The 143,884-nt window shown below is 42.9% G+C and overlaps 1 protein-coding gene across 4 annotated transcripts; it reads left to right on the plus strand.

Annotated features, from left to right (window-relative positions):
• Positions 1-15,271: 15,271 nt before the first annotated feature.
• On the plus strand, positions 15,272-118,712 carry TBL1XR1 (TBL1X/Y related 1). Of its 4 annotated transcripts, XM_088523912.1 has the most exons (17): positions 15,272-15,355; positions 60,531-60,595; positions 83,359-83,426; positions 99,973-100,075; positions 102,129-102,274; positions 103,718-103,937; positions 105,656-105,788; positions 106,284-106,425; positions 106,698-106,761; positions 106,849-106,946; positions 108,675-108,735; positions 109,939-110,060; positions 110,544-110,618; positions 113,248-113,375; positions 113,564-113,729; positions 114,410-114,511; positions 116,142-118,712. In XM_088523912.1, exons 4-17 carry the CDS (start codon positions 100,018-100,020, stop codon positions 116,166-116,168), a joined length of 1,542 nt encoding a protein of 513 aa, XP_088380038.1. In that variant the 5' UTR covers positions 15,272-15,355; positions 60,531-60,595; positions 83,359-83,426; positions 99,973-100,017; the 3' UTR covers positions 116,169-118,712. The 4 variants fall into 4 exon arrangements, with proteins under 4 accessions (XP_088380038.1, XP_088380036.1, XP_088380037.1 ...); XM_088523910.1 differs by lacking the exon at positions 83,359-83,426; XM_088523911.1 differs by lacking the exons at positions 15,272-15,355; positions 83,359-83,426 and adding an exon at positions 16,001-16,034.
• The last annotated feature ends 25,172 nt before the right edge of the window (positions 118,713-143,884 follow it).

Raw genomic sequence — 143,884 nt, forward strand, 5'->3', positions numbered from 1 at the left:
ATGTGCAGTGCCCTTGCTGGCAGTAAGAGCCTCGTAAGGGAAAAAGAAATGTTAACAAGCGGACGCAGATGTTTACCTTCCATGTGCACTAGGGAAGCTGGGGGAGAAGGCAGCGAGGAGAGAGGCCTGAGCACAGGAGAGGATAGTCTCAGAAAAGCTGACTTGTATGGGACTGAATCTGTGTTTCCCTTGATTTTTGCTGTGGCTTTTATTTGGCCTAGCATTTTTTATTTAAACCCACCATTCTATTCAAAGAAAAAGATAATTGCATTTTTTTGTTCTGCATGGACCTCTCAACATGATTAAGATGCAAAGACAAATGACTGGACATAAGGATGATGTAATGTGCACAGACAAGCCAAAGTCACTGTGGCCCAGTTTAAAAACATGGCACTCTTCCAGGATCTATTTGTTTCTCTTAATACCGTGATTTGTTTTTATATATTGCTCCCTATAATCATCATCCCACTGCACATTCACTGGCTCTAGGTTCAATGTAATATAAATCTGGAATTAGTCTATTGAAGTCAATGTCAGATACATTTGCTTTAACGATTAAACTAGGTCTTAGTCTCATTTATCCTACTGTAGATTTGGAATAACTCCACCAAAGTGAATACAGCTTTTCTGTATGGCACTTTCTGAAAGGCCCTTGCTCTAGTCCTTGGCTTCCTCCCTGACTCCTGGGTTAAATTGCTCACTGAAGGTGGCATCTTGCTGTGGCTGCAGACTAGGCCTTGCTCTAAGCTGTGTCGGAAGCTGCGCGGCTGCTCCAGGCCGCTGGCTCTGCCTGCTGGCCTTCCTCCATCACATCACTTAAATCGGCCTCTTGAACGCTCACTAGACCTTGGATCAGGCTGCAGAGTGGGACTTCTAAACACAAAAATGTTTAAGCAACAGATTTATTGGTGCTGCCAGATCTGGAAAACAGCTTTTTAATGTCCATACGGTCCCTTGATTTCCTCCTTACCTCTGCTTGATGGAGCCACTCTGGCCTGTTCCGTGAAGATGGAGATGTCAGATGCAGGCCAAGCTGCTGCTACCTTTGGTTCTCAGTCATGCTAGGCTCTTAACTCACAGCTCTCTACTAGTTCATGCTGTGTTTGAAAAAATGCAGCACATGTCTAGTTAGTACTGAGTTCAGGGTGTCCTTAATGTCCAATAACTATTCCTTATTGTGCCTGTTTTCAGTAGCTCAGGAAGAAAATGTATGTGCAAGTCAAGAGGACCTGGCCTGTACTAAAGTCAGTTCTTTTATGGGTATATGTGTGATAATTACCAGAGAAAACCCATGTTGCTGTGCTCCGTATGCTTCATTTAGTGGGTGCTGTCTGGTTTTGGTTAGCAGAGGGTGCACGTCGGCCCCACGCTCTGGGTCTCCAGCACATTGAGGACCTTCTCTCCTGTAGGTGCTGCTGGCAGCTTCCTGCCACTAAGGAAGAGTAAAGGGCAACTTTTCAGTCTCTTCATTTCTACACTGTGGTGATCTGGACTAGTTCTGATATATCTGAGGACAGACTTTGACTTTTTCCTCCTTTCTCAGATGGAGATTGCACTTTTATGGGTGACCAAAACATACCTCCTACTTTCCAGAGTTTTCCATAAGCTTTTTTCCTTAGTTGTGCAGTAAGCATGCTTCTCTTGCTCCCTCTAGGTTCTTATGTGGTAGGATAGCCAGAAGGACACTAGAAATTGGGAATTTCTCAAAGGGGAACTGGGGAATTTTATTTTGCTTGTGAGGTTGCGTGTCCTGTGATGTGATGACCTCGCAAGTGGATCTAAAGCTCTGAACAGGCTGCCCAGAGAGGTTGTGGAGTCTCCTCCTATGGAGATCTTCCAAACCCACCTGGATGCCACCCTGTGCCACATGCTCTGCGTGTCCCTGCTGGAGCAGGGGGGCTGGACTAGATGACCTCTAGCTGTTCCTTTCACCCTTAACCTTGCTGTGATTCTGTGATTCCATGTTCCCAGCCACAGTCATCACTAGAGATGAGGTAGGGCTTGAGAGCTCTCCCCATTTAAAAAAAAAAAAAAAAAAAGAGAGAGAGAGAGAACATAAACTACAGCTTTAACATTTTACTGCAGCAGAATTTTCACTTTGAAGGGTTTGTCTTTCTACCCCCACTGCAACATTTTAGTGTTCTATTGCTTAAAAATTGCCCAAGTAACGGGTTTTTTTTCACATGGAAAAAGTGTTTCACAAAAGATTTCAGTTAGAAAAATCCCATTTTGCCCCAAAACATTGTTCCTACTCACTTTGTGTATCACTTTAGAATATACAAAGAGTTTTTGGTCCCTCTCTGAGAATGCCCCAGACCGGCAATATTCTACCAGCTTCTTTTCCAATTTAAATTCAAAACACAGACTTTCTCTCTGTTCCTTTTCTCAGATGACATTTAAACCTGTCAGCAGTTACAACTGGTGTCATGTAATCTTTGTAACCAATGCAAAAATCACTTTCTTGCTTCATGATGGTTTCTAAAAACGGGGGGAGAAAAGCAAAAGAATGAGGATGGCTAAGAATAGACACAAATATTCTGAAATGCCCTTGTGCTGCTTTCCCTGTGATTGATCTAGCCATTTCCACTGCTCCTCCGCTCTCAAAGCAAAACTGGTCAGTGATAAGGAATAAAGCAACATGGACAGATGCTAAATACATTTAGCAGCGGGCGAACGGCATGGACGACGTGTCACTCCTTGTCCTGCATCTGCTATAGGGATCCCTGCGGCCAAGAGGAGGGCCCAGGGACCGCAATGTCCCTGAACACAACCAGGTTTCCTCTGTAATCAGTGCGGTTTGGGCAATGCCTGTGCAGCCACACGGAGGAGGAACACACTGCAGCGCAGAGCAGGCAAGACAGAGATAGCTCATTCCTGTAAATTATATGATCTTCTCTTATCAGAGCTGTGGTAATTCATGATTTGATGAGCTCAGGAGAAGGACTCGGTACTTTGAACTTGTTTGGCAAGGCAGCCTAGCACCGCTCACGTTAGACTCGCAACTGTTGTTGTGAACTTGCCCTCATTTCCCACATTTCTAGGTCATAGCTTGCCTTTTTCTTGTTAATTGAAAATCTGACATTTCCATTGATTTTAAAGTAGTGCATTTGTCACAGATGCAATACATAGATGATTCCCGGCTTGAGAGTACTGGCAGCAGTTGCAAGTTTTCTGTATGTAGTCTAGGTATAGGCTACCTGAGTATGTTTTGTCAGGTACAGAAGACCAAAATTTGGCCACTGGTGAACAGCAACCCATCCTTGCTTACATAAGGTACAAAGGGTGATCTACAGACCTGTCTGGCTGTTTCCATTTGGCCATGATTAATATATTCCAGTCTATAGCCAGTTATTTTTATAAACTTTGCAAACAAAAACTTCATGTTTTGGAACCAAGTTCAAATATGGGAACAATTTTATTCCAAACACCAGCATTTCTGATGCAAGATGTGAAGGGTGTCCAGAAATACTGTGCTTCCACTGAATGTTTTGGTCCCAAGATACAGCATTTTTAAAGCATTACAGAAGCAGAAACAATCCCTGTGCTTTGAAAGCTTTTTATACCGACTCTGCTTCATGGAAATACTGACTCAGGGCCAAGTGGTTGATTGTATCATATGATGTAACGAGGAGCTGGAAGTTTAGCAGGGAATTAGAATAATGTATTTTGCGTGCGTCTGTGTGAAGTGTGTGGGGGGTGGGCACAGCGTTTACTAGAAAGCTTTAAATCTTTTGTGGCTGTATGTTATTCACTGGCAAAAATACTAGAGGCGTTGTTGAAACCAGCAGGGATTAGATGTGCGATGAGCTCTTAGCTGCTGCGCTGAAGTCATGGTCAAGATCTTTCCAGCTCACTTAGGAAAGGCTGCAAAATCCTCCCTGCTGGGGTGCAAAGCCGTGCTGGATCCGAAGGGAAAGGGACTTTGCAGCGCGGTGCTTCTGGAAGGAGGATGAAGGATGGAGAAGGCTAGTGCAGCAGTCAGAGTTATCCTGGTGACCAGGTTCTGGCCAAGCTTGTGCTGGTGCCAGCCCCCAAAGTCCAGGTGCCCTGTTGCAGCTGCAGGACAGGCAGAGCCACAAGTCACTGCTGCACTTTGTTCCCACTTTCTAAATATGTATATGCATATTTATATCTCTATATAGGTGTGTGTGTATATATATATGTATATCTCCTTCATGCCCAAAGGACAATGTGGTCTCTTTGCGCCCCGTGTCGCTACAAGGCCGTCCCATTGTGCCTCTTCCCACCTCAAGTGACTTACGGCACAAGGGCGAAAAGCGCTGAGCTCTCTTCAGTGCTCGTGTCTCAAATGGTGGGTTCCAGCATTGGAACAGGTCATTAGTTCTTTGATTTTTCTCTCTTTTGGATGTTTTAATGCATTTGATAAAGAAATAGATACTCATTAGTACATAAAGAAGCCCCTTGAGATATTGGATTAAAAACAGAGGATTCAGGTTGCCTTTATTCGTTATGGAAATACTTGGGACCTCAGTGGACGTGTAAATTTTAAAATTATTGGGGCATAGAAGTACATGACAGTGTCAGCCTGGGCTCCTGTCAAAGCCACTACTCGAGTATGTGCTCAGTTACACAAATACTGCCATCAGCTTTTACTGCTGATGTGACCGGTGTAGAATACATGTTGTATTTGCATGGAAAGATGAACCAGAAAGCGCAGAGAGGATCCGCAGGCAGACCTTGCTAAATGTTGCTTTTTATGCAAGTCGCAGCTCACAGCGTGAGCTCGGTCACCAAGAAGGCCCGTGAAGGAGGCGCTGGGACACAAGGGCCCCGGCGCGTTGGCCGCTGTCCCGCACCGCTCACCAGCCACGATGTGGAGCTTGTGTTTTCCCCGTGCAATTCCAGGGAGCTGCAGCTAACCTGGGGCTGCAATGCTCTTACCCGTCACGAGCTCTGCCCGTGCTCCTACTCCCCGCGCACCAGGAGCCCTCCGTGACTCCCTGCTTCAGTCCGAGCTCTCTGCCCCGCTGCGGACAACAGCTCGAGCCTCTCCTCTCACAAGGCCCGTGTTTGCGCAGAGTCATTTGTTACACACTCGCCTCGATCTGTGCAAAGCTGGCAGCGTCCTCAGGGAATATTTTTGTGCCCGCAGTTTCTAAGCGGCACTGCTGTCACCAGCCACGTATCGCCATTAACAGCAAGGCTCCGGAGGCCGCACGCGCGGAGCGTGAAGTTAGTTAAACCTCTGAACATCCCGTGTGATAATTAATCAGGCAACAGAGTGAACTTTTAGTTAAAATTCTTGGGTTAGGCCGCATCCCCAAGGTCGGGACAGGTTTCCCTGATAAGCACCCAGCATCTCCACAGGCTCGAGCGGGACACGGGGGTCACCCCGGTGCCGTTTGCCCTTTGGTTTTAAAAACGCTCCTAATTTTCGCCCGGGCTGCGGTGGGGCTCTGCCCCCCTGCGCACGCTAATTGTTTGTAGTCGACAACGCGTAATTGCAAATCTTGGCTCTCTGCGGGAACTCTTTTATCTGGGTGAGCGGCGCATTATGTAAGCAAATAGGGAAGCTGATGGCTTTGGTGGGAGACATATTTCATCCAGCCTTTAAACTAATTTCTGGCCTCAAATAGCAGGCGCAGCCCTTGAAGAACCACCGAGTCCTGGGCCGTGGCCAATAAATCCGCATAATTGCGAGCCCATCCCCAGCTTTTCTCTGCCTCTAGAAATAATCTCGCTCCTCCTCTACGCGTATTTATTAAACCCTGCCTTGAACTGTGTGAAGCCAGCGTGGAATTTGCCTGAGGTTCCTCACTGCCGGTGCTGGCTCAGGGCTTCGCGGCAGTACAAGGAAGATTAAGCGAGGTCCCGGGGCTGGGAATAACCTGCTCCTGCTGCTGGAGGGAGCGGGAGCGCGCGGAGGCGGGATGGAGCGGAGCCGGCGCCGCCGCGGGCCCGTTGAGGCCGGCCTTGACGCGGAGCGGGGCCTCGATCCGCCCCGTCGCTCCCAAGCCGAAATTCCCAGCTGTGGCCTTCCCGCTTGCCCCATATTCCATGTTTTCATCTCGCGGATAAGCGCCACCTGTTCGGATTATTTGATGTATCCTCACGCTAGCTCGTGAACAGCAGATCACTGCCACGCTCATCGCCGCGCTCCTGGTCCAAGAGTTGTTCTATTCTTTGCATCCTTTGCAAGTGTCTATTTCTAACCAGCCTACTGTTATCTCGCTTCTGCTATTTTAAGTTCTGTGGCACAAAAAGGCTGACTCACAGAATGCCGTGTTGTAGGAAATATTGGCTCAGCTGAGGAAATAATTCTCAGTTCATTCTTCCTCCATGTGCTTTAGGTTTGTTTTTTTGCCTGTCCCTTTTTTCTCCTCCTCCTCCTCATTTTTCTTTCGGTCTCCTGTTATGCCACACATCTCGTACGGTGAAGGATCCAGAGCTATTTCTAATACACATAGCAGTGGTCTACCCAGTCAAATATCTGTTTCCATACACACCCTGAAGTGTTTTATGTACCTGCTAGCAATGTTACACAGTATGCTCACACAGCTCATAAAACCGGGCCTTGTATTGGAAACGTTTTGTGGAAATATGCTGCTTAATCTACTGCAGCAACTCACAGTTAATGTTGTCCCTGTGCATCAGGGGCTGCGAGGATCACAGGCGGCTCGGAGAAGTTCGACACGTTATCAGGAGTCCTCCAGAATAAAACAGGAAGCAATGGCTGCTCCATGGATGGGAGATAATTCCCCACCAGAAGGGGAAATGCGGCAGGCCCAGGCGAAGTCATTTTATAGTTGGACTTTTGTTGATCCAGTCGGATCGTTCTGACTGCTGAGATGAGGACCCGCAAACAGCGAGAGGCTGCATGAAATGAACCCTGGACAGTGCCAGGGCTCTCCTTAATTGAGCACTAAGCACAGCAGTGATGCGCAGTGAAAGGCAAGGCTGCAGATCCAGGATGAAATCCTGGCCTGGCCCGAGGAAAAAAGAAAAAAAAATAATAATAATAAAAAAAAAAAAGCTGCAAAACCTCTATTCACTTCAAGTGCTTTAATCACTGGAGCAAGTTGTCTAATAACCCACTGCAGGGTGTGCTTTGGTGCTACCATGTAGTTCATTTGTTTTGCATTTAATATGCCAAAAGTAATGCATAAAGTCTTGTAGGGGTGGATGTAGTATATTTGTCTATGGGAAAGCAGCTGATACTAATAACATTTTTTTAAAAAAAGGGTCTTTTCAATATGCCTATTGACATTTTTTTCTAAACCTTTCAATACTATAGCAAAACTTAATTAAAAGGTGCTTTTCAGCAATTGCTGTCCTCAGGACATAAAGTATAGCCCTCCTACAAATAACATTATCATCTTTAAAATACTTTATAAACACTCATTTACCCTCACAATTTTCTTGCGAGATAGATAATTATGTGTTAACAATAATATCATCATCATTAGTAGCTGTATTAGTCTTTTTATAGATGGAAGCTCATGCACTGATAATAAACAGCTTGCTGAAGGCCACATGAGGAGTCTTTCAGAACTGTGATTAGAGAGCAAATATTCCTGGCTCCCAGTCCGGGCTCACATAAAGAATGAGAACAATGTAGGTATAATGAAAGAGAGGCAGGGCTTTAAGTATCAGCAACAACAACAAAAAAAGAATCCTCTTCAAATTTGCTGGATTCCTGGGCTGCCAGGAAGTATTAAAATAATACATGAATGAGTCAAAGGCAAATATATGATAAATATTGTACCTTTTGTACCTTTATTTACTCTGCAGCAATTACGCCAAGTAAGTTAGATTGTCTTATGAATCTGGATGACATTTAAAATACTGAATTTTTGCAACCACATCCTGGCCCTGTGAGATAATCCATTTTGATCTCATGCTGGAGCCAGATACGTCTTGCTCGAAGCTCCAGAGGTGGGTGATGGCTCCGTGTACCGCACCCTGTTTCGTAACGCTGCTAGAATGGAACAAGTTTGGATTTGTTTGGCTGGTGTAGGATGTAGCATCTGAATTACAGCTCTGCAATGAATGGAGTTGTGTGATAGCTGTGTAATTAACAGGGCTCTTTGTATTTCTATTTGAAAAGTAACATTTTTCCCATTTTAAGAAATGGGCCTCTTCACATATCCAACTGGAGGAAGGAAAAAAAAATTAAAGCAATTTTAAGGAGTGGTTAAAGTTAAAAACTGAATTTGTTCTCCCATCCTCAGCTCCTCGCTGTGTCTAAACTGATTGCTGTGTGAACTTGCATTCCCGGGTGTGCATCCCAAAAAAAAGTGTTTGGCAACAACCTGCCTGCAAACGTGGCTTCCATTCGACAGGACATCACACGGCCAACAGCTCCAGGGTCCATGGGTGCTGAAGCTGGAGCCCTTAATCCATGGATTAATCCATGGTAACTGCAAGCGCTCCGCGTCGCTCCATAACGAGGAGCGCGCTGGTTTCCACGCCGGGTTTATGTCTGTGCTTATTCGGTTTTCTCCCCTTTTCTACAACTGGAGCAGAGCGCAGCCTCCAACTGCATCCTCTGCAAGGAGGGCTGGCAACAGCAGCAACAAAACCCACTGCGGTCCCTACCCCCAGAAAAGAGGGAATGTGTGACCTTATGGAAGTGGCTGATCCCCCTGTAGAAACACAAGGTAGAGAAGCCCTTGTTGGAAGGAGCTGGAATTTCTTCTCCTGCTTTTCTCTCATTTCCTTTAAAAATATGTTCTTGTGGCCTGGATGTGACACATCTGTGCATCTGCATATTCCTCCTACAGCCTCGAGGTGCACCAGGCCTGCAGCTGGTGGGCCAGTAGCTACTGAAATGACAGTAAGGAAAATTGGGACAATATTTTAACACTCAGCGGTTCTTACCACTGTAATGTTTAAGCTATGCTGTATTTTGGGGCCAGATAAGGCTGCTTGGTAGCTCATAAAAACAGAAGAATGAGATTTGCCTTCTGTCAGTGGCCTGGCTGAGTGGCCCATGTCCCATTTGACTTCTGTATAACCTAGGGATGATGCCTGTTTCACCTGACAGAACGGCGCTGCTTTATAGCAGCACTAAACGTGCTCTAAGCGACGTAGATAATATCAAATAACCGCTTCTGAAATTTTGGAAATGGGCTAAAATGGCTTTGGATCATGGACTTCATTAAAATACAGGACTAGCTGGTCATGCTGCTCCTCCGTTCTTGCTTTGTTCTGGGACACACAAGGCTGGGATCAATATGGGTAAATATCGGTTAGAGAATTGTTCTGGGCTGGGATCTGCTCTGCCGTATGGAGAGCTACAGCGTATCTGTGTGTGCTTATACTTACCCGGTAAAAATAAGGTAGGAGCGCTACAGGCGTATTAATCATGAATATGCTCCACATTTGTAATTGTGTATAGCCACTGATTGATTGCTGATCAATGCATGGCACAAGCTAGCGGGGTGCCGTATCCCTAGCAAGAAGCACGTGCCTTTCCCTGCGTGTCCTCTCCTGCAAGGATAAGATCAATCCCTGCAAACTGGTGAACTACCATTTTCTTTATTGATGTGTACAGTACAAACACAAACTAATTAGATTTTTTTTAATTGCTACCTTCCTCACATTAAAAGGAAAAGAAAAGGAAGAAAAAGGGCTATACAACATTAAAGGCTCTGTTTGGGGCCCGAGTTTGAACTCGCAGGCACGGGGAAGTCGTTGGGAAATCGCTAGGGTGGGGTGCACATAACTGCGCTCCTTCCCACCGCTTTCTGGCGCAGCAGCCTCCCGAGCGCTCCGAGTTCCCACGTGGCTCCTGCTAATCCCTGCTGGAAGGTGAACGGAGCAGCGAGGGCAGGGCCGGCGCGGCCGGGACCGCGGCCGAGGTCTCGTTTCGCTTCAAGATCTGGTTTAGCCGGGGCTGGCCAGGGCACCGCGGTGATTCCTTTTTACGAGGGAAGGGGTTTGCCCCGGCGCTGGCCAGACTTGCCCCCGTTCTCCGTGTTGTAACGCGCTGCGTCACGGCCGCTTCTCACGCGCGGAGCGTCCTGCCCACACGGGGGACACGGGATGGGGGCCTGTAGGACCCGGGGGAGCCTTTGCATGAGCAAGAACCAAAAAATGCACCAAGAGCCCTCCTGCTTTGCTAGCATTTATTTACGCAGGGCCACGTATGGGAAGTTTTATGCTGGAATCTTGGATTTTGCTTGGTGGGCTGGGCTTTATCTCGCCTTTCCGACGTTGCTAATCCAATTGCCATTGATGTGCTGGTACCTAATTGGGCCTGCAGACTGGTCCCAATCTGCAGGAGATTTATGGAGAGATATTATATAGATTTAACACAATGCCATAGCTTTTATTATTTGCTGGAAAATGTTAATAAAAAAACAACTATTACAGATGCGTTTTAATCCCTGAAGTGATTTTTTAGTAGGATGCATGAATTATTAATTGTTGTTATTGTTATTATGGCAATGCCTACCTATCTCACAGGACATTGTGAGGATTAATTAATTCTTGTAAAGATGTAAAAGGCCATATAGGTGTCAAGGGTTATGACTAAAGTGCTTTGAAAATGGAAGCGACTCTGTGAGTGCCAAGTATTATTATTTATGGAGTCAAAGGCAGTGTGCTTGCTGCTGTGCAAACACTGGTCCTGTTACTTCAAATATTTGCTTATCTGCGCTTAGCAGGCTGAGCACTCCGCTGTCGCAAGTGATTTCAACTCTTTTAGGGATGTGTCTTGCAAATATGGCTGGAGAAGACTTTCCAGTAGGTGGGGAGGAGAAAACCACTGGAAGGGAGCAGGAGCGTTACCAAAGCGTGTTGAAATCTGGCTTATGAGACACGTGCATAAATGAAAACCCCAGGTTTCAGCTCTTGATCCAAGAGTTATGGTTTGGTCCTATGTTTTTATTTTATTTTTTCTCTATTAGGGAGACTTTGGAAAAAACCAGACAGACAGAAACATGCTAACGCTGTTTCAAAGTGCCTCTCCTGGCTCAGGACAGAGGCAACTCCCTCAGCTCGGATCTCGCGCTGAGCAATGCCCCATAAATCATAACCTGTTCAGCTACCCGGGATTACCTAACACCCGTTCTTGGAAACCTCTAAAAGCCAAAATCTCCCTCTTCTGCGCTCCGTAACTGTGAGAACGGCCGCACCTCTGGGCCCCAGAACTGCAAAGCTGAAGGCTTATCACAAAAAACCACCACCACCAGCTCCCTGCAGCCCTGCGAGGTCTAACAGCGAAGGGGAACGTGAAGCCGTGCGCTGCCACGATGCGCTCCGTGTACCCGCACAGCAGAGCAGCGCTCGGGCAGCCGCCTGGCCCAGTGCATGGTGATATTGTGGAATATCGCCCGGCACGTCGGAGCGGGGCCGAGCACTGGGTGAGCACGAGAGCACGGCCAGCTTCAGCTCGGCAGATGGATGGGAAAGGAGTGTCTGAAGCCTCTGGGGACCAAACAACACACGTGTTGTGGGTGTCCCCTCCATTTCTCACAACCTTCCTGAATGTCACCCCTCCCGTTCCTATTTCACGGGCTTCTTGCAGCTCTTCTTGCATCCTCCTTCAGGTTCCCCAGGGCCCCACGTTGGGTCCCTTATCTTCTTTCCTCCTGCCTCAGGCTGTGTGCATGGTCCCACTCCCCATTTCTCCACCCGCTGTTGTGGCTTATCTTCCTTTACCTGGGAAATCTGGAGTACCAAGAGGTTAAAATCCCTCAGAGGCACGGGCAGATCCGAGATGATAATGTAAGAAGGTGTAAATGGTTCCCTTGACATCTTTTTCCTGTTTTAAAATTGCCATCTTTCAGCAAAACAGTAGGGCTTGTCCCTTGGTGCCAACAACTTTCCCTGAAAAATGTGGGATTGGACTGGATCTGGTCTTCACAAATTGTTACGTTTTATACACTGGTAAAACAGCTCATAGGCCATCATATTGGGAAGAGAAAGGTGCCCACTTGGGCCATTGAAACTATCATCATGGCTATTGAAATCACCGCAGAAAAAAATGCGAACATCAAGTGGTATGAAATTACAAACATGCTCCCGTGCTTTCTATGGACTTCAGCTCCCTCAGATAACCCAGGCCTCTTCAAGCAATCAGATTGAAGCCTTGGCCCTTTGAGCTAGTCTGAACTCAGAATGAAGAGCTTTTGCAACACAAAAATCTGCTTTCTACAAATATTTAAATATTATTCTTGATAAAACGAAGGAAAAAATACACAGGCCTGACCCTGGGGAAAAAGTAAAATCAAATGCTACTTTTGGAGGCCTATCCTGATAAATGCAGTGATACAGAGGCACCGGTTGGGTTTAGGTGCCTTGGCAATGACACCGTACGTCACAGTCGGGTCTGCGGGGTTTGTGGTCACTCTGCACGAGTGCTGATGTCTGTGTGTACAGGAGCCCGTGAGCATGAGAGTGTGAAACAATATTGGGAGAAAGAAAATGTTTACGATGGACTGCCTGGTGACAAAGGTGGTTTAGATGAACAAGGTTTGCTTTTAAAAAAATACACAAAATGTACGATAGATTTAGCATTTAAGTTCTAAAAATGAGCAGCGCGCACAGGGGACACGATGTTACTCCTCTAAGAGGATTATTTCCATTAGAAAAAATAAATCGCAGGGTTGGGGCAGCAGCGGGTGCGAGCGGCCCTGGCCCCGGCGCGCCGTGGGGAAGGGGCGCCCCACGCGCCCCACGCGGTGTTCAGGGCCCCGAGAAGCCCAAACTGGGGGGTTTGGGGAAAGCTCTGCCAGCCCCATGGGGCCGCAGGCTACGTGCGTGGGCACGAGCCCCCCTAGTGCCCCCTTGGCTGGGTGCCGCCCGCCCTGCCTGGGGCTGTTTGTGTGATTTTGCCCCCGTTTTCGTGATTTGCCCCGTTCTAAGGAGACGGGGCCTGGCGGGCTGTGTTCCGCATGGCAAGTGCGGGGCTGCCCCATGGCACTGGGCACCGCGGCGGTGCCGCGGGGAGGCCGTTCCCTCGCTGTGTGCCTGTTGTTTTGTACGTGTGGTATCTATGTGAGGGTGCGGGTTGTTGGCGTGCGTGGGTGTGGGCTGTGTGTGCGGGTGTGGGCTGTGTGCATGGGTTGTTGGTGTGCACAGGGTGTTGGCGTGCAGGTGCGGGTTGTGTGTGTGGGTTGTGTGTGCGAGGGTGCGGGTTGTTGGCGTGCGTGGGTGTAGGCTGTTGGTGTGTGCGCATGTGGGTTGTGTGTGTGGGTTGCTGGTGTGTGCGGCCTGTGTGTCCACAGGTAGTTGGTGTGTATGGGTGCGGGCTGTGCGCGCGCAGGCGTTTGGTGTGCGTGGGTGTAGGCTGTTGGTGTGCGCGGATGTGGGTTGTGTGCGCAGGTGCGGGCTGGGTGGGTGTGGGTGCAGGCTGTGTGTGCACAGGTGGTTGGTGTGCGTGGGTGTGGGCTGTGTGTGCGGATTGTTGTTGTGCGCCAGTGCGGGTTATGTGTGCACGGGCGCAGGTTGTTACTGTGCGCGGGTTGTTGGTGTGCACAAGCGTGGGTTGTGTGCACGGGTGCGAGTTGTTGGTGTGCACGGGTTGTTGGTGGGTGCGGGCTGTGTGCGCGTGCGCAGGTGATTGGTGTGCATGGGTGTGGGCTGTGTGTGCATGGGTTGTTGGTGTGTGGGTTGTTGGTATATGTGGGCGCGGGCTGTGTGTGCGCGAGTGCGGGTTGTGTGTGTGCGTGGGTGCGGGCTGTGTGTGCACGGGTTGTTGGTGTGCGTGGGTGCGGGCTGTGTGTGTGGGTGCGGGTTGCGTGTGCATGGGCTGTGTGTGCACGGGCTGTTGGTGTGCGTGGGTGCAGGCTGTGTGTGCGAGTTGTTGGTGTGTGCGGGTGCGGGTTGTGTGTGCGCGGGTGCGGGCTGTGTGTGCACGGGTTGTTGGTGTGTGCGGGTGCGGGCTGTGCGTGCGGGTTGTTGGTGGGTGCGGGTGCGGGCTGTGCGTGCGGGTTGTTGGTGTGTGTGCGGGTTGTTGGTGTGCGCGGGTGCGGGTTGTTGGTGTTTATGGGTGCGGGCTGTGTGTGTGTGGGTTGTTGGTGGGCGCGGGTGCGGGCTGTGTGTGTACGGGTTGTTGGTGTGTGCGGGTGCGGGCTGTGTGGGTGCGGGTTGTTGGTGTGTGCGGGTTGTTGGTGTGTTTGGGTGCGGGCTGTGTGTGTGCAGGTTGTTAGTGTGTGCGGGTGCGGGTTGTTGGTGTGTACGGGTGCGGGTTGTTGGTGTGTGCGGGTGTGGGTTGTTGGTGTGTATGGGCACGGGCTGTGTGTGTGCGGGTTGTTGGTGTGTACGGGTGCAGGTTGTTGGTGTGTATGGGCACGGGCTGTGTGTGTGCGGGTTGTTGGTGTGTACGGGTGCGGGTTGTTGGTGTGTACGGGTGCAGGTTGTTGGTGTTTATGGGCACGGGCTGTGTGTGTGTGGGTTGTTGGTGGGCGCGGGTGCGGGCTGTGTGTGCGCGGGTTGTTGGTGTGTACGGGTTGGCGTGTACGGGTGCGGGTTGTTGGTGTGTTTGGGTGCGGGCTGTGTGTGTGCGGGTTGTTGGTGTGTGCGGGTGCGGGCTGTGTGCGGGTTGTTGGTGCGCGCGGCCCGTCCTTGCCCTCCCTGCCGCGTGCGCGCCGCGCGGCCTCCCCTTCCTGTCATGGCCCCCGCGCGCTCCCCGCCGCCGCGGCCTCCTCCTCCTCCTGCTCCCCCCTCCGCAGCGCCACGCGCGGGGCGGCCGGCGCGGAGGGCGGGAAGGGCCCGCGGCCGCCGCCGACCCCCGCGGCTGCGGGCCCCGCCGCGCCGCGCGCTCCTCCTCCGGGCTCCGCGCTCATTTCCGCGCGGCCGGCCACCCCGGCGCGCGGCGCGCAGTGTCTGAGAGCCGTTGGCTGCTCGGAGCCGCTTGGCTCCTTCCCTTAGTAACAGCTTTTACATTCTGCCTCAATTCCTCCTCAATCTAAATCACACACACACACACAGATATTACTTTTTTTTTTTTTTTTTTTGCCTCCTTCCTTGGGACTTAATCTCTAATCCCCCCCTCCTCCTCCTTTCCCCACCCTCCCCCTCCCCACCCCACCCCCCTCCAGTCTCTGGCTTGGGATATAATTGAATATCACAGCAGTGTTTGGTGGTTATTTTTTTTTTCTTCCTCCTTCTGTGTTCCCCCCCCCCCTCCTTTTTTTTTCCTCCTCTTGGTGTGGACACCTCAGCTAAAAACAAAATATATTATACATACATATATGTGTGTATTTATATATACGCGCGCAGACACACATATGTGTGTATATATATACCGAGCTGTATAAAAACAAAAAAATAAAAAGGAAGAGAGGAGGAAAAAAAAAAAAAAAGGGTGAATTTCTTTTTATTTTTTTTTCGCCTCCATTCCAAAGGAAGGGGGGGGAGCAGCCACTCAGCCATCAATTGCAAGGTAAGGACCGGGGTGTTTCGCACCAGGAAGGACAGGAACCCCCTCTCCCGGGCCGCATACAGCGCTGGGGGGCACGGGGGGGTCCGGGGGCTGTTTTCGGGGGGCGGGGGGGGAGGGCGGCCGCGCTGTTTGTGTCGGTGGCGGTTGGCGGAGCCGCGCGGGGGGATGGGCGCGCGTGTAACGTGCGTTTTTCAACTTGGCCCCTTCTGCAACGTGCGTTTTTCCTCCCTTTTTTTTTTTTTTTTCGGTGCGTGTGTTGGGAACCGGGTTGGATTTCCCCCACCTTTCCCCGGTGCTTGTACGGGGGGGGTGTTATGTTTTTGGCACCCCTTCTCTTTCCGTTCCCCCTCCTTCTTCGCTTGCCCTCCCCTCCCCCACGCACACTGCCGTTTTATTTTAAAGGATTTAAGGCAAAAAATAATAAAGAGAGAATCGGCAGCAAATTAAATAAAGGAGCCATCACGAGGCAGGCTGCTTTATAACCTATTTTTAGCTTGATTTGTGTAAAGAAGACTCCTCTCCCTTCCCCCTCTCTCGCCCTGCATATTTACTTCTGTGTGTGTGTGTGGAGGAGGGGGGGAAGGAAAAAGGGGAGGAAAAGGCGGAAAAAAAAACATAAAAAAGGAGAGCGGGAGCAGCCGAGGCACCCGGCGCGTGACCCCGGCGCGGGGCTCGCCAGGTACCTGGCTCCGAACCGGGCCGCGAGGGGCCCGGACCGGGGCCGGTCCCGGTCCCGGCGGGAGGGCGCCGCTCCGCTCCGCTCCGTGTGATTTCTTTAATTTCCTTTCTTTGAACCGTGTCTCCGCTTCGCCGGGAGTCGGGGGGGATGTGTTTCCTCCCCGCTGGCCGCCGCCGAGAAGGCGGGCTCGGATGGGAGAGCGTGGTTTATGTTTGATTTCCGTATTTTTAGTTGTTTTTGGTTTTTTTCCCCCGTCTCTTTTAAGCGGTGCGGTGGCAAAGTTATTGTTTATGAGCTTCCTGCGAAGTTCGGGGTGGGACGCGGTGCAATGTGCGGTGACAGGGTGAGGGCTGCCTCCCAAGGCAAAACGTGGGCCCAAGGTTTGGGCAAAGAAGCTTTTTTCTGCCTTTCTGAGCCTTTCTGAGTTTCCTAATATCAACAGTCCTGGCTGTGAGTTGCACCTGGCATCTTTTGGAAAGTCTTACAGAGTTAATGTATGTGCCTTTATTTTTTGTAATTATTATATTTGTGCCTTGCATTAGAAAAAAAGATGTGGTTTGTTGTTACTGTTGTGCCTCTTAAAGGGTTAAGTTCATGATGTTGTTCCAGGTGAATTTAATCTTTCATCACCAAATTTCCTTTTAAGGCAAATGGACTGAATAAAAGTCTCCTCTCTCACTTATCTCTGCTTTATTCTCTAAAAAGAAACCCCCCCCAAACTTTATTTGTGCTCTGTGGTAGGGGCTTGTTGCTGGAGGTGGCACGTGAGTTTTGCAGAGAGTTCTGTTTGTAGGTTGCTGTGTAGCAAAGCGAGTTTGCTAGTGAAGTTTTACTACTATCCAGTGTGCTCTGCTTCCTTATTTTCCTGTCTGTGTAAATCAGCTCTTAACTGCTTTATGGAGGAGATCACCAACATGTTACTTCTTTATTAGTAAAGCAGGAGAGATAGAGAGGCATGACCAGGAGAATTAAGTCTTTTTCATATTGAAAAGAAATCTGGGGTTTGTCTGTCTGTCTTTACTGTCCTGTACTATTAAAACAGATAATGTCTGATAATGTTAAGCGTATTAAACGGGTTTGTTTTTGCTGGTGGGCTCTGCTATTTGGATACTCACTGGAGCTTTTTGGTGCCCCTTTGAGAGAAGAGGCACCATCTGCCAAAAAAAGTGTTTGGATTTCAACTTGTACCTGAACTTTTAGAAATGTTGGCCATTTGGGCCCTCTGAGCAGCTGGGAGGTTTGTCGCCATGAGGCTCATGCTGGACTTGGCCTTACTCGGGGCATATTTCTGTTGGCAGTCTTGTCAGAATACATTTCAATTTAGAACTGATCCTGCAAACTCTTATGTGTGTACTTCAAGTTAAGCGAGTGAATAAGTGTTTGTGGATAAGGGTCTAAGTTGCCTTTTTTCCTTTTAGCCAGTAAAGCAAAGAGCTGTACTGTTCAGGTGATCGTGCCTAGTACCCATTGGTGCCATGTCAATGGCGGTAGCGAGCTCTTCTGTGTTTCTTGTCTTGTTTTGGTTAGGATCTAAGACACAGTGATGTGTTGTGTTATTTACCTCTGATCACCTCACACTGTATATGGTCACAGCCTTATGTTTTCAGAGTGAGGGGATGTGGATGTGTCCGCATGAAAACAGGCTCTGTGTGTGACTATGTCTTGGGAGCTTGGTGGTGTGCCTCCCAAACTGTTATTGAAGACACCTGGAAAACACTTGGGTTTTGCTCCAGGAGGGAAGGGAAAGGGTGAGGAAGTGTTATTTAAATATATGAGAGGACTTGGGGTTTGGCTTTTACTTATTTATTTATTAATGAATATACAAGGATTTATAATTTTTGTTCTTTTAGATGTGCCAAGCCATAATGGATGTGCAGAGTGTGAGGAATGTAATGGTTACGGTTAGATACGTTGCTTAAGTTTTTTTATTTCTTTTCCCTTCAAATGGGTAGTTGTGAGACTTTTTTTTTAAATACTTCATTTGGTTTTGCTGTATATAAGGTAGTTATTGACATTTGTATATTGCTTTGAAGTTGTAAGGCATCATACAAGTGCTAAGTGCCCCACGACAGTACTTCAGAGCTATTTTTCCATCATGAGAGTCTGATGCTAAAATGTGTTAGAGGCCTAAATATAAAGCGAATATGGATGGATTGGGGGGAAATGATCAAAATTGCTTATAATGTTGTTTTCAGGTAATATTTTTCAGTTAGGAAGAACAGATCCAAGTAATGTAAAGCAAACTGAGTTATTTTATTTAACTTGATTTTGCTTATGGAATTTAATTTAACATGGAGTTCTCATTTGAGTCAGAATGTGTTTGCTATTATAAATTTTGTAGTGGCAATTCAGATCCACGTGCTACAAGGACGGCATCATGCAGAAGCCAGGAAGTCCTGTAAAGAAACACACACAATTTCACGAATAGCAGTAGCCTAGCTTAGTTGAAAAAGCTCTACAGTCGAATGTGAAGTTGCTAACAGAACTAAGTGTGTTGGGTATTAGTGATGGGCAATAGGCTCAGAATCTCTCAAGATACTGATGATTTTTTTGTTTGTTTCAGGCTTCGAAATATTCTGGGGAAAACCTATCCTTCCCTAACCCTGTTCCCTTGCTCATCTGCTGTCGCCAAGAGGGGACCTACTACTACTTCCCCTCTGCCCTTTCGCCCACCCAAACTTTTGTTTGCTTCCTGACTGTGCCTCTTACACCCCCAGTCTCTTTCTGAACCAGTAACTACTCAAGATTGTTCTGCATGTTTGAATTTTCCCCACTTTGCTGGAGAGGACGCTGCTGTTGAGGTCAGGAGAGAGACACGAGGCTCCCACCAGGATTTCCCCTTCTCAACTGAGATAGGGAGGCCATAGAAGTGCTACAATTCCCACTTTGGAGTGGGAGGCAAGGAAGAGGTGGATGACGAGACTGTATGGCATGTTGATAGTGCAGTACTGCAATATCGAAACACCATCATAGCATCTCGAAATACCTGATAATTTCTAATTTGTATTGTTTGTATTGAGGATTGTGCTCCTAATACACGATACTAGAATAGTGACCTTTCTTAGCGCGTTTGCTGTGTGCACACACCAGTACAGGATGTAACGACCGTGTGTAAAGTCCTAACCCATAAACATCTGCTCATACAAGTAACTGGGGGAGAAGTGAAAGCGTATATATATGTACATGTTTATACACATACAAAATAGTGAGAGAATATATTTATTGTATGTCAATTTTTGATATAAATTTAAATGTTTCTGGTGAAGAAGTATCAAGTTTTTCATAAGGAGACAGATGATTAATAGCTTCTCGTCACTGCATTTGAGTTGTGTTCCAAGATTGATAAATTCAAATTAATGAGTGATGAAGAAATATTATTTCCTGTATTTCTTCTATTGATTTAGAAATCCTTATCCCCGATATATGCAGTTTTCTAAATCTTAAAGTGTGAGGCTAGATGGTCGTAGTTTCTTTAAAGTTGTGTAATGAGAAAATGACTTCACTAGAAGAAACTTCACCCAGTGATCCCAAAAAGGCAGATGGAGAACACTTTATTCGTCTTGTAACTGGTTTCCTCCACAATGAAGTGTGACAAATGAGGAATAAGAAATATCTTTTTTCAGATGAAAAAAGATGAAAACCGTGGTGGCCGGTGACAGGATGAGGGGTAATGAGTGTAAGTTGAAGCACAGGAAGTTCCATCTCCATATGAGGAAGAATGTCTTGAGTTGTCAAGTCGTGAGAGTTGATAGGTTAAGTTTAAGAAAAGGAAAACTATTATGGAAATGGCTTTGCAAGTTTGCGTATAACCTGCAAACTGTGCTTTCCTTTTTAGGGTCTGTCTAGTGTTACTTAATTCAAGATAAGTAGGCCCTTTTCTTCTCATAATGAAAATAAGGCTGAAGTCATTTATACAAAGCACCATGAAGTTTTAATGGTCACAGAGGGGCAGAAGTTGCATCATCATTTTTATTATTTTTTCTTTGTTACTGAAAGATCTGTAGAACTGTAATTCAACATAGCCTCTAAAACATTGGTTTTAAATACTGTTACCACATAGGTTCTTGTGACATCCCTTGGACTCCTTTTTATATCACTAAGAACCTTAAACACGTGCGATAGGAGCTGGGCGGTCATGCCAAGGCAGAGGATGTGTAACTGGGGGGAGAAGGTGCTCAGCGGTTGGGTGCAGAGGAGCTGGTTGGCTTGGCCAGCCAAGAAGGGAAATTGCAGATGTTGCAGCACTTCCCCTGCCTCTCCCTTCCCCCCTGCTTTTTGTTTTGAGGGGCTGGTTTCCCAAAAGACTTCTGAAAATACTTGTAGTACTAATACTACAAATGCTTAATGAATTTGTGTAGCTTTCTGAAAAACCTACTGAGAGAACTATTTCAGGAGCGATTAGGCAGATTTTTTTTTGTAGAATTATCTGCCAACATAGGGAGCGTCTACCTTTGCATGTATGTGCAACCTTAGAAATACTAAGATGACTTTTAAACAATTTAGCTTGAACACCTGAGGCAGCATATCTAGATGCAGTGTCTATTCAGACTTGTAGATTGGTTTTTCGGGAGAAGTCGCAGCAGAGTCGCATTAACCTGGTGCCCTGAGCTGGTGCAGGTGTTGTCCGTTCTTGTTGTCGTGCACGCCTCGCACAGCTCTGAACTTCTCGAGCGAGGTGTGGTATATGAGCGGATAGTGGCAAACTGAATATGTTTTGTAGTTCTACTTGGTGCAAGTATGACTCTTTTTAAGAATACAAACTGGCATCTACACCTGTAAAATGCTGATATGGTGGTATTTATAAAGTTGTTGAGTCCCCACAATTGCATTTGAAGTTGGAAGTCACTGCGAGTGCTTAGCATTTCTGAAAATCAAGCCTCAAGTGTAGTTTGCTGGATTTTGCAAACTCTTCTTAGTTTCTGTTTCTTTCAGGGACTAGTATTAGTAAAAGGCAATGCTGTGTAGTCTGAGCTGTGTTTGCTGTTGTAATTCTTAGTGTCCATGTTGCAAAGGAGCAATCTTGTTTATTAGTGACGTCTAACAGTAAAACAATGAGAATCATCCAGAGAACAGCTTTTTTTTTTTTTTTTTTTTTTTTTTTTTTTTTAATGGTCCAAGATTTGGTTCAATTTCTCTTTTATGTATTGTATTAGAGACACTGTATACAACCCTTTTACCATATGCAAACATTTTGAAGTGTTATCTCAGATACCTACAGTTGCATTACTAGAAATTTTTACTAGAAATTTGGGTTGATGTGATTTAGCTGAGTGTTAGGCCTTCCCCCCTGCCAAGCAGGGTGACAGTTTTGCCAGCCTGGCAAGGTGGGCAAGCAGCTGACTTTGCAACAGATGTTAGTGCTGCTTTTAACCTGTTGGTGGGTTTGGAGGAGGATTTAATCACTTCCCCGACTTCATTTAGTGCTGCTGTTGAGTCCCACTGACATCACAGGGTTTGTAGCTTTTGATGAATTAGGACTTTGAAAGTGACTCTGGAAACTTTCCTACTCTATAGGCAGTTATGTGGCTGCAGGCAAAAGCTTTGACTATAGAGCGCACAGAAAAGATTTCTGTACAGTGTATTTCTAGAGTATTTTTCCAAGGTTATGAGTTAAGGCTCAAATATTTGCTACTCATGAAAATGTAGTGCTAAATACTGTGCCCAGTGCCAAAACCACAGAAATTGTCAAAGTTTAGAGCCCTAAATATAACCTACCCTAAAAGGAATATCCCCTCCGCATTAACACAGTGTTAAAAGTTCAGACTCCTCACGTGGGTGACCTATCATCAGCAAACTCGCTAGGAATTCTTCTGAGCTGAATTTCAGTCCCCTGATGGCTCCCTAAAAGTATCAGGCAAAGAAGAGACAACTTGATTTCCTGGAAGAACTTGTCTAGGCTGGCCGAGAAGATAAATTTTATAGCTTTTCCCTGTTTTTGGACAGGCTGATTAATGCTTGAGTGTAAGCATGAGTTTTGAAAATATATTTTTGCCCAGTAAAAATAATAATAAAAGATGTTTTTTTTCCACTTATCGTTGGTATGGGTCTAATTTATAGCCCCGTTGGAACAAAGGAGATTTTTTGCTGTTGGTTTCAGCATTTGAGTGTTAAGTGTTTGATTTTTACATTAAAATGTCTGTTGATCCTGAGATGAGTGTTTGCTGACCCGTGCTTCCAGGTCTGTCTGGCTCATGAAAATGGTGAGAGCTTTTCCTCTTTTAGGTTATGTCCACATTTTGGGGAAAAATAGTTTTGATGTTGCATAGGCCTAAGGGGGAAATAGCAAGAGATCTGGGTCAAAAAAGTAGGGCATGCAAGATTTAGAAGCTGTTGAGGTATATTTATTTGTCCTATATTAGGTTAAAGGAAGTGTTGGTGCTTTCAGCTTGGCAGTACGTCCTTCAGTCTGCGATATTCAGTAAAGAGAAGACAACTATTAAACAATGAATCATAGCCCACTTTTGTATGGATGTCAACAGTCTTCTCTATTGCAGAAATTTTTGCTTAGATATTAACACAAACATACACTCCTAAATAAAGACATTTAGTAATAAATTTGATTTAGGAAGTACTTTGCAAAAATATGGATTTTGCCATGATGTTTGTGAATGTCACGTAGATCACTGTGGGGTTACATTTGTTCATATTTGATACTGTTTGGTACTTGTAAAAATATTTTTAAAGCAAAATTTCATACTCAAGGATAAAGGAAAAAATGAAGAAAAAATGTTGTCACACCATGTATTAATGTTGACATCAAACAAGTTGTGTGAAAATCATATACTGTGTAGCTGCAGATTAACTGTTTCCCATAGCTAATGCAACAGATGGGTGGCTCAGAGAAGCAGAGCTCACTGTGTAACTTGAATGTTTAGCTGATGTAGACGTGGTGTCTGATTCTCACTTTATTTCAGAAATATAACTAAATATCCTCAGTTGGTATTTCTTGTTCATATTTTAGATTTCTATCACTAAGATGAAAAATTTAAAACATGTACCTTCAGTAGGTTAAATTGCTGTAAAAGCTAAATACTAAGAAACAGGTCAAGTGAGCTTTACTGTGGTAGCTGAACTTGATATCTAAATATAGCTTAGTATAAACCCACTTGCTTATAACAGTTTTCACCATTATAGTAAATATTTGTCTCAAGTGGTTCAGTTGTATGAAAAATGCTTCGTGTTATTGTTACTGTCCTCTACAGTGGGTTCTGAATGGCCTTTGGTTATGTTAGAAGTATCACTGTGTTTATCTAACTGTTGGCAAAGTCCATGTTAGTTGGTTCTTGTACTGTCTACACATGCAAGGTTACTTTGATATGGATTACTTATTGTGAGTTCATCAAGGGCTTTAGTAAGGCTCTTTCTTAAAATAGATGTAGCACACAGAAAATGTATTAGAAATTGTTGTATGAGTGTCCTTCACTTTAAAAAAAAAAATGCGAGAGAACCAAAATCTCTTAATGTAGATACAACCCAGATATTTCACTTTCTAGTAAAATAAGTGGACATTGCTTTTGTCCTAAAAATGAACCTTCTGCTTCCTGTGGGTTTGGGCTGGTTGTCTCAAGCATCCAACTGACTCCTCTCGTCAGTGTCCTCTCGTTATCCCAAGGCCCCAGCTTGCTGCAGTTGTGACCATGTGCTAGGGGATTATTGGTTGCCTGTGTGTACTGGGGAACAAAATGTGACTTTTAAAGATAGTGTTTTCATATTGACCTAAATGCTGAGAAGTTTTTGTTTGTTTATGTTTTATTTTTATGGAAGAAAGTTGAAAGATAAAGGAATTAGAATCTTGTGTGCTAGCTAGGAAAAACATTTCTGATATTCTGACTAATTCTTTGAAACTGTTAACAACTTCATACTGCAGATTCAGCTGGTGTGTGAACTTCTGCATTGGACTCCAGTTAACAGTAGTTCTGTTATAGAGGCAAAGCTTCTCGGGTGTTTTTATTTCCCAAGACTGCTACCATCAAGGCTTGCATATTTCAGACATTACTAAGGATCTGCAAAAGCTGCATTTACTGTGTTAGGATATTTAAAATCCTTTTAGTGCATGTATCTGTTAACATGCTTCCCAGTTGTAGTGTCCAGCTACCCACTTGTGGCATGGAGGTTTGTTTTCCAGAGTGAAAAGCAGGAAGCCTACCGGCTTTACAAATACATTTTCAGAGATAAAAGTAATCAGATTACACTTGCATTAATGTAAATGCTGAAAGTTTTCAGCTGCTCTTTCAATGTGGAGAGTACTTCTAGGCCTGCTGTTGCTCGGCATTATTAAAATAACCCTCCCAAACGACCTGCTTGTTTAAACACAAGTGGTGCAGGATCATACTGTGATATATATATATATATTTTTTCTTTTAAAAACTGCCCCCTCCAGCTGGCAGTGCAGTCTTGCCCTTTCTTCTTGTTGGTTGTGCTTCCTTGTGTTTGCTCTTGCGAAATTGTGGCAAATTAACTTAATATTGGGAGTTTTGTCACTAATACAAGATTTTTCTTCACTTCATTATAGTCCTTTCCCTACCCTGTCATTTGTGTCTTTTTTTTTTTTAAACTCTCTCTCTTTTTTTTTTTTTTTTTTAGTTTTCTTCTTCTTTGTGTTATTTTTGGCTTTTTTGTGTGTGTTCTGCCTGTCAGCTCCTTAAACCAAATTAGTGCCTTTTCTTTCATTTTGTTGTAACATTTTTGTTGCTCTGTTTTTCTGGTTTTCTCTGTTTTCTTCTCCAGATATCACTGCAGTCTTCTTTTAACACAGCTTATGTGTGTGACTTGATCTAATGTAGCCCTATTGAATCAGTGTGAATTAGGCTGTTTGCTCTCACTGCCCATTTGGTCAGTGTCAGGCTGTTCTGGGGCGAAGTGAAACCTGCCAGAATTGTGACCAAGTTTCGTTTTGCGGCTTGTGCTCCTGACAGGAGGATAACCTATAGAGAGGATAACAGAGATAGAGGTGCCTGTGTGTGGAGGGAGGGATAGGTGGGACAGTTGCACGGGAAAGGAAACAGAGTTGTTGGCTTTTAGCATTTAGATAAAAATAATCTTGGCTTTAGGTGTGAAGCATTGATCCAGCTCTTGATGCAGTCAAAGGGAAACTTTAATGGGGGAGTTGGCATGAATGTGTAGTGAGAGGGTGAGAAGGTGAAGACTGGATGCAAACCTCAGTAGAGGTTAGCTTTATGCTTTCTAAAATGAGGGATTTTACCCAATAAATTTTATTGATGTTATGACTTAAAATTAAGCAAAGCAGAGTCAGTCATTGTGAATTCGGTCCCGGCCTTGCTGTTTTTATTGTGGGTAGTGTTGACAAGTCACATGCACCATTGTTCTAGGTGAACAAATAGAGCTTTGATACTGCGAGCTGATACGTGGGACAGGCTCCTGCATCCTGGCACAGATGAGTTTGCAGAATTGTGGCTTCGAGGGAAAAGAGTTACCGCATAATACATGGTGTTGCTGTCATTAGGTATTTAATCATTGTTTTTGTTTGGTATGTTGTTGTCCAGAACCTAAGAAAGGAAATGGAAGAGGTTAAAGTATCAGAAACTCTCTCATACCTTGTAGCCCAGCTTAATTTACGGATACTAGACTTGTTTTCTGCCTCTGAAATGGGCGTGTTTGGGACTGAGAGAACTTCTGCAATATATTCTTTGGAGAAAATAAAAGTGGTTTTTTTTTTTTTTTTTTTTGCCTGAAAGTCTTTCAAACAAGTCCTTTATCACAAAGCTGTTGACCCTTGAGATGATAACAATGAACTTCATTCCTTCTGATGTCACAGTTTTGTGAATCACTTCTAAATGACTCTTCCTATTTATAAGTGCTGCTAATCAGGATGTATATAGCGTAACCAGGATGTATGCAATAAATAGGCTTGCTCTAGGCAGCAGTTTGGCTGGTGGAGTCTGTGGACGTAATCATATACCCGTATCTGGAGGAGAATCCCATTGAAATTGCTGCGAGTTGTGTCTAAGAGCAAAAAGATTAGTCTTCTCTGCCTATAGTGATTTTTATTATGTTGTTGTTTTTATCAAGCCTTAATAATGACAATGTAGCTCATTTTTTAATTCAGTATTTTTAGTTCTCAGAATAATTCTTCTGGATAGTTTGTAATTTTGTTTGAGAATGGGGTCCTTTTTCATCTTCAGAAACGAATATTAGTACCAATGCAAAAGTCTTCACCAAAATGATCTCGAGTTGTGCGATCTTCATACTGAGTATTCCTAGGATGTGGTAAAATGCAGTGGCTCTTAAGCTGGTGTAAGTCATTGTAGCTCTGTTGGCTACATGTTCACAGTGTCAAGCCTGTGTTTGTCTACCCTCTGATGTTAGCAGACTTGCTCAGTTTTGGTGGCTTACAGACAACCTCTAAAGTATTGCTTTGATTTCAATACAGAATGAATGAATGTTTGTGGAGATCTTTATTTGTGGGGTATTGTTTAAGGTTTTAAACTTTTGAGCGCTTCTGCTGTTGGTCTGGGCAGTCTCTTTGTAGGAACTGCTTGAAGAAAGGGAACTATGGAATTATCTTCTGATTAATTCCTCTTCTTACCTTAAAAATTCTCAAATTTTCATTGGCTTTCAGATATCTACAGCAGAAGTCTGCGGAATTCTCCCCAATTTTGCTTTTCTAATTTCACCATTATAAGGATACTGTATTTTCTATTTTTTTACTTTACTGCATTGAAGGCTTTCCATCCAGATGATGGTGTACTGACTTCTAGTTAGGATAGAAAGCTGGTGCCAGGGTTATCAATTACTTCTGCTACTGTTTGACCTTAGCAAATGGATTAACAAATTTACTCATGCAACAATGATTTTATATTTCAGAAGATTTTTTTTTCTTTGTGATCAGTTCAGTGCCCAGATATTTTCAGATGGAAGTCTGCGTAAAAGTGTAAAGTAACTTTCGTTTTATTTTTGAAGCTCTGCTTACTTGTTGCTTTGTGTTCATAGGTTTTGTGCTTGCCTTTTTTAGTTCCAAGAGGATTATTTTCTTTTATATTGGACGGTTCAGCATGGTCCTTCACTTTGGAGATAGTTGCTAATAATACTTATACGTGATGATTAATCATGTTGAAATTAAGATACTGGGTGTATAAAATTAGGCACGCTTTTGTCCTTAGTAATGTGAAACTGCAAACTTACATGAAACTTTAATAGGCTCTTACGTTTGCTTCTTTCAGAACTTAGTAGCTATTTTGGAGGGGGGAAAGACTCCACTAAAATGGAGGTAACTGAACTTCTCGGTTGTAGAGCAGGGCTATGCAAAACAGTTTGCAGCTGAGGAGATGGGAATGAAGCTGCTGGAACCCTTTAAGGTGCTTTTACTGTCAATACATGGAGACCTGAAAGTAAAGCTGCAGATGTTTTTCAGTGAGAATTTTCCTGTCTTGAAGTTTCTGTCCTGTGCTGCAGTTTGACTCCTGTACTGATACGGTGGTTTATAGGATGCTTCTACAAACACCTTCTCTAGAGGGATTTATGTTTAAAAACTACTACTGTTTTTGGAGGGTATTAAAATGCAAGTGTTTTTTGATCCAGATTAAAACAAATCCATAAACACTCGCAGTCGCCATTAACCAGGGCAATAAACTATAATTTATCGTAAGAGTAGACCTAAAATAGGTAAGAGTGAGCCATGAAGCTCTTATTAGCTTTGTTATCATGCAAAATGTTACTTGACTGCAGTGAGCCAGTAAATAGGCAAGCCACGGTGGCACGAGCCTTTCTACATCTTTCGTAATGTCTCAACTGCTTGGATTTCCTCGTATATAAAACAGACTTAAATGGTGACATGAATTTTGGCATGTGCTTACAATCCCACTTAGTTCTTCTTTCGTAACTTAATAGAGTGAGTTTGTTTATGATTTTATACAGTTTAGCTAGTTCACAAGTGTGTGTGAAAATCTTTAGCATGCCCTTTCCTGAGAACCCGTGGTATCTTGCTGCGTGCGAGAGCTGCTGCCCCAGGCAGATGCGCGTTGCAGGTCTCGGCAGGAGCAGCGCTTGTGCAAGGTGTCCCTAGTACGGGACGCTGCCGTCCTGGGACGGTTCTCACCAGCCGTGTAGGTGCTCTTCAAAACACAGATCAGCATCGAAGAGCTCTGCCACATGTGCACAGTTGGTCTCCTTGCGATACTAATGGCTTTTTGTAATTCGATGAGATCAAATCTCTTCTGTTTGGGAATAGTAACTCAAGGAGAACATTTGCTATTTTGCCTTTTTAAATCATACTTTTAAATGATTTACAGCTTATGTTTGTGGCTTGTCACTTATTTTTACCTTATTCTACACTGAAGAGTGCACTTAAAAAAAAAAAATCTCTAGCACTTTAATAAATCCTTTAAACTTTATAGGAAAGTATTTACATTTGATAGTTAGCAGAGCTTGAAGTTAGGAGAGTGAATTTACAGAGCTTTCTTATTTTTAGTGAATGACTGCAGAATGGAAGTGCTTTATTCCTATTTAGTGTAACCCATTTTCAGCAGATGTAACTGTTGGTGTAGACAAACCTTTACATATATGTGTATAAGTGTGTATAGCTTTTAAATATGATCCTTGGATATTTTTAAAGAGAACTCAGTTAAGCCCCTAGTTGGACCATTTTCTCCTGTCCTTTTTGAGGCAATCTACATGTGCTTTGCAAGAAATGAATTATCACTCTGTTGAAATCAATTCAGGTTCTCTGGAAATGATCCAACCTTCAGGAAAGAAAAATATTAGAGTATGTGCATGTGTTGGGAAAGGGTTTCCCTTTTATTTCAGCATTTGCAATGTCATGTTTAGCAAGTAAGCCATTTTCAGATGCATTAGGGCTCTGCGAAACTCATTTTGGGGCTGAAAGTTTCCTAGTCTTGAGTTAAGATGAAAGATTTATCTTTCACATTTCAGGTTTTTTTTAGTTTAAATGGCTATAGATAGGTACATTTGTTTAGTCAAAATCTGTGTGCTGTGCATATTTCAGGAGAAGAGAAAATGAACTGTTTAAAATGATGACAATGGGTAGTGTTTTCAGATCGGTCATTTGTTTCAATGTCTGAAATGTTTTATTGCAAGTTTATATGTTGAAATTTGTTGAGGAAGTAGCCTTTGCTTGGAAGACCTAAATATTTGCAATATGCTGTTTATTTGGATTACAAAATTTTGTGCAGTTCAAACTTTTTTATTTTAGTCCTGAGTTTTGGCAAAACACACTCTAGCATATGTAGTCAGTCATAAACAAGCCAGAAAGCACTAGTGCTTTGGTCCTGCAGCAATATCAAAGTCTGTAAGGTTAAAATTAGTATCTGAATGCAGTTTGTGCATGCGCATCCTGGACCTGCGCTCTGCTGAGGCCTGCATAGACTCATACAAACAGTCCTAGGTGTTCTAGGTGATTCGGGTGACATGACTTTGGGGAGCTTCCACGGTGCCTGAGGTTGAACTTGGCTTGAGGGGTTGAGGCGAAGACGCCCTAGGATCAGGACAGCTTCTTTCAAAGCTGCTTGGGGCCCGTGCCAGCTCGCGTGAGGAGCTTGGTGGCAGGTCACCCTGTTGGAACCCTTGGTGCTTGGACTGCGCCAAAGGAAGTGTCACTGGGAGGGCAGTCAGGACAGCCCCTGGAGGGAATAGTAGAAGAAGAGGCCAGAGCCCTCACTTTGGGAAGGATTTTCTGGTATACGAGCCAGCAACGATACGAGCAACCGCTAGACTTGTGTGTGCAGCCGATACCTGCCCTTCGTTTGTTTCTCGCCTGTGATTTGGCTTCCAAATCAATTATGTTTTTCTTGAACCCATCTGAAGAACTTGATGAGTGTTGATTTTGTATCAAATGTTGTCTTTGCGATTGTAGAGCTATAGTTGGTTTGTTTGTGTTTTTTAATATTGACACATATTTTGGATTATTTTCCTGATATATTTTATTTCGACTTTCAACATCTTAATGACTGCAAACCTCAGCTCGTGGTGTTCGGTAGGATTAACTTCCCCAGGCAAAAGTCGGGCCTGAAACTGCTTTCCTCTGAAGCCTGTGAAGGCAGAGCTCTCTTTGGTAGCTCCTACGAGTCATTTGCATTAGCTCTGAGTTTCCAGATAATGTAATTTCCTTTTAAGAAGCGTTCCCCCTCTTCCCCAGCAAGGCCTAAAGTATTCTTTGTGTGAATGTACTATATGATCTCTAATTATATGATCATGTACCATTCCACAAATAGTGCAATATAATAGCCTAGAATTATTACTCGGGGTTTTGTGGAGGTCTGTTCAACGTAACTACCTTAAATCCTGCTTGTGCAAGTTGTTTAGTGTAAATCAGCTCCTCCTCTTCCCCGAAGCTGTTTGCTGTGGTGCTGTGACGGAGCTTGGGTTCAGAGCTCTTACAGAATCAAGGTTTCAGATGCCACTTGTGAAAGTTGCCATTTATCTGTTGTGATACAGCGTGTGCATATTAAGTAGCTGAGCAGAAGAACCATGAAATTGCTCACCTAGGTCTGCAGATGAATTGTCATAATTAACTGCTGCTTCCTATGAATTGCACCTAACGAGGGCTGTGCTGTTGGCTGAAAATAAATTGTATAATGCATTACTGTTGACTAAATTATTTACATACCTTAGAGAGAGAGAGAGGAGATGGTACAAAAAGTCTGCAAAATAACTGCTGAACCATTATGGAAATGAAATGGAAAAAAGGAAGTTTTGCAGATAGAACATTGTGTAGCTTCCTTTCTCCCAGGGCGAGTGAAGAGTACTGTAAATCCCGAATTTTAGATTTAGTGTGCGACTTTATCACATGATGTAATATGCATATGTAGAAGGCACAGTTAGATTTGTGCAAGCAACCTTAAGCCTCAGCCTAAGACTATACCTATGTGGTTACGAGTGGCTAAAACCACATGATTTTCCTGCCGTCTAACTACGGTTCCAAAATTTGTCAAAAGCAGAATATGAATTAGTGAAGTAAATTGATTATAACCAAACTGTTCTGTGTTTACCTGTGAAGCATCATTTGTGGTTTTCAGTGCTGTAAGACATCTAAGGGCTCTCAGGATATATGCTTGGCCTGTTTTTCATAATGTCCTGTTTATTCAAATGATTTGAAAAGTACCATATTTGGATATGGTATCGTGTTTTTGTAACATAAGTTTTCTGTAAGATCCTATCATTTTGTATTTATTGTAACAGGTTGTTCAACTATATAGAGATTACTTACACCAATTTACCAGAAAATTGTACAGTAAATGCATATATGAGTCACTCGGTGCAGGCATTGGCAACACCAAAATAATTACAGTTGACTGAAGACATGCACAACCAGAGGTAGTGGTTTGTATTAGAATTTGCCAAAATAAGGATCGTCTCAGCTGGCCTTTTGCCATGGTGAAAGCAGCATGAGGTCTTGATTTCAGCTTTCTTAGGGTTTGCTTTTGTTTAGGACTTTAATTTCAGCCAAATCTTAGCAGTCATTAACAAAACTTGATTTTTTTTTTTGGCCATGTATTAAATTGAAGCCTTTGTGTTTTAAGTGGGAGGTCCTGCTGTGTTTGCGGCTGTGCAGCTCTCTCTTGTAGTGGGTCTTCCTTCTCCTGTGAACGGTTGCGAGTCTGAAGGAGGTCGAAGTTACAAACGGGGTCGCAGCCCACACAGAAATTCAGTTGTTTATGTGATCATCAAGGGTTATGATCCCATGTGAAACTGTGGTCGCAATGGGGAGGTTGCAATGCTTTGTAACAACTAAGCTTGGGAAACTAGATTTTATTTAATTCTTTATAAATAGGTAAAAATATTCCGTGATGATGTCTGTGTCAAGTAGATTGCAAACAAATGTAGCTGGAACAGGTCAGCTGCTGGGATCACAAGGTCAAGGATTGTTATCTGTGTGTGTATGGGAGGGTGGAGGCCTTTTTTCTCCCTTGAAAGTCTTTATCTATAGTTTTAGAAGACATAGGAGAAGTTTGGCAAAGATGTGACCTTCCTGTCAGAGATGGATTTTTTTTTTTCTTTTTCCCTCTTTTGTATTTCGTAAAACCCGAGTTTGAAATAGTCCAACTTTAATTCTGGCGTTTCTAATGTGGCAGACTAATTACCCAGCCTACCAAATCATTTGATATGGGAAGTTGTGTGTAATATGAGGAGCTTTAAATAGCAAAATGTCTCTAACTGGCACATAAACAAGTGCTTGAAGACAGACAGAAGAATAAACTAAACTTTAAAATGTTTGAATATTCATCTAACAGTTATGAAACTACATATGAAGTTATGATGGAACATTTTTTTAATGGAAATGAAAAGATTGAAATTCTTAAGCATCGACTGGCATAACAAATGTATTGATGGCTTAATGTGTTCATCACCTGGATGTGCACTTTGTGTTTGTTTTCCAAAGAGGTTCAGAATGCTTTGGAATGCCTTGCAAGATACGCTTGCTCTTTATACTCCTGAGTGATCAGCACTACTGCAAATACGTCCAATGGAGAAAATATCACAGAGGAAAATACTCATTAATCCATTTCCATTTTAAAATAACTGCCCAAGTTTAAATTACAGGAGAGGAAAAAAAAAATCTCTGTTTTGGAATCGCTATGAGAAGTAACAACCCCAACCTGCTTGTGGTTATTGGAGTCATTGAGACACAGTGATCCCGTGATCGCTGCGGAGGGGCAGCCTTTTCTACTCGCCTTTTCTCTGCTGTTGTCTGTGACTGAACTTCTGACCTGTTATTTAAAAGACAGAGATAATCAGAAAGGACAGCAGGGACCTTGCACCATTCTGCCGGGCTCTGGAGGCTGAGATGGGGCGTTGCAAATGTGTGTTTCCTCCTTGAGGACCACGAGGGAAGGACGGAGCTGCCAGAGAGGAAAGGGAGGAGTTCTATTAATGATGTTTCTTTCTCTCCTGCCTCTCAAAACATACCTCAGAGCCTGCTAGTTGCTAATGCTCAGAGCACTGCTTGTAGCAATACCGTAACACAGTGCCCTTTCTTAAGAGCGCAGGAATTTCACCAGCTTCCTATTTCTGTTTATGCACAACCTTAGGAACATGAGTGCTTTACAGAACGCTGCCGCCTGACGTGCTGCTGGTTGGTGTTTGTGTTGCAACACATGGTGCTGGTTGGTGTTTGTATTGCAACAGGCTTTTGGAGCTCTCATTGCAGAACAGGCAGGACTTAGTTGTGCTCAGTTCTACGTGAGATGGCCAAAAGGTAGTTCCCACATCAGTGAAGTTATAACCTCAATAAACACGGAGGCAATAGGGGAATGAATGAAACTGTGCCTTGAAATACTGAGATGATACTCTCCGGTTAGAGAAATGGGCCTTTCAGGGCACTGCAGTGAGACTGTTTTAAAATTTACTTGAGTTTTTTTTAGCTTAGGTGAATTTTTTGGGAGCATCACAGAGGAAGAAAGTTCTAAAGGAAAGGTTTCAAAGGGAAAATGAACAAATTTTGTGGATGTTAATGGGATACCTTGGGGCAGTGAGAACCTATTATGAAGCATGAGTAGAAGGGCAAGGCTTTACATTTAGAGTGTAATTATGGGTAAGGAAGAATTGCACAGTTGCAGGTGAGAAAATACTCTGCTTTGCATCAGAAACTGTCCCAAGTCCTCTTCGAGCAAGGATGGAATTCATCTTGGCTAACATCTGTTCCATTTTGGAATAAGTAGTTTGAGAGGAAGCATGAAATTGAAATGATTTCTGTTTACCTCAATCATCTCCTCTGTATATTCAGAAAAAAAAAATAGATTCAGAAATACAAGGACACCTCTGAAAGCTGCTGGCTCCTTACCTAATTAATCATGTGATAAATATAATTTAATAGAACTTCAGCAATACTGAGATCACTTCCATAGGAAGTTGGCTGGCTGCCTGGCCATCTGACATCATCTCGGAACCACACGCTCGGCCTTTAACAAATGTCTTTGGCAGAGTGCTGTGAAAGTCACTGCGCTTGGATTCTCCGCATCAACATGGAAATAAGCGCCGAGGTCTGAGCGCTTCCCCTGCCGCCCTCCCGGGCATCTCCCTCCCTCTGATACCTTCCCTTATACGTTTGAGTAGCCCCGCTGAGCACGGACGCAGGGAAGGGAACGCGGAGCCGTGGCCATGGAGCGGCCCTTGTGTGTCACGAGGCGTTTCCAGTCAGCCTCCAAACCCGTGGTGCGCAGTGGCATGAGCTGGGAGAAGGACTTGGCTGTGGCCAGCAGAACCCTTGTTAAAGGGGGACAAGGAATGATGTCTCTCTTATTCTTTAAAAAAAAAAAAAAATTGGTAGTGTGGCAATGCAAAAATTGTCTTTACTACCAGTTCTACAGTTGTATAAATACAAATGCTAGACAGGCTGAGCAGTGCTTTAATGGAAATACTGAGAAAATCTTTTACCTTAAGTTAATAAATCCTCCAGCTGGGAAGGAAAGTATTGGAGTAATGGATCGACGCAAAGGAAAATCAGACCATCAACAGAAGTCATGGGATGGGAGAGTTTTCCCGATTACTTTTTTAATGAGAAAGTTGTTGCATAGTGTTACCTAGTATATTGGGATTTTTATCCCTTTATATTTATTCTAAGGGCATGACAGGATAGGCATCTCTGCTGAAATTCTTGCATCTTGCGTCAAATCTTACATCTGGCATCTTTGAGTAAGATTGATCAATAATACAATTATAATTTTTCATATAGTAAACAAATTTCAATAAAGTTTATTTAAAAGCAGTTAGCTCCTTTTGTACAGTTGCGTCCTAAGCCACTAAATAACCAAGCCATATTGTGGATATAAGTATGTAAAGGAAAGTGAAAGAGTAAGTGACTGCCAAATGTGGGCATGTCAGTAGACGTGTCTATTCTGTCGTATACTTAAAACAAACCTAGGGAGATAAGATCCCAATATGTTGAAGAACATTTTGCAGCTACTTTCTTGGGTATAAAGCAGTCAAAAAAATGTCCTGTCACTCGTCATCGATGTCCTACATGATGCATGAACCTGTGTTTTGTTCAGTGTGTTCATGTACTTTTTTTTAACCAATTGGAGCCAAAGAACAGCCTGGTTTCAGAAATAAATGCCAACATTTTCCATTCTAACACCTGAGTCACTTGGAATTATGAGAAACTTGCAAATAGCATCAATGTTTTTAAAAAGTTTGGTACAGTTCTTATCATCCTTTTGCCTTTCTTACCCTCTTAGATTTACCTAACCCTTTTGTCTCTCATGTTTCCACATGTCCTGTCTTCATTTTATATTACCAGATTTTTTGTGCTATGTTTGCCTTTTGAAATTTGCATATTGTTCTATTGATCACCAGCTATCTCTCTTTGAATGAAATTAAACTCCTGATTGTTGGTTTGTTTATTAAAACCAGAAAAATAGTGCTTTAATGTCTTCATTCAAACCCTTAAATACTGCCCGAGCACATAACTGCTTGCGACAGCAGTACTGGTTACTCAGTGTCTGTCACTTCTTCCTCGAGTTTCAACCTTTCTCAATAAAATAGAAAATCTGGGTCCATTTCCATTTTAATAGTTCTATAACCAATTCCAAACTGACGGGTTTTGACTTTCTTCAAGTCCAGTACCAAAAATACCATCTCTGAGGATCCACCTATTCCTACATTTCCACAACACTCTAAGTATGTTCTTTTTTTTTTCTTCTTCTTTTTGGTTAGATGGTTTACCATATTATTAGAACCATTGTTTTGAAGCCAGCCTAAACAGATTGAGCAGAACAAAAAAAATCTAATACTTCCCAAGTCGCGCCAGCTTGATCTTTTTTTTTTTTTTTTTTTTTTTTTTTTAATTTTTTTATAATGTTTATTTTGAAGTGGAAAAAAAAGCATGAAGACTGCCCAAACATACTTGGTAACTTTGTGGCTGTGGTCAGCATCTTTGTTTTGGTGTCCTATGAATGTGGCTGCTGACTTTTGTATATGCAAGTGAAACGGTCGTGTTCTCTTCAAATTGAGCTGTAGAGATTATTTGCGAACCAGTATGATTACTGGAATGGAGGTAACATAGGAAGACTGATACACTTCATTATTTATAGGTTATTTTTTATTCTGTAGTCCTTATAATTAATTCAGTGGAAGATTTCTGTTAAAATTGTTTTGTAAGAAGTATTATTTTACGTTTTTGTGAAATGTCCCAACTGTTATGACTGGCATGAAATTTATGGAAATTATAAGCAAATAATTATTTAAATATTAGGAAAATAATGTGTAATGTAACTAAAATTTTGGCCTCTCATTAGCCTGCCTAAGTGGCAGCTTCATGGTATTTTAGCTTTGCCTGTGTCCTGCTTTCACTCGTTCAGTGTCAAGTTTGGTGACAAGTAACTTGGGTCAAGTAACTGCAGTGACCACTTGTGTTGGAGATGTGACCTGAACTGTCTTTCCAGTAATACTGTCTGCGCTGAGGATTGAAAACGTATCTAGCAAATCGAACATACTTCCCTATACAGACCACTCTTACGAAGAGGTTCTTGCTAGATTTAAGGTGTTGGGTGGTTTAAATCTGTGACTCTCCTCAGGCCAGAAAACTTGTTAGCGGGTTGCTCTGTATTGAGAAGGGCTGCGGCTTTGATTTCCCGTGCTCAGCCAAGAGGAATCAAAAATCCGGGTGGCCAAGAGGGAGAGTTTTATGCAGGGAGCTCTTATGCAGACTTTGGTACGCAGAGGAGTAAGGAAGGCGCTTTTGGACTGTCATCCTCGGTCAGGTATTAAGTTGTAACCAGCTATGGGCCCTTCTTGGGTATCTTCAGTTTCAATTTCCAATATCCTTAAATCTTCTAAGGCCCAGAACAACATGCTGACATTAATCATTTTAGATATTGAAGTGTGAATCTGTGTGTGATTTAGAACAACTGATCTCCAAAATCAGGCCTCACATCATACCCCAATAAGCAGCTCCTCGAGGAGAAAGGAATTCTCCGTCCACGTGCGGCTCTTGGTCTTGGGACGTATTTCACAGCCTGGGAAGTCCCGTTCTGTGTTGGTGTCCGTGGTGGCTCGGTTCACCCTGTCAGCGTGCCTGGCTTTGATCTCAGCCTTTGCTGGGAGGAAATCTTGTAATGTTTTGGGTCCCTGCAGACAGATCTGATAGAGAGTTTCATAAATTTTGTGAACAGGTCAGGCTGGAATTGACAGAAATACAAGTTGATACAGAATTTAAGTGGGGAAGAGGGTAGGTATCACTGAAGGGAAAATAGCTCATGAGAAAAATGACTTGGCTTTGAGGATGGCTCTGGAGTGAGAAATTATCCAAGGAAGGCTGCAAGGTTCATCCTTTGGGAATTATGGCGGGAACATATGAGAAGTATTTCACTTTCAATAAAATATACTGTATTTGAGTGTTTTCTTACTCCTTCCTTATCTCTACCACAATTGAAGGAAATAACTTTTTGTCGTTTTGGATGGCAGTGGGTGTGTCTGTTTAGCCTTTTTTCCTATTTGTGTGTGTTTTCCTTTCCTTTTTTTTTTTGAGAAGAATGGTCCAGGCTTAACACAAAATGCCCATGATTTCCAAGTGGAAAGGGAAAGGTATATTCTTAGCATGCATTTACTCACAACAGACGCACTCAGCTGGAGGAAGAAACAACAGCAACAGAAAAACATTTAATGGTTTCGTTGAAAGCTATTGAGAGTTTCAGGAATATTTGTTTAAATTATTTCACCAGATTGATTGCTAGATGCCATCAGGTAACCTAGGTGCACAGGACATTGTGTAGTTTCATTGCTGTGTGTTGCCTAGTGCATTTTTATAGAGCGATCTCCCATTTCTGCAGGTCAGTGTGTAAGATTGGTTGCCCATTTGTCAGCATTTCAGTAAATTCCTAAGAGTTGTTCTTGTAGAGGAGTCTGTTTCCATGTTTTTGGAGACAAAAAGTTAGGGGCGATGATTTTTGTTGGGTATTTTGGAGGCTCTCTGCTTGTCCTCCTCGCTGAGCAGGGCATAATAGTCAAAATTGAAGGCAACAAATGGAATCAGTGGAATCCCTTTGGGGACCTGCTGTTGCATTATTCAACAGGGGCCTCCGTCCGATTAAATAGTGGTATTGATGGTCACAGCATAAAGCCTCGGTTTATTTGAGGTTAGAAGTGGAGTGTGTGTGTGTGGGAGAGAATCTCTGGAGCTCCGTAGCTGATGTGTTCAGCATAGTGGTCTATTGTCATTTGTATTTCTAGTTTCAGACCTAGGCACGCCGTAACTGGGCTCCTTCACAGAACACGTGGTCTGTGCGTCCCCCCGTGCACGAGGGGAAGTTGCTTTGGGTGACTTGTCCCTAAAAAGTAGGGAACGAGCTGCCTGAAAGCCACACAGGTTCAGAACCCACAGTGCGGTTCTGCGTTGGCCTTGTGAGCTGCCCCGTCAGCTGGGGCCCCGCTTAATTAATGCGTCCCTTTATTAATATTTTATTTCATTTAGGAAGTGCAATGTTTTCGATTCTACTAGTGGAAAAAAAAAAAAACTTAGGAGGCCCTGCTGAACGATGTCAGTTATTTACCTTATTCAAAATGAGATGCATTTTCCTTAATCAGCGAGATTATAAGAATTCAGTACTGACCAAGTCCAGACTTGTCCTTATATATCAAGGGATTGTGAATCTTAAGTCTTCAATTATGTTTTTTTTGTTGTTGTTTTTTTTGGGGGGGTAGTTCACCCAAGAATTAAGAAGAGGCTGCTGGGCAAAACATTTGGAACGGAGGAGGGTGGTAGCTGGGAAAGGTCCTGGAGCTCCTCGTGCAGTCCAGCACACCAAGCGTGGTGTATGTGCGGAGGGCATTTGAATTAGTTTTACCTGCTCAGGGTTTCTCGTTCAGTTTTTCCTGTATGACAATAGATGGTAGGACATTAGGCAGGACATGTTCTTGGTCAGGGGTGACTTTCTGCAGCATTTTGTTGAGCGTCTTACAGGAAATGATAAGTGCCGAGTGGCAGTAGGAGATTTTGCATATATATTTGTGTCCCTTTACATTTTGTTGAGAGCACCTAACTCACTTCAGCTGGAAGAGACCATGGAGTTGGTGGCAGAAAAATCTTGCACTGTGAGGAACAGCATTTGTAGGAAGTTTGAGTTACTGGTGGGCAAAGTGTGAGGAGAAAAGTATCCCGGTTAGCCAATATTAGAATAAGACATGACATCTCTCTAGTATCCTTCGCAAGTCAGTCTGTGTTTCAGATGTAAAAGGAAAAGTGTGTTGCAGCTTGTCCCTGTCCTCCTCTGGTGACGCAGGTGCTGTTGTGGATCCGGTGTATTGTTCATGAGGGTGCGAGGTGAGATGGGCTTCACACTCGTGCTTCTGGGTCGTGTTTGGTAGAAATAGTTCCACTGTTCCTTGCATATTGGCAAGCCATGAACGTGGACTTCAGGCTCTTACAGATGGACGTGGCATCCTTGGAAGCTCCAGGACAGCTGAAACCTCTGTCAAACCTGAGGAGATGCGAGAGGGGAGTTTGCTTAATACAGGAACTAACTTTGTGTTTAGGCAGGAGCTTCTGCCATAGGAGTGCGCGGTCGTGGCGCGTTGTGGTGTGCGTGAACAGGAGACTCGCAGCTCCGTGCGGCTTCTTGGGTCTCCCGCGGGCCCTCCGCAGTCTGCCACGAAGGCCCGTGCTCAATGGGCAAATGTTCACTGAATATTCTCCCTGTAAGTACCTGCATGGCCTGGGGCAATGTTCTGTGTGCCTCTGGAGTGAGGATAGTCATTAATCCAGAGGGAACTCAAATATAGCTTGCTCGAGGCAGTTTATGGCAGGGTTGTTTTGTTTTGTTTTTCTCGGTATAGTGGAACAAAGGCACGAGAGTACAAACGTTCTGAAAGGCTTTTAGCGCTGCTGTTCGTTGTCTCTTTTTTTCCCCTTCTCTCCCTGTTGTATTACACAACTTTTAGACTCTTACCATACAATAGATGCTGCGTTAGTTGAAAATAGTAAGCCAAATAATGCTGTGTGCCAAAGACACCTGCAGTGACACCTGCCTCTGCCAGAGCTGCCTCTGCAAGTCTTTCTGCCCAAGCAATGGGGCAGTTGATGTGTCACCACTCCAGAGAGCTGATCCCAGGTGCAAGTTGGGCTTTCCCCCAAGCCCAGAACATTCGAACAGGTGGCAAAACGGACCCTGACCTGCCAAGTGTTGCCAAGCTTGGCCTGAAAGGACGAAGAAAGCGGCAATGGCCCAGGGAGAAAGCAGGGCAGTACCAGCATGCTGGGTGGTGAGAGCCGAGGACAAGACCACAGCAGGAAAAAATGGCTGGAAAGAGTCAAGACTGGGATGGTAAAGGAGGAAGGAGCTGGCAGGGTGACAGCTTGTTTCAAATCGACTGGGGCCCTTTGGTTTATGTTAACGTGTTTTACTTCACGGTTTGGGAGGAGTGCAAATAAACTAGGTCATCTCATGCAGGCCTTGCTAAGAGAAACATGATAAAATGGCTAAGGGTAATAAGGGAAACTATGAGAGACATCAAAGATAAAATGATATGAATGATTTAAAAATTTTGAAGTGATTATTTTTATTGGATTTGCAATGTTAACTTAGTGAGGCAGCATGGTTTTCTTTTTTTCCTTATGCTATAGTTAATGATCATCTTGCTTCTTTTGAAGAATGAAAAATAACAGTAATGGATTGTGGCTAGGGGTTTGGAAATATCTGTGAATCGGAAAGCAGTAGTTCTTTAAACAGCAATGAAACATCTCAGAAAAAGGTATAACATTATTTAACCATAGAGCAGTGAAACCATAAAACCTTTCAGTCTTTCTACCGCAGCTCTCACAGGTTTGCACTTAAAGGAAAGCAAAACCAGTGCTAAAGAATCTCATTAATTTGAGTTGTTAGTCCACTCAAATCTGTACTGAAAATGGATTTCCTGACTTGAAATTAAAAATATAAGTTCGTTAGGATCTTACTGCTATGCTGTGGATGTCATGGGGGAGTCGCATGTTTAGTGAGTTAGCGGAAATGTGTCTTGAGCTTTCTGAAGCAGCCATTCCTTTTTGCTCCTTATAGAAGGAATTTGATCACTTTTTTCTCACAATTGCAGAATGAGGAATTGGAGTGGGAGTCAGATTCAGCTCTAACAGCAGCTGGTGTATTCTTCTATGCACATGCACGCACACACGCGTGTATATATATATATGTAGTATATTATTTATACCCTTCACACTGGAGTGCGGAGGAACTGAGTCTGTGGCTTCCCTGCCAAGTTTCAGGTTCATCACAGCTGTCTACATGCTCAGTAAAGTTTAGCCCTTGAGAAACAGAGACTAATCCTTTTTTTTAGGGTAGTGAGACTCAGTGTAGAGCCTGAATAGCCATAGCAGCTGAGGAGAGGTTGAACAGTGTTTAGTTTTACTTGCCGACCTTCCCCTTGGACGGCGTTGGGTGACACGGTGCATCTCTTACCTTGGCAGTAGAAATTGGTAGCACTGATACTTTGACTTGTGTGCGTCAGCATCATACGTCCTTCAGGTAGAACAACCCCAGAAGGTGATCCTGCTAAAGAGAAAAATGCCTCCTGAGGTTTTCTCTACAGTTGAATCAGTCGCAGAAGAATTTTAAGCAGAGTGTCTTCAGTTCGGGGAGGGAGCCCCACAGCAGTTGGGAAGATTGTGGAAGAGGTTTGCAAAATCATGAGCATTATGGTAAAGGTCAACACAGGGTGCGTAGTGTTTCTGTAACACGCAGACTGAAGGCATTTCACAAAAACAAAAAGTGATATTCAAAATAAACAAAAATAGGTATTTCTTCCCCGGGGTATGTGGTTAAAGTCTTTTTTTTTTTTTTTTTTTTTTTTTTAAATCCTGAGAACATGATACAGCTAAACCTGCATTCAAAAAGCCATTATTTATATTCATGGAAAAATCCTCATCTGGAGCTATTGAACACATTTTTTGCTATGTGAAAATAAGACTTTCTAAAAAGGGATTCGAAGGAAATTTTGTGAATCTTGGAATGCCTTTAATGATGGGGAGTATGTGAGAAAGCTGCTGATGCTCATTTGAAACTATCTCAAGTGCCTCACTAGCTGTTTGGAGGCTGCGAAGTTGGGTCTTTGTGCTTGCTTGTTGTTGATTCAGTATCAAAGGCCCTTTATGCCTATTAAAAGGGATGCTAGGAAGGTGTCTGAGGTATTAGATAGTGAAGCTGGTGAAGGAATACAGAGAGATGTGGCAATACAAAAGGTAAAGCTCTTTTCAGAGGTGTATGGGATGGCTCTCAGTGGGGCAGGCTTGCTGGTTGCCAGGACCAGCGTAAGCCAAGGCACAAGGTAGTAAGTGTCTGTACAGGAACTTACTGCTTGTATGGATAGGCAGAAAAGGAGGTATTTGAGAAGTGCCATGCAGTTAGAATTGGCACACTCTAGAATACAGTCTCCCAAAATTTGTGATCTGTGCATAGATACACGCATAAAGAAGTACAGGTTTTTTAATGAGTGATGCTGCTGATTGCATCGTGTTATGTATGTACTTGAGCATATTAAATATGTTGAATCACAGTTCCTAAGCTTATAACAGCACCATTAAAATAAGAATATGTTTTTATTTATTTATTTTTTATTTCCATTTACTCAAAGTGTAAGAAGGCCTGGAATGTATGCTGAGACTCCAGGAAGCAAAACTGGTCTTGCTCCTTAAATATTTAAGGAGTAGATTTTCAGATTGTACAAGTTTAGTTGTGTGCTTTTTATTTAAGAGCAATGAAAACTGAATGATGGAGTATGTCAGATGTAAAAGGGGTATCAGATGATATTTCAAATATCTGCTTTAATAACCTTTTTCTTTTTAATTCTCAAGTGATTGTTATCTTAATAGTAATGTGTTTTGATCTGCCAAGTATTGCTCAGGTGCACATAAAAGATTCTTTTTGTAACCTTAATTTGGGAATGTTTATGATTTTTATGTTAGGAGATTAGAGTTTTACTGTGGGAAGAAATTCTGTGCTAAGCAGGTGTTTAGCTAAAGAAAAAAGAGAAATTTTGCAGGTATTTCAAAATCCTAGAAACACTAGAAATAGTCTCCCCTCTTCCCCCTTCCACTCCCCGCGATGAATTCAGCCTCCTTTAGTGTCATGTTGTGGTTTAAAGCTGAAGTATGTATTCCTTTTAACACGTCTGAGCTTGATTTTTTAATATTTTTTTATACACATAAAGCTTGGAAGTAATGTGTTTGTAAAACTCGGATTTGTCGCTTTGCCTAGTTTGCTTACGTGTGTTAGAAAGGGCCTCGGAGATGAGAAGGCTGCAGGAAGCTGGAGAAGGCCCTCGTGTGAAAGGTCCGTCCTCCTTCCTCCCTTCCCCCAGGTGCTCCAGGTCTAACCTCCGACGTCCTCTTTGTGCCGCGGTTCTGCTTCCCGCCGGGAGCCGCCCCGCGTGGGTGGGAGCCGCGGGCGCAGCCCCGGGTTTGCTCCCCTTGGCTTCCTCGGGAATCGCGCGGTCGCGCGGCCGCGCTCTGTGCCTTCGGAGCAGCCTTCTGGGCTAATGGCAAAATTAGGAGTCTGTGCGTACATATCTGTCCAGATATCTAAAGGAAAGTGTGTTTATATGAGTATGCCTCTCGGGTGGATTGCTTTGATTTGCAAACGGCAATTATGTCTTCGCAGACTGGCTATTGCATATGCCCAGTATACGCTTTTTTTTCCGTATTTTGTAACAGTAGGCTCTTCCAAATGTATGTGAACATTTGCTGTCTCTAAAGCCTCCAAATTTATTTCAGCCTGCACAAATTTGATTTGTTTTGGTGTGCAAAGCACTGCAGTTCTAAAAAGTCAAACAGCAGTGACCCTGTGTTCCTGGGACTTTGCAATTGCTTGATTTTTAACAGACCTGGTGCCACTTCAAGGAACAACTTTGGGTAATGAGTGCCATTTCTCATGACAGTCATCATCGTGCGGCACCTTTTTGCAAACACGGTATTTACTTTTGCAGTATGTATTGTAGTGTATGTCCCTTAATGTGCCAACTGCAGCCTAATTACAGGCACAGAAATCGCGGGTTTCGGTTCTTCCCTGCAGCCTCTCTGCTTTGGTTCTGTTTGAGCACAGTGGGTGCGTTTTGCGAACAGAATTTATCAGTAACTGTATTAGGACCTGTGCACGTTGATGCCATTTTCTCTCTCAAGGCCACTTCACTGCATAAAAGAGCTGTTAAAATAATGTTATTAAGGTTTCAAAGTCAAATACTGAAGAGGCAAGGAATAGACAGAATAAGTAAGCCTTTGCAAGACTGAGAACGGCAGCAATTAAAGGACATTGCTGGCTCATGCTCAGCTGGTTGTTTATCTGGGCCTGCAGGTCCTTTCAGCAGAGTTGATCCCCATCCTTTCAGTCCCCAGTCCATAACACTCCAGGGCTCCTCATTTTTACCTCACCAACTCCATCAGGTGGCTTTTAGCCCGTTTCTGACGCCTGCTTGGGTCGCCCTGGGTGGCAGCCCTGCCCGTATCAGTTGGTGTCCTCTGTTGGGTGTCATCTACAGGCTTGATGAGCGGGCGCTCCATCCTCTTCACATCACTCATACAGGTGTTAGATGGGCCAGGTCCCAGGACAGACCCCTGCTCCAGTCGTTACCGGCCTCCAGCCGCATTCGCCGCTGGCCTTGGAGCGCAGCCCTTCCAGCAGTGTCTCAGCCACCTGCTTGTTTCCCAAGCAATCTACAACATCACGACTTCAACACGTTCGTGTTGTAGGGGCTTGTGTAAAAAACTTGCCAAAGCCGAGGTAAAAACTTCTGGTCTCCCTTATTCCGGTGTGGTTATTTTATCGCAAAAGACACAGTTTGCCCTTGGTCAGTCTCTGCTGAGTGTTTCTGATTGCCTTGTGCTTTATGCACCCGACAGTGTGTTCCAGGAGGCCTCACTCTGTGATTTTTCTCAGGAACCAGAGTAGGTGTCTGAATTATCCTTTCAGTCGTCTTAGGCGATGGGCAGTGCATTTGCTTTTCTACAGTCATCGGGGGCACCCTTAATCTCCCAGACCGTCTCCCAGAGGTGATCGTGGTCTAAGTCTGACGTTGTCCAGCGCTCTCCTGGGCACCCTTTAACAGAGCCCATCTGGTAACGGGGGTCAGGTTGTCCCAGCTCATCCCTGGCAGGAGCCTCAGCCTTATCTGCCATCACTGAATCAGCCACCCCATACAGCAGCAGCCTTACATTTTCCTTGATCAGCCTTTCACTTCTGCATCATTTTGCATTATTTTCAAAACTAAATTCAAACACATAATGTGGTGGTCATGATCATGTGTTTACGCAGAGCAAGATTTCATTTAGAATTATGATTGCTAAAATAATGAGCATCATCATTGCTGCTTTGCAGAAGAACAGTTCAAGAAAGCTGAATATAAAATAAACATGTTGGATGGTCAGCATTTCTTTCCTCTCAAGTTGTCAGTGAAACAAAAACTATGAGAAGATCATGTCATCTTATTGCCAATTACTGTCCAAGAAGGATAATGATACAATCTTTATGACCTGTTAGACCTGTATGGTTAAAATAAATTCTCCATTACATTCCTTCCGATGTTAAAGAACAGTCTTTCTACTAACAGTTATGTTGTGCTAAAAATAAAACTAGACAGGTCTGTCATACATCGTTTCTGGTTACTAAAATAAAGTGCTTCCTCACTGTCTGTACCCTTGGGCTCTTCTGGTTTTCCAAAGGCTTTGGGAATTTAAGGATCCCATAGATGCAGTGAGTAAATGAATAAAATAAAAGTTCTTGTCTTAAAATTTCTTACGGGTTTTTGATCATGTTGGAAGAGAGTACAAATACATAGGAATTTTGTTTTAAAACAATGTTTACCCTAAATCTTGGATGGTGGGGTATTGAAATAGAAAACAGGATCCTTCTTCTATGGGAGTTTTAAGTTATGTAAAAGTAGTATAGAAGCTGTTATATAATAAAACACATATATGAAATATAATATGTGGAGAAAGAAGGAAGGATTTGTTGTTGTTGTTTTGCTTGCAGAAGTCAAATGCGCATGCAGGAGGTTTAAACAGCCCGCGTTCAGGGAATATAATCTTGGAGAGAGGCAGCCGGAGAGTTCTGCAGCGTAAACAGATGGGGGAAGGACAAAACCAAAGGACTCTGGTCAGACCTGGAAAATAAAGGGCAGCTTGAGACTGTGTATTTTCCACTTTGAATACAAAAACGCTGCTGCCAGAGCTGTCAGCAGTGAATTTGGTGGAAATCCTTTGGAAGCTGATGAATTAGTGTCACACACCCCAGTGCCACTGCTCTCCCCTGCACTGTAGCTGCTAAGTGTTCAATGACACAACTGGCCCCGGGGCGCTGGATGCAGGCTGGGAATGGGAAAGGCGAGAGTGGCACCTCCCCACTCCTTACTGGTTCCTCTTGCCTCTCTCTACCAACCCTGGTAAGCCCCCTTTCTGTGTCAAAATGATCAGATTCGTAGTGATTGCGTCCTCCTCTTTGATTAGCTTTCCCTCCCCCCCCCCCCCCTTTTTTTCCTCTTCCATAAGGAGTCCTTCAGGGCTTCTAGAGATGCTGTTTCTATTCTTATGATAGTGGGTGCCTTTAATCTTTTTCTTGATTATTCCTTTTATATGTTGTATGTCTGTGTTTGTTCCTTTTGGCAATTACAGCCTTTATTTTTGATTTCATTTCTGCTGCTAAAATCGGAATGTAAGCAGGAACCTTTTTGGCATGTGGTACCTTATTTTGTAGGGCAACAAGTCTCCTACTCTTTTAGCATATTAGTTGTCCACATATGGTGATTTTTACAGTCTCTCAACTGCAAGCTATTTTTGTTTAGGAAATCGTCTTTGTTTCTAGTTGATTATTTTTGTTTAATAGGTTTTTCTATCTGATGTCCTAAGGGAGAAGGACCTTCTCCTGGTGTTGTTTTAGCCTTCCTAAATCCTGTCATTCTTTGAAACAGTCCCAAAATGTTCCATGGATGTATGTCAGGTTTTGGCAGATCCCTTCTGCCTTGTTGGGAAGGTTCTCGGGCACTGACCTGGGTACGAGTGACCGCGCTAGGAGCTGGTGGAGCCACGTGGCAGCCCCGTCTTTTCTAATGACCTTTCTCCTTACGGACCCCAGTGTCTGATCTTGAGCATTGCCAGGACTTGGCGGGATGTCGTCTCCAGGATCTCCAAACCAGGAATGACCTAAAATGAGACTTCAATGCAGTGATCTAAAGAAGCTAAAGTTACGCTAAGCAAAGTCCTTCCAATACTCATCGGAGGTTGTGTTTGCTGAGCAGTGGGTGCTGTCGTGTCCTTTTAGCTTCCCCAATGAAGTGACATTTGTTGCAAAACAGATTTTCAGAAATTGCTTTTTAAAAAAAGATTTTAAATCACATGCCTGTAGTAGAAGTTACTTATTTGAAATGGAAAAAAAAATGGCCACTAGAAAACAGTTTCTCTGCCATTCATTCTTTTTACCACATGCCCTATTTGAAGGCATAGATGGCACATTTAGAAAAACTAGACTTGCAGCATACTTGGTCCTCATATAAAGACCCATTGGATTTATCCAGTTGTTTGTCACCACACTGGTAGGGAGCTGGTGGAGCCGCGTGGCAGCCCTGTCTTAAAAAAAGGATTGAATTTCTCCTCCTTTGTATCTTATGGGTTGTATTGATTTATTTTTTTCAGAGTCCTTCACAATTTTGAAGCACCCAAGACAGTGAAACCTAAATTCTGAAGGAGGTTTCAGAGATTTGCTGTAATATGTATTTTATGTTATTATTGATTCTTTACTTGCTACCAAAGAAGTAGGAACACTTCTGTTGTTGTTCTCTTTTGGTTTGTGATTCATCCTTCTGTCATTGCTTGTGGCAAAAATGCGGGGGTCTCGGTTTAGTCTTTGGTGCTCCTCAGTATGGATGTTCCAGAGGGGCTGCAGAGGAGGAGCTGGAAAGGAAACTAGTTTTCCGATATCCGAAGCAAACTTTTTGGGAAAACTTGCTTGTGAAGGTAAGAGCAACTGAAAGCAAATCTCCAAGACCATAAGACTGTTTTTTCTTATTGTCGGTAGTAACCAAATATTGATCTCTTGTGTTCCTGAGTTTTAGATCTACGATGTGTTAATATGAGTCACTGCGAGTGGTGGGCGGAGGCTGCAAAATCGACTATTGCAGAGTAATTCAGGCTTGTGAACAGTGGATATTCAACAGTCCGATACATGCTGAAAGTCACTGCGAAACCCCTGCATTACGAGGACAGTTGAAGGTGCAGTCCCAGCCGCTGGAAATTTGAGAGCGCAGTTTGCAGGGGGCTTCACACTGTTCGGTGGCTCCCGCTTTCCTGGGGGCGCTGGCCACGTTTCTGCAGTGGCGCCGCTGCCAGCCCTGCTGTGCTCCAGAGCCGGGGCCGGCGCCAGGAGCCTCTCGTGTCGCTCTGCGTCACCCTCTTCATCGGGTGCTCGGAGACCTGTCCTTAAATCGGAGCGCTTCACGCGTGTCCGCCGCGGCGCCCCGAGACGGCACCCGCGCGTCGGATGCTGCCGGTGTTTTCTACCCTGCTCAAACCCTTTTTCTTTCGGAACATTGAGCTGTTTTGAATACAGGTACTGCCTTAAGTCAGGGTGTGTCTCTAGCCTTAATTTACACCATTCCGTACCTAATGTTAGAGAAAGTGTTTGCTAGACATGGGATGGATCCCAATGAAGATGATTTAAGTTAACATGCAAAAAGCCTTGCTTCAATAACTGAATTTGTTTGGGGATTTAGAAAAACTTTTAAAGAAAATAACAATGTTGAAATCCATGAAAACATTGATTTGCTATTTGTGTGTGTAGGCATGTGTGTGTGTGTATGTATATGCATATATTAAAAAAAGGCACTTTTAACTAATCAGGTGAATTCACTGTTTTGCTCTGCTTTTGCTAAGAGTTGCATAACTTTGCTTTCATTTATACTTTGCTTTCCTGGCTTTTTTCAATGGAAGTGCAAATTGATGAATTTGGGTTTCCTCTTTCCTGTGTCAAACTGCAGTTAGATGAAAGTGCTTATCTAGCGCCCAGAATGTTCATGTGTTTTTACTGCTGCAGTGTGCCGACTAAAGGTAGAAAGCTTATGAAAACTTCGACATTTAAAAGTAGCTGAAGTGTTATTTGGTAAGCAGTGAAATGAGCTGATTTTGTTCAGGGTGTTGAAATTAAGAGGGCTTTATCCTCTCATCTGTAGAAGGCAGATGCTCCAACGAGCAGAGTCTTGGAGCTGGCTGGCCCAGCACAGGCTGTGAGGAGTCCTCTGTGCACCCGGAGCAGCTCGTGCTGATCCCTTCCGGAAAATGCTCTTTGCAAACAGTGTCAGGGATTTCCAATAGTTCCAGCAATACTTAAGGAATGTGGTGTATTATGTGAATATTTTATTTCTTTAAAATTGTTTTAGTGGTTTAAGTTGCATTGTCACCTAGGTAGCCAACGCTGTGAACCGAGTGTTGGACTGTAACCTCAGTGTGTCAGGCTGTGTGTGTGTTTAAACCTCCCGACGGGCCCTTGCTGTGCCCGGCTCGGGGTCTGGCCTAGGGACGGCTCCTGGGATGCGCTCCTGGTCCACGCGCATCCAGGGGAAATCCGGGTGCCTGCGGGCAGCTCGTGTGGGGCTGCGGGTCCCGGGACGGCAGCCTGAAAGGTACTGCCCATGCATGGGGCTGGGGTCAGCCCAGGATGGCAGCTTGAGCGTCCGAAGCTGCAAATACCTCAATACTGGGTTGTCCTCTGACCACTTGTTACTGCTCAAGAAAATGAGAGTGTCCCAAGTTGTTTTTGCCTGTTTGTTTCTAGGAATCTGTAAGTGACTCTGTGGAAATGGGAAATAGTGATACGTGGTTTCCTGAAAATTGGTTTTGAGTTCCGGAGTTTTAAGGTTTTTCCGCTGCTTGAAGGATCTGTGGTTCATGCTGCTGCCTTTGCCTCCAGGGCCAACTAGGGTAAAGCACCGAAGAGCATTTGCACCTTCCCTGCTCAGCTCGGCCACTGGGTCTGTTGACATCCAAGATTTCTCTGGCTCTCAAATCAGAATAAGTCAAAGGATTTGGATTGAGAGTTTTCTTCCTTTCTTTTTTTTTTTTTTTTTTCTCCTTGAACATAAACTTATGACAAAGATGAAAAAAAGTTTTGTTACACCCTTGAAAATAGAAGCTGAGTTCTTAAGCTGAAACTGCAAGCCAAGAAGTAACCCTCTTAATATTTACACTTCCTACCATATGTGTGCATATACTGAGTGTTATTGTGCCATGTTCGTAGACTTCACTTCTGTTCCCTCTCTTACCCTTTATGGCTAAATACTTTGCAGGGGGAGAGTGGCATTTTGCCCAGTAAAGCGAAGGTTCCTAGAGCGCTCTCAGACGTGTGTTGTTAACGTGTTACGTTACTGCTGGCTTCCCTGGCCTGGTAAGTGCTTGTCCTTCAATGCTCCTGCGTGTCTGCACCCACACATCTGTGGGCCCGTTGGACGTGGCTTGTAGCTGCTCCAAGGAATTTCTTTTTTTCCAAAATTCAGTAAGAGTATTTGACGCATGTAATTTTGAGGGCTGGCAATGGGCTGTGATCAAAATTATTTAAGAGTTTTGTAGCAAAGTCTTAATAGATCGAAGTAATGCAAAATTAACTCTTCATAAGCGCACTTGCATAGTAATTTCAGATTTAATTTTTATTACTTTACAAGAGGATATTATTGGGATAAAAGAAGACAAGGCAGGTAATGTTTTCTGTATTACAATATAAACAAACCAGTTAAAATTCCACGAGGAAATTATCTCAACCTGACAACAAATGCTACTAGCAGCTCCCAAGACTTAACCTGGTCAGCACAGAAATGTTGCAGGCCAAACACTGCAGAATTGAGGCGCATGCAGCACGCACGGGACGAGGGGCTCAGATGGAGCAGCATCGATCCGCTAGCAGGATTCCTGTGAAAACAGGGCAAGTGGGCTTTTTTCCTTGATAAAGTTAATGAAAAAAAAATCGTGTGGAATGGAAGTGCTTATGTCAAAAGTGCCTTTGTCATTTCAGGATTTATTTTATGGTTCTGTATAGGTCCTATGTGTTTATTATACAGTGCTATATGCATGTTTTTCCAATCCTGAAAAGCATGGCAAACCAGTAAGTTCTTTACATGCAACAAAATGATATCTGCACTGTTCTGCTTGGAGATGAACTAGACCCAGTACTTGACACATCTGATGCAGAGTAGAAATGTTTTTGTAGGTGGAGTATTTTTTTACAGATATGTTTGTGTTTCCCCTGGCCGCATGTGCAGTCATTTCCTTGATTACCTCGTGTGTTTCAGTGTGACCACAAAAGAAAAGCAAAATATTCAGGTGTTCCACATAGTCACTGTGAATAAAAACAACAAAAAACTCTATACATTGTAGCTGAAAACAGAAACAAAAATAGCAGCACTTTTTATAAGCTCTTAATTTCTGAAATTTCTGGACATCCATCACTTTTTTAAGGATGACAGGCAGCTGCTTGTAGGGGCTGTCTGTGGACATTTTCACAAAGGTGTTCCAGAGCAACAAAAAGCATGCAAGGAGCAAGGAATTGCAGTGATGGGAGCCATATGGCCTGTCCTAGAATTGAGAAGTGGACAAGACTTTTTCTTTCTTTCACAAATAGAAAGATCAAGTATACTAAGTTATACTGTAAGTGTGTGTGTGTGTGTGTGTGTGTATATATATATAAAACTTATACTAAGTTATACTTACTATAAAGTACAGTTGGCTTTTCAAAGACCATCACTAAAGAATTTCCAGGCTTTCATGTTACTTCCCCTGGTTAGTCTAGTAGATCCCATTGATGAACATGATTCGCCTCTCCTATAAACAAGCAAGGAAACAAAATCCTGTCCCCAACCGAGCCCTGACTGGAGCTCAGGTTTTGCAGGGTGCACAGCCAGTTTTAAACTCTGGTGTGAGGCTATTAGATAAAAATCAAAAAGCAAGGGAAAAGACCTGCTAGATCAAACGCTCTATGCTACATGTCTCCTTGAGCAGAATTTCTCCCTCTAGAGTCTTTTCCACTTTGTTTGAAATATCCTAAGTAGTGGGGATTTGTTATTTCCCTTCACTATTCCCCAGTTGCATTACTTTGTTTTGGGAAAGTTTTTCCTGTTATTTGCAATCTGCTTTCAGTTACACAATCTTCAATAGGCTTCTGTAATGTCTCGATCTTTTCTTGTCCTTGGCTTCTGCACCTGCCGAGTTGCTGTCTCACTTCTAATCTGAGAAGTCACTTAAGTGGTACCTCCGACCCGATCCATTAACAGTTTGTGTGTTTTTAGGTAGCCTTCTGCTGAGTTTAAAAAGCTATTTAATGCACAGAATAGTAACTGATTCCAATTGAATACCAAGTTTTAAAAATGATAAATAATATGCTTGACAAAAATCTTTTCTTGTGGGATACTTTTGAAGATGGTGAATTTAGTATCAGCTCTTACATTTAGAAAAGATTAAGGGAATTTAAATTCAAGTCATGCTTGATGACGTTGGTGTGTCCTTTACAATTACTATTAGAAAATGCACATTACGGAGAAAATAGGACCCTGTTAACCCTGTTTGCAGGGAGCTCTACTGAAGAACAGAGCAGAAAGAGTGGAAATGTGAGAAGCTGAGAAGAGCATTAGTTTGCCATGTAGATTAAGATATAGAAGGTAATAACTTAATTCTTTGTAGGTTTGAGCTTTTGTCAATGAATACACACATACTGGCAAATATTCTTTCAGGACCAGAGTACTGAAACTTAATGGCAGTCTTTTAAATGGCATTACATGCCAAATTGCTAAACACTGTTTTCCAGCTCAAGTTCATCAGACTTCCTTCAGATGGACCCTTCAATAACAGTAACAAGTGCTTTATTCTTTGGTGGTGACTTGCACCCACACAAGTGGAGCTGTGTCACTGCCCACTCTGTCAAGCGTGGTCCTACCCCTGGACGGGTGGTACTTGCTTAGGGAGAATCAGCATGTGCTCCTAACTCTGTTACAAAAGGTCAGCATTTCCCTTTCTCTCATAAGGAGTCAGCAAGTGTGGATAAGATGATGCTGCCAACCTGGAACTCTTCTGTAGAGTCACTCACCAAAGACTGAAAAACAAGGAGTCCTGGCATAAGAAACAAGATCCTCGCATGGAAATATAATTGTTTAAAGAAAAGGAGAAGTGATAGGAATAAACGGTCATGAGATTCATGGGGAGGCTGAGCAAAGACCAGAGGTTCACTGTCTATTACAGGGGTGTCCAGTTAAACGGACAGATATATCTATTTATATATATATATTTATATATATAGCTATAGATATCTCAAAAATACAGTCTGTGTATTTCTTTACACAACAGAGATCAGATCTGTAAAACTGCTTAGATGGAGGTGCTAACATGGGACCAGAGAAGTTAACGGCAGACAATTCTTTTGAGGTTACTAAGCACAAGAAACCGATCAAATTGTGCTCAGAAAGTCACCTGAGTTGAAATTAATTCCAGGCTAGGAGATTGTCTGGGAAAATACTGTATGTATTTGCCCGGTTTTCATTCACCCTGTATAGGTCTGCCTGGAAGTCACTTCTGAAGAAAGCAAAATGGGCCAGAAAACCCCTGGGCCTGATCTAGGATGGCTGCTCCTAAGTCTCTTAGAATTTCCCTTGGATAAACTCTTGCATCCTGTCTAAAGGAAAATACAGGGTGCTGCAGGGCTAATAATATGAGTCGTCTTCATGTTGTTGTTGTTGTTTGGCTGTTTGGAAAGCAGCATAATTAGATTATCTAATCACACTTTCATTTGCCTGTAGTATAAACAATTGCTCTGTGTAGTGTTATACCCATAATACATTAGTTTAAAGGGGCTATAGATTGAGCCATACACCTGCAAACATAGTAAGAAATTGAACCCTTTTTTTTTTTTTTTTCCTAATCTCCTTTTATTTCCAAATAGAACATATAGGGTGGAAGGTACCTAGGATGGTGTAACTGTAGTAGTATAACTGTATACAGGTAAGGCCTATTTTACTTCTCATGGCAAACACAAGTTATTATTTTAACTGTTGTTCCAATAAAAAAGGTGAGAGCAAGTGGTATGATTAGATTGCTCTAATGCTGTCGTTGGTTAATTACTTTAATCCATTTATGGAATAAATGCTATTCTTGACCATAGCGTCGAAGTAAACGTTTTGCTCTGTTTATCTGTTCTGTAGGCTGCTTGTTCTGTGGAACAGGTTTCCCTGTCTTTCACTCCATGTATAATATCAGTACAAATATTTCCCCTGTTCAACCTCCGTGACAGATACCAGGGCTGAGAAACTGGTTTTATCTGAGTGATTTGAAAAGCCAACAGAATAATAATTTTTAATAAGAGTTTAGTGGCTGTGTTTAAATGTAGTACGGTTCACGTCACAGTGTTCTTGTTGTGGGGTTTTGTATTTTGGTGGCGTAGCTTTAGGGATAGTTCAGTGCCCCCATTTCTTCCTCTCCGTGGGCTCTGTTCCCTCCTTCCCTCCTGGGTCCGTTCCGTGCTCTTTGAGCCCTCGTTGAGACGCCTGTGGATGCTGAGCAGTAGGAGGGTGTTATTTCTAGGGTGAAGTAAATGGTAAGAACCCACCTGGGGGAGCAGGTAGGTGGTAGCTGGACAACCAGTGCATGAAACATCTACAACCCTGTCCAGGAACACCTTAACTCTTTGTGATTGGGGATCCTCCTGTAAGGCCCCAGTCTGGCACTGCTGAAGACGAGGCCTTAGCTGGTAAGGAGGCCTCACAGGAAAGGAGATGTGGTCAGCTGGCATGGAGGGAATAGGAGCTCCGGGAGATTACAAACATTCCTTGGGTTTCTTGGTCTTGGGCAGCTTGAACCGCGGCTGTATCAGAGTTAACTTGTACAGAAAGAGCTTATTCTGCAGGTTATTAATGTGCAAACACGAGCAGGACACCGAATTTGTGCAGGAGGGTTGTGCTGCTGCCTGAGTGCGTACAGCAAATGTCGCTTAGGAAGGTGTCTGGGGAAATGGGGCTGTAAGCAGATGTGCAGAAGCTTTTAAGAGCACTATTTTTGGAAAAAAAAATATTTCATGATATATTTAATGGGTGATTTTAGGGCAGTCAGTGTTAACGTTTTTCCGTGAGTTGCTTAAATTTTTCTCTGGCTTTGCATAAAATAATAATTTTAATAATAACTCCTGGAAGAATCTGGAAAGCATTACAAGTTCTTTATTTTAGGGAAAGTCCATCCAAGAACATCTGGAGTCTATGAACCTCAGCTCCACCACAAACTTGAGTTCTGACCTCTGGTATGACTAAGTTTTCAGAAAAATGTTTTCATAACTATGGATTTTGAAGTGATTTTTACTATTAAAAGTAACTCAGTTTTGACTGCTGCCTTAGAAGAATCCTTGGATCATGGTGGTTCTGATGCTACCGCCCCTTCCCGTGCCCCACTAAAATCCAGCTGCAGACGTGCGAATCTGCTCTTAAACCTGGCGCTTTGCTGCAGGGCGAATCTCCTGCAGGGTGCTCGGGCAGCACACGGAGCAAACGCTGCCGTCCCGGCGCTCGCGGAGAGGCAGGACCGGGACAGGGCTGCGGGGCTCGGGCTGGGCGGCCGTGACGCGGCCTCGCGGGGTTGGGGCTCCTCGATAGCCCCTGGCCGTGACGCGGCCTCGCGGGGTTGGGGCCTCTCGAGTCCCCGGCCGTGACGCGGCCTCGCGGGGTTGGGGCCTCTCGAGCCCCCGGCCGTGATGCGGCCCCGGACCCGAGCCCTGTTGTGCCACCTGAGTGTTCCCTGTCGCTCCTTAGCCTGGACTGGGAGAAAACGTAGAGGCAGCTTTTACTCAGGAAAACAACACCGACCCCGTTTGACTTCTAACCCCTTAAAAAACTAGGGGCGATGCTGTTCCCACGATATTGAGAAACACAGGCACGGCTTGAGCAGTAGCTACATTCATTAAGGTTGAAAATAAGAGAATATTGTTGTGCCCTCTTGTTATCTTCAGGGAGTTCCTTACTTAAACGTGCTCTAATTTGGATCCCACTTCCAAATATGGTTTCTGTTTAAACCATAGGTCCCACCTCCCAAAGCAAGGTACAACTGAGACAGAATTTTAATGCGTTCAATAAATTAAGCTCCTTGAGAACAAATCAGTCTCCGAAGGAAATACAGTTGTACCGTAGCTGCACTATAATGATTTCTGATGCCTGCCATAAGCCAGGCTGCTGCTTCTGCAAGGCTACCATAAATCCCAAAGCAGAGGAATATCTTGCCCTGAATATCTAAACAACACAGACAAGTGGGCACCGTTAGCAGAAATGAAGAAGGAAAAAGGGTTTTACACAGAAAACTGTGTGAAGGCTGTTCTGTATCCCCCAAATTCAGGACTGATGGGAGAGTCTGGGAACACTGAGTGTCCAGGTAGCTCTCAGCTCTCTAGAAATGTTCTGCCGTGTGGACAGCAGAACAGGTTGCCTTCCTTCAGCTGCACAGGCTCATCTGCGTTAATGGTCTCTGCCTGCTTTTATGAAAGGAAATTAATATATACATGTTTTTTGAAGCAGCGTATATATCCAAAATGCGTACCAAACTTCCTGAGACTGGCCAGGTGGTCCCTTGGTGTTACACAACAGGGGTTTTTCCCCCGTGATGAGAGGGTTGTTTATTTGCACCTCTCAGGTGGAGGTGAGAGGCTGCTGAGCACATGCAGTTTGTTTGATAGGCTGCTATTCTCTGTCTTTTCTCTGATTAATCTTGCAGTGATTAATTATAATTTAATACCGAGCTTGTTTGCCAGTGAGCGTGTCTCATGTTTTCAGTATGATACAAAAGCAACATAAATAAGAAATTACTTTAAATCCACCTTTATGCTGTCTTTACATTTTACTTTACATTCATTGCCATGTATGTGATAGTCTATAAAGGTGGGATGTCGTGACAGTGCAAAGGAAAAGAAATTATTCCCTTATTGCACTCCCCCACAAACCAGTATTTGTGTAATGGTAGGATGCTTTTCATGTGAAGGTTTTATAAAATACAAACACTATCTTTTGTGAAACTACATTTTATTCTTTTCAGTAACAGTAAAATCGGATGCTGTGCATAAGAGAATTAGATCCCAGGTTTTAATTCAATCTGTTTAAGAAGCTAGATGTAAAATGAGAGCTCAGGAGAGAGTGATTTCATTTCCTGGTGGCTTCTCGTATGTTTTGTGTCAAGTCAACCAATGCAGAGGACGGCCTCACTTCATGTAATACTCAGCACTTTCAGTAATAACTGGCTGTGTGCTTTTCTGCTGGAGTCTGGCTTTAGCATTAGTGATCTTGTACTTTCCCTGTGTGTGGTTTGTCTTTGTTGCCCACGAGTCTGCTCTACCCGACTTGCAGGGGAGCAGCGTGGTGGCAGGACCAGCTCCCTCCTGGGCTGTGCGTGTTTGATCCCGCGGCCTGCGACGGGGTCTTCCCTCTCTGCAGCCTGGGAGATCTTCCTCAGCGTTTGACTTTTACTGTGGAATTTGGCGTTCTGTTTTCAACTCGCATGTAGCTGCTGCGGAGCTGCCATGTTGCTTTGCTGGGTGATTTATTTGGTCTTGCTTTTCCTGTGTTTATAGCGTTGCAGCTCATCCTTCTTTGCTGTTGTTATTGCATCCTTTTGAAAAACGGAATCGTTCCTATGTCCAGAAGCTATTTTATCCTCATTGATGTTGCTTCCTTACCCCTTCCTTATTCTTTAACCACTGTAGGTGCCCAGTTTTGAGTTGTTTCCCCCCGTTATGTATGCATACATACATGCATACATACATAACATGTGTTTGGTGTATGAAAGAGGATTTCTGCTTTGTGGAGGGATTGTTTAGCTGGTAGGTGGTATGAACCTATACGTTATCCACATGCACCATCCCTGCCCGTCTCCGGGTGGCTTCCCAGGGAGGAATCCTGGTTCTGTGGCAGCGGTTGCTGCTGGCTTTCCTGTGTGTTTGTCGTGTCACTGGGAACTCTGTTACTGTCAGGTCATTTATTGCAGGTAAGGACCATTTTTGGTGCTGTCCTGTGTGGGGGTCCTCCTTTTTCTCACGTGTACATATTTACTGCTGTTTAAATTTTTGGGTTGATACTTGTCTCAATCCAGCTCCTTCATTAGATCAGAAGAAGAGATGTTATTGTGTAAGTGATGAATTTTGATTTTTTTTTTATAATCCATATGTCACAGTGGAACTGGGATTAATGGATAGATCTCTGTTATTTCTCAGTTTATGTTGCAAGCATCACTGTGCTAGAACAGCCAACATCTGTACGTGCCTGTTAACCAAGTGCGAGGCAGCTTTCAAGGGCCTGATTAGCTTTCGATTTAGGCTTTCCAAATTATTGCCTGGTGCTTTTTGCAGCCTAGTTACTGAGGGGAATAGCCAGGATTTTAGTTATTTTTAAATCTATTTTGTTTAGGACACACTTTCCAGATACTGAAGCCAGATTTAAAAAAAAAAAAAAAAAAAAAAAAAAAAAAAAAACAGGATGCTTAGGGAGATTTTAGTGGAAAAGATTTTGTGTCTGGAGAAGGCTTTTGCAATGTGCAAAGAACAAATTTTAATGAGTAAACTTGTTAAAATAGCAGAAGACTCTCAGAAAGTAGTATAAGCTGTGATGCTAGGAGGATTATAAGAAAACGGTGAAGGTGCAAGTTGAAATGAAGAACAGAAAGGACTCGGAGCTCCTGCCGAATCCGTTGCTTTTGCCGTAGCCTTTGTTGCCCAGCCTCAGCCCACGTGGGTCTGTGTGTAATGGGTGCCTGGGGGCAAATCATGGGAATGGCAATGTTTGTAGAAGAAAAACATGAGTGATTTTTGCAAGTAGCTTTTAAAAAATTGCTGTTTTTGAAAGGATTATGTCGGGAAAACAGGTAGGGAATGATGTGAGGCTGCGTGTGTATCGGGGGCGCTCCGAACCCGGCTCGTCACCGCGTTGTCTCCCCGTACCCCGGGGAGGTGCCTGGTCTGGGTGATGCCGCGGGAAGGGCCTGGCGGCTCCACCTGTGCTCGTGGTCCCTGCTGAGCTTTGGGTTTAAGGAAGCCCTCAGCGATGGGCAGACGTTGTCAGGGGGCTCCTGGGTGAGGCGCCAATGTGTCCTCTTCTGCACCGGGCTGCCCAGACTGTGCAAAATCCCACAGCTCCCGGCTGGCTCCTGCCATGCAAAAAGTGAAGTTCCCTTCGCTCTGTTTATGTAGTTCATGCAGCACCAGTGCCACACACAAAGAGGGGGAGAAAAAACCTTGTTTGCAAATTCTTGAAATTGCCTACATTCCCGTGTGCTTTCTCATCCCCTCCAGCAACTCCCCTCTTGCATTAGAAGGTTACGTTTCTGTCAGCCCTGATGGTGCAGAGGGATGTTCTAGGAATAAAATAATGCGAACTGCAGCAGCTCTGTATTCGACTAGGTCCCCAGTGGTTTTACGATAAACCGTTTCCTAGTGCTGATGGTGAACGCTGGAAACTCAGAGTAAAAGTCTGTCAATGCGGTTTACAGGTGCTTCGTAAATAGCTTAATATAAAAAAGATTCATTACGTTTTTAGTCACCCATAGCCACCTGTCTCTCTTTCTGTTCCTTGAGTGGCTAATTAGATTATTTCTTATCAAGAAAAGTAGTATTTAACAAGTGTTTATATGGTGAGCAACTACTTACAAATAAAGAAAAATCATTGGCAGTGAATAGAAAGGGATTGGTTGTGGATGGTGTTAACACGTGCTTTGACATCAAAAAGTGTTTGCAAAGATTAACTTAACGACTGGCCTGTACATATTGGTATATGCATAAAATTACTCATATTTAGAGAAAATTACCAAAATGTAGGTGAGCGTGGATTTTGGATCATGATCTTGTTCTGTTTTTGAAGATTCTTGCTTTGTGACTTACCTTGGATAGTCTGCAGGAGAACTGTGCTTCGTGCATGTTCTGGAAGGCGGCAGCAGGTGCCTGGGCTCCTTTTTCAGTCACTGAAGTAGTGCGGGAGCTGGGCAGCGCTCTGGTCGCTCTGTGTACATCAGCTTCGTGCAGGCAGGGATTCCTCACGGATTTAACCCTTCTAGAAGGATAACCTGCCGTCAGGCCACTGGAACAAGTGCTTTTGCTTGGGGCTTTCCCAGACATATAGAAGTCACTTGCTGGAATTTTATTTCCAGAAGAAATTTGGCATGGATTGAAGGCATTGTAACCCCCTCCTGCTTTGCCCAGTTAACTTTCAACTCCCCCCTGCCTTTATTTTTATTTTTATTTTTTATTTATTTATTTTATTTATTTCTGGTGAATTGAGGCAAAATCCAGAGAGGAGGGCTTCTGTCTGTGGGTTGACTGTGTGTGTTCCTGCTGAATGGTGCGAATGTCTGGAGCAGCAGTGGGATCTGTGTGTTCGTTCAGCAGGATGTTTGTTCAAGGCTCTGTATTTCAGACTCCCCACAGGAGCAGTTCTTGTGATGTGGCTAGCAAGAGGATATATGCAAAAACCCAGCTCTGCTTGCTCTCCTCTTCCTCATCACTGTTTTAGTGTGTTAACACCACCATTTTCAGAATAATAAGTAACTTTTCCTATTTTGTCTCATTATTTCCTTTTCAGCATCACACTTCTGTGGCAAGAGGCACCTGAAAGGAAAACTTGCGCATATCAATGCACTGCCAATGGTAAGTACCTTTATAAACTCACTAAAAGTGGTGTGGTCTCTTTCTCCAAAGATACCGTAAGTCGACTTGTATTCCAAATATTTTAGAATAACTACGGTTAACATGCAAAAAAATAATTTTTAAGCAACATCTAAAGCACTGTTCTGTTTAAAAATAAATAAATAAAAAAAATAAAATAAATTGTTTCCAGACTTCCTGCTGTGGAAAGTGGGGCAACATGTTAATTTTGCAGCAAGAAGAGTAATTTGACAATAACAGAGCTCATCCTGTTGTAACTGCTTCTGCTTCCTCTTTTGGCCCGCAGCCTGGCGCGGGGGAGCGGCAGGTTGGCCGAGTGCTCTATTGCCCTTGTTTTGGTGCTTGACGCACTTCCATTCGGATCTAACTCCTCGTCTTGCTTAAAAGCTCTGGTCTCAGGTGGTTTTTGCTTCAGCACATTCAAACAACGCTTAACATAGTGAAGTTGAACTCCTTGCTGTATGGAAGTGAGACTCGGTTGCTGCTGTCATCTTTCTTCACCTCCAGAATGTCACTAAATGATACGGTCACTGGAATTTCCGATTTGTGGCCTATCTTTATGGTTTATTCAGGTTTCGTAATAGTTGAGCAGGTGGAAAGCACAGCCTGAAAGAGGGCTGGGAGTTAATGCTCCAGCTTTGATCAGATTCAAATCATCTTTTTTTTTATTCCTTTCTCCTGCAGTTTTGGTTTGTGGTGTTGTCACAGTCTGTTATAAGAACATTAACTGCAGCATTAAGAAATACATGCATAAAGTGCCAGCCTGAGTTTCATATTTCAAGGATCTCTAGATAATTCTGCTCCGTTCCCAGGTTAAAGGGGTACTATTTCTAACTGCCAGCTTTGAAAATTCGGTTTGGGATCTGAGAGCTGCTTTCCTTTCCTTTGTTTGTGGGCATGGATATAAGGAATATGTGCATCACTGCCAGCCTCAGTGCTGCCTTCCAGCTCCCCGTCTCTGGACCGAGGGCCAGAGACACTCGGAGGCAGAGAGTTTGCATGGGTGGAACTGGCTTGTTTTGAAGTCGTAATGAAGGGAGCAACCCTGGTGATGCTCAAGGGCAGCTCAGGAGTGAAACGTAGCGCAGCCTCTTCAGCACTAACCAAAGCAAATGTGACTCTGAGATCAGGAGATTGGCACAAAGCATCCATATCTTTTAATGCTCTGATGTTTAGGCTCAAAAACCAGTTTATACAAGTAAAGTTTGTATAGGTTAAGGATGAAGAGCGTCTGTTGGGGACAAATTAGTTGAATTAGAAGGTTTTAGTTTTTGGCTGGTACTTAAAACTTTCCAAAACTGATACTTGCTGTGCCCACGATCCTTTCTATTGTAAAGTTTTCGTAGTTGATGTTGGCCTTTTCTCAACAAGAAGTTGTTACTCTTATTTCTTCTGATTTCATATTAGTTGCACATGTTTTAGTCATGGTTCGAAATACAGTTCTGTAATACTGCTTCTGTTAAAAACATGACTCATTCCATATTAACCTAAGCTTATACTTCATTAGATTTTAAAAAACTGAGACTGTATTTGAAATGTCACTGCGTTTTTGTCCTAGTAGTCCTACCCTACAAATGATATTAGAAATTTAGAATTGCACAGCCTCAAGGTCATGCTAGTTGTTACAGGGATCATAAAAGGTACTTAACTTTTGCTTGCAGTGATGTGTGTTCACTCTTCTACCAAGATACGCCTTTTCTCAGATTTGTTTTATTATTCTAGAGATTTCTGAGCAATTACGCATGTCTTAATTAACTTTGAAAGAGTTTGAATGTAGATTTAAGAGACAAACTAGACAAATTCTTTGTCATCCTCAAAGCAATCGTAACTTATTTACATTAACTTTGTAATAAACGAAGACTTTTATAGATTGTATTATGTTGATTATGTCTTTGATGTTTTAGACAAAGTGTGGTCAAACTGGTTGATCTGAAAGAACAGCTTGTTTCTTCTTGGTCAGAAACCAAATCATTCTTTGTATCTTATTTTTTACTTATTTTAAACATAATTTCAGAATGCTTTTTGCATCACAGATGACGTAGTTAACAAGTGACTAAGTGGGACAAAAAATATTCCAAGGTGTCATTGATTTTAAAAAGTAATTGATGACAACCATTTTCAAATATTTATGCTGTGATAGAGGCTGGTAAAACGGGCAGTAGTGCTGTGCTCAGTTCTCCTTCCCATTCTTCCATTTATCTGTGATGTCCATCAGAGTTCCAAAGGGAAGATACGAGGGCTTAGCCAGAAAGGCCTGTTGAGGAAGGGGGAGTTTGTCTATAACACTGCTCCTTCCTTCTCGGATTTCAGAAGTCCATTTAGAGATTGATATGTAGGTATTTACCCAAGGTGCACAAGGAATTAATGAATGGATTAGGAACAATTACCCAAAGCCCTAGACCTTTAGCATAAGGCCAAGGCCATACTGGGTTTTCCATTAAAAAAAAAAAAGAAAAAAAGACATTGTTTTATTTTTTGTTAGATGATGAAACAACTAGCTTGCTTGAGAGCAAAATCATTAACAGAAATATTTCTTGGATTAACTTCCAGCATTTCACATGGTTCCAATTTAACACTCTTCAAGACAAAATGTGTTGACTATGAAGTACTAATTAGTAGCTTGTTTGCTTGTTTCTCATAAAGCTGGTTCAGAACACCAGTGAGGTGCGTGTTTGTGTTAAGGGGCTAGGGAGGAAGGCTCCAGAGCGGGTTTTGTTTCCAGAACTGCCAGGATTGCATGATTTTATTTCTTCTAATCTGAAGCCTTTGCCAAGGTAATACAAATACATGGTAGGCTTTAACTAGTATACCACAGTGCTGTAATAAAATAGAAGAAAAAAAGTAGAAATCCAGAATGAGCGATACAAAAAAAGTAGGTGCAAAGAGAAAAATGTAAAATAGGAGAATGTAGCTGTTTGTAAGTATTTTGCAGTTTATAGGAGGTGATAAGTTGAATATTTAAAGTGTTTTTATAAAAAAGAAAAGAAAATGTTTCACAAGAGGCCAAAATTCCTGTTTGGTTCTTTTGCTTTGTTTTGCATGGCAGAGGTTGAACCGTAGCAGGATCCTTGCATCTAAGTCATGCCTACATTGTTTCTTGAGGGAAATACGAAATACAGGGTGCATTAAATGCTGCAGGTGTTTCAGTGCCGTCTGCTTTTTGGTGATTTTACCATACTATGTTTCGATGAAGCTGCTTGTGTGTGTGGCATCAGCTCTTTGTACGCATCAGAGACTTCTTTTAGGGGAAGAACTTTGAAGGCACCAAGTCTGTCAGGCTGGAAGTTCCATGGAGATGGTACTTAATGTGCTTGGCTGCCTGAAGGACCTAGTCCAGAAACAGACAGTGGTTGGAGCTGCTGGGGAGGATGGAGAAGTCACCTTGAAGAAGAAGAAATTCAGTGAAGGAATTTGAGAGTTCTGTAAACTTCCCCACGGCTTTAGTGAGGCTTTTCCTTTGAACCCCTTTGAGATGCATTCAGTGGTGTCTTCCTGTAACCAAACCGCTCCTTAAGACGACTGAAGAAGGAAATGAATATAACTGTAACCCTAGGGTTCCACTCGGCTAAGCTCACCTAAGTACTCATTTAACTGTCTGTCTGCTTAGCTTTCTGCCAGTCCCTCGTTTTAAAATGGCTCCATGGAGGACAAGACAGGCAAGGGAGGGAGTGGAGTGGGTTGCAGCAGCTACAAGTGGGGCAGCTGGGGACCGTGGCAGCAGGAGCTGGACTTGCAGAGAGCAGCGTGGAGCCCCTGCCAAGAACGGCAGGAGATCCATGGCAGCCGCCTCGGGGTTCCCTGTAGTGCGTGTGTGGCTGTTGCAGTGCAAAAGGAAGCCGGGAATCGCCGGTTGTTGCCATGGCTGTGTGGGCCATGGTTGGATTCAGTCATGGAAAAGCTGAATCATAACATGCTCCATGACTTTGTCTCACCAGGAGCTTTATGTCAGCATCCCCCTTGCACTGTTCTTCTAAGTATAGAGGAAAGAATGGCTGCAGTTGGACAGGCCTTGGAAAAAAGTGGTAAAGCTGCAGGTTGATTTGCACTGCAGTGAAAACAGAGACTCCTGCTCTCCAGAGCTTGAGAGTGAAGGTGTTGACCACAAGAGACATCAATAATTACTTCAAAATAAATAACGCTACAAGCTTAAGGCCCTTATCCTTTAAATACATGTGTGTGTGCACATGTGTAAAGTTAATGCTTAAAATTAGCCAATCCTGAAAGTGTTGTTAAGCATAGATCCTAAAAGTGCTCATGAAATTTATTGTTGAGACTGTGGGCTGAGGCTGTTGGCATAGATTTATAAACGGCAAACTATATACACAGTTTTTGGAATTGTCAAAATTCAGCGATAGTATTGATTTTGGAAATGTTCAGTGGATTCTATAGGAAACAAATGCCTTAGAGTTAAAGATTTTTTGTCGTTGAACAGATATTGAAGAATCAAGTAGAGAAATGCATTGAGGATCTTTAAACCTTCCTTAAAAGGCCAAATAATCCAACAAAGAAACCAACTAAAGGACAGAAAAGCAAAGCATTTTGACAAATTGAGATCAGAATTAGCTTTTATAAAGTAGAGAAATTCACAGTGATACAAAGTGAGTTGCCATTTTACCAGTGAATTACCAGATTCCTCACGAGATTTTACAGACATTTTTACAGTCTTTGTTGGATAAAGTTGTCATAATTGTTTTTTTCCTGACTTGACTTTTCCCGATAACCCGGAATTTTGTTTCTGAAGCCGTTCAGCTTCTCAAATCATTGGAGGCTCTTACAAGTGAAAGAAATAGTAGCGCAGAGCTCCCCTTGCCTTTTTGTGCCACCGTTAATGGTCTCTAGCGGATGAATTAAGCAGGAGGGGACCGACCCTCCTGAAAGCGGAGCAGAAATGGTGGCTCTGGTCTGCCGCGGTACCGGAGAACGTCTCCGCCAAATACCTCAGCGTTTTGCAGTGCAGAGAAAAGCTTTGACTAAGAATTCTCAGCAGAACCATAAATAAGTAATTATCTAAACAGCCAGAATATTTAGCTTCTGGCGGGCGCCCAGCACAGAGGAATTACAACAGCAGAAAGAACCGAGGCCGCTAACGGAAACGAGTGGAGCAGCCTCTGTAATGGGACGAAGAGCGTTGCTGTTCCTCTCCTATTGACACGGCCATTCCCTGTTTTTAAATCTTCGGTGTACTTCAAAAGAGGCTGTATCTGCTGCAAAAAAATTGGTTTTTGTCAGAGCTTTTTCACTCTCACTCAATTTATGTATTTTCCCTGTGTTGTCTTTTCCCCCTTCCTGTCCCTATCTCTTGGGTTTTTCCTGCCTCTCTTCTCCTTCACACGGTTTTGGTGGTGTGGTGGTGCAGCTTGCATGGGATGGTGTCTTGCTCTCTTGTGGTGCTGGGCAGGGGTATTGATGCCCCTGTGGTGGGTCTGCTGCCATATGCTTCTGGTGAAGCTTGTGACCTGAAACAACCCCCGCTGCCACCCTGTGAACAATTTAAAAAAAAAGGCATTGGAAAAGTAGTGTCTAATGAGCATGGTCATGACTAAGCTCGTGGCACGCTAAAAAATGAAGCGGAGTACTAGGTATCCCTGGAGGAGGAGAAAACCAAGGACGGGCCCCTTCTTGTTCTGCCACGTGTGTACCCTTCCGAAGACACTTTGCAGAAGGTGACACTGATATGTCACTTGGGCCATCGGGTTATGATCCTGGTTGCGTCGTTGTCAACAGAAAGCTGGTACTAGTTCAAGTCAAAAGTAAAAGCTGCCCTTAGTTTCTGTGGTGTAGATTCTAGGAGATAGTGTGTTGCTCTGCAACAACAGGAAATCTGTAGGCTGGGGGAATGATACTGAAAATACACATTTGTGTTTGCTTGGGAGAAGGCAGGAGCTGCTGGCCCCGGAGAGCGGGGGCTCTGCCCCTTGGTGGCCATCAGCGTTGGGGATGGAGGCCTCGAGGCCTGTGCCCGTGTGAGAGCAGCGGGTGCCCCACACGGCTTGAGGGGAGGCCACAGGGGTTAGTGTCCCCGCGTGCTCGAGTGACGGTGCCGTGTGCTCTTCCCACCGTGGGTTCACGGATGCGTCTGGAGAACCCTCGGGATAAGGGATCGGAACCCTCCTGGGATTGATGCTGATCCCGGCATGTGCGCACGGTCCATAGCCATGAATTTAGCCTGTTCACAAGTGGAAGCTGAAGATATCAAACGATATCAAACTTGTCCTCACTCTATATATGATATTTACCCATTTATTTCTTTTTCCCATATATTGACAATATTCTATTGTGTTCCGTCTGTGTTTTTAAAATGTTTTATGTGTTCAGGTGTTAACACCTGTTTCAAAAGCAATAAAGCCAATAGAGCAAATGACATCCAAGTCTATTGTAAAATTATAGAAACTAAAGGACCTTTTTAAAGTAAGAAACTAGCGTATGAATATAGCAGATCTTACAAAAGCAAAATAGTTGCTTTCTGTGTTACTCCAGTTGCCGCTTTTTTTGAAAACTGCTGTGTGTTTGTGTAAGGAGAATGTGGTAAGTCAAATGCGTGTGATAGATTATGAAAAAGAGTTTTTAAGTATGTAGTAATTAATGAGAATCTAAAATAAAATCAGCAGTAGTTAAAATGAACAGAGGGCAGATCAACTGTCAGAGCTGATTCTTTTTCCAGGAATAAAAGAAACAAATTTAAAACTATTGGGTACATAACACACAAATTAGAGGGAAAAATAGATGGTCAAAGGTTAAAGAGGGAATGAAAACACGAGTTTTATGGTCACAAGATCAAATGAGGCATTAGTTAATTTTCCTTTTTTTGGTCCAGTTCACCAGGAGGTCAAGTAATTCAACTGATTGATCGAACTGGAACAAAAAAGAGTGCCATAAAAACTGATTACTAATAACACAAACAGAAAAATAATCAAATGGACTTAACACTTCATGTCAGCTTTCATATTAAAATACATTTGAAAATGTTCTAAGTCCACCCTAGTAGGATGGAACCTGATTTACATATAAAGCAATTTTGTAGCAGCTATTCTTGCAACAGTTGATAAATTATTCTGCTAATGAACCATCAGAATGGATTTAACCAAGAAATGCCTGATTCACCGAGTATATTTTCTGGAGACTGGCCATCTGGGAAGAGGTAGTAATCCAAGGAGCAGCAAAGGATATTTGGTCCCAAGGAAACACTCTGAGGTAACTGTTAATTACATAACATGCAAATGGCAACAGTGTTAGAGATGCTCAGGTTTTGCTCTAAAGTGAAGATAAAATACAAGTTGTTATTTCCTGACACAGGTTCCCTGAAGTGAGGAGATGCTTTCTAGACAAGATACTTTCTGTCTTTTCTCATAACACGTTTCATCCTTTTACAGGAAGCAAGTAAATAGTTTGCTTATCAGTTCCTGAATGTGCGTGCAGCTTCGAGTAGCTTGTTTGCACACCTTTGCACTAACCTAATCCCCCAGTATCTCGTATGTATTTTTCTAAAACAGAATCCTTTTGTGCTGAATCTTTAGATTTCTGGGCCGTTGCAGCTCACTGGATTGCTGGTTGAAAGTCCAGCACAGTGAGGGGCGGCCTCGCGGGGGCTGTTCTGCTGCTCCGCTCTTCTGGCTGCGGCTGAGAGCCGCTCTGGGCAGAGAGGTCTCCCTGCTGACCTGTCTCGTGGTGTCAGCTCTTCCTGTGGCCCGAGCTGACCAGTGCTTCTACCTTCTTGTAGCCTCCAGGAACAAGCAGAGCTGCTTTCTCCTCTGTTTGTTTTGTTTTCTTCACGCATGCCCTGGTTTTCTTTTTGGGAGTCCAGTGTATTTCAATTGAAATTCTCTTCACTGCTCACCCAAACTAAATAAACCTACTGACCTTTGTCTTGCATTATGGCATTTAATGCAACTGTTACAGCCAATATCAACCTAAAGAGGTTGACAGAGCTCTTTGGACAATGTGATGTTGCTTCTCACTCAGAATATTGCTTTTCATTCAGCCATGGATCATGTGCGTTGTGGAGTACTTGAAAAAAGCAAGTGTGTCTCGACTTCACTATGGCATTTGCTGCAGCATCGCTTGAGAAATTACTGCTTTAGATAGTTGAGATGATGTAGGAGAACCGTGGAAGGAGCACATTCAAAGTGAGATGACATCAGGTTGTGTTTGAAAGATGTGCTGGATAGTATCAGTTACCTTAGGACTTGGTCTTGAACAGACTATAATATTTTCATTAATGAAGTTGGCACCAAAAGTAGGAGTGTGCAATAAAATTTGCTGATGACACGAAGTTGGGAGGTGGTATCATTATAGATGAGAAACAGAATATCACACGGGAAGAGCTGGATGACCTTGAGGACTGGAGTGGAAAAAGCAGACTGAAATTCAGTAGCATAAAGTTGCATTATCAGGCACTTTTGGACAAATCAGAATTTTGTTCTAACGGGATTGAGCTTCTGAAAATGTAGGAAGAACTGAAAGAGCTGGGTCTCTTAGCCACTAAAAGCAAAGGATAACTGAGTCACTAGTATCTTGCATCTGTGAAAAACATAGTCCAGAGGCATGTAAGGTGAAGAGGTCCTTCTGGTGGGAACACAAAGGTGCTAATGCTGCTAATGTGCAAGGAACCGGTGCTAAATCCTCAGGGGTCATGTTCTGAGTTACTCGGTAGACCATGTTGGAGCAAGATGAACATAAAATGGAACAGGTGCCAAAAAGGACTAATAAGACAGTGACATAAAAGCTGAGTCCGCCTCGCAGGGGGACACTGAGAGGTTGGCTGTCTTGTTGAGCCTGATAAAGTGAACTCTGAGAGAGGATTTAATGACTCCCCCTAAATACGTGAGGGGGTGGTAAGTACTTGGGTGAGCATAAATATTTTTATGTAAAACTAAAGACGGCTCTAGAACAAAAAGAAATGCATACATTTTCATTGGGAGTGCATTTAGACTGGAAATCAGAAGACAGAGCGCATCCATCAGGAGTGGGATTTTGGGATAATCTGCAAATACTATGCTAGGAGGAAGGAAAAAAAAAAAAAAGCTAAGAAAACACCTCACCAGTTTTGAGAAGGACATGAGTTAACACAAACTGTTCAGAAGGTCAGAAGTGCATGACAGCTCTTGGATACATGAATTTGGGGCTCTTAAGCTTCTCCTCTTACCCCAAGGCGGATCTGGCACTTTCTGCATAATGCCCAGGAGTGGAGAAGCATCAGCAAGAGCGGAGTCTGAGCAGCTTATTACTGAAAGTGCCAAGTTACTGGTGACACGGGCTTAAAGGAACTGAAATTTATGGGGTGCTCAGTTAGGGAATCCATGGTGACTTTTTGAAGAAAAGGCAGCGCAGCCCAAGCACGGTGACCCGTCCCCGTGTGCGGGTGCCCTGCAGCGCGGGTTCCGTGGGTGCTGGGGGGTCTTGCAGCGTTTCGTGGTGGTGAAGGTGCTCTGGGGTCCTAGGAGGACACGGCCGTGGTGGGGCAGCACGCGGTGCTCGCCCGCGCTCCCGTGAAGGAAGTGCAGCTCTGCATGGCTTCTGCCCGCACCTAGGCCAGCTCTATGGATTTTTCCTAACTCCTAGCACATCATGTGTCTGGGGACTCTAACCCTACTGAATATTTGCTGAGAGAAAAAAAAATCCAGACAGGCAGAAACATGTGTAACATTTTGCCTCGCACTGGGATAATGGTTTATAAATTTGTAGAGATTCAGCTGTTCAATAAACCCTTCCCAGGCTGAACCCAGCAGCTAGAGCCAAGAGCGGAACAAGCATCCGTTGCAGCGGTGCTTTTTCCCTTCCCTCTCCAGCCTGTTTTCTCCAAACATTTTCCTGCTTACCCTTCACTGGCTTTCATCTGAGCTCAGTTCTCCTAGTCCTGCTGTGTCCATAGGTCCTTCTGCCCCTACATCTTTATCCGCAGGAGTTAGAACGAACAAAACCGGAGTTCTGTCACCACTAGCTGGATAGATGTTGTTTTGCTGCAAATACAGAGCTGGAATTTAGATAAAGATGACAGTATTGAACAATGTATTTATGTGAACTGTAACAACTGATATGATTTAATAAGCCATGTGGTATCTTAGCCGTTTCATTACCCATTTGACGGCTGTTTGATACTTTTTGCCCCCGTGGAAGGGGAATCTCTTTTACGGGATGTGCTAAAGGACTGGATCATCAGGAGCAGCGATTCAGGCTATCTGGAGGACCTGGGTCAGTAAGGAAGATTGTGGCAGATGGTCTAAGGAAAATATATTAAAACACAACAACAAAAATCCTGCACAGGAGATTTTTTTTTTGACATTTTGCTTTTATGTTGTTTATCGACCTTTTCTAGTTAGATTACAATCTCTCCATAGCAGGAACTCTCTCACATGTTTATGCAGTGTTAGCACAATGGGGCCCTGATCTTGAAGAAAGGGTCTTCTGGATGCTCCCGATTCGGATAAACAGTGGTAATGATAATGTTCGTAATGTCTGGTTTTAATTGTTGCAAAGATTCTTTGAGGGAAAGAAAGAGATGCCCAAAATATAGAAAGAAAAATGTTAAAGTGAAATGAGTAAAATCCCCATGATACATGCATGCGTGTGTTTTGGGGTGTTTTTTTGTTTTTAACTTTGTATATCTGTGAATCTTTTGCAGAGCTCCATCTTATCCCTGTGTGTAGCCCCATCATAGCATTTACGCAGGTCCGTACTGACACGCGCTGGGATTTATGCTCAGTTCACAAAGCTGATGACGAGCGGCGTTGGGGGGTTTATCCAATCCCAGCCTTTCTGCCTTGCAACTCCCTGGATACCTGTTTGCTGGCAGCACGGATGGGTCTTCTGGGCTCTACCCATGGGATTGTTGGCTTTGCTTCTCCGCAAGCCCGGCAGGAGCAGGGGACCATGCCCAGTGTGTGGCCACCTACTGCCCCGCGTCCCGGCCGTCTTCTTAAAAAGCACCGTTTTTTAGTGCCTCCGATTTTTCTCAGGCTTCAGTGCTACAGGCTGAATCGAGGGGCAGGGTAAATGGGGACAAACTCGACTGCACATCCCTGCGCTCTGAAAAATGCTGCCATGTAAACACAGCGCGTTTGCGTCTAGAAATTGGGTCAGGCTTTAATTGCATTGTCAGGGCTGCTTACAGCTTAAATAGTTTGCCTGTCAGAATATGAAGGGGAACAAAAATGGATTTGCTATTATCTTCTTCTAGCCTTCATAAAAATACAGTGTGTGTATATGTGTGTGTGTGTGTATATATATGCACACCTAATGTACCATGAGCCCAGAAATCCCTACAAACCTTGTCCTATTTGCAAGTATTATAGGCTCTCAGTTTTCTTCTTGACAAAATGAGCTAGCTTTTAATAATATATGTTGTGGCATGTTTACAGTGTGTGTCTTTCTCTTCTGACTGTTGCTGTGCTGAATAGGCAGGCGAGTTTGCTTTGTTTGAGGCTAAGAATAAGATCTTTTTTGGTTTTGGATGCATTCCTGAAGAGGAATTCCAAGAGTCTAGCTGATTTAGGAGCCAAAATTGAAGTTAGTGATCGCTTGCCAGGGCTACCCTTCTCTTAGGTCCCCTTAGGTTACGTAGTCTGATTAGTTCTTTTGCCCTCGTCTTCCTCCGTACAGAATTTGTGTAACCAAATAAGCACTTGTGCTCCTCCTGCTTCCTGGCTATGCTCTTAAACTGCAGTCAGGTGAAGACTATGGTGGCAAAGGTTTTATAATTTCTATGATTTATGTACGTATCTCTATATATGTGTGCGTGTATTTGGGTGTATATAAAAATAAAAAAATCATTTATAACAATTACTTGCTATTAACATAATAACCAAATCTATTTGGCTACAAGATGTGGGAAGGCAGCTTCCCTGGCAGCCTTAAGGCAGATACCTCAAGGGATCTGATGCTTCGGGCTCTGTGTTCTGGTGGGGACCCTTCCTCAGTACCTCCGCAGCATTTTTTTTTATTATTTTCAAGTTTGGAGGGTTTTTTGAGCAGTTGATGTGAACCAAGACTTCCCAGAGAGCCACTCTGTTTTATCTCCCCACACATGGGAAACCCTGCATCCCCTCCCTGCTCCTAGCAGCAATGATTAAAGCATAAAACACGAAGCAAATGCGCCTCACTCTGTAATGTTGGTATTTGTCTAGGATAAATGCAATTACAGCGTAATTCAAAATGAAAATAATCTTTTTCTTCTGTGGATAGTGTTTACATGTTTTAAGATAAGCTCTTAAAATAAACTCGACCTGCTGATCCCCACAGCCGTTTGAATAAAATTTACTGGTATTGGAAATCTGCCGTTAACTGGCCCAGCCCAATCCTGGAAATTGTAACAGGATCCGCTTAGGATTTAGCTATTTTTCAGTGTATGATAAGGACAAGCTCAGCAAGGTGTACATGGGACCATGTTCATCTATTGTTTCTGATCTCCTTTTAAATTATTATGCAGTTGTCCTGCTTATGTGTGGCAATAGCAATGGGTACAAAATACCTAGTGCGATGAAAGTGGTTTTGGAATCTCAGCTGATTTAGTATTTTGTTTCTTCCTGAAGCCCTTTTTGCCTTTTCTCGTTTTTGATTCTTCCAGTTTTTAGTAATTATAATCCTAAAAGTTATTTTTAGGGAAAATTTAGGAAATCAGAAGCGTGGTGTTGTCCCTATTATCCAGATAGCAAATGCACTGCAGTCCAGGATTGTCTTTCCTCCCCAGAGGTTTAAATGTGAATCAGGAAAGCACGAGATTAGTTGCAGCTACAGTTGATTTCTTTGTAGAAAAACTTTGAAATGGATAAATATTTGAGAAATTAAACACTTGGCCAGGGCTTCTGGTTTGGGGCATATCTTAAGTCTGCGAGGAGAATTTTGAGGAATTCTTTTTTGTTATATCCTTTCAGGTGGCTTTAGAAGGAAGTGCTGTAAAAGGGGCTCCTGCTAGTTGATGAACAGTGATAGGATTTTATACCTACAGGAAAAATGTTTACTGTGTTTCAGTTCAAGTCTTTCAGGGATTTCTGTTTATTCCAAATTAACCTGCTGGAAAACAGTAAAAAAATATGAGCATCCACCAAAATGGGAGCACAACCGTCTCTTGGTGAGGAGATGCCGTGCTCCTTAGATTGCAGTTTGAGGGAACTGTTTCTGTGCAGTTCTCTCTATTACACATCCGTGCCCAGCTCTATCGAAAGCAGGAATCCCCAGCTCTTTGGGCAGGAGGCTGGGGGCCGTTTAGAAAACATCAGTGGGATTTCCCTTGCCAGCTCTCCCTGCCAGTGAACCCTGCGGGATGCTCCCTTCCCGAGGACGGGGTCAGGTGCAGGGAGAGCAGCAGCGCACACTGTTTGCAAGGTAATTCCCCAAACACAGAGCAGAAGAAAACTCAGTGGGATAGTCCGTGTTCTTTCAAAACATAACTCCCCATGGAGACTCTGACCTCTTCTGAAGTCCTGCAAGCAGTGTGATTTGCTGGAGAAATCCTGAATCATATAACTTCATAAAAGCTAAAGGGAGGAGGTGCTCCATGTTGACTGTGTTTTAGCTACTGGTTTTTCCTTGGTGGAATAGACCGGAGAGCTCTGAGAGAGACCTCTGCTTTTAAGCATATGGCCATAGGAAAAGTGCACTCTTCTGTCTCCTGCAGAATTGATTTGCACTGACCTTGAAAAACCTAAACTAGGAGTCAACAGATGATTTGAAACGAATACAACTGGTGCAGACAGCTCTTCCCCATTGATTAGTAAAATGCATTGCTAGAGATGTTGTTTTTTTTTCCTTTTGTGCTAACTTTTTGCATATGAATGAAATGTAATAGTACATTGTGGTACTGTGTTTAGTAGCACATTTCTAGCAGTACTGATCATCCAGGCTAGTTGTTGCACAGGAAATAACTGAATTGGATCCAAGGATTTCTTGGTACTGTGACCTGGAGAGGGTGGTCAGTAGGCAGGAACTTTACCATACGGTTGTGTCAGTGTCTCGGGCAACTTGCTACTGATGAAGAGCTACCTAAGTGATGCTGCCTTTTTCCTTTCCCTTCATAGACTTCCATACAGAAAAATGCCTGCATCACATCAGGTCATGCAATACATTGAAGACTATTATAATCTATTATAACTTTAGCAGGTACAGTTGCATATAATGAAGTTTGCATGTAGGGATTTCCTTCAAGAAGGTGCCCAGCAGGAGTATCGCAACTGAGTGATGGCTGATGTGTAGGTTCTGCTATAAATATATATTTGGTATGTTGTTAGTGGGTAGCTAACTGATAATTTGAAGGGGAATAGAGTGATCTGATATTAATAGCTAATTAATAGGTACTCAAGTATTTAAAATTATTTTTTTGCTTACTTATAAGTGTGTTATTCATATAGGACATGGCCTTCTTTGCACGTATAATTCTAAAATTTATGCTTCAGTAGCATTGAACTGTATGTACCTTTGCAGTCGCAAAAGCTAGAGCGCAAAGGCAAGCTGGTAGTATTTCTCAAAATCCCCTTCAGATGTTGATGAAGATTTCAAAGTATGAAAGTGACACTTAAACTATTAGAAAAAGCAGCCTTTTCCTTGAGCCAGGGCCTGAGAACAAAGCCAACAATTTTACCTACACGTTCCTTAAATTTACTGCTGTAAATAGGTGTCAGCACAATGTGTTTTCCTGTGTCTATAATAAAAAAGGGGGCAACTTTTAGGTCTCTTTTGAAAAAGAGTAGCTCGTAAGTTGATTAAAATAAGAAGGGAAATCTCGCAAGAGGCCCAATTCTTTGAGGTGAACGTGTGGTGTTCACAAGTGCTCAAGTGTTCATTCAAGTGCACACGTTGCTGCTTATAGACATAGGCTGCTATACCAAAGACACGTTGTGTTTGGCCAGGGAAACGTTTCCCCACAGGTTTGTCTCCGCTCTGCCTGCGCAGCTTGCCTCCTGCCTGCTCTCTCCTGCTTATTCTCGTCTATAAATTAATGAACGCCTGCGTGGTGTTTGTCCTTTTAATGAATTCTTCAATTGGCGTAGGGAGGGGAAGTTGAGAGCAGCTTCGTGCTTTGTATGCACTCGAGATTTTCAGATGTGCTTTGTCCCATTTCCAAGCAGCGTTGCTTCCCCGAAGCCGCTGGAGCGGCGCAGCGACGCGGCCGACGGCGCCTTCCCCTCGTAGGGAACGTGCGTGCGGCTCTTGTTTGTGTCGTTGCTCCTGTGCTGGTCACTCCTATCCTGAGCACCCAGATGTTCGTTCATGAGTAACAAAAGTTGCTTTCCCGCTGCGTATATGGTTTGTTACTCATTGTGCTAGCTGTCTGGGCAGACTTAAACTGCATCCTAGGAAATGTTTGCTTTTGCTGGATTAAAATTTCACTGGTGGGTATCTGTAAAATTCACATGTTTACAAAAGTATCAGGGGTGACTTTGACAGCACTTTGAAGCTTTCATGTTAAGGTTTCTCACCATTTGTTGCAAGGAAAAAGCCGTGACTAGTGCCTAACTTTTAACACTGAGCAGATGCAGGTTATTGCTTTTCGCGTGCGTTGCATTTGCGTAGTGTCCTGCAGTGGGTTGCTTGTGAGAGGACTCCTGGCAGGTGTCCGAGTCCTTTGCAGAGACAGGAGAACGTTGCATTCCCATCTGTTGCTCATCTCCTAAAAGTTGTGTTTCAATATGGACCATAGTTCAATTGTGAAAGAAAGGATTTAAGCTAGCCAGGGATATACCACCCTTGCAACTGCTCCACGACATTTGTCTTCCTTCCAATTTCTTCCAGATGCCCAAAGATTTCAACTTTAAGGATTTTCTGTTTATTTTTCTGCTCTTAACAAACTTCACTGTGCACAGTATGGCACACTGGGCACTGAACCAACCTGCAGCAGCTTGTTGTGTAGCTGATGCAGCCAGCTGAGCTGCAGAGGAGTCTTGCTCAGGGTTCAGATCATCTCAAGAAGTGCTCAAGGTTCAGCCCTTCTTCGCCTGGGAACGCAGCTGGCCGTACGTGTCCAGTTCGTCGTGATGTTCTGTGGAATAACTGACGCACTCGTGTGCCCAGCTATAGAGGCAGATAATGAGGTACAAATATGAACTCTGCAGGAGACCCAAAGCATGATTCCTGCCATTTAAAAGCAGTTTCAAGTGTGTGTTGTGTCAATCATTTATTATGCAGACTTTTGGCTCGGTGTTTTTCTGGCTCTTCTGAACTACACTATTTTGAGTTCCATGTGATGGCAGGTATGGTCATGTCATGACATATTTGAAGCAGACTGGTCTTGGGGTTTTTAATAATTACTTCTGTTTTGTTTTGTGATGTTTCCTAGAGAAACTTTCTGGTATGGTGCTCTTTGGCATGGCTTAAAACTAAAAGATAAGTTAGGATCATGCTATGTTTTTTCATTCTTTTAGCTAAAAGCTTGCAAAATACTTTCAGAGCTCAGGAATGCTTCCTTAACACAATCAGCTTCAAAATTCAGGCACGTGCCCATACCTAACCTTCCACCCTGCCCATAATCCTGTTTCATTTCGATGAAGTCATGAGACGGAGTCGCAAGGTACACACTTAAAATTTGTTTTATAAATCTTGGCAGATTAAGGTGCTGTAATAAGAGTTTTTAAAATCTCTAGTCTGTTAAAATTTCCAAATTTCAGCTCACAGTTCAAATGATGATATCAATATTTCCTGCTTTCCTAAGAAGCATATCTGAAGGAGAGAAATTCTGCTTTTCCTTATACGATTTATTTGCTAATCTCTTCTGTCAAAAATAGCGAACAGTATTTGTCCAAGTAGCGGACCACAAGTTTGAAGCATCTTTGAGAATTATCCATATGTCAATATTGGTAATGAAATAAAAGCATTTGTCGAATACCATGTTCTAGGAATATGAATGAATGATTCGTTTATGAAGTTCTCTTGCTTAACTCCTAATAAGCCTCTGGCTGTGCAAAGTTCTAGGAACTTTGAATGCCCTTCAAAGTTTGTAAGAAAAGAAAATAGATGATCTGATTTTGGCAAATAAATGAATAAAAAATAGAAGAGGTTTATGACTAACTGCCAATGTCTCTAAGTTTGAGGAATGAGCTGCGTTTTTTTTTAGTTTGTTTTTGATAAATTTAGAGTATATTTTTCCATTTGAGTTAATTTTTCATCTGTTTCCATGAGACTTTCTTAATATTCTATAAAATCTCAATGCATTCTTGCTCAGGTTTTACAAGTCTTGATATGGCAGTTCCATACAGCAACACTGAACTTTCTGAATAGCACCAGAAAGACTTAATGCCTTTTGCAAACATTTCTTTCATCTCAAGTTAAAGGCCCATTGAGTCTGTAAATTAGAATTAAGTTATCCAGCATTCCACAAACATACATATTTTTCAGTGAAATTGAATGATGATTTGGATTACCATTTTCAAGCCTTACAAAGAAAACAAGAAAGTGATAACATGTAGTCAGATTATAACAAGATTCCAATAATTTAACATTGCTGCATGATGAATTAGTCTGTGCAGATTTTGACAGTAGTTGCTTGTAGTAAACTGAATTGCTAAGTAATGCACAACAGCAGTGTTTCCGAAATAGGAGAAAAATCAGCTCTTTCCTTCGTCAAAGACTTTGTGAAGCAGGACCGCGTGTTTGGGTTTACAGTAAACTAAGGTGAGGAGTTTAGTGGTTAGTTTATAGTAAACTAAGTCTGTTTAGGGCCAAATCCCACTATTTTTGCATGTATATATAATCAAATTGCATCCTAGTTTGAGGGTATCAGGTCCCCCAAATAATCTGAACAAATAACTTAGTATAAATATATACAAATAGTATCCACAACAAACAGTAAACGTGCAATCCCTTGCAAAAAAGCCCTACACGTCAACCCTTTACAGATGTGCCTTTCCCCTTTTTAATTTTGGACAGCATATGGAGAATATTGGGTAGTGGTTCTTCAGTTCTTGGGTGTCTGTATTTCATGTTGGAAGGACGTATGTTGTACGAAGAAGCTGTGAGGCACAGTAAAACTCGGATGCACACGGACTGAGGGTACGTGCCTATTAAAGCTAATATAGCTGGACCCGCTGCTTCTCTGATACGCTGTGAGCTGGTATTCAAATATGAGATTTGGTTAACACCCTCAGTGGACTCTGAAAATACCCCCCGCCTGGGCTAGAGTGACTCCTTAAACCCTTCTGAAGGATGGGTGAGGAGGGGAGGATGTGTGTTCTCTTGGGACTTTGCCTCGCAGCAGCCATAGGAGAGCACTAGTGTTTCACAGGTAGAAATCTTCCCAGTCTCATTTTCAGAAACAGGAATAGCTCTTTACTAACAAATAGTGTTTAATGGCACTTCAAGTGTACTGGGGCTGACCCTTGCGTGTTGCTCACAGCATTGGGACCCATGTTCTGATTATTGTCCATCCAGAGAGGCTGATGAAAACGCTGGTTGTTTTGGCCATGAGCTTACGGGTTATGTTTTCCTGAGGGTTTTTCCTGGGAAGGGCGTTTAGCCGTTGGAAGCGCTCAGGCTTCGCTGCGTGTGCTTCCCGGGCCAGGCCGGCGCGTGGCTGCGGGACTCTCGCGGCTGGGCCCTCCCGGACGCGGCTCCGGCAGAAGCTGCTGTGAGGCAGGGATGCTCCGGGGGGATGATCCCGCACGGGGAGCGGAGCCGTCACCCCTGCTCGTCACCGCGGGGCTGGCCTGGGCTGCTCCCTCCCGCGGGCCGCAGCTGAGTTGGAGGGCCCCGGCCGTACGCGCCATGACCTGCTCTGCCTAAAAACCCTTCGTTATCCGTGTGTTCCTTTAACTTGGATAGCTTTCCACATGCGGGAAAAAAAGAGCAGGTACTGTGTGTGTTTGTGCTGGTTTTGAGTTCCTTTTAAATTACCACAAAACATTTTCGTGTTCACCTTTGCAGTCAGCGCAGCACTGCTGGGAAACTGAACAGACGGGCTTAGTTTCCTAGAGCAACCTCAAGAAGCTTGAATTTTTCTACCCAAGGGTTTTTGTAAGGCCCCTCTCCTGTTCTCCTTAGAGATGGAAATAAGAATCTGTGGTGCTGCTGGTAGGGGCAAAATGGGAAAGCGAATCTCTCTGTTTTTATAAATGAACCAGCTCTTTGTTAATGCATTACTTGGGTTTCACTTTCTCTGCTGGGGACATTTGTTAGTTGGATAGGCTTTGAAATCGAGGGATTAGAGGCAATAAGTGGTAGCAAGCAGATCAGATTTCTCAGTGATAACATCTTTTTTATGCAAATGGAGGGAAAGCAGACCAGAAATTAAGCTGTGCTCACAGGATAGACTAAAAGTAAGGCCTTATTCAAGCTCTGAGCTCTCCAAAGAAACAAAAGTTTTATGTTCTTATTCAGTGTCAGTTTATACAGCATTTCTTTTCCCTACATATGCATTTCATCACCTTCGTAGCAGTCTGTTGCAGTCGTACTCATTACCCAGAATGAAAACCATGTCAGATGTTATTAGCAGGATGTTCTAGTGGTGAAGACAGCTGTAAACAACCCTTCCTGGGCAACATTCCATTTATAAAGTGGGCATCAATCCTTTTTATGAAAACAGAAGGGTTTTTTTCCCCGTAAGTATGCACACTTTAATAACCAACCAAACAACCCCCTTAGACAGTCATTCAAAAAAATTACTTGTTAAAAATCCATTTTTGATTACTCCAAATTATGCATTGACTTAAGAAGCCCAACTTAATAGCAGTAAGCTTTTCCGTTGCAATCCATGGAAGAGAAGAATCTATAACAAAAGCTCGGGATTGCTGTGAACGAAATAATCTCTTTGAAAGCCTGACTCGGGCTTGTTTGGCTAGCTAACTTCCTCCAATTTAACAAGTCCCATTTTTTCCTGTATTTCTTTCAGTTAGCAAAAATAAAAATTTTTGTGGGGGGAAATGAAACATGAAATGGGTAAATACGGGCCAGTTTCTTAAAGCAGTGAGGTGTTTTTCTCAAATGCAGGTGTGAGGCTCCGTGCTGATCAAGGAGCTCGCCCTAGCGGCAGGTTGCTCCCGCGTGGCCTTGTCCGGTTGGGATTTGCCATCCCAATGCGCGTTAGGGGAAACGGGAACACGAGTGATGGTTTTATGGCATCTTCTTAAAATCGCCACATCTGTTTCGGTCCCATGCCAAAACAAATGTGCTGTGTTTACACTGGCCACCGTCACACGTACTGGCAGTCCTGCGATAAAATATTTGCTCTATAATTAATTTTGAAATGCGGATGTAGTGCTTTCTGGAAGGCAGTTTTTAAATGTATCAATATATTAATCTGCAGAAACAAAGGTTGCACCTCACCATGCACAAGTTCTATGGGTGTGAGCATTGCGTAGCAGATAAAGTCATTAAGGCTGCTAGTTAGTTTTGCATAAAATGTTGAGGTTTAGGTTTTTATGGTTTTCAAAATCCATGTTTTTGCAATGAATTTTCTTTTCTCGTCTCTTCCTGTTGTTGATTGTTCTTCCAACCCTTTTATTCCTTCCCCTTTTTTCCTTCTCTTTCTCCAAACAAGCTTGTAAGTTTGCATTTTCAGCCTTCTGATTCCCTTCAATATCCCTGGATAGACCCTTCAGGGAAAGGAAAATAAAAGACTAACCACAGAACTGCAAAACTGATCATGGTGTCACTGCACTGGTTTGAAGATTGAGTATAGTCAGATAAACTGTACCCTGTGATTACAGGTGATTACCCTGTAATGTGATTAGATTTATCACTGAGTAAAAAAAAAAAAAAAAAAAAAAAGTTTTATGTCACTAATTTCAAATTGAAAAACAAAACAAAAAAACACCCTATTCAACCTGGATGTCTTTGCAGGACATAGGCATTAGACATGCAATAGATATTACTACGCTTATGAACTTGAAAGCTGGTAAAGTTGTTTCAGAATACGTGTGATTTGGGGATTCCCTGGTCCCGTTATCCAACGCAAGCGACTGCCGAAGCAGCTGGCGGCCGAGTGGGCCTGAGCGGCTGCTTCGCTGCTTGGTGGCTCTGAACAACCCACTAAGTTGGACCGCGGGGTTAATTCTTGCCGTGCGCCCGCTCGGCCCTCTCCATCCCATGGCAAATTAGATGACTGTAAGCATATTTCCTGTTGCTGTTCTACGGGAGCCCCGTAGGATGATGAATTTCCAGTGCTGCGGTGTGCGGTGTTTGTGCGTGCTCCACGGGACGAGCCGCGAGGAAGGAGGCGCTGCTCTCCTTCAACGCGCTCCACTGCTTGGGTTTCTTGCGTGGCCGGAGCCAGCTGGTTACTGGGAACCTCTTGCCAACAAAAAATACTTGATGCGAACGCAAAATGGGAGAAGCTAAAAGCATGGGAGCACCAGAACGTATTGCTCCCACTCGTTCCCTTAACTAGCAGGATCCGCATCGTTTTCAGTGAGCTTTTGTACAAGCATTTGTCATGGAGTTGGAGTTTCATGGCTTCTCCAAACTTTGCTTTTGGTTTGTTTTCTTAATTCAGTTTTAGCCAAACAGTTCACGGTTCCATTAGGGTCCCAGGCAGCAATCAAAGCAGGGCGGACCAGCCTAGCGGAGGATTGAACTTGCATTAATTTGGGGTCAGGGCCTGCTCACTTCTTTAGTGAGCTACCGTCCGTAAGAGCTGCTGGAGCAGGATGAGTAGGATACTGGTGGTACTGGAAGTTGTTTTTTTCAAAGAAATAGTAAAGATAATAATGAATAAGCTGAATTTTACTATTAGGAGCTGATGACCTCGTTATTCCGAATGAGACTCATTAACTTGGATTAAGACACATTTATCCGAATCACTTGAGAATTTAAACAGGGAAAACCGTCCCTATCAAAATATCCTGTATTTTGAGTCTTTATTCTAAGGAGGTCATTGGGAAGTTTATGTTATCTATAACATCTTTTATGGGTCTTTGTGGTGGAGTTCAGTGCTTAGAAAATGGTTTGTTCTTTCCCTGAGCCCTTTCCATTTGGCACAGGGTTGTCTCTTGTGCCAATTCCTGCTTCAAATGGCTGTGTTTGGGGTTTTTGTTTTCTTGGTTTGTGGTTTTTTTGGGTATATGTATTCTTTTTGTTGCTGCACCCACTTGGACAGTGTTCCTCCTCTATTACTTTAAAGCCTTATTTTTTTCCCCCAAATTCATTAATGTATTACTCTAACGAATTAATTTCTAATGCACGTCTGTGGCAGGAATCACTGCATCATACACATGTGATGATCACAGATATATAATGCGTTTAACTTCCATGGAATGTTTACGTTTAAGTCATGTGTGCAGATCAGCTCACCAAGATTATTTTAAGTTTTTGTTCATACAGTATTTTTTTGGATGTTAGGTTTGGATCCAAAAGGTCAAGTTTGAAGAACACTGGCCAGTTTGATTGAGCCTTGTGTTTCCTATTTCTTATCTTGCAGTTGAGTCATTTTAGCTGAACACTTCAGCTAACACTACAATAAGCCACCATATCAATTCTTAGACATTTGTAAATTTTAATCTAGGTACTCCTGAAGTACTCTTTAGTCAGTAGGAGAGCAGCCAAAAAGAACAGAAAATTCCATTAAGACTAACAGTCTATTCTGTTCTAGTGTTTTGGTTTTAGCTAGGAAAAAGCGGGAAGAGATTAGAGTTGAAACTGCCTGTAATGTTGCCTCAATAACAATAGATGGTCTTTAATTTTTGTTTGTTTGTAATGTACTGTAATCAGCAGGAACTGAATGTTGTGTTAATGCTTCCAGTAAAAAGACTGGTAGAAGAGTATCTCTCTCATCCTTTCATCCTTTAAGACAAATATTGATAGAAACTGTCATGCTATGGTTTGTGTTACAGGTGGTGTAATACCAAAGGCTGTACTGCTGCCACATCACAATTTTGTGGGGTTTCAGAGAGTAGTTCTGGTAAGGACACTCCATGATTTATCTATTTATTTGTCGTAAAAGTGGACTGATACTTGGGTACAATTCCATATTGGTATTTACGATTATATGCATTTATGTTATTGGTCAGGTGTCGGCTTTTGCAGTCCACTGAATCTTTACAATAAGTGTTCTTTATTCAATGGTCTTTAACAGCTCCTTTTGGAGCTGTTATTGTCTAATGTGTAAATCCATATTCATTTCATTGAGCGCTGTTGTGATGGGAGACATCAATTCACAGCGTGGAAATGCTAATAAATAGGCCCTTTGACAAAATGCCTTGTAAAAACTGTGCTGTCTCCCTGGTGCGTGGAACCATTATTGTATTAGTGCACATTAGCCTTAAAAAAGGTGCAAAAGTGCTTTGATTTTAGTATGTTTAATTTCAGGTATTAACATCTTGGCTTCCTAAAGGAAATTCTGAATATGTGGTTCAGAGGGCAAATAATCCAGACCACGTTCTGTTACCAGTCCCTTCTTCTTAAATTGAGTGTATGCTCGTGACTTTGTAGTTGTTTTCCTGTAAGTGCATCTGACTGCAGCCTGCTTTCTCCTAACGTGTCCTCCTGTCGTAAGGCTGCTCTCTTGTCCGTGGCTAGAGTTACAGGGAAGAAGGGATTACTTTACCTCTCCTAATAAAGGGGAAATTCATTCTGAGCCCTGCTCACGCGTTGCGCTAGGGCACAACTGTGGGTCTGTGCTGCCAACAGGAGAGAACTGATCCCACACGTGTATCTGCACAACTCTTGATACATACTGCAGATAAACAAATGGGGATGTAATCCCCCTTTGCCCCCCAACCCTTTACATTAGTAAGTCCTCCTTGTGAGCTCTCCTGGATCTATAGGGGCACTCGAAGACAGAGCACGTTTATTTTAGCAGCCCGTGTTGAGCAGGGAGCCCCCCAGGACAGGGCACGGGATGTTGGTGGCTGTTCTTTATGGCCTTGCTCCTGCAGGCTCTGCTCCAACAAATCACTTCAGCAGTTGAAGGCAATGGGACTGCAATCTGTTTAAATATTCTTACGGCTTGACCAATATCTCTCTATTGCAAGTCTTTTTTTTTTTTTTTTTTTTTGCTAAAACCGAGATAAGATGCACAAGAATTTCTTAATGGGATATTCCAGTCAACCTAAGAAGCTGGTAGTAGATTGTTCTGTGCTGGAGAGGGGAGATTGACTAATAATTCAGGGAGACCAGAAGGATGCTGTTTGCAATTGAAGAATTGAAGAATTGCAAGTGAATTGATATAACAATTAAATCAATTTCTCCTTTTCGTTGGGTCTTTCTAAAATACCTGGGCATGGTGCTGTCCATGCTGTTTTCCAGCTGTGTGGATAGTTGCTCCTAAGCAGGCACAAGTAAAACATGTAGACATAACATGAGGATCTCTCAGTGTTGGTGTGTTGAGGAAAACATGCTTACAGACACACGAGGGAAGCGACGTTGTGAAGTTTTGTCTAGCATCAGTCAAGAGTCTTAAAAAGCCGTTCAGCAAGGGAAGGTCATTGCAGCTTCCTAAGGATGATGATGGGAGCTCTTCAGAGCCTGAGAAATACCGAGAATTTTTCAAAATTGTGGGCAATTTGTGCAGTGCTTAATAAAGTATAACGTGACCTGCAGAAGTTGTGCTGCAGACTGCGTCCTCTCCATCACAGTTAACTTAGTGTCACCCTCCCTTATTTTCAGGTAGTTCTCCTAGCGTTGAAATGTGGGGCAGAACTTGGTCTCATGTGATTGCTGTGCTTAGCAGCACGATAACTGAACGGGCAGGGTTGTGCTTGTGTGTGAAGGGGTTGTTGCTGGTTTTATTTTTATTTTTGAAAATTGTCCTGCCTAATTTGGCAGCCTTTGAGCCCAAAAAGCTTGAATCGGAGCTAGCAGAAGTAGTCACTGTAATTGTTTAATTCTGTAAGAGAGAGCAGAGGTCATTTGTGGGGCAGGTTGGAGACTTCATTACTGCAGCTGCCTATGTAACAGGAGCTGCAGATACAAGATGTGCCGTGTTCCTGCCTCGGCTGCCGTTCAGCTTTACTAGGCAAAAACGTTTTCCCTACACATAGGATGAAACTATGATCATGTTTCTAACTGCAGCAGCAGAGGAGATTTTTAAATTAAAAATAGTGCATTTTAATGTAGGGACAATTTGTATCCGACAGATGATGTGTCTTTAGGATTTGAGTAGTTTGCTTTAGAGGAGATTAATCTAAAAAATTTGCAGAAATGAAAACAGGTGTCTGATGTTGGCCTGAGCAGTCAGAAAGAAGCAGCACTGTCCTGGGTTTTGCTACAAATGATCCTTTTTGACGTGAAATCCATTTTATCAATGGTTTCTTTAGTAGCTTCCCCTGCTGCTACTGTAGAAGGCCCCCAGGTTTAGATTTGGAAGGTCTGAGTGTGTGTGCGGGTACAGGGAGGTGCACACAACATTTACACACAACTCCGAAGGCTGCTTGTGCACAAGACAAAAGCTTTGTGTGCAGCAGATGCTTTGATTTCGTTATTTTTTTATCCTCTATGCTGTATAGGAAAATCATAGTAACTCTTTAAAGTATTTATTAATATTTTGTTGAAGCTCTGAGTGTGTTCACATTCTTTTTGTTAAACAAAGACTCACTTTACAGTGTCAAATTAGCACGAAGATTTGGAACATGTTTGTAATTTTCTAAGAGCAATAATGCAGTTGCTTTTACAGATACAGGTGACTTAAAGTGTAGGAGACACCTGGGGCTGTGCTCAGGAGATCTCTGAGAAATCTTCCTTTATGATGGTATAAATATGTCTCTAGATTTAAAAACCAATAGTGTAGCAGACCTGGGCATTCATCCACCGTTGTCCTCAGTCTGGGTAATTTGAGTCAGGTAACATGTTCCACTTTAAAAGGACAAGGAGAGAAGCTTGAGGGTTTTTTTCTTTCTTTTTTTCTTGTTTTTCTTTTCAGGATATTTTATAAAAGAAACAACTGTTCTTGATGATATATTGGAACAGCTCCCATCTGAAAAGGATGTATTGCAGGGTAGGAAGAATCCGGGCAAGGCTGAGGAGTGTGTTGCATGTCTTTCCAATATAGTGTGGATATGCCACCTCAGTATGTATGCTGTCTCAATACTGTGTAAAAAGCCTTGATTCAGATTAATTTAGAGAAAAAGGTTAGCACATGTTGATGGCAGGAAGCGGGGAGTGAATTAGTGGCTGGACAAGCTGAGGGTGCAGTAAGTTTTTCATAACTTGTTTATGAAACTTTGAAGGGAAAGAGGGATAGTAATTGATACGGAAATTTAAATATAGCTAATATAGATTGAGGTATTCTCTGCCAAAACCTCAGCAAAAAGCCTAGACAGAGTAAGATGATATAAAAAAAAGAGCACTTTGAGGTTCAGTAGAGAGTATCATATAGAGACGTGGAGACCAAACGTGTGCATTGGAGTGGATTATTGTGGCAGAACCTGAAAATGCTGTAAATGAAGGAGAGGGCTACTTGTGGGCTTGGAAAACAGCCTGTCCTTGGCTGCGCTGCAGCGGCCGTGCCCGCAAGGCTCCCCCGTGTCGAGCGCCTCCGCGTCCCGGCCCGCAGCAGGAGCAGGAGCTCCGGGGTCGCTGCCTCCCGCCGTGGAGGCACCGAGAGGGAGGATGGGCCTCCGCGAGCCTCTCCCCGAGCGCCTGTGTCCGGCCTCCTCGCGAGGACTCGCATCGCTCATGACAAACTCGTACCGCACTTTAACCGTAATCCCTGGAGAATTCTGAATCTCTTTTGAATGCCCCCCCGAATATATTATTTTCGTTATGTGACAGTTCTAAGACTTCAAAGTGATCCAGGTGCTTCTGGAAAAGTTGTATTTCATTTTACAGTGCACCTCAAGTTAAATCCTGAGGTGCTAAAAGGGTTTTGATTCCCTCTGGCATTGTTTTTTCTCAACTAAAATCTTGAGCAATCGTTCAACTGGTACAGCTGCCTTTTCAGAGGAACGTGCTGATTCAATTATTTCTTCTACTTAATTAATATTAATTTTAAAGCATGAATGAAGATAATGTCATACTGTCCTGTTACACTTGATCTTGCTTACAGGGCTAACTGCTTTTGTCATTGAGGCTCAGGTCTTGAATATTCTTAAACAAAAACAAGGCAGCTTTTAAAGGCTCCATGTGAGTGTGAGAACTGTGGCTTGCACCCTTTTCAATGCTGTTGCTGCATTCAGTTTTGTTAAGAGTTTTATTGGGTAATGAAAAGAAAGTGTGGCTGTGGGTGTTATCGGTGGAGCGCTTGATGAGCAAAGTACGTCTTGTTTTGCAGATGAGCATCCTAATAAGGCAGGGATAGTAGGGGAGTGTGGGAGTAAACATCATATATAACTCAGATTCACAAGTTGTTCTTGTTTTGCATTCATATAGCTCACTGCAGAAGCATGCTGCTTATTATTTTTGTTTTTACAAAATGTTTTTCTGTTCGGGAAGGTCCTGCAGTCATAATGGTTATTTACCTGCATATTCCCCCATGGCTTGCTCAAGGCTGCTTTGGTAAACAGGGATGGATGTGAAAATGCTTTTGTAAAGGGAACAGGGTGAGTTTTTAATCTGGGGGCAAACTTTCTTAAACCTTCCTTAAAACTCTACATTTATGTTTAATACTACAGTCAATCGTGAGTTACGTGCCTTGAATTTATTTTTATTTTATTTTTTACTTGGTGAACATCTTGAGACTAAAAAGAACTTGTCAACTTACATTTAATTCATTCCAGGCTTTTGGTCACATTTCATGGCAGTAGAGAACTAGTAGAGAACTTTGCACACAAAAGATGCTGAATTGCACAGCCCAGCTGCAGTTACATTCTCAATAGGTTTAGTATCTGGGTTAATGTAGAAAAAGGTCAAAGGTGCAGTATATTTCTACTATCAACATGATGGCATGTTTGCCATCAGCCCGTGGCTCATGGATAAATAGGCCTTGCCACAAATAGAGACCATCGAAAAATCATCCTGAGCATCCTTAATTCATTCCGTTTTCACTGAGGGATGCTCTTTATTTTTTTGTCATCCCAGAAGATCAGTAATAAATAAATAAAGATCTGTCCTTGCCTGCAGTGCTTAGTGGGTTCTGATCTTAATGAACGCTCATCAAGAGCTCATCAAGAGCATCACTAACAAAAGCTAAAGCTTATCCCCTCGCAGGGTCTAACAGTTGATCCTCCTCTGAGTGCAGTAAATTGTCACTGAAGGATCTCCTCTGTGTCCTGTGAGATTGTTTTCCTCTCTTTAGTTTTTGGACCTCGTTCTGATATGTTTACACAGAGGGTTTCCCCTTCACCCTTCCTTCTTTGGGAACAGTGTGCTCAGAGTTAGCAGCAGAACATCTGCCCCAGGCAAGAAGCAGGAGCTTTCATGTGCTCACAGAAGGATTTCAGGAAAAGTGCTTTGTTATTCCCAAAGTAGCTGCGTCCAGAGCACAAAGTTCCAGACCACTTCTCTCATGGGACTCATATGAAACACCAGGCCCAATAATGGGGAAACAAATCTGTTTTATTTACATTTACAGTAGCTCCAATCCTCTTCACCTGCTCTGTGAACACAGTTGCTGTCCCTGCACCCTGCACTAATTGCACGAGTGACCTGCTCTCCTATAGCGAGGGGGGAAGACGCTCTGATGAGTCTTGGCTCCAGAAATGATCGTATAAAGCCCCTATTCCTTATCAGGTATTACAGGAAATACTTCTCTTGCTTTATCTGTGCAGTTAATATTCTTTTTAGCGTCGTTCTGTTAACTTCTTTGTGAAAATAAAAACGGCACTTGGTGTCGGCCTTGTGGGGTTTTAAAAAACCTGGTGAGGGCATGAAGAGTTGATACACCAAGGGCAGGGCAAGCGAGCGAGTGGATCCCGGGCTGGAAAAGTCATGTTCCAGTAGCTGCCAGTGTTTATCCAGATGAGCCAAAGCGCGTTGCTCACTAAAGAAAGACCAGGCCTCAAAAAATTACAGGAATTAAGGACAATTATCTAAGTAAGTGGCATTAACCTAATAGAATTTAAAAAGAAAGCTTTTTTTTTAAAAAAAAAAAAAAAAAAAAAACAGACTATAGCAAAACAGCAGAACCCAACCCCTCTTCTCTGTAAATCCTGAGGCACTGTGGCCTCTGATGAGGGTTTCAGGAGACTCTAGCAGATGTCCTAGGTGTAACGCTGGTGCTTTCAGGGCCTCTACGCAAGGGTGATGTGGTCTCCTAAAATCTCCGCTTGACAAGTGCCAGTGTCATCACGCAGGAAGATTTTGCTGTGGTTTTTGGTTGGTTGTTTTCCTTTTACAAAAGCTGTGTGCAGTGCCCACCTGATGCTAGCGTGGCGTGTAGAGGATGCAGCGGGGCGCAGAGGAGCGCTGCAAACACCGGCCAGGTTGGCTCTGAAAGACGTAACGTTACTCCCTGCCCATGGAACGGCTCGGCCACGTCCCATCTCTGCCCTTGCTCCAGCTGGGGTCTGTCTGCAGCGCTTTGTTATTCTGTGGAGATAACGCTTCAAACCCTCTCAACCTGTTGCCGTTACGGCAGCGTAAAAAACTTCCACGTGAAGAAGGAGGGAACGCGCTGTGATAAACACTGCGAGGTGAGGGAGGCAAGGACGAGGCCTTGTCCTGAAGAGCCCTCTGTGCGTAATGCAGAGGCCGCAGCACTAAATAAAGCCAAGTAAAATGAACACAATTTAGCTGAAATAGATGTCTCTCCCACTAAAGATGAACTGAGTTTTACTCAACCCGATGGTGGTTTTTTTTTCTGCAAAGTGTTAGCAATTCTGATTTTTTTTTTCCTTTTTAATAGAAGAGCAGTAAAAGAAGAATGTAGGATAAGATGTTACTGAACGAATTAAAGAAAAAAACAGTTCTCCTGGAAGTGTTTGGAGAGTGGGGAGTTAGTGGAGGCAGCGCTTGGTGAGGAGGTGAAAGCCGGGACCACTGGCTCATGATCGTATGTCCAGTCAGGACATGAAGGCAGAAAAGGATCACCAGCATGACAAGAGAGAACAAGTACACCCAGAAACTGTGAAAGGGTGAAGGTCCTGGAAAATGTAAGAGGATTCCATACACCCTTATGAAATAATTGCTTGTCAAGGTAGGGATGCTGTTGGAGGCCTGCAGGGATACCTTTCCACAGAAAATTGAGGGGTTTATTTATTTATTTATTTATTTTACCACTCGGGTAGAGATAAAAATGTTAATCATAACAAATATGAGTCTGTGCCATTCTACACGGGCAGTAATCACTGTTTCACAGCAAGGTTTCCAGAACAAACAAACCAAAGCCACCACTCATTGAAAACTGGCTAATTCCAGTAATCTGCTGAAATTTAAATAGTTTTTCAATGACCAATAAGTAGCATGAGTTCAAGCTCAGAATGAGTCTTTTCTGCAACTATCAGTATGCAGGTCAGCATCATAGTGAAAAACTGTGTCACTGTTATTGCACTAATATCCATCAGCCCAAACGATTGATGTAGATGTAATCACTGTCTCTAACAGAAGTAAAGTCAGGGTAATGGAACATTGTCACAGGATCAATCTCCCCTGTTTTGAAAATAACCCCCCTCAGCTTTGCCTTTGCATTTATGTACCAGCAGGAAACCGTATCATTCAGTTCAGTTGCCAGAGGCCCTTAAAGCTCTGAAAGATCTATTGTGGGAACATCAGGAACAACATATTGGAAAAAATGGGATGTTCCTGATCAGGCTTGCAGGCTGCATTATTCAGTGGGTTTTCCAGCAGTGAAAATGAGAATAAATCAGCTGAGAGCACAAACGTAGCACAATATGGGGATTTTTAACTTCATTTCTTAGCCTCAGCTGTGTAGTTTGTACATGTTTTTGACCCAGAAGTTTGAACCATAGGACTTGGGCTCATTTTCAGCGATGCACATTCCCAAGTAGAAACCGTCTTTGGATTTTTCTTCCTTTAGTCAGAAAGACCTCAGCAGAAGCTCTTGCTAGTGCTCATTTTGACCTTGAGAGCTAGTCTCATTTGTTTTTTTTTTGCTCCCACATTCATCCATGATGAATTTTTCACTAAGGCTTTAATGCAGCACACATCATTAGCAGCCAAATACTTGCATGCTTGAAACCAGTGCATGGTTAATCCCGATGTTGCATTGGATCTTCAGCAACCTAGCAGCCGTTGCTTCTTTTAATCTGCATTTTTCTTGGACTTGGTGCCAGAAATCTATTGCTGTTCTGTGTCTAGGTCCAGAGGATATTAGTGTGTCATTATCTCAGCCCTTATCCAGAAAAGTGATTTCACAATTAAAAAAACACTCCTTGAGACAGGGTCTTCACATTGATTGCCAAAGTCCTAATTCATTTAAATTAGCTATTCTAAAGGATTAAAACTATTTCTAAGGGGGACAAGCTTCTAGTGGCTTAGGAATTGAAGATCTATAGCTCCTTTGACGTTACCGCTGCTCCTGCAATGACCTCTCCAACAGGGAAGTTTGCACCTCTCCATGGAGCGATGCCAAACGCTTATGTGATGCTTTCCTCTGCCTTCCAGCGCAGAGCTTAGTACAGAGCCCTGAAGGTGGATCTTGCAGGTCCTCTCGTGGAGTCCCTCCTGGCCAGACTGGTACTGCTTGCCCAGGTAAATGCACCGATTCTGCAGATCAGCCAGAAGTATCCCCAGGACGTATCCCTCGTGAGTCCTAGAAATGCCACGTTTGCAGTGCTGCTGCCACAGGCCGCTGCCCAGCCTGTCTGCAGGTAGCACAGCCTAACGCTGAGGGTCATCACACAAACAATTGCTGTTTCTTCCTTTCCAAAATTTCCTTCGCTGCTCTTTGATGAAAGATAATTTCTTACTATTGGGTCATATTTCCAGGTGTGCTGTGAAAGCAGTTTAGGTATTGAAAGAGGGTTGTGATTAACACTTTCAAATACTGCCTCTAGACAGTTTTGATTTGATCTTAGTTGGACTGCACTGGTGGACTTGAGCCTTGTGCTTCTGTGTGTAAAAGCCCTTCCGTGGCTGCCTCTGCAGGAGTGTGACGGGGTGTTGGGCTTTGGGATGGAGTGAGGGGGAGTTGCTTGGATTAGGCAGTGAAAACTGAGGCAAAACTCGCTTCCTGTGACTGTGCTGGCGTAGGGATGGATGTTTTGAGAAGCTGGATTTAGCTTTTAAATTTTAAAAGAATAACATACTTGTAGTTTCAGAAAGATGTTTCACAGCTACCCCCATTTTACCATGCAGAAAAGTGGTGCCTAGAAAAATAACTGTTTTCCTGTTCATTTAAAGAGCAGAAAATTTTTCAAATATTGTTGTGATTCTAAGGAGAGAAGATCTGTCCCCCACAGCATTTCTTCATGTGCTGCACTGTAGCAATGAGGAGACTTTGAGAACCTAAAGAACATTGACTGAAGTGTCAGCACCAGATATATGTAGCCAACCTACAGATAGTCATTAAAGCCGTTTTAATTTAATAAGGGGAAAACCTTACAGAAATTTTGACGAATACCCATGTGATGTTTTTTGGCTTGTTAAAAGAGAACCCAATTAATGGACAATATTTTGTCATTAAATTAGCTTGATATATAATAATTTGATTTGTGTTACACAGGTTATTTCAAAAGACATCCTTAATGGTTATTTGCGTAAATCCATCGTATCAGCCAATGTCAATATCCCTTAAAACCATTAGAGATATATATTCAAGAAGAATAAAGAACTCCAGAGATAAAGACAATATAGAGATATATGTGTATTTATTTGTTCCAAGCATTTTCTACATTTACACTTAGGACTGAATGTTTAGCGTATGGACTTACCATGTGCTTCTTTTGTTTAGAAGGATTTTGACTAACTATGGAAAGCAGAACTGATAGGGATGTATACTTTTTAAATGGGAAAAAATGAATTAATTTATCAGAAGCTGTACAGTGAGATCAAGCCTTTTTTTTTTTTTTTTTTTTTTTTCTTTTTTTAAATCACTGTAGCATGCCCTACAGCTGTCCTAATTTCGGGAAGCTGTATTTTTCCCCCCTTTACAAAGAAGAGAACTGCTAGTTTTGTTGCCATAGTATTGGAAATGTAATTCTGAATACGCTGTCACTCGTCTCTGCTGTAACATCCGGAATCCCAGTCTCCTGGGTCACACAACATATGACTTTGGGGAGGAGATTCGTAGTTCAGTAATTAAATCCTACTTTGCTCTAGGCAACAGCAACAAATAGGCTTCATCTGCAGCTTATTTTGTAATAGTATTCTGGACTTCACTTGGTGTTTCTGGGGACTTACTGCTCAGATAAGTAGACAATAACTGTTATTTTTAGCTTTATTTTTTTTCCTCCTGATTTGTAATTCATTTTCTCCAGAATATTTCAAACTGGCTTTGTCATTTTATATGCTCCGTACACTCATATTGGCACAGAAAGATGGAGACTGTTCTCATAAATTAGGTCACTAAAGCTGAAGTACATAGTACATATATTTATTGACTGAGCTAAGGAAAACAATTCGGATCAGGAAAATAAAAATCTATCCTTTAGCATTTAGAGATGAAGGTGTATTCCAGAGATTGAAAATAAAAGCAAAGCATTAGAGGTAAAGATGAAAACGTGAGAAGCAGCTCTCTCTTTTGTAATTACTGAAAGGAAAACTTGGAAATCTTGACCACATGGGAAATCGGTAAGAAGCTTCATTAGGTAAAATTACAGATAATTTTATATGCAAGTTCACATTTGTTGTAGCTTATTGAGTTTTAAAACTGAAAAGAGGATATTACAATAACAGCAGCGTAGAAACAAAAGTAAGAATTCAGAAAAGGACATAATTTTCAGTTTAAAATATATTACAGCAAAGCTTTTGCACTTAATTATTCATTCGAATTTGAAAGGTTGTAAAGAATTCCTAATTGCACATTTGACAGATAGTAGGCAAGTCTTAATAAAAACTCCTCTGTATTGTGCCCAGAATGACACCGGGCCCTGTCCTCAAAGGAAGATGCAGAAGAACAAACAGGAGTGTTTAGAGCAATCAGTCAATATCAATATTGATTTTGATAGAAATCGATCTCTAATAAATTCATATGCAGAATGACATTGGTTGTGTATAGCATGCTTAAAGATACAGCAATCACCAACATTTTACAAGTTTTCCTTTGTAAACAGCTTGTGGAAGAGTGTATCTAACACTTCCTTGAATTAGCCTTACTAAGTACAGGGAATGTTTGGTGTGGAGACACCATAACTGGGGGAAGATTCCTTGGAAGATTCATGTTTAGCAGAATAGCAGCCAAAATACCTTGAACAGATAGTACCTTGTGGAAACCCGGTTCTTCAGGCTGCTCACTGGGTGAATTTGGTGTTTGGGTGAAGTTCTGCTGATTTCAGGACTTCATCAGGAATCCAGGAGTCTGCCTGATCTGTAGAGTTGAATTTAAAGAGCAGCCTTTTCATTTTCTTCATCACCTGTTCTGTCAAATAGGAATTTGTGCTATTGGTTTCTCTTTTTCTTAATCAACCGTGTTGCAGTTGGTCAAGAGGTAGTCTAACGTATCTGCCCTTTTTTTCCTGGCAATTACCTATCCCATGAGCCGCTGTGACAGCAATTACTGAGTTGCCCAGGTTCAGCAAATGGTTTCCTGGGCTGTGCAGATCCCCAATTTTAGTTGCAACATGTAATGAAGGAAAATGTGTACCATTGAGAAGACTTTAGTTATTAAGATGGATAATGTAGATGTGAAGCAAAATTGTAATAAAATCTTCCAAAGGACATAAGCACACCTCCATTTTTTTTTTGATTTTTATTTTTTTAATAATGCTCACAGTCATCGAAATTGTAGGATCTGTAAGCAGCACTAAATTGTGGTGTCGCTCTGTGTGTACACATGCCAACAAAACCAAATATCTATGTGTTTCCTGTGAAAGAGGAAAAAAATAAAGGGACTAATGTTAATATTTTTCTTGTCCAATATTTTATTGTTTTTGTAGTCAGACTTCTGTTTTCCATGGATAAATGCAGCAGTCTGTTTATAGCTGAAAATTAAACCTATTTTGGAGCTACCTGGAGTGTTGAGTATTCCTTTTAACATATTGTATTTGGTAACAAACTAAATTGATTGGTATGTTTTGGGGTAGTATTATTCCCAAGAGCCTGCCAGGCTTTTGGTGTCCTACAGAATTACAATGTGCTGGAGCCTACCTATAACTGTAGAAGTGTTACCTGCTTAGGCTGTCGTTTGATATGGTAGCTATAACTCTAGTAAATCTATTGCATGTTCTAAACCTGTGATTAAGAAATAGGAAGCACTGATCTGATATATAAACTTTCCTTGCCTGTTTGTTCAAAAAAGGGCTATCAGGCCATGAGCCATATCAGGCAGCATCTGTTCTCCAGCATTTGGCACAAAGCGGGTATAAAATACAAAGCCAGCATAACACACATAGTGGAATGATCATTTGAGAGAAATACAGTCAGATTTGCAGTGTTGGGTACCCATTAGTCCACAGATCAGTATTAATGATGGCTGAGCTTGACCTCATTTTAACAAGCAACATCTAATGCTGCTTGTAAATTTTACCTAAAATATGAAAGAATGAGGACAGCCCTTCAAAGGGAGGACAGTGAATCATTTGGAAAACTTGGCTTCTAGAGGAAAACTAAGATGATGCCTGCTGGTGTTTCTGAGTTACTGGTTTGTAGCGATGTGTTGGAGTAGTAGAGGCCAATGTTTGCTAAACAGAGGCTAAGCTGAAGCTGGTGTACTGACCCTGGGATAAGAAAACTAACAGTTTTTGAAAAAATAGTGTAATGGTTTTTGTTTAATCTCAGACGTTAATTTATAGTTTAAACAAGTGGATCGATTTGTTGGAAGCCCAGAAGTGCTTTTGGTCTGGTTTGTTACTGATGCAGTTTCTGACAAGATCTTGAGCTTACCATGTGTGCTGACTGTTGGCTTTTATGGCTGATACCTTTTATGGCTGGTAGATTTGGGGAGTTTAGGCGCTTTCTATGGTGATATTAAAACCTTTGTCGTATGCGATCCCTTTCTTACAAAAAGTATTAAGATAATGAAAATAGAAATGTTTCTTGTATGAAGGGGTCCTGGGCTACCTCAGTGTTCATACTGTCTCTGATTCAGTGGAGCTATAGTAAGCCATAGACTCGACCTCTAAGATCCAGCAGATCACCAGTGTTTGCAGCTGGTGGTTTGGAAACAATTATGGGTTTGGGGATTATGAACAGAGGGCGGGCTTTGCCACATATATATACATATATGTATATATAAGTAATTTCCATTTTATGCAATGGGTCACCCACACCATAATTAAATTTTCTTGGCGCACTGATATTTCCAGACATTTCAGGGAAGTGTGTGTGCAGTCAGAATGCCTAATAACAGGCGTTCTGAGGTGGGCTTAGTTTTAAGCGGTAGGTATTGATCCTGTGTCACTTCTGCTATCTTGACTTTATTTTGTTGTACCAAATGACTACTGTAGATTTTATCGTTCCAGCTTAAAAAACTCCCTGCCAGAGCTGAGCCAGCCACAGTCCTAGCTCTCATAAAGCTGTTGCAGCAAATTCAGAGAAGAATCTGGAATTGTTATAGGAAAAAAACTGATGACATGCCCTAGGCTGGAATTTAAAAATATCAGAGTCAGTTTGGAAAATTTCATCTTTTGTTACCTTTCTAAATTGTGCTTTTGGGATGCTGTTTGAGCTTTCAGCTGTGCCCCTGTAGGTGCTATGGAGCTGCCCGAGGAGGGGAGCAGTGAGGCAGCCCGTGCCTCGGCCCCCGGTGCGTGTGTACGTACGTGTGTCCAGTGAGTTCATCTGGACTGTTTCTGGTCTCACGCTGCAGACCCAATGTCTATGAGCAGATCCTGGTCTAGCCTTTGCCTCTCGGGAATCTGACTGATGTGCTCGGGTGCTGCTTCAAGATGTCCACCGGGTCGTTCCTTTAGGAACTGGGTTTCCTTTAGGAGTGTCCTTCGAACTGAAACAGTCATGGGCTTCACCCTACTCTTCTGTCTTTCCTGTAAATCCACATTGTAGTGCATTGACATCCACTAAGTTATATTTATCCATTAAAGTCTTCAGGACAAAACTTACAGCTTTGTGGAGGGCCAGAAAATTTGTATGTATCTAGCAATTTCTTTTGCTATATGGTGTGTATATCCATATATATTCTTAAGTAGCTGGTTATGTTTTCCACCTGTATTTGTAATACGCAATTGTAAACACTTTAGGATATTTTGGGAAGCCATTATTAAAGTAGCCATTAATAAAGTAGATCTGCGACTGTGGAGCGTGTGCGAACATCCGTGGGCACATGCATATGTAGAGGACCAATATATTTTTCCACCTCTAATTTTCTTTCCCTTCATCTTGGTCTTTCCTCTTCCATTTGTGTGTGTTTCATTTAAGCCGACGTTGCATTCAGAGCCTCTTCCACATCCCAATCCATCTTCCCAACCAACTCGAGCCCTCGCCGTAGCCGCAAGGAGAAAAGCGCTCGTGGGGTTCATGGCTTCGCTGGTTGTTTCCCTCCATAATGCTGTTCTTCTTTGGCAGACACCCTGGGCAAGTTTAGCATGAAGCGGGGGGGTGGCCATGGGTGTCGAGTCCTTGGAATAACAGCACTGGCTCCTTGGGGGCCCGTGGTCGGCCCTGCTCCTCTTCCCTTGAGGACTCCTTTCCTGGGACATCTCGCAGCCGTGGCAGCTGAGTGCGTTGCAAGGGGAAAGAACTACCGAGCCCCTCTCATCTCCCCTGCTGTCACATTTTCTCTCTAATTTGCCTGTTTGGTTTCGGGTGGGGACGGGTTGTTTGGGTTTGCTGGTTCCTTTTGCAGTTCCTCATTTCCCTGCTTTGTGCGCGCGCTGGCGGCCTCCTCGCGCGCAGGCCTCGAGGAGAAGGGTTAATGCAGCGGGCAGCTTGCACAAGACTTACACAGGCACTTCAAAAGAAGCATAAAGTAATATCTTGGTAAGAAACCAGAGACTTTTGCACCCTTTTCACTTGCACGTCCTCATCAGATGAGTTGTGTATTTATTTAGCGTATTTTTGTGTTTTTCAAGTGGTTCCTGTGCAGAAGTCGGTGCTGCACTGCCACCTCTCGTCAGCTGGGCAGGAAAGCGGCTTTGCCTCAGCTCAGCGGCAGGGCTTGTCTTCACCTTCACCCACATCTCTCTAAGGAACCAGCCTGGAGACATTTTTCTCCTTTGGCTTGGACGGGGGGAATAGCGCTTTTGACCGGCAAGTAAAACTTGAGTTTTCTTCTGGAGTTATTGGGCTAAATAACTCCAAGCAGATGGGTTTCCTGTGAAGCAGTTGGGCTGGGAGTGGGCAGCCCTTCCTGTAGCAATAGCACTCGTGTCTGATTTCTGCGTTCCTCTTTTTGGATGGTGCAGGGAGATTTTAAAATCTGTAATAGGCAATGAAACAAGCGTTACTGTTTTTGTATGTGCGTAATGTGAAAACTGTGCTGTATCGTCCTTTTAAAATGGACGTCCTTTTCGTCCTTTTCCTAAGGAGAGTACAGCTCCTCTCCGTATGGAGCTCAGCCTGTGGGCCCAGAGCCCCTTCCACGTCGCCCCTTCCCGTGCGTGATGATCCCAGCTCTCCGGGGCCGTGCGGGACGTAGGTGCTTCACCCGAGTTACTCTTAGACTCTCTCCATTGCCCATTTTTTGCTGGCATTTCCTAACCCTAAAGCAGCATGGCTTTGTTCTGTTTCCTTAAGAAATCTTATTAGGGAAAAAAATGCCTAGAAAGAATATGCAGAGCCTTGTACTACAAGTCCCTTTTCAATGCGGATCGTGCTCTTGTAGGTTCTTGTTGCTTACGGCTGCGTTCCTGCCTCCCGCTTCGTGCACACGTATCGAGTGACCCGACCGTGCAGCCGCTGAGCGCGGAGGTCGCGGTGCAAACTTTCCACTTGGAGCACCACAACAACGTGTTCTCCACTCTTTGTACACAGAATCTAGGTCACAGTTGTTCCAATAACCTAAGGAAGGTCACTGGGCTGCTTTGACTTAACTTTCGTAGAAGGCAACCGAATGAGAAACTTGGAGGTTTGCTGCTGAAAAGTGCCAGGCGGCATTAGATACGAAATGGGTTGTATTTCATACTCTCTTTTGCAAGCTGATGTTTTTACTTGTTTATTTGATGTCAAATTAAACAAAAAAAAAAAAAGGCTTTCTGCTTTCAATACTCAGGAGTCATGAAAATGCTCTCAAAAGTGAGGCTGAACATCAGATAAAAGACTGGCTTTTTTCTGTTCATCTCTACTGCTTCGTATTTTAAACTTGGTCATTAACTATTTATGTAGTCTGCATTATTTGTCTTGCTAAATACTCACTGCTTGGTTTTATTAATCAAGGTAAATTAGATACATACCCACCTGTATTTTAAAACATTGATTAAAAGCATAAAGGAATGCTAATAAAAATACTCTCCTTAAACTTTGTCAGAAACTGTAAGTCATTTGCGTTATAAACAGAGCTTTTTTGAGAAACTTGCATTAATTGCTGAAAAGGCTTAATCAACCTACTTTCTCATTTTCAGGGTTGTGTCCTTTGTTGTGACCTCATGGTTTAACTGGGAATAAAGATGAGTATAAGCAGTGATGAGGTTAACTTCCTGGTATATAGATACTTGCAAGAGTCAGGTGAGTTATTCATTCCTGGTTATTAATGCATATTTATTTGGTATTCCTCTGCAACTGGCTTTATTGAATGAAAACTTATTTTACTCTGTTGACAGTAGGTGTGTACTTGTGTCTGAACTGTTCCTTGGTGTGTCCCCTCAACAGGGAATGAATTCCTGCCAAGTTACTGCCCATAACTTAATTGGTTTTAGTCATTTGGAGTTTTTAGATGGCAGTAAACCAAATAAGGGCCCACTCAATTGCTAGAAAAGCTTTTGCTGGAGAATGTTTTTATCTGCTGGATGGAAGTGACACTTTGTGCCCTTTCCTTTGGGGCTACTTGGAAAAAAATGACAGCTCTTAGAAACCGCATTATTTTCTGAAGCACTCGGGATGATGGTCCCGTGAGCCGCTCTTGCATGATAACATTTCTGCAGGTTTTGCTGTATTTCTGAGGAAGAAATAGCAGCTGAGGCCATGTGACTCATATCATTTCAATCTAAATACAGATAAACAGATCTTCTTTTAACAGGAATGACTCTTGGATTCTCTAAAGTCTCCCTGCAGGATGCTTTCTTGGAGGATGTAGCAGAAGTCTTCTGCTACTTAGCAGTAAGAGCAAAAGACAGTTGAATGATGTCAAGCTTGCAAAGCAGCTTTTTTCCTGCCACGTGGAATGCAGGAACACTTTAGTATTCCCTTAGACAATTTTAAAACTTCCAAAAGCCCAGATGACTGAAAATCAGGGCATGTCCCAGTGCGTGAAGGAACGATGACTGCCAGCTGGCAGGAGGCCATACAATCTTAACAACACCTTTAACAAATCCGAGCATTAAAGCAAAAATTAACAGGAGTCTTCAGGTAACAGTGAATGAGATCAGCCTTAATAATGTCTATGTGACTTTGTTGCTTCCGCATCTCAGCTGAATCTCAGTTTTGTTTAGTGATTGCCATTGTGTGGCTTTAGACTTCTTTCTCAAATGTGTTTGACTGAAACGTCTCCTGTTAGGCAGACAATATTCTGGAAAAATTCAGTGGAGTAAGAATCCTTCACCTAGAGTCAGTGAAATCAGCCCTTACGCAGTAGCCTGTCAAATTATTAGGTTGTATGAAGAAATGAATCTGAGAATGGGGAGAGGAAATGACATGACAAACGTTTTAGTGGCTCAGGGGAATTCTCTGATCCAGGCAAGTAGTTTAACAAGGTTTCTCAGTTCCATCCACTTTTCAAATTTTATCCTAGTGTATTGGCAGTATCACTGACCTGAAGGAAGGTTCCACCCTTTTGATAATGAAAAAGGATAAACCTTTAATGTATTTATTTTTTATACTGGCACAGAAGAGAACAGACTTCTGGTTTTAGAGAATAATGTTGTAGATAATTCCTAGGTTTGGAAGAAGTAATTTTCTTGTTTACATTTCAACTTGGTCATCATTAACCAGAGACATTTCTATGAGAGTAATCTCATTTTGCTGAAACAAGAGTTTTTCCTAGGTAAAATCTGCCTTTTTAGGACAATCAAATAAATAGCAAACTACTACTACCAGTGTTACACCGTTATGTGCTTCCCACTTCGTTAGCAGTGAATGATACTGATTTACTTCTAATTGCCAAAGTATACACAATTATGACAGAAATGTACTGTGAACTTAATTCATTTTATTTTCATGAGTAAAAAGTAAGTGGGCACAGGAAAATAATATGTGAATCTTGGAGTTTATATGTAATATATAAATTTATGTAAAATAATGGGTGTTATTGCATGTTATGTGTTTTATCCTTTTATACTTATTTACACAGAATTGTTTTGCCAATAAGAACATTATAATCAGTAATTGCTGTGTGTGTATATTTAAACCTAATTTTTGACTTTTTCTCATGTTAACTAGAAGCATATAAGAGGAAATAAATGTAATCAGCTGTGTTCAGAAGGCTTTGAATGAGTTTCTCAGTTCATGAGCTTGCTATACTTCTGTATTAACTTGCTTAAATTTGTAAACAGATTTCACAGTAGCTTGACAAGCAGCACTGTCTGTGTGTCCATCAATTCTGATGTTTTTGCCTTGTCTTCAGGGTTTTCCCATTCCGCATTTACCTTTGGTATAGAGAGCCATATCAGCCAGTCTAATATAAACGGTGCTCTGGTGCCACCAGCTGCTCTGATTTCCATCATCCAGAAAGGGCTGCAGTATGTAGAGGCAGAAGTCAGTATTAATGAGGTAAGGAGGCTTCGCCTGTAGGCGCATTCTGCTTGCAGTAAGTTTGAATGTTAGTGCTTTTTCTTAACTTTCTTGTATCCTATTTATTTACTTTTACTTCAGATTCCTTACTGCTGGTGTTCACCATGACTCCAGTGGTGGAACCAGAATGGAGTGACATAACTGGGTAGGGCTTCTGCCCAGTGCAGCCACACAACACCAGGCATGGTGTTCTGGCTCATTGCTTAAAGGTCCGTTGTCTGTAGAGTTTTTACCCTACTATAATGTTGTAGTAAATCCAGAAAAGTGCAATAAAGTAACAGTTGAGACAAACAAGCTCTTGGTTTCTGTTCGTAGACCTGCGCTAGGGAGGTGGGAGCGAGCTCTGCTGCTCTGCTTAGGTGCCGAGTCTCTGTGGTGGAATAGTGAGAGCCCACAGAAGGCAAGGAATGGCAGGTAGAGGAGGATTTCCCTTGTGGAAGAGAGGAGAGAGGTGGATGCTGCTTTGCCTTTTGCCTCTTCCAGCTAATTTAGGCTGAGCAGAATCTATTAAACTTGATTTTAAAATCATTTTCTCATCAGTACAGAAAGTTATGTATCTTATTGGCTGAGACTGCAGATACCCTCAATTTCCATTCACTTTTATGTTTTATCTTAGGGGGTTATTAGCCTTTGTATATGCCAGTTATGTTACAGGAGAAAACAGATTTTTCACTAGTTCTGCTGCCTTTCCAGTGTCCTTTGTGTCTTCTGTTGATACGTATTTTTCTCAGCCCCAGCGAAGCAAATTCTTTCCATCAGGAAGCCTCAGAAAAATAAAGCAAGTTATCAGAGTGGAAGGGGGACCCTATATTTATCACAAGGAATCCTTCTAGATCCCCAAAATAGATCCTTACAAAGCCCTAGCATATGTATAAGGGTATTTTTAACTGAGTCTTGTCCATTTCAGGATAAAATTCTCTGCTATTTGCAAGCATGCCAGCACTGTTTAAAAAAAGAAGGAAAACTAGTCAACTCTCCAGATAATGTGTTTATGGAAAGTATTAGTTTAATAAGATAGAATAACTTCACAAGCCAGTGACCCGACTTGCGATGTTTGCAGCTCTTCAAACAAACCATTAGATTTTGTTGCAGCCGCTCATGTTTGAAATCATATTCATAGATAGCTTACAGAATTTCTTGCCTTAGCAGACAATTTTGCAAATGCAAAGCGTATAACTTCTGGTCCTAGAACCTCTACCCGTGGCTTTTTAACATATTTATGACGGCCACTTAACTTTAGCCTAAAATTCCAGTGCTAACCACAAAAACGATGAGATATTGAGGGTATTGCTTCCAGCGCCATTTGTAAACCGTTGTCTCTTTGTTGTATTAAATGAAAAAGTTAGTTTTTGAATTTTTGCCGGTAATGTTAATTCATATTTGGTGTTGTCTCTTCTGTTTTTTCCCTCCGCTGTGAATTAGGATGGTACCTTGTTTGATGGTAGGCCGATAGAGTCTCTCTCGCTGATAGATGCCGTGATGCCTGATGTGGTGCAGACCAGACAACAGGCCTACCGGGACAAGCTCGCCCAGCAACAGGCGGCAGCCGCCGCCGCCGCCGCGGCCACCAACCAACAGGGAGCGGCCAAAAATGGGGAGAACACGGCCAACGGCGAGGAGAACGGGGCACACACCATAGCGAGTAAGTGGAGGCAGAAACGACCGTGCGGGTGACGGCATCGCCTGTCCTTCAGCATGGAGGCTGCCAACAGCCCCAAGAGTGCCCTGTGCGCTGTGAGATCGATGTCCGTAGGTGTTGGAGGGAGTGCCAGCTTGGTTAGGGATGCTCCAGCAGATAGTGTCACACCTGGGACTGCCCCTGGTTGGATACTGGCTGTTGTAGGGCAGGCGGAGGTGAACTCCTGCCTTCAGTAACACACAACAGGCCATTTAGCAGAGTCTCTCTTCCAGCTCTGCTCTTCTCCTGTCATACGAAAGCTTTCACAAAGGAATTTAATTCATCATTGGCAGTCAAAAGGGCATAGCTTAAAATCAGGCTTATGATAGGAAAAAAAAGATATTAAAATGAGGTTTTGCAAACATTCTGGAAGCCCGAGTTTAGAATTCTCATTTTAAATTGAGAATGACAGAAGAGCACAGAAGCATCTGAATCAGAGGCATTATTTCTGACAGAACATTCGTATCAAGCCATGTGTACATTTTGCGTTTTGTAGGTGGATTTTTCCTTTTTTTCATTATTACATATAATAAATACAATCTTAGTTTGGAAATATAATGGAAGTGGAAATATAATGGAAATGTAATCTTAGATTTAAACAAAGAAACTCTATTCTTTGATGATTGCATTTAAAAATCTCCAAAGAGTGTTTCCTTGTTAACTGGAAGTTGTATAGAATAACCTAAAACTTAACAGTTACTGTTAAACGTGATACCAGCAACCCCTACTGGCTAATACAGCAAATTATTCAGGCATTGATTCTCTTTAAGTGAAAGTGTGTTTTATTTTTGGTGTTCTTTCTTAAAAATATGCATGTTCTAATAGCCTGTTCTGTTTTCTCACGTATACAAACAGTGACAGAAACCCTTAATTTTACCTTAAGCAATAGATGTGATGGGGGTTTTTTTAATCCAAAATGAATAAATTGGTGACCGTTTAGCAATGTTTATATTCTGCATTTATTTTGCATGTGAATTTATATTTTGTAATACAAAAATCATTGATGGTAGGTGGCAGGAAAACTGCCAGATGAATTACCCCCAGTGTATTTTATAAAACAGTATAGATTCAACATTACTTCCACACAAAAATACTATATATTGCCACAGTTTCACCGTAATCGCCAATGGAGTTTAAAAAGCAGATATTGCCAAAATTTATTATATTAATTAAAACTATTTTCTTAAATAAAGTATTTGAAACAAAAATTCAACATGCGTTTTATTGCCATTGCTGAAAAGGATAATTTGGACAACTAATAGATCATTAATGTATTTTAAAATCTTTAAAGAGCACATAGACAACTAGCATGCTGTTCAGTGCAGCATGATGTCTGACAAATTAGAAATACTTTTAAAGTCATTATATATTTTTAACATAGCAAAATGTAACTTTTGACTTCAATTTTGAAATTTCAATAGCAAATGCATTTAGATGCTGACATTTAGAAGGAAGGTTTCTTGCCATACATGATGTAAAGTTTCTTAGTAATAGTAAGTTTCATCAATAAATTGGATCTTAAAAAATAAAAGAACAAGAGATTTTGTCAAAATTTCAGTCTGTGGCATTGTGAATTTATTATTGTGCTCAATTCCAAAGAATGTTAATCATACCGTAGTGAAAACATATTATCTCAAAATATTAAAATCCCCTTCTCTCTACTGTTGTTTCCCATAATGCAGATAATCACACGGATATGATGGAAGTAGATGGAGATGTTGAAATCCCTCCCAACAAAGCAGTGGTGCTGCGTGGCCATGAGTCTGAAGTATTCATCTGTGCCTGGAACCCCGTTAGTGACCTCTTGGCCTCAGGGTACGTATGGTAACTAAAACAGGGTGTTCATCACCACCTCCAATGGGCTGGATTTTGCCAACAGAGTCTGCTGTCTCCTGCTCATAATACTTCCAATTTCGCTTCTGCCATTCACTTTTTGTTTTGTTTTATTTTCCCTTTGGCACATTTCTTCTTGTCTGTGTGCTTAGTGGAGTCCAGCTACTGGTATGTTTTGGATGCCTTTTGATGAAGGGGGGCATGCTTTCAAAAATGTAGAAAAAATATATAAGTACAGAAAGGAAAGCAAACTCATTCACATGTGTAAGCGCAGCCATCCGGGAAAATGTATGTCCTTAAGTAAAACATAGTAACATTTGCTGATGTACTTTGTATGCTTATGGTAATAAATTAAAACAAAACCTTCCCCACAGCTGCCTACATCAGATTTGCTGCAACATTTACTGCTCTGATGGAGGGGAACCTTTTCTGAAAGAAATAGAGAAAGGTGTTTATATTCTCACAACTGTTTTGTAGATCTGGGGATTCAACGGCACGGATATGGAACCTCAGTGAAAACAGCACAAGTGGCTCCACGCAGCTGGTACTTCGACACTGTATACGAGAAGGAGGGCAGGATGTACCGAGCAACAAAGATGTCACATCCCTGGATTGGAATGTAAGTAGAAGTTTTGGTGCCCAAAATCCTCTGAGGAAGTTATATCTGATTTTACATGGTGACAGTTAAAGTAGCAGTGATGGGGCATCCTCTTTTATGGCTCTTAAAGTATTTCTATTTTTGAGTTGCATTGTAAATTTTTGTGTTGTACTTTGGAGACTTCTTTTTAGTAAACTGCAATGTACTGAATAAATTTCATTAATCTTGTGCAGAAGCCTCTGCCTGCAGTTTGCTTTGTACAGTAAAAATAATAATAACCTTTGTGCTGGCAGAGTGAAGGTACACTTCTAGCAACTGGGTCCTATGATGGGTTTGCAAGGATATGGACTAAAGATGGTAAGTGAAATGCCTTTAATTTCCAGTAAATTTTCCTCGTTGTGACTTTAATTTTTTTAATGTATTCATATCAATATAAATTTTCAGGTAATCTTGCCAGCACCTTAGGGCAACATAAAGGTCCTATATTTGCGTTAAAATGGAACAAGAAAGGAAACTTCATTTTAAGTGCAGGAGTGGACAAGGTGAGATTATCTTTGGTAAAATTAAAATTCTTTACTTCACCTCTCTAATTTAAACGTCTAATAACATAGAAAGCAACTAAACTGAAATAAAGTCACGAGAAAGAAACGTGTACTTAAAAAGAACTAACCATGCTACCCAAATTCTCTTGTTTTTACAATAGTTCAACAGTGTATTTAATTCATTACATTTTAGTGTCCCTTCATCTGTTTCCAATTAGTTAGAAAACAAGTGCATTGAACACAGCAACATTAGACCCATTAAAATTACATCATCCAAAATTTAGCAACGCACTTGATGGAAAGCCTCAGAAAAAAATCTCACTGGAGAAACGCATTCTGGCTGATGTGAATATCAGTCAAGCCTGAGAGTGATTAAACAGACTAGAGACAGAACAAAAAGATGAGCCTAACTGGGGAGGTGGCAGTAATGCAAGGTCGTGGTGACCATCCTTTACTGGTGTTTTATTTTGTGTGTCTGAACAAATGTAGAGACTTGCAAAGTCTTTAAATTCAAACTTGCTACTGTGGGAAATTCCATGAACCATAGTAGCAAGACACATAGTGATGGAGAATAGATTTAAGAAGAGAACAAAACTAAAAATAGTTGTCTGATTTCTCTTCAATTTCTTACTGATTTGAGGTGCAAAGGTAAACATTGGCTTTATCTTAATGACCAAGTGCAAGTTCAATATAGACTGCAGTTCCACAATAATATAATAATAATTTAGCTGTCAATACCACTAAAAAGCCTTGGGCTTTATCCTCTATTTACTTATATACCTGGTTTATCTGCATTCTTTTTAACCTGGTTTGCTTCAGTGCCCAGCTTCACAAATGCTTGTGCTGGCACAAAGGGAAAGTGAATGTCTCAAAGCATGGAAAGAATAGGAAGCTGGCCTGGCCTATGTTAGTCTTAAAGTCTTTGTGGAGGTTATTTCAGCACTATTTTGCAGAAAAATATGCTGTAGGGGAGAGAAGCCTCATTGCTTCAGTCACTAAAACTCATTGCAAGAGCTGAGATTATGCTTCTAAAAATATTCTGCATTAGCAAAAATATTAAGTCAACCTTATGCTTCCTTTTCCATAAATAATTTGCACAGTCAGTTCACATCCCCACTGAATTCAGTGTCAGAATTGTCATTGATTACTGTGAGGTAGGTCAGGAAAGTTACTATACGATACAACTATTATAAAATATTCATTTTGTCATATAGTCTTTTGTGCATCAGCAAGCTATCAGAAAGGTTGACAGAGAAGAGCTTGGAACAACAATACACCTATCCTTAAAAACCTGAAAGCCTTATTTATGAAAACCTAAGTGTTTATATTAAGCTCTCCTTAGGGACAAAGAAGGTTATATCATTATACAAGTATATGAAATTAAAATAGTTATATATTGAGGAGTGGATTAGGGGAATATAAGTAGGAATAAGGAAATAACTTTATCTCCAAAAATAAAAAAGAGGAGAGAGAAAAAGGGGGAAAAAAAGCCACACAAAACCTGAGATGTTGCTGCGTATTTTGTATCTCTTCTGTTGTAGATACTGTACACAATATATTTTCCAGCATTTCCTTTAGTATTGGATCAAACACTAGAGATATATTAATTATGAGTAGGCTTGGGAACTGCAAAGTGGACTTGGTAATCTGCTACATCTGAATGTGGGGGTGGGGGAAAATTAGGAATTATAGAAGTCCATTTATTGTTTATTTATCTGTTTGATACAGACCACAATTATTTGGGATGCCCACACTGGGGAAGCCAAGCAACAGTTTCCTTTTCATTCTGGTAAGTCTTGATTTTATTTATTAATGTTGTTTTTTCCTCCCCCCCTCATTTTGGGTTGTCATCCCCAAAGAACAAAAAAAAAGTTATTAAAAAAGTCTGAACTTCAGTGCATTTGTTCACAGCATTTAAAAATCTTGCAGACAGTCTTTGAGGACTGACTGCTGTGTTTACAGTTAGATGAATTTAAGCAAGGATGGAGTAGTTTTGCTTTATAACTTCATAACTCACAGTATTATTGCAGTTATATGAAAGTCATACAAGGTAATCCAGTTACTATTAGCTTGGTCTAGTCCAGTGGCAGCCAAATCAAGAGGTTGGGCTGCTGAGGATTTCTGCTTAGCAGCCACAGACTACGTTTGTCATCCTGCTACAGTATCCTGTGCTTCTCCTAGCCTGCCTGCATAGCCCTGTCTCCACATCCTGGATTTTCCTGCTTCCTGCTGTGCTGTCCCCATTGTTTTTTGGCCACTGGCCCACTGAAAGGCCAGGGGACATTCCCTCTCCACCACGATGCGGGCGGCCTCATGGAGCTCAGACAAATTGCCCTGGGAGCTGCGTACTGGGCAAGCTGGAATCAGTTGGAAACCGGAGCAGGAAGGATGAGGAATATGTCGCTGAAGAGCCTTTAAGAGATGTCTCCTTTCCACTCACACTGTTCTCAGTGGCATGACACCAGTCAAAACCTGGTGGATTCCACATGCTGTCCACCACAACTACCTAGTCCTGACCAAGGGAATATGTGGCCCATGATTAAGTTACCATAGCTTAACAAGATGGGAGAAAAAAATACATATGTATATAAATCTTCTACTGGTTGCCATCCATGAGCACAAGCATGGACTGTTAGTGGTGAGCATCTCCTGCAGGGCAGTGTGTTAAGCTGTTGGGGGAGACCTGTTCCTCAGACTGGCTCTTGAGATCTGTTTTTAGATGACTTAACAGTAGCTTGTTGTCCAGCTGCACTGTCTTCTGTGCAAGTGTTTCATTTCAGATACATTTCACATTTTAATGTCTCCGATTAAATTGTTTCATTTCTTTCAGCTGCATTTCTCACTGCTCTGAAGTGTTTGATTATTTTTAGAACAACTGTAGAATTAACAGTTGCTTCCTGTTGGCATTTGTCCTAAGCTGTAGCCCACTAAATTTGCACATCAAACCCCTGCAGAATACATACCATTGTTTTAAATGTCTTTCTTTTTTTAGCACCAGCATTAGATGTTGACTGGCAGAGCAACAACACGTTTGCCTCTTGCAGTACAGACATGTGTATTCATGTCTGTAAATTAGGACAAGACAGGCCCATCAAAACCTTCCAGGGTCACACAGTAAGTAGTGGAAAATGGTGGTTGCTATACGATATTTTTAGGCAGAAAATAGTGGTTGCTGTATGATATTTTTATTATTAATTAGGGGTTGAGACATCAGTATGCTTGAGATGGTAATGTTAGTTAGGATTATAGGGGAAACACAGTCTTTATCATTAAAACAATAAAAATTTCTTGCCATGTGCAGCCTCTTTTACTGGTTCCAGGATATCATTAGCAAACTTTGCAATGAGAAAGAAGTAGCTTTAAGACTTGACTGTGAACGGGGAATGAGGTGTAAGAACATGCATGGAAAAATGTGATGAATAGACAGCAAAAGAAAGTTATTATTGAAGTGGAAGCAGGAATGCAAATTAAATGTTAAAATGCTGGTAATTATACAGATACTTATAATTAGTGTCTAACTCTGTGTTTCATAAACTCCTTTTCTGTCATTTGTAGTGGAAGTGAATATTCAACTTTATTCTCACTCTTCAATTTTAGAATGAAGTAAATGCAATCAAATGGGATCCTACTGGCAATCTTCTGGCATCCTGTTCTGATGACATGACTCTAAAGGTAACTGGACTTGTGGTGGTGGCTGCTGTAGACTCCCTTGTCTGTGTAGATTTTCCCAATATGCACCATTGCCTTGAGTAGTACAGAAATATCACTGTCCTTTCTCTATTATCTAATATTTGTTCTTTTTATTTCAGCAAGATTAGGCATTCCTAGCAAATCTTTGTTAATCAGAGCCAAGCCCTGGTCCAGAGCACTTGCTACAGGCTGCCACCCTGAGCATGATTTATTAGGTGCTTTTAGCTGTTTACAGAATCAGGTCATTAATCATTAACCTCTCACACTAGTTGTTTGTTTTGGGTTAAAAGAAAAAGCTGGAATTTGTGATGTGTAACACATACAAGACCGGGGCAACTAGCTCCTTTGATGGTTTTCTTCTGTTTTCCCCCTTTTTCTAGTTGAAATCTTTGCCATATTGTTTCTTGAGAGACTGTACCAATTCAACAGGAGTCATTCTACAGCTTTTCACTTCAAATCAAAATTCTGCCTTGTAGAACTGGGGCAAACTTTTGTATGTAGAAGGTGATGTAATGCCCTAAACATATGACTTCAAGAAGTACTGGAGGTCCATACAAAAATATCACCAAGTTAGATGCACCAAAAGAAATGAAGTTGTTCGTGGCATGCAGGCCTGTCCCCTTTTCCATCGTGGAGATGGTTTTCCAGTCCTCCTCAAGTGTTGTGCCTCGGGGGTGTTCTGCATTATATTTGGCACAGGTCCAGGCTTGGTGTGCTGTTCTTGCTGAGTGAGTCATCAGGCAGCCCCTCCGCTGGCACGCGCTCAGGCACTTGCCATGGAGTCACCTTATCTAAATATAAATGTTTCAACATCAAGCCTCTCATCTAAAGATAGATGTCTAGACATCTTTAGTCAACAGAAGGTGTCTAGCACCTCTAAAGAGCAATTCATTCTTTCTTAATTTAAGTGTCTAAGCCAAGAGTGATGAACAAACCTCTGAAAATGTCAGTGTTTCTCCATTGGCAGTGGATGGAGTCAAAATACCCAGCTTAAGCTGGTATTTAATCCTGAAGCAGCTGGTCTGAGGTGAAATGATTCCCAACCTAGGGCTTAGACTGTCAGTGCTGTGTCTCAGTGAGCAGAGAGATGACAACTGGGAGCAGGCGACCGAATCCAAAGTCTCTCCAGGATTACCTTTTCAGTGAATGTGCTTTCAGTATTACAGTTCATCCTGTGCTCCTGACGGAGCATGAGCTTTTACCAAGTTAGGACTTTTTTTGTGTGTGTTCCTGAGACTTTGTAAAACAGAAATATACAAAGAGAATACTGCGCGTGTGAAATAACATGTGTTATGCGGCCTTACATTATTTAAAAACTAATTCTCTGCAAAGAAGCTTTTATCTCTTGGATTATATTTTAAATCCAAGCCGTTTTGGAAATGTATTTTTTTTCATTTTGTTTAGGATTAATTGGAAGACCAATTATTTGTAGATAAAGCTCCACTTCAGCCACCTCAAAGCTGTCACCTCAGCTCACGAATCACTTATTTTCCAAGGGCAGTAGGAGTGAATGTTCAGTTTTAACACATATGGAAGACACGCGATTGTGATTTGATTTTTATCCCACTTCCACCCATGCAATGCCCGTGGGCCTGACAGTCTTTAGGGCAAGTGATATGGACTGTTTTCACTGCTGCTTATTTTAGAAAGAGGAGTTAGGTTTTGAGGTATGGATTACACCAATTTCAATGGGAAAAATGGTTTTAATTCTACCGTAAATCAAATTTTCCCTTTAGTGAGACAACAGTTCTGCAAATATTATTCCTTTAAACACGTCTAAACTGCATCTCCAATAGGGTTGGGCTTAACCATGCTCCTATTTAGTTGTTTTTTTTTTTATTGGTGATGTTGAGTTTTTTGAGTAAAAGAGATGAGCTAAAAGCACTGGTTAAACAGATATATTCAGATAAAAAGAAATATTCAGATGATAAACGACCATATCAAGTTTCAGATTTAGGCAAAGATATAAAAGCCCTCCAAAATCCCTCCTGTAGTAGATGCACAAAGTCTTTGTAGAACAATGTTGTTTTGTTTGTTGAAGGATGTTCAGGAGTTTCAGTCCAGAGGAGCTCCTCCTCTGTGCACACTACTGAGCAACCACCTGTTCAGTTCAAATCCCGAAAAAGCCAGCAAAATGCCACAGTTATTTTTGAGGGGAACATCTATTACTTTTTATGAAAACAAAACAAAAAAACTTTGCTATCTCTTTATTTCACTCAATCTGTATAGCAAGAACTTCATTTATGAATAGGACTGTTTTGTCAGCTAAGGCAGAAACGTATGCAGGTTGGTCTTCTCATTTTAGTATCTGTTAACATCCCTGCACTTTTCAGCAGGCTTGCAGGTAGCACATTCACATTGCTTTCTGTAGCCTGTACTTGTGCTATTTATTAACACCTCAGGTATGAATAATTAAGAGAAAGAGGGGGATACTTAGGGAATGATTTGTCTGCATAATTATTCTAGAAATCCAGCAGTTTTAGCAAACGTTTTGAGTGACCAGAAAGGTAGCAAGTCAGACTCTGCAAGTGATAAAGAAGAAAATATGTAAAATGTATTTTAGCATGATATTGTATTAAATGGCTTTGTGTTTTCTTCTCTTTTATCATAGATCTGGAGTATGAAGCAAGACAGTTGTGTCCATGATTTACAAGCACACAACAAAGAAATTTATACTATCAAATGGAGTCCTACAGGTCCAGGAACAAATAACCCAAATGCCAATCTTATGTTAGCAAGGTACTCTATCATCCTGTTCCTAAATGCCTGCTAAGAAAATGAGCGCTATTGCTCAACTCTTTATATATCTAGGCCCACAGAGTGTTCCAACGTATTGGGTACTTAATTATGTACATTTCTATTAAAACAAAACTACACAAAATTTGCATGTAATTAATCTGTGCTTTGTTTTGTTTTTCCCTTGACAGTGCATCCTTTGATTCTACTGTTAGGTTATGGGATGTAGACAGAGGAATTTGTATTCATACTTTGACAAAACATCAAGAACCTGTGTACAGTGTAGCTTTCAGTCCTGATGGCAGGTACCTGGCCAGTGGGTCCTTTGATAAATGCGTACACATCTGGAATACGCAGGTATAATTTTTCTGTTTCTATTCAGGAAGTTTATTTTTCCATCTTTTCTAGTAATACTCTTGTAACTTTCCTTGCACCAGCGTGCTCTTACCAAGAGCTTTGCCATTGCTAATGTCTGATTTTTAATTCTGAAGTTTCTCGTAGTAGTGTTTGTACGTTCATGGTTTCTCTCAGTGAGTGCCTGAGTACTGTTTTCAGTCTGATACCTGTTAATCTTTTGGTACTCTGATCTTTGGGGGGGTTTGTTTGTTTTGTTTTTGCGTTGTGGACTTCACCACTTCTTCTGTAATCTATCACATACTTCTTTTGCCAAAGTAGTAATTGTGTTTATATTATTTGCATTCTTGCAGGGAAAAAAACACCGAAAATAGCTACATGTCCAACTGGGAATAGGATAGTTGTGTTTTTTTGAAAGGTTCATTTTAGTAATTGAAAATACTTGCAATAACCTCTAGCTTTGCCCTTCAAAGGACTTGAGATCAAGACAGGATAAGGGTGTTTTATGAGGAAAAATTTATCCTAAGCACTTTAACGTGGTGCTTAGGTTGTCCTCATGAACCATTTCCTCTGAGAATTCCAGCTTTTAAAAGCAATGGGAAATTTTAAATGTTTTTGAAACTATACTTGTTCATGTAAATTTCGTTATGTTAATTGCATGTTTTATTTTTTCCCCTTTTCAGACAGGTGCCCTAGTTCACAGTTATCGGGGAACAGGAGGAATTTTTGAGGTTTGCTGGAATGCAGCAGGAGACAAAGTTGGAGCAAGTGCTTCAGATGGTTCAGTAAGTGCAGCTTGACTTATCTGAAGTTTAAGAAGAAGCATCATTTGTAAATCTTTTGACTGATGGAGACAAAATTTCCTTATTTTGATAAAGCATGAGTAGAACCATCGCACAGCTAGATTTTTGGCACGTAAAGTCACTGTAATGTTCATAGGAGAATATGTCTTTATTCCTGCTTAATACATGTGTGATGTCTCAGTACTCCAAAAATCTCAGGTAGAAAGAGAAGATGCATTTAGTTTTGATTTTCTTTCCGCACTGTTGCTTTCTGTGGAAATCTGCTCAGAGTGGCTGCTCATTTCACTGCAGTGTGGGTTCATTCTTGCCTCTTGGCCCTTTTCACATAAAAACGTTCAGCGTAGGCGGTTTTTATAACGCTTGATAACAAAATATCCTCTGTGTTGCGATCAATAAATAAAAAGAGCAACAAAACAAAGTGCAGATTTCTGAATGCTAAAAAGTCCCTAACAATAACAGGAATTATATATGTAAATACAAGTCTGTTTACATTACTCAGAACAACTAGGGGACAAAATTATGTGTTTAATCATGAATACATCTCATCATCTCATCTTAGTGTGTTTATAGCATCACCTTCTAGCTATTCTGGTGTGGTCCTGCAAAGTGCTGCAGTTCAAATATTATTATGCAGTTCTTCATAATAAATGCAACACTTGTTCTTTTTGCTTCTGCATTTGCCTATGGTCTTACACCAAAGGAGAGGGAGCCTGAGGAAAAACAAATTCAGAATAGGATCAAAGCGATGAGACGTGTATTTCAAGGTGCCGTAGCTTAAAGTGGAAAATGTAGGAAATAGCAGTCCTGGTAGCTGTGCAGTGCAGGGTCCTGAGCCTTGGCTCCCGTGCCGAAGGAATCCAGCAGGCTTCCTTTCCCTGCTCCTGCCTTAAGTGCTCTGTGCTGCCGGGATCACTGAGTTCGGCACAAAAAACAGCAAGCACTAAAATTTTGTGACCCAAAAGCCTGATTGTATTTACATCACATTTATTTTTAATGTATTATCCTTGGTATGGTTGATATAGTTTGTTAGGGAAAGCCCTCCTCATCTTCTCTGTTGTAAATGTGCTTACAGGTGATAATACCTAAACAAATAAAGCACTTTTGAAACATACAATGAATACAAGTATGGCTGGTATGTGGTAATAATTCACTGAGAAGTGTAGCCTCAGTTTGTAGACCTAACACAAGCAGAAGGGTGTCTTACAGAGTATTTTTAGGTGATAAAAACTGGAATTTCTATGCTGTTAAATATTTATTTCTTGGATTATTCTGAGCAATTCTATTCTTTTCCGGCATAATATTTTTAAATTTACTGAATTTCATAAAGGAGATTCAAGAAGGTTATCAGCTTTTTAATATTAAATAAAAAGCAAACAACTTGCATCAGATGTTTCTAATATTCTGATGGTCATGCATCAGGTAGCACTGTCCTTAGGATGTCTGGCATGGTGCTGATATACAGAATGCACGGTGTATACATGGTGGTTTTGTTTTTCATTAGTATTAAACTTGCATGATCTGGTTTATGGCCTATGTTCTGATATTGAAGGCAGAATTGTATAAAGATACAATGCTATATAATGCACAACTTCTGTATTTTTTGTTCTTGCAGGTTTGCGTATTAGACTTACGGAAATAGCGCTACTAGTTGGAAGCCATGGACCGACTATGAATGTGTACATAGCCAAAATGACTGTCCCCGACCCATGTACTGCTATAGTCCCAATTGAACCATGGCCAGTCCACTACAGCCAAACCTATAAGAAATATATACATATACTGTATATAAAAAAAGAAAAAAAGGAAAAAAAAGAAAAAAAAAATTACACCCTGAAGAGGATGACAGAGTTTTGTCACAGCTTGTGAATCCTGTTCACCAAGTGCTGGAATCTGCTGTGTCCCAAAATAACATTTAAAGGTTTTGGATATGAAAAACAGAAGAGAGAGCGAGAGAGAGAGAAATATACCATATAGAAGAGCAGACCCATATACATACCAAATTCAGAAGATACTAATGGCAGCCTTCATTGCCCCTTTCCCCCTTGGAATCCATTCTGACAATGGATTGGGGATTTTTTCCTTCTCAGTAGTTGAGCTGTTTGTGTGTACAGAGAAAATGGACTTACAGAAATCTGCAGCAGTAGGTTTTTTTTTCTTTGCTTTTAAACATTGGGTTTTCTGTTTTGTTTTGGTTAAGTTTACGATGCATGAAGTAAGGGAGTGAATTAATTTCTTGTTTATATATTTTTTTCACCTTGGGAAAAAACACAAAAAAAACACACAAAAAAACCACAAAAACACGTTTCTTTGGAAGATATCTTGACGCATTCTTTGAAGAGGTAGATTGAACCTGATAACGTTTGGTACATTCTGTGGCTCCCAGAGCATGATTTTGAGAACAGAGGGAGGGTGGAAAAGAGATTATGGAGAGAGAGGAGAAAAAAATCCATCTTCGAGGTGTGATGTTGCACGTCCTGCTAATCTACCAAGTATGTCACTAATGGGTATAATGCTGTGTTTTCTTGTTTTTGTTTTTCTGGTGACATGACTGAAATGCAGTAGTTTCTTATTTGGGATATAATTCTGCCAAATTTAAGAACAGAAGGGCACAAAAATACAGAAAGGAAAATGGGGATGCAAAAAGGAAAAAAGAAAAAAAAAAAGAAAAAGAAGAAAAAGAAAAAAAAAAGGAAAGAGTGCATCTTCTGTTGCTTTGAGACCATAGCAAAATTATGGTTAAATTGTGCACTATTGCGAAAAGGAGCAAAATATAGCTGGGAGGGAGAGGGTTGTTTTCTTAAGAGATTAAGATCTTTCTGGACAAGGGTTCATGCCACAGCTTCTCTGAGAGTTGCCCATCATTATTTGCAGAAGCTTAGATGTATAATTGTAACCAAACTCCAGTATTAAAAGTATCTCATGTAATTTTTCTTTATTAAAAAAATCTTTGGCATATATTTGATAACACTGCCATTAAGAGGCAAAATGTTTACTACCTTAGATTTAAAAAAAATCTTAAACAGAGGACTTGCTTCAAGTTTATTTTAATAGCAGTGATTCAGCTTATTTAAAAGATGAATACTTGCACTAATTCCCCTGCTGCTCCAGTCCTGCAGTTTATTGTATCTTGTGACTACATTTTTTTTCCAAATATAGGGTAGATGTAAGCTGCTATTTTTTTAATAATCACTACTATATAGTGTCTTTTACTCTGTTTACAATATCAAGTATTTTTCTTACAATGACAGATGTATATGGCAAACCTTTTTCTGCTCATGTGATTAAAAGTATACTGATAGTGATTTTATTTGTAAATGATAGCATGAGGTTGTGTTTACGCGTATGTGTAGTTGAAAAGGTTGCATCATGTCTTGCATAAGATTCCGAGAGTGTAAATTTATAAAAAGAGAGGTTGTCAAATTTATGTCACAGGCATTTTACTTAAGGAATGGTTTATATTATAGAGCTTTGCAAAGTTATCAGTTTTATAACACTATTTCAATCACAAATAATTTTGTGGCTTATGATTACTAGTCTCTAACATTTTTTCTGTTCCCCCCCCACCCTCCTCCAAGTTAGATATAAATTGGTTTATTCGAGATATTGCAGCTTTGACGTTTTAACAGTTGTTCTTTAAGCATTGATTTCTATCGTTTCCAGGGAATAAATACGGCTTGAAGCAAGTCTGAGTTTGGCTAAGGTAGGGCAGCAATTTGCCAGTGGTAAAGAGAAATCCGCGACCCATTCTTTACACGTACCCCAGCTGTTATTAGAGAGGAGTAGAGTACTGTGATACACAGCATTTAAAGACAGCAAAAAGTCATATCCATAAAGGCAGTCGTCCACGGTGGTTCAGTGCCAGCTCTTTTTAAGGTTTCGGAACATATTACAAATGTTTAAAGCAATTGCCCTGTGAGCTACAGTGTGTAGGAAACCTAATATATTGAGTGTCTGGCACTTGAAATATTGCTTTTCTTGCTGGAGGTCCATGACTGTGGCTGACCTCTGTCATTAATTAAAAAGTAAATAAAAATAAAAAAATTCTGTGCAATAATTTTAAACTGTGCTCCCAGGAATAGACACAAATGTTTTGAGTATGTTTAAGCTGCATTTTTCGTCTAGCAATGCATTTGTCAATTGCACTGAATTTAAATCTGAAAGTCAGAAGTGATTCTTGATAGTACTTTTGTATTTTATTATGAACAGTTTATTCATTTTCATAAAAGTTATTGGATGATTCTTTCAGCCAATGTAAAGCATTGTGGTGGAGTCCTGTGACGTGGCTGCAAATCCCCGCAGCCGTGCTGAGGGTGTTGCCGTTCTCCGCTCACCGCCGCGGCGCTGGCGGCTCCGCTCAGGCTCACGGGTGGCGAGCGCGGAGCCTCCGGCCTCGAGGCATCCCGGCACGGCCACGGAACGGGGGGAAGGAGGAGAAACCCGTGACGGTAACGATGAGCGAGGTGGATCATCCCCACTGCCCCTTGGAACCGGCTATGCCAAGTGTCGGGGGCCCTGCTTTTGTATCAGTGTGCGCACGTGCTTGGTTTTACCCACCGATTAATTACATTGCGCCTCTCTCCAAAGCCTAAAGGCAAACGTGTGCGTAAGCCTTTGCACACATCAAAGCTGCAGGGTTTTTCCAGTTCAACAAGTTAATGGGCAGATAGTGGGTAAAAGGAAGGGCAAGAACTAGGCTCAGAATTAGTGACGGAGGAAGAAATGAACTGCTCTCGAGTTCCCTTTCTGTGCAGCAGTTTGCAAATCTCGTTCCTCATTTCTGCGTAATTAGGGCCAGGTTTCTGCAGAGCTTCTCTTCTCCTATTCTGACTTTTTCTGCATTTCTAAATTGATATAAAGATTCCCAGCCAGTGGACTTCTTAGTGTAGTTAAGGGAATATCTAGGTCCTCATAAAAAGCTTTTTTAGCTTCTTTGTAATGTTGATAAACTCAGTTTATTCTGGGACTGTGCAGGGTTACTCAGCATGTCTACGAGACGATTGGAAATCTTATATGAAACACTAAAAGTGCCTCTTTTTCTGGGTTGGGTGGAGGGAGGTAGTAGTTACCAGTCAGAATGACATGGCATTTGAAGCATGTTTCTTGATTTCACGACACTTTAATGCATCTTGAGAGAAAGGCCAAAGATTTCTACCAATTTTAATTAATTTTCATTGAAGGAAAAAAAAAGAAAAAAAAAAAAGCACTCCTTTTCCTTACACTGCTTACCTCATGCCAGGGGATTCGGTGGGACGCGGGATTCGGACACGTGCGTTGTGGGCAGGAGGGGATGCCCCGGCAGCCGCTGCCTTCGGCTGGTTCCCGTTGCAAACCGGGGGATTTCAGCGGGTCAGGAGGAGGTTGTGCGTCTTTGTCTAGCAAAGGGAGGCCTTGGGACCCCATTTTCCAGTCTCAGCCAGGAACCCCCTTTTCTTTCACTTTGCCAGAATAGAGCTTGGAGGGTTTGGGCCTGGGTAGTGCCACGAGCCACCTCTCACGTAGGGACAGGAAGCTCCCGGGGGCTCCAGGACATGGTTTGCCAGGGCAGGGCCTGCCGCATTTAGCCCGGGATTCCTTTTCCATGGGCAGCGTTGCCTCTGGAAGAGCAGCCCCTCTGCAGGAGCCTGAAGGAAGCAGCAGCAAACACTGTGGCATGTGGGAAGCAGCTCTGGCTTCGGAGACAGCAGCAGGAGTGCACTGAGATCCCGACACGATCCCGAGGGAGGGATCCACGGAGCGTCCTCCCTGCTCCTCCAGAGCAAGCCCTGAGGTACCGGAACAGCGTGGGCTGCCCTCCCGGCAGCCTCGGCCAGGGCACGCGGAGCAGCAGCAGATCTGCCCGTTCTTGCAGATTGGCAGGGTTAGTGTTAATAGCGCTTCAGATCCGTAGCTTTGAGCACATGATTCTCCTTCTCTGCCTTTGCGTTGGAAGCTTGACAATAACTTAAGGCATGTTTTTGTTTTGTTTTGTTTTTAATAATCATTCATTACTTCATAATGTTTTTTGACACTTGTGGGTAAATTCAGGAAAACAGTCTGCATGTTGTTGCTAGTCCAGTGTACCTTGCAATCTTGTCCTCAACAGACTGCAGTGTGCAGCTCAGTGACTCTATAATACAGAAGTAATTTTTTTCTCTCTCTCCTGACATTGACATTGTAGTTGTAATGGTTTCATTTGGAGTTGCAAATCCTTTGGGTCTAATTCTGTGAGCCTACCTATAGCACTGGATTAAAATGTCTGCATCATTTCTTCAGTTATCCAGTTAAATTACAACTGTTGTAAAAGTGTAAACCAGCCCATGACAGTTTTTTGTACTTGTTTAAAGGACTTTTATTGTTCAGTTTTCATGATTATTGTCTAAAGAAGACTGATATAGATGTTCTATACTGTCCTGGACCATGTTAATTACACTTTATGATGTATTTTGGTTCTACATCACAATGATTTGTCCCCAAGGCCCTTATACCCCTTCTAGGCACATTTTCTGTTGCAGTTTCCCTTTGCATTGTATTGCTTTGACAACTGTAATTTGAATCAGATCTGAAAGAGGTCCAGAATAAAATATATTTTGATATTACGTTGGCTGAATGTTGCATCGCGGTGGCTCTGTATACTTGGTGCACGGGTAGGTTGGGGACACCTAGACTGTGGCATTATTTTTACATGTGCTTGGGCGCTCGGGAGGAGCACGGGTAGGAAGCAGTTAAAGCAGGAGGCTCCACGGCCACGTGCTCCTTGGGAACAACCAACCGCGGATCCCGGGAAGGCCATGGAGCCTCCTCGGCCTCCCCGTCCAGGTAGGCGCTTGCGGTCAACCAAGTCCTTCCCAGGAGCGTCGCCTCCGGCTGCCTTGGTCGGTAGCAGCCAGCCCTGCAGGTCAGAGTGGGCAGGGGCTGCTGGTGGTTCCACCCGGACGGATCCGTTCGGATGGGCTGGATCACACCAACCACACGGATGAAGACTCTTCCCGCCGCTGCCTTCCAGGTACTTGGTGCCGTTTGGGTTTGCGTGTGAACCAACACGAGCCTGTCCGTGCAGAATGGGGTTTGACTCCTGAGGGGTGGCGGGGCACGTCGCAGTGCACGAGGGGGGCCCTCCAGGGCTTCTGTCCAGTGACGTTCCAGGTGGAACTGCTGCTCCATCGCGTACGGTGTGCGCTTGCTATAATACATTCAAAAATTGCTACAATACCTTCAAAAATAATGGTTTTCCAGCAGCATTTTACTACTGAAGTTAACATGAGTGCATTATGAAGAATCAGTATGTTGAAATTAAGTCATGAATTAATGAACGGAAAGTAGAGGAGGCACTGACTATATTTAAAGGCCTAAGAGCAGTTTGAGTTCCACTCGCCTTGCATCTGGGTGCTCCCTGGGATTCCCAAGGTGTGGGATTTTGAGGGGACAATACCTGTAACACCCGTTCTGTTGCCTAAGGAGGCAATATCCTGCATTGTCCAAACAGGATCCTTACGTCACCCTGTTGGAATTGCGGAAAACGGCCCAGACTTGGCCAAGCACTGCAGCCTCCTGCTGAGGACTGGGCCAAGCGGCAGCGAACGCTCCTTATTCCACGGCCACGGAGCGGCCGCAGAAGAGCCAGGGAGCACAAATGCTCCTACCTTGCCGTTTCCTTGTTTCCATGGATGTTTTCTGGCTCGTTGCAGATGACGCGAGCAGTGATTTGTTATTTTGAGCCCTCTGGATTAACGTGTTCCTGAACTTTTCAAGGCTCCTGCGCTGATCTGGATGACAGCTCGGACATTTAGGGCTTCTCCCCTTCCCCAGCGTCAGAGGCCCGTGAGTTCTGCTGGGTCTCTGCTCCCAACGATGCTGCCCATGACTTCCAGGGCAGCGCTGGTGAAAGGAGATTTGTTAATGTAAAAATCATGCATTTCTAGTGTTGAAATTAGACCCACGTGATCTGGCATGGCCCTTAATTAACTTGCAATTCAATCATTTTACAAGGTAAGAAATTAGAGCTTCAGGAAAACAGTGAAGAATTGTGCTTAGTTTACTTTTAAAACTATTCAAAACTTTCCCATTTCTCTCTATTGCCACATCTCATCTATTTTCAATTTGCTTGAATACTACAGCAACATCAGGTGCTGATGAAGTGCCTTCGAGCACCTAAAGAACAAGCCGCTTTCCAGCAGTAATTTAAAGCCAGGAGTCAATTCCCAAGGCAAAGAAATAGGACCGTGCGTAGCTTGTTGCAATTGCTTTTGTTTACCACCTCCTGCCCAAATTAGTCAATTTGCTGCGTGAGCCTCAAATTGAATATTCCTTCCAGAATGGAATATTCTAAATATTCTCTTTCTATTTTAATAACAGCAAGTTCAATTTATGCATCTAATCATATAAGAAATAATTTCATGTAGTTTTTTTAGAAAGCAAGTTGAAATTCATACTTTTTACACTGTATGGGGAAAATTCCCGTTTGAAGCCTGTTTGCACTGCCCAAGCAGAGGTGCAGTTTGTCGCGGTTGCTGGGCCCGTCGGTACGTTTCCAAGTCCAAGTTTTAGGTGTCTTATTGAGGGCCCTTGAGTGTGGAATACTTGTTGACATATTTATTTATCTCCCTTATTACTGGTCACCTGACTGGGTGGACAGATGAACTCGGTGTTTCCATCAGGCGCTATTTTCACTGCAGGTGAGTTATGCTTCTGAAATGGGCTAAATATACAAATATACACATACATACACACACACACATCTGCGTTGCTAGCACTCTTGTTTCAGCATCAGGCATTATCACCATCACAACCATTACAGGCCTTCTGTGGCTTTGCAGCTGGACTGCATTTTACATGCAGCAACATGGGAATTAGGGTTCTGCTCGTGAACTTTTCAGTCATTTCATTCCACTCTATTTAGGAGGATCTCTAATAGTAAGGACCAAATTGAATACTCTTGCTTTTGGGGCTCTGTTAGAAAAATAATGAGGTTATAGAGTAACTAGGGCAGCAAGGGGGAATGACTGTGCAATCACAGGAGTAGAGGAGAGCCCAGCATACGGCCCCTTTGACAGACATCTGCTATCTTGGTATTAAAGGCTTTCCTGAGAGATTTATTCCGATATTATGATGACCTTAATATGGGGACAGGGTGCCCTCCCACACGGTAAAGCAGAAGCTCCTCGTTTGCCCGGCCTGGCAGTGGCAGGGTCAGGATTTCTTTGCTCGTCGCCGCGGCCTTGGGCACCTTTGGAACCTGTTGTTGGGGCCTCTTCTCTCCAGGCCGAGCCTTCCCCGGGGCGTCTCCATCGACCGTCAGCACCAGCACCCCCAGAGGGCTAACAGGGAGCTGGATCTAGGCTTGAGACTCCACTTGAGGCCCATGGTTGGCCTAGATCCTAGCTACGAGTGGACAGGAGCAGTGGAAGGTTTGGAGATGCGGTTCATCATTTCCTTCCTCAGTTCATTCTGGACTCGGCGGTCCGCTCTATCCCAGTCTCTTCAGACATCCCAGAGGGAATTCCCATGAAGGTTTTATCTGCTCTGCAGGGCTTCCACCTGGGACCACCCTCCCAAACCACTGCTGCTCTGGAGGTGGCCCAGAACCCATGAAAATGGGCAAGTGCAGCCTGCGAAACAGATGTAAATCACAGCTGCATTCAAACAAAGCAAAAAAAAAAATCATAAAATGCTCCAGTGACACACTAATTGGTAAAAGTACCAAGAAATAGAGAATTTTGCTGCCTTATATTAAACATTCTTTCAGGCAGTAAATGTTATAAAAATACATTTGCAGCAAAGCTGCTTCTATCTCATGGTTGACTGGCACATTCCTGGTTTCTGAACACACAGCTATTTTGTCTCCCCAGCAGCTTATTTTAAATGGAGCAGTGTCACCAGGCTTCAGAAATAACCCAGTCTGCCGTGAGCCAGCTCTGGAAGCGACCCGCTTTGTGGAGATCAGGAACTGGAGAACCCACAAACACCTGCGAACTAACCAAGATTTCCTTTCTCAACTGAGACGGTATAAAAGTAATTCAAATTTAAATAGTGATTTTCAGGGAAAAGACTATGAAAAATAAATAAACAAACATGAATTTGAAACTGCTCTGGAGCACTCCATTTAGTGGTCACAGCTGGTTGAAGCCCTGACAACTGTGAAGCAGCCCTTGAAAGGCCACCAAAGCTGTCGGTTCTAGACGTACCCATTACATGGCATCTACCAGTCGTAGCCAGGGGAGCTGCCGCCTGTGCTGCTGGGGTGGTTTATTTTATTTATTTGTTTTTCTTTCCAGGACAGAGCAATAGGGATGCTCTTCGCTCACACACGGGGAACGTTCTGCTGTTTCCAAGAGGAGCTGAAACAGGCCAAGTTTTCCAGAGTTTTCCTTCAGGAGAGGCCCCGAGGGGCGCTCTCGCCTCCCGGCCTGAGGCGTGTGAGGAGGCTGAAGTCGGCCCTTCCGCACGCCCCGGCTCCGGGTCGCTATCTGCTCCGGTTCTGCCTGTGTTTGGAGAACAACCTGCATCCCTTTCCCTTGGGAAGTGGCACGGCCGAGCCTGTGTGGGGAACGGGCTGGAAGGAAAGCGGCTCCGTCGGCGGCCTGAGGCGAGGGGCTCTGTGCGGCCCTGCTGCTCCCGCGTCCCCGCGGAGGCCGGTGCTCGCGGCGGGCACAGGGAGCCCAGGGAACTGCGAGGAGCAGGTCCCAGGTGGGAACTGCCGCTTCCCACCGCCCTTTCCAACCCGGGAACGCCGCCGCTCGCGCTCGGTTTGCCAGCGTCGAGCCAGAAAATGTATGGAGAGGCTTTGAAAGGACCGGCGCAATGAGTGGTGTATCCTGAACCGAGCTGTGCATAGGAAGCAGAAAAGCTTCTTGGAGTGGGAGCAAATGCAGCCGGTAAGATTCAGAACGTAAGTGGTTTTACTATTTCCCATTTCCTGTAAGTCAATTTGCTGCACTCCCAGCCTGCCTTGTCCTCTGCACAAAGCAGCAGCCAGAGGAGTCATTAAAACAAAGATTGGATCCCAAGATTGCCTATAATTCAGATACTTCAGTGATAGAAAAATGTATAGTTTTGAGAAAAAGCATGTGCAAGAACCAAATCTCACTGAATTGCAGGGATATTCATTTCTCCAAGCCAATCCCTCTGTGCTTTGGAGGAAACAGTTTACTACTTTAGTAAATAAACACAGCTGTTATAAAGTGGAGATTAGCCTGTCAGATTTGTCATCGGCGGAGTAAGCGATGGAGCGCAGGGCTCTGCTGTGTGCAGGGATGCCCGAATGCGCCCCGAGCGCTGCAAGGGGAGATGGAAGCCACATACAGCCCGTGGGCGATTGTTTTTTTGGAGCTACACGTGGTGCCTGTACCGTTAATAGCGAAGGAGCCTCCGAAGCAACAGCAGGACGGGGTGTGCGAGCGGCCCCCGTGCTCGGGGACAACGCGCTGGCCCTTCCCTTGCCCTGAGCGGACGAGGGCAAAGGGAGCGGGGAAGGACAGGGTGAAGGAAGGACGGGGACACGTGGGAAAGGAAGCAAGTTATAGCGTGGAACCTGGTGAGGAATGCAGGAGAAACAGGAAAAGCGTGCTGGACACGGGAGGAAAATGGCACAAAAGGGCCAGGAAGGAGGAAAGAAACGTGAGGACTGAGAAAGGAGCGAGCGCAGTTTCTCAGGGCTTGCGCTGCGGCGGGGGCTTTCACCTGCTGAACGCAGGAACGAGGCTCGTGTCTCCCAGCAGGAGAATCCCTAGGAACGCCCTGCCCCAAAGCGCTGCAGAGCGGGAAGCAGCCGGAGCGGCAGCCTCCCCGCACGGCGCCCGCAGCACCGGGGCGCCCGGCTCCCTGCAGCCCCCCTGCGCCCCACGTCCCCGCTCCCCCACGGGTTATTGTGCAGAAAGGCACCACGTATATACACATACGTTTATCTTAATCTTGGAGAAATTCATTGAGGTGAAGTCGGAGTAGGATTTGTGGGTCTAGTTGGCTTTATAGCAAAAATTGGTGAATTAAACAACTGACTTTGCACTGGGGCAAGCAGCAGCTTGGAAGTCATGGCTGACGCATCTTGCCTTGAAATTGTTCCTTGCATTCCTCATCTGAATGAGAATTTGGGGTTTCACATTTATTTTGTGGGTATTTATTTAATCGTGCTGAGGTGCTCTTTTTGGAACATCCATGTAAAAGTGCATAGGATCGACACCCTTGATCAACATACGATATAAAAAGCAAACAGATCAAACCATTTATCTGAATGTCCCATGTTGGATATTTTTTTGAGATACAAGTTGACTATTTGAGCAAACAAAGTTGCTCTATTCCACTAGAAATGTAATAATTGTAATGGGGGTTATTTATTCCATGCGCTAACGCGTTGTTGCTCTTGCAGCTGTTGGCAGCGAGGGGCTCCGTTCAGGCCGTGGTTTCCATGCTGATGAACCCCCCGGATTTGTCATTCCGGCTCCGACTCCTGTGCTGCCACTCTAGCTGTTTGTGGCCCTGCAATAATTACATCAGCGAAGCCCCTGTTTAGTGGAAACAAAATATTTTGATGACAAACATGTTGCCTGCTGGAAGCCGTGAGGCCTGTTGTGAATTCAGAGTGTGCTGTGAAGACCAGCACAGAGTCTTGTTACAGAAATCCGATGTGCTTTTAATAAGCTCTGGAGAAGTAACCCATAGTTTAGTTGATTTTTTAGTTATTGGCAGTAAAAACACCTCCAGGAGACAAAGCTCCATTTTCCTTAGAGGGTTCCAGGGTATTTTATGAAAACTTCTACGAAAACACAAGTTTTCCCTCTACCGCTTTGTTCAGTTCTCAGTTTCTGTTGCGTTCCTGGGCCCAACCTTGCACCTATATCTCCTTAAGAGACTAGTTCTGATTCCTGTGCCTTTTTTGTGCTATTTAAAGTAGAACTGGGTGCACTGGCTGCCCTGCGCGTCACCACGGTGCGTTTAACGGGTCTCATTTTTATATCCTGCAGTGGACCAAAAAAGGGGGGAATCTAAAGAAAAAGATCCTGCCACCCTGACCCATCCACAATGTGTCTGTTTGGGGCAGTCTGATGTCCTGTTTTTATTATAAATATAATTGAATTTCCAATAGTTACACGCAAACAACTGTCGGGTGGGAATAAAAAGAAGCAGACATATGCTAATCAAAAGCTCTGATAATTACACAATCTTCAAATTAATTAACGAGCCAGAGGCAGCCAAACATTAGCATTTAGAAGGCGCTTTGCTGCATTAATCACTAATGAGTTCATTTATATCTATCATGCAATCCATTCTGGAAAGCATGAGCCATATTTAATCATATTCAATCAGATTTAATAATGAAATTCTTAACACCAGACATTGTTGATTGTGAAATTACCATAGAATTTTATGTGTTAAATATAGGGGATAAGGTATTTGTGTGTACTGTTAACTGAGTTGTGCCTTGAGAGACGCATGTGTAGAATAAATACATGTGTCTAGGTAAATTGTTAACATAAGCGGTGAACGTTAAAGGCTTTTGGGTGTATCTTCAGTCATTGCTTTTCCTTAATAATTAAGTATACATATAAGTGCACATCTTTTTTGAAAAATGAACGAGCAACTTCCAAAATGTATTTGGGAGTCCTATGATCAAAGCAAATGCTTTTAGTTTCGTTATGTGGTGTTTTCAACCTGAGCGCTTGTAGTCCTGCTCTCCCTTGGCTCAGCTCTGCCTCCCACTTCGCTTTTCAGAGCTGGAATAACGTGGGAGAAGCCACGGGAGCTTCCTGCGTTTCGGATGGAGCAGCCCGGGCGGAACCTCCGTCCGTTCCCTCTCCGGTCAGTCCGATTCCTGGTCCCGCTGCAATCGCGGTGCCGTCGTCCCCCGTAACGGAGCAGATGAACCATCACCAGCTCGGAAAGGGGACTCCTTTTGTTCAAGCTGCTGGAGCTGCGAAACTCAAGGTGTTTTTTTCTGACATGAACTGTTTTGTTTAGCATTTCAGCCAGATAGAGCTGTCTCAACAAAAATTTCAACAGTTCCTTGCATTCGAGGCACATCCAGCAGCCCGGGGTTCGTGTGCCCACCTGAGATGTGGCAGGTGGAGGTCAAACGCCAGCCAGAAAGCTGCTCAGACATGGGAATCTTCTAGTTTTTCATGAAAGGTTTGGAAATGACTCATATCTTGAATTTCAATAGCGGATATTTGGTCCCCAGGGCAATGGAGATCAGCATTGGACTCCCCAAGCCCGTACGGAGAACCTGGTACTGTAGTGACTGGTGATAAAACTAGAATAAGAGGAACATGGATTGTTTATGATACTAAAAAAAATAATGCTGTGGGACTCTCTGTGGGTCTTGTTCACATCTGTTTCCTTGAGAACAACTTTATTATTAAACAGAAGAAGAAAGAGACTGAGAATAGCACAAAATCTGTCAAGAATGGAAAGTCCAGCTTTCCTCAGGTTACTAAGGGAGAGGAACAGTCCCCAGATGGTCCCTCCACGTTTTCCTGAGCTATTCCTTGGGCTTCTGTAGATTGGTTTAAATGAGACCTGCCCGAGATGGCTCCTGGCTGCTACTCGATTGCTGATTCCCCCAGGCCTTGGAAGTGGGACGTCCAGCAGTATATACATAGAGGTGGTCAAAATTCCTGATCTTCTTTTATTGGAAAAGCAAAGCTGGGAGATTACATATTTAAATGGAGAGGTGTTCATTCTGTAGGTCTTGGAGTAGAGTTAGAGGTGGTTTCATTTTCCTTCTGAAATATTGGATATTTCCGGAAAAAAAATGAAATCCTCTCCCCAATTAGAAAAAAATACTAAAAACACCTGCTGTAACAACTGAATTTCTCTTGAACTTTCTCACAAACTCCTCTGCCTTCTCCCTAGTGCTGTTAGTTTAAATTCAGCTTTCCATTTCTGTGACTCAGGTCAGGACAAAAGGGATTAATTCACCAACCATCCATAAACACCACTAAAAATACTTTTAACAGCGCATTTTTGCCTCAATCTCAGAGAACCTCATCAGGGTTAAAATGCCCTAGGGCAGACAGGCAGATGAGGGGACAAATGCCAAAAGGGTCACCCTTTCACTAAGCATTTCTGGACACACTTCCCCATAATTTCTGTTGATGTTTTGGGGCATTCGTTGGATGAGGGAATCCGAGTGACTCACAGTGAGGACAGCACAGAATGTCTGTACCAGAGCTCGGAATAAGCCCCAGGAATCCTAATTTCCAATCTCTTAATGTGATTACTGAACCTTTTTTTTTAGTGAAATGTTAGTTGTGGGAATCGCTCCTTGCATCCTGATGCATAAATACCCGCCCGTTAATAGCAGGCTAATGAAATAAATTTGCCAGGTCTCATGAAAATAGACTGACTAAAACATTTGATTAGGACTAGTTTAAGACGCCAGAGGATGTCTTTAGCTGCTAGTGAAGATAAAAGCAATCATAAAAACTAAGTAACTCTCAGTTTGAAGCTTTTAAGTGCTTTAAAATGAGTTTTCCATATTCACACCAACACATTCCCTCTAATTACCAAGCACTTTTGGGTGCAGCACACTCTGTAAGGAACAGGGCAAAGTTTTAGGGCATTGTGCTTTTACAAGTTGAAAGCTATTACATTTTAGAACTTCTTTACAATGGGGAAATTGCACTGGTAAAAGGTGTGATTTTCAGGGAGTATCGTTAAATCCGTGCCAACCAATCCGTAGGTGTTCATTTTTCATTTAAGAACTTGTTTATTTTGCCTTAATTTAAATCAATTGAGAAGGCATCCAAGTAGAGCTAAATGCAGCCCCTGGGATCAGAAGGGCGAGCATCCACGTGGGGGCCTGCACTGCTGAAGCTCTGTTGCCTCTGAAGCCGAAGGAAACAAAATTCCTGCAAGCCCCTGGTGCAGATGGAGCTGTATTTACTGCAGCCTTGCTCACCTGTGCCTAGCCAAAGCCGGGGGCTCTGCCCACGCTGATTTTGCTGGATATTGTGTAAAATGGACACGAGTCCTGGCACCCCTGGCCGTGGAGACCCGGGTGCTGTTCTGGGAGCTGCTCCAGGCTCTTCCCCTTCCCTCGGTCTCCCGTGGATCCACGTGGGCACGTCCCTCGGCTGGGGTGAGGGCTCTGCCGCATTCACAAGGGGAAGGCGCCGCGTGTTTAATTACACGGCGCTCCCAGGAGCCCTCTCGTGTTTTCAGGGAGGTTTATTTTAAGTGACGTGTGAGACAACCTTGCAAGCTGCTCGTGTGTCAAACTGCGCGCTGGAAATATCCCGCTCGCTTGAAATCTCATTTAGGAGAATGACTATCAAATTAGATAGGACCATTAAACACTTGTTCCTTCCACAGGGTTTCTCTCTCACTTTTTCCTCCAAAGAGGCTATGGGAAAACCACAGGCCTCCTAATCTAAAATAGCAATGAGCTTCCTTTATTTCTAAAATCAAAGTGACTTTGCCCTGTTGAGAGACAAACCACAACCCAAGAGGATAGGATGGGTGACACCTGATTATTTGTGGTTGTTCTTGTGAACCTAATTCCCTTATTAACCTCATAAACTGAGTAACATGGTGAAATGTCAAGATGTGACTATGGTGAAAGCTCCACAGAGCTGTGCCCTGAAAGATCCCTATATACTGTATTTATCTTTCTAAGTGTTTCTAGTCTACCGTTTGTGGCCAACATTGGTCACCCCGCTCCTGTAGGTGCCCATCAGAACTGCTTGCTAAGCTTTGATCCACACTCATCCCAAGTTGTGCTGGAATGTGGGAATAAGTAAAACCAATCCCCACAAGCAGCCCAACCCGTTCCAGCCTCGCAACCCGCCGTGTGCCGTTCCCTATCCGTCACAGCTGAGACCGTGCAGCGATGCCGATGCCTCCGACATGTAAGTTCAGTGCCTGGTGGCCAGCACTGCTCACCCCCGTGGCAACCCTGGCTTCAGTCACTCCCACAAGAGCTGCCGGGGTGTGTTTTGCATCTGGGTTCACCATATGATGCTTTTCTTCCACGTTTGTGAAAATGTAATGGGGGGCCGGTGGCTGTGTGAAGCACCAGAAGTTGCTCATGGTGAGCAGGTTCCTGCTATGCTGCGTCCTGAAGACACTGGGACCTAGCTGGGAGATGGTGAAAGCCTGGGAATTTGCCTCATGTCTCAGTAACTCACTGTGGTGAGTATTACATGAGAAATCTCCACCTTTTACAAGAACTGAAAGGTATTCCAGCACCTGCAGCGTGTGTTTCTGCTCCCCCCTATTTTAGTGATCATTTGAGCATCATTTGTTGTCCTTGGATTAGTTCTTGAAGACAAGTTCATGCTGCAAGCCATCCTGTTTATGTCTGGTATGCCCCCCAAATTCAAGCTGCTCCCGCGTGTTGACCTAGGTTTATGGGCTGAGCTGGGGGGGATCTGAGCCGAGGTCAGGCTCTGGTGCCCCCACACACCAGCACAGTTAAACAGAGAGCTGGGGCCTCTTGCTCTCACGTGAGAAAACGTCTGTGCATCTTCACAGGCCAGACCCAAACAGGGAGCCCGATAGCTGCAGCCTCAGCCCTAACCAAAGCGAGAGCGCCTATAGTCTTTACTAGCATTGATGTCATAAATATCTCCATTAAGTAGCAATTAAGCTGCTGGGATTTGGGCTGAATGCCATTATAAGAGGTAATTATAAAAGAATTGGATTAATTAGTTCCTGAATTATTTATGTAGACATAAATATTGCACACGAGATCCGTGTTAAACAGGAAGAGAGGAAAGGAATAGCTTGAAGAGGGGAAGAATACATTGATTTACACTATTTTTTCAATTATTTCTTGCCAAAATACTAAAAAAGTTGAAGTTTGTTAAAAACTAATTATTCCTGCTGTTAATGTGCATACATCACCTTATCAGCTTTTACAGAATCTCCTGATAAAGCAATTCTGTGTGCTTTTGTAATCTTTCCAAGTCACCACAAATAATAAGCAGTGAGAGTTCTCTCTTGTCAATACAATGAAGTCAATCTTCTGTCTGTTGCAGTATAATTTAGAGCTGGGGGAAGTGACTGATTTCACAGATATTAACTTTATCGAATATACAAACAACAGATGTATTATAGAGGAAAGAAATTTTGTCTGAGCAGCACAAAGAACTCCAGCAATCAGCAAATTCAATCTGCTTTTGACACTGCAGCATTCCCTTAGTCTAAAGACACTTGTCAGCTGTAAAAATAATATAATACAAAGATGCGGAGAAGTGAAAACAAGGCAGGCTATTTAGTATGCAAACAGCCAAGTAGTGTAAACAGGAGGCATTTATGAAAAGAAAAATATACGGCTTGCTGTAAAATTGTCATCCCTAAATTTATTAGTTTCCATGTTTCAGGGACAACTTAATGGGGTCAGGAAGAAATTTCTGTAGTGTAAAATGTGGTGTTAAAGTGGGAAAGGGCTGTACCTCCTGCTCATAGGGCAGGAGAGGCAATGGAGAAAACCTGCCTGCTTTTGTGAGCTTTGTGGTCACTCCTATGATCACCCTTATGTAACCAGGGCAGCCACCAATATGGTACCCACAAAACATGTGTTAAAGTATCTTTTTTTTCTGTCTTTTTATAAGATAGATGGAAAAATCTTGTGATACCACAGCAGTGTTTGGTGGTGGTGCTGACCAAGGTAAACCCAGGGCAAGCGGAGCTTGAAAGTGAAGAGTCAAATAGGATCTTTCCCTCATCAAAATGGTCTTCAGCACTAAGTGGGATAACTGTGCAATGTGCTTAGGAGGCTTAGTTGCCTGGAAATAGACTGGCAAACAGTTTGGTGGAAATTACAATTTTCTTTAGTTTTTCTGAGCATGCACTGCAATAGTATCTGGTTGCACTTGGGTTGTTTTGTGGCATCAACCAGCAGGTTCCTGAGCGTATCTGAAGTTCTGTTCATAATCTTAAATACAGCACTGATATTTTACAGGAACTGTAGTGCAACAGAGCAGGCTTTCTATTTTCTCTGGAGGAAAAGCTCTGGAAAAAACGGGGAATGATGGGACTAGTTTTTCCTCTTGATGTACAAGGCTGCCAGTGCGCAATAAACCAGCTACTTCTACTTACCAGTTAGCAAAGAACTATTCTGCACTGCTCTAGAAATCAAAATAGAACAGACTAGTCTCAAATGTATGTGGCTCTTCCAATGACACAGCAGTGACACTTTTCTGTGCTTTTATTTCTGATGAATACAGTTTTCTTATGAGCTGTTACCTAGGCACTAGTTTCTTTATTTTTAGCAGAACAAGGAAATGCAAGAGGCCTCTTAACTATGGTCTCTCTTTCACCAAAGAGTAGAATTTGGACCATGAACCATAAAGCTATTGATGTTGCCGGTGCAGAAGCCCTTTTGGCTGCTATGGGAAGGACAGGCTTAAATCACAGGCTAGAATAGCTACCTTTTGGCAAAGACAGTTTTGCTAGTGTGGGATTTACAGGTTTTTGGCAATCTGACAAAACTGTAGCGGAGAAAGTCAAAACAAATCTTCCTGACTTTGTGTAAATTAATTTCCTTTTGGCTCATTAAAATGGTCAATCTGTTTACTCTTTTGCATAAGATAATATTTTAGGATGTTTTGACATTATCAGAGTGAAGTGGTTCTACATAATGGAAACAAAGCAGTTTAGTCTTTCTGTCTTATGAAGGATTTTATTTTTTTTTCATAGTGATTAAAAATAAATTTTGAAATGTCAGTACTTCCCTGGAATTCAGAAATGGAACTTTCTGGAAAGCTTTTTGTCTTTTTTTCCTGAACTGAGAAAACTGTCACCTAGCTACAGTGAGATTTCAACCTCTAAGTCACCTCACCTGGTGCAAAGCAGCTAGAATAAAAGTCAGATTTGGGGTCTGGGAGTTTCTGAATATAACTGTTAATTCTGATTTTGCAGGTGCAAAATGCAGTGTGCCATTTGGGCAAGTGACTTAATTTGCCTGCCGCTCACCCACCTGCCAAATAGGAATAGCACTGGTCATTTTGTGCATCCACAGGAGGCACTGAGATTGGGCTAAAAAGCAGTTATGAGGTAAGGCGTTAAAAAAAAAAAAAGGTTTAAAACACTTCTCAGGATAGTGTTGAGTGCTGTTAGCTTCGTGCTTACTTTAGTCCCTGATGAGGCTGAACATTGGGGATGCCCAACAGAGGGTTGCAGTCCTGGAGCATTAATGGTGTCTCACTGTGTGGTCTGGGAGCAATCTTTCTCCTCAAACTGGCCGCAGTGGGAAGGCTCATATACACAGACGTATATAAACAGAGTCTGCAGAGAAATGTAAATGTTTGCACAAAGCATCTGCCACAGCCAGTTGATAGGTTCTCCGCTGCGGGCCTGCTGGTGCCCGCATGGTGATCTGCACGTCATGGATAGGAAACCGAGACACAAAACCCGCTCCAAATCACAAATGCTCAATCCAGACCCTGTGGGGAAAGGATAAAAGCTTGAATATGAGTTTCCATTTATATATTTCAGCCTTTTTCACCTCAAGAGCCAGCTGCGCCTCTAACAGTGCCGCATATCGGGAGACTGTGGTAAGGCCAGTCTGGGACTAAGATGTTCTTAGGCTTAGCCTACAGGCAAGGATGATGCTATTATATGCGAGTGGCTTAAACTGGTAACGTTTCATACAATTTTACTGGTATGATTTAAATAACGAAACAGCCTAGTGTCTCCGATGCCTTTAGGGGCAGCGTGCAGGCCTCGGCGGGGAGCCCTGTGCCCAGTGACGCGGGCTACGGAGCTGGTTGCAGGAAGACGAATGGCTGCGCTGGGACAAGGCCCTGGCAATGATGATACCGGAGCTTTCTTTGGCTTTGACTCTTCCTTTGGTGTGGCCATGACTCGTGTGTGTCCCCATGATGAGACCAGGGAGGCCTTCAACCCACGCAGTAGCAGAGGGGCAGCAGGGGCAGGCGATGGCATCCAGGCCAGGGGAGTCCCCGCCGCCATTCCCTGGGCCGCCATTCCCTGGGCCGCCATTCCCTGCGCCAGGCTCCGACCCCGGAGCGGCCGCTGGGGGAAAGTGGGAGGAGAAACGTACAAACAAACGAAAATACACACACACACACACCAAAAAAAAAAAAAAGGGCAAAAAGCGGTAATTTCTCCTTCCCCCCCGCCGCAGCCCCGCGCGCCGCCGGCAGGTGGCGCCGCAGCCTCGCGGACGCGCGGCGGCTCCCGGGGCTCCTCGCGCGGGCCCGTGGCCGCCATGAGCGCTGCGACCCCCGACCTCCCTTGGGCTCCGCCAGCAGCCCTTAGGGCCCCATTTCAGCCGTTTCCCCCCCAGTTTCACCCCGCTGGGGGAAGCGGCTTTCCCCGGTGAGCGGCGGTAGCTGCGGGAGCGGGCGGCGTTTTCCAGGCACTCCCTGATGGTCCCTCCTGTAAGCGCTGAGCTGCTTTGCGGGTGCAGGCGTCGTCCTCCCTGCATGCGGCTAACACTTATTTCTCGTTTGTTAATACGGTATTGCAGCACATCGCTGCGAGCTGTGTTTGTCTTCCTGCCAGCGTTGCTGCTTGAATTGCAGGAAAAAAAAAAAAGGCCCAGAAAACCTATTTATTTATTTATTTTTATTGTATCGTTAAGAAGCTCTTAGCAAATTACCATTCACAAAGGAGATTTGGTTTGCTTCTTCCTGGATATCAGGCTGGCTTTAAAGCCCCAAATAGGGGGTGTTAAGGAGTCCTTGATGCTAAGCTGCATTTAACCTGGGGGGAAAGAAAGCAATTTCACTATCAGCAGCTGGGCTTTCATAAGACACTGTTTTTACCTTAAAGAATTATCCCTTCTGAGGCAGTCGTGTTTCCTGCTGCGCTGGGTTAACGCATCATCTGCTGACACCAGCACGGAATGGTGTGAGGTTCTCCAGGTCTCGGTTTGGCCCTGGCTCGCCGCGCTGCCTGGTCTGTCTGGCCTGTCAGTTCTTGCTCCTCTGTTTAATCCACGAGGGGAGAAGGGGAGCAAAGCTCGATGGCAGTTCAGTGCAAGAGAGAGGTGTAAATCTCAGGAGCTCAAACTCCCAGCCCTATTCTGTGACCTTTGGGAAAGCCTTCTAAGCGCTGGTACACAGTGAAAGACTCTTTCCACAGTATTTTTAGCTTGACTGGAAGAAGCAGAAATCTTACCAGAAGTCTTCTAAGAGAGATAGAAAATACTCCTGCCCTGTTTGTGGTAGATTTCTAGCCTGTCTGTAGTGTTGTGCAGGAGCCTGGGTTAAACAGGTGAGATGTGATGTTATGAATTAAACCTCACTTGTAGCCACATTATTCAGCACCACTCATAACAGTTGAGGGCCAAGGAGAAAGTACTCAGGAAATTGTAGGATGGACATCTAAACGCTTAGGAGGGCAGCTGTGGCAAAAGTGTTTTAAAAGAGCCCACCCTTCCCCTTTTTGGTGGTTGTGAATGGCTTAGGAACAGCAGCTCAGGGGACATTAGCAGCAAGCTCCTTGTCACAAGAGAGCAGCCACCAGTGTGGCTGGAGCCCAGGCCCGTGCGCCAGTCAAGCAGCCCGCTGTAACCTGCCTTAATTTCCATCTCAGCCTGGTACCCTGCGGTACAGAGATGAACATTCTTTAGTGCTTCAAAGAAAAGAGGGGAAAAAAAAAAGGTTAGATCACATAAAAGTGGGAACCCAGCTCTGCTTTCCAAAAGCCTCGGAGAAAAGACATGCCTCACTGCCTCTAAATTAGATCACAAATTTTCTGGCTGATGGCAGCATCTTAGTGTTCACCCTGAAGGCAAAGATCTGAACAAATTATGTTTTACTATCTGAGGTTCTTGTATCTGTGCTGCACTTGCACAAAAGGCAGAGGAATATATCTACATGGAAATCTGGTGGCTTTGGAAGTTTTGGGGGAAGGTGCAGCAATTAAAAGCAAGGGAACCTTTGTACTGTGCATGTGGTAGACAATCTGTAGCACTTAAAACACGTGTCACCAGGCTGGTGAAATACAGTACTCCAAGAAAGAAAGGGCAAGTGATGGATGTGTGTGCTGCAATCTGGAATCACTCATAGAGTTTATTGCCAGGCCCTTTATTCCATCAAATTCTTCATAAACACGGGAAGCGCTGATGTTGACATCTGCTATCTCCTGCATCGCCGGATGTGTTTCTGCCTCTCTTCTCTTGTCAGAAGCGTTGTCGTCAGGCCCGAGAAGCTTCCCGGAGCTGCTGAGTGATTTTGCTTGCAGGGTCTCGTTCTCTCCTTGCCACGTGCACGCAGCTCGCTCATCTTCATGCATTGAAAGCAGGATCAGACCCTCAGGAAGTACAAGGCGACACGCTTGACAAGAGGAACAGATGCAGATTGATTCTACCCTTGGCTCAGAACTCTTCGTTTGTTCCCCTAATTGATTGTTTGCTACCGAAATTAATGTTTTCTGAGCAAGAGCCAATGATGCCTGTGGCTGTTGTCAGCTCAGTAAGCAGATCAGAGCTCTGAGCAGGTATCGGAGGTGCGCTCGGGACTCCTGCAGATCCGGACCACAAGGCACATTGTCTTCCCCATAAATTCCATGCAGAATTGAGGTATATTTAATTTAGAGGCATGTGAATCACCTCACAGGAGAACACAAAGAACTGAGGAGATGGATGCATCCAAACTGAGTAAAGATGCACTTGTTCTGGCAGCCCTCACTGGAGAGCATTGGGTGTAACTGCACACACTGCTCTTAGAAAATACCTCCTGCCTGCACCTACCAGCGTTTTTGGATATAAGTAGGTGCGAGTTCCTCGATTCTAGGGCTGAAAGGGAGCACCAGATAATTAGGCCAAGAATGACACAACCGTATCTTTAAGCTGGGAAGTATCTGAGTAGTTTTGCCCCTTTTCTCTGCCCCAGTACTGATGCATACACGTGTGCATGCATAGGAAATGCATGTCTCTTTTTTGTTGTTTTTGTTTTGTAGGGAGGCAAACCTTTTTGCAGTGCTTTTAAAGAAGAAGAAAATGCCTTTCCAAGCATCCCTCTGCAATCTCACACTGTACTGCTCTCTCTTTTTTTTTTTTCTGTTTGTTTTATGTGAACGAACTAGGGATTTTCACAACCAAGTTTCAAAGGTTAAAACTAGTGAAGTCAGCAGTAAAATATGCGAATTCAACCTTTGGCTGTAACTGTGTAAACCACTTAATTTCATAAGGTTTGCACTGCTATGGCAGGAGGCTTGTATTTTCTGCTTGTCTTAAGGACTTAAGTTCTGGATGGGAGGAAGAGGAGAAAAACAGAGCTCAGAAGGGTGTTCTCTGAAGTTCTTATTAATAAGAATTGATTTTGTTGCAGTTTATGTATGATCTTCTCCAGGACTGCTCCTGTTCTGTAGGGTTCAGCCCTCCCTTATCCATGGTTTATCCATGGCAGTTAGTTTATATCTAATAGAAAAGCACCATAATGTAATACACTCTACATGTTTCTTTGCTTTAGTTTCCCAGGAATACAATGTCTCTTCTCCATACTCCTATTATGATGCATTGTGTCCTACTAGATATATCCTGTGTCCCATAGGGACCAAAAATGAGCTGCAGCAATGTGCAGCTACAGCAGAATAGGGACCTGACATCAGCTGTGGGATATTGGTGGTGCTTCGGTGTAAATAGACAGCAATATAGTTGATGTTGGCTGCATTAGAGCAATGAGGAGCTTTGCAGGTGCTATCAAAGCAGTTAGTTTTAAAGGCTCTGCTACAGTCACATCAACAGTCTGGCAACTAAAAAAATAACAGCAACAAAAGCAAATCTGGTTGCTGTAATGATTTATTTTAACCAAATTCCAGCTTGCATTAAAAGAAGTAAAGAAAAGGTCAGGTTCTCATCTTCAGCATGCAGAGAAAAGCTTATAAACATTAAGCAAGTGTGACCCGGCATTTCAAAGATCAAAAGTCAGTTCCTATTCAGAAAAGCAAAGGCCATCTGCAGACAATTGCTAAATGCTGTTATTATTTATTGATAATTTTTAATTTCATCATTTTAATGACAGTGTTGTGAGCCTGGGGAAATTGCAGTCGAGGTTTTGATCACTGAAAATTGGCAAGGCTTAGTAAACTGTTATACAATCAATGAAGATACTTCACAGCATTTGAGATCTGGGTAGATCTTGGGTTAACCTTACTAACTAGTGCTGAAGATAAAGAAGCATGTGCCCCATGAAAAGTTCTCCTATCTAGATGAGGAAAAATTCTGCTGATATTTGTACTTTTTTTCCCATTATGCTTCTTACCTCTTCTCTGTGAAATTTTCCAAAATACCCATCAGGACTTGGTGGACTGTGCAGTTTCTTACAGTGTATATTTGTTATGCAAATTATCGTATTTCATTATGCTGGCTGTCTGAACTCATTCATTGGAGAGAAAGGTCCTCTACCAAATGTAATTTTCTAAAAAGGCTCTTTGGGGGATGCGAGCCAGGATATGTTGATGTAGGTGTGTCTGGGACTGTGTTTCTTTGGTAGAATTTATACATGTAAAAAGTATCTGGAGATTACTTAATCATGTGGATGTAATTATTGTATTCACTGAGTAGCAAATGGGCATAACAGGACATGAGCAGAGCCATCTTGTTGCATAATCTGTTGGATGGAAAGCAGCAATAGGGATGGAAGATGCGTGTTCCAACGGTGCCGGCACAGCGGGAGAGGGAGCGTTTGTGTGGGATTGGCCGTGGCCAGGTGAGTATGAGCAGACCTGGCTTCTGCTGGGCTCTGGCACTCTGCCGAGCGCTAGGGAATTAAAATGTGGCCAGATTTGAGGAAGTCAGTGATGAAACTGAGCCGCCAAAATGTGGATGTGCGGTTCTGGTGACCACGATGAGGAGGACTGCAGTCAATAGAGGGAGACAGGAATCCTCAGAGGGGATTCGGTTTGCTAAATAGCCACTATTTAAGAGCTCCTCTCAAGTACCTGAGATTAGATGGGGTACATCTACACTGAAGTGCCAAAATGCCTTTTAAACCATGGCAATTTCTTTGCTTATGTCATTATCCTGATCAGTGTCTATAAGTACCTCAAGGGAGGCAGTGAGGAGGATGGTGCTGGTCTCTTTTCACTGGTGGCCACCGACAGAACTAGAGGAAATGGCCACAAACTGAAACATCAAAAGTTCCACATGAACTTAAAAAAAAATTCTTAACAAACTGCCCAGAGAGGTTGTGGAGTCTCCTTCTCTGGAGATCTTCCAAACCCGCTTGGACGCAGTCCTGTGCCACGTGCTCTAGGTGACCCTGCGTGTGCAGGGGGGTTGGACTAGATGATCTCTGGACGTCCCTTCCAACCTTAACCATTCTATGAATCTATGATTCATATATCTGTATAGCAGACATGATGCAGATGTCCCTTTCTGGCTTGAAAGGGGGGAAAGATAAATCCATTCCTATTTAAATGTCTCTTTCTTATTGCATTTTTAGGCACCTAATGTCTTTAAAAATCTCTTTGCATCTGAATTGCCCAGCAATGTTGTGAGGCTGAGGTATGTTGTGATCCCGTGCGACTTCTGCACAGCACGGTCGGTGCTGAGACCGCAGGCAGGTGCTGTTCCTTACCAGCAAAAGGGCCCCTCACCACGAAACAAATCAGCAGGAAGGATAATTCTGTGGGTGGAAGGACGGGCTCAGCTCCTGGTGGTGTCTGCACTAGTGTAACTAATAGCAGAACTTGCTCTTCACTCTCCTTTTGGCTCTAACCTTTCAGCTGTGTTGCTGGAGGGGAAGGGAAGCTATTGAGGATGGCTGCCTCATACAAGGACAATAATGACAGCTGTAATATTTTACATGTCTTGCCTTAACAGGGCTTGTTGGCAAGAGGGAACAGGAGGATGTGATTTCTTTAAGCTCTGCGTTTTTAAATGAGGAGGTATAACTAAAAAATGAGCGAGGTTTACCAGGAGCAAGTTAGAGTTTATTGTTAATGTTGATTAGTTTTGTTCTTTCAGTTTTTAGACTGTGAGGCTGAGCGATAAGAGATGTGCATGAATGTTTATTTGATTAGAATCAGCAAATAAGTCCAGAGGGTGGTTGCTTTTGCTGGGTGTTCTTAATAACCGAATAATTTCTTTGATATCATTTCACAGACAACTAATATGAGTCACAACATTTAAGGCAGTCGTTTACCTCCAGGGGCTGTTTTCGACAATGTATTTTTTCTTATCCTGGTTTATTTATTCATTTTTCTTTTTGAGGAGAAGTGGACTGCTAACCTCAGATTGAAAAGTGGTTCTGAAATACCTGACTTGGGGTTACCAGAGAGAGAAGCAGTAATTAAAAGGTGACCAGCATGGTTTGGTAATATGCAAATGTTCAACTCTGACCTCTACTTGAAATGTATCGGGTTGGTTTGTAGGAGAAGTGAGCCCTGAGGTGCTGAAAATTTGGTTTCTCATGAGGACACAGAATCACAGAATGGCTGAGGTTGGAAACGACCCCTGGAGACTGGTCCAGCCCCACTGCTCAGGCAGGATTACTTAGAGCAGTTGAGTTTTCTCTCGAATCTGCTCCAGCATTCAGTCACTCTCACAGTATTTTTTTTTCTTATATTTAAAAGGTAATCGATCCCAGTCTATAACATTTAATGTAGTGAAGACAGAACATCCAGTTGAACACTTCTGTGTTTTCCAATTCTCTCCATCTTGGAAAAAAAAAATCCTATTCTATGTCGTCTTTTAATCGTCTTTAGCCACTATGGAGAGAAGAACCATTAGCTTAATTTTTCAGTGGGCCTTGAAGAGCAAAAGAATCAGTAAAAGTCATGGGAACTAATTGTTTGTGCTGAGGGTCTGCTGAAGTCTGTGCAAAACCTACCAGGGACATCAGTAGAGAGAAGTTTTCTTTCACGTGGTTGATGGAAGCGAGGGAGACACCTGACCAAGGCACTCAGCTGCAGGGATGTGCCTGAATCTAGTGCCCATGTCAGCATCTGGAGGTGGTGAAGCAGCTCCTGTCTGCAGGATGCCGGCCTTGGCCAGGCTTTTGCTCAAGTGAAGGGGAATATTGTTTTTAGTCTCCAAAGTCACCTCTAGATGTGTGATTCCTGTGTATGATTCCTATTTAAAGGACAGAGAAACCGCTTCTACCATTTTTATATGGGAGCAGCACGTACTGCAGTGATCTCTTCTGCTCTTTAAATAACCCCTCTGGGCTGGCTGTAACACTTAGATAATTTAACGTGCAAATTTGCAGGTTGCCATCATTATGTTCCTTCTCGTAAAGTACTTTATACTTTAGGAACAATTTGGCCGAGGCAGCAGAGATACTTCTGTGTAAATATGTCATGAGATCAAGCTTTTTAATGTTCATAAAAAGACAGGATGTCAATTTAAAGTCTCATCTGTCCCATGCATCTTAGGTCCACTGATTTATGAAGTACTGTAAATTGCAATCATATAAGCCTGTAACACTCTGGCAGCTATTTAAATAGCAAAACTTTCTTCCAAAAACATGATATATAGAAGACATAAAAGTTTCAAAGAGAGAGTCTGGTTTAATAGGGAAAGGGTATTAGCATTCATTTACTGACAAGAGAGAGCTGATTTTCCTTACAAGAAATGCTCCTTTCGTAGCCACCCCATGCTTGGTATTAATCAAATCACAGCTTTGCTGCTGCCAGGATCCTGGATGAGATTGTGCATCTGTGGAGCTGGGAAGGGTTCATACTCTCTGAATACGCTGGTGACACTGAAGAGTTGAGCAGTCAGGGCAAGCACTGAATTCCGTGTCCCCTGCAAAGTGCTCACTTTGTGCAGAAAACAAGGTCCCATCAAACAACTATCCACAACCATGAGGGAGACACAAGTCGAGGTATCCGTCTGCGACCACAAAGTGGAAGGGCCGAGCGTCATCCTAAGTAGACTCAGGTTTACCAAGGATGTTCCCTTAGGCTCTGCCTGCCCCCAGTCGCTGGTTCACGCAGCTCCGGGGGGACAGGGACACCAGCAGGCACAAGTGCAAACGCCTGCCAGTGTCAGGTGCATTAGATTGGCACTTCTGAGATGATAAAGGACACACGAGTCTCATGAGATGGGAATAGGGGATTCAAGCAGTCTGGCTACCTCACTCATGTTGGCACAAAACCCTTTGTTTGTAAGTAAGCTGAAGTCTTCGGCATTTAATATAGCTCTTATCTTCAGGGCCACGATGACAGGAAAATAGCTGTAGTTCACCCTGCACCATGGCCAGCATGGAAGAAATGAGAAGCAACACAGAGCAGTAGTAGGTGCTGATGTGATTTTTAATATCAGAAGCTCATTGTAGCTCAGAATAAGAATGATGGTGTAAAGATTTCCCATCTAACAAATATCTTAGATGGTAAAGATATTTACTTTTAAAAAACATAACTAAAAGGTAATTCTTTAACATCTAACTGTATTTGGCCCACAATGAAGAGACTGTTGAAAATGAAATTATTCTGTGTAACTGGGGTCATTTTGAGAGACCC

This window comes from Tinamus guttatus, unplaced genomic scaffold (assembly GCF_059628265.1).
Source record: "Tinamus guttatus ecotype Peru unplaced genomic scaffold, ASM5962826v1 Tinamus_guttatus_pri_ptg000198l, whole genome shotgun sequence".
In the NCBI taxonomy this organism is placed as follows: Eukaryota; Metazoa; Chordata; class Aves; order Tinamiformes; family Tinamidae; genus Tinamus; species Tinamus guttatus.

Coding starts and splice junctions, on each gene's coding strand:
- TBL1XR1 (XM_088523912.1), top strand. CDS start 100,018: ATGAGTATAAGCAGTGATGAGGTTAACTTCCTGGTATATAGATACTTG. Junction 100,076..102,128: donor TAGATACTTGCAAGAGTCAG/GTGAGTTATTCA, acceptor CCTTGTCTTCAG/GGTTTTCCCATTCCGCATTT. Junction 110,619..113,247: donor CTGATGACATGACTCTAAAG/GTAACTGGACTT, acceptor CTTTTATCATAG/ATCTGGAGTATGAAGCAAGA.